Source organism: Ziziphus jujuba, chromosome 3, assembly GCF_031755915.1.
Source record: "Ziziphus jujuba cultivar Dongzao chromosome 3, ASM3175591v1".
Taxonomy (NCBI): domain Eukaryota; kingdom Viridiplantae; phylum Streptophyta; class Magnoliopsida; order Rosales; family Rhamnaceae; genus Ziziphus; species Ziziphus jujuba.
Window position 1 is genome coordinate 17,513,104 of NC_083381.1, and position 144,179 is coordinate 17,657,282.

General features: G+C 34.2%; 4 protein-coding genes, 1 long non-coding RNA gene and 1 pseudogene across 6 annotated transcripts; 4 read left to right on the plus strand and 2 right to left on the minus strand.

Moving 5' to 3' along the window:
• Positions 1-1,496: 1,496 nt before the first annotated feature.
• LOC107422627 (uncharacterized) lies at positions 1,497-4,043 on the plus strand. Of its 2 annotated transcripts, none has more exons than XR_009638462.1 (2): positions 1,497-3,357; positions 3,568-4,043. It is a non-coding gene; the product is annotated as an uncharacterized LOC107422627 (long non-coding RNA). The 2 variants fall into 2 exon arrangements; XR_009638463.1 differs by having other exon boundaries at positions 3,577-4,043.
• Positions 4,044-8,195: 4,152 nt separating this feature from the next.
• On the plus strand, positions 8,196-15,603 carry LOC125423572 (probable disease resistance protein At4g27220). The gene is made up of 4 exons (XM_060815369.1): positions 8,196-11,009; positions 12,723-13,124; positions 13,244-13,912; positions 14,776-15,603. The coding sequence occupies exons 1-4, from the start codon at positions 8,196-8,198 to the stop codon at positions 15,601-15,603; spliced, it is 4,713 nt and encodes a 1,570-aa protein (XP_060671352.1).
• Positions 15,604-21,166: 5,563 nt separating this feature from the next.
• LOC132803116 (E3 ubiquitin-protein ligase UPL5-like) lies at positions 21,167-47,615 on the plus strand (annotated as a pseudogene).
• A 5,235-nt stretch (positions 47,616-52,850) lies between these two features.
• On the plus strand, positions 52,851-57,964 carry LOC125423422 (protein PAM71-homolog, chloroplastic). Its single transcript, XM_016015859.4, has 10 exons — positions 52,851-53,171; positions 53,560-53,710; positions 54,134-54,317; positions 54,807-54,854; positions 55,926-56,022; positions 56,584-56,747; positions 56,988-57,053; positions 57,244-57,294; positions 57,387-57,491; positions 57,580-57,964. The coding sequence occupies exons 1-10, from the start codon at positions 53,042-53,044 to the stop codon at positions 57,643-57,645; spliced, it is 1,062 nt and encodes a 353-aa protein (XP_015871345.3). The 5' UTR covers positions 52,851-53,041; the 3' UTR covers positions 57,646-57,964.
• An 898-nt stretch (positions 57,965-58,862) lies between these two features.
• Positions 58,863-61,947, minus strand: LOC125423421 (beta-glucuronosyltransferase GlcAT14B). Its single transcript, XM_048477493.2, has 4 exons — positions 61,076-61,947; positions 60,876-60,951; positions 60,593-60,708; positions 58,863-59,660 (listed from the first exon to the last, which is right to left on the minus strand). The coding sequence occupies exons 1-4, from the start codon at positions 61,932-61,934 to the stop codon at positions 59,146-59,148; spliced, it is 1,566 nt and encodes a 521-aa protein (XP_048333450.2). The 5' UTR covers positions 61,935-61,947; the 3' UTR covers positions 58,863-59,145.
• Positions 61,948-91,306: 29,359 nt separating this feature from the next.
• LOC125423142 (S-protein homolog 19-like) lies at positions 91,307-91,818 on the minus strand. The gene has a single exon (XM_048476681.2). It carries the CDS (start codon positions 91,801-91,803, stop codon positions 91,393-91,395), a length of 411 nt encoding a protein of 136 aa, XP_048332638.1. The 5' UTR covers positions 91,804-91,818; the 3' UTR covers positions 91,307-91,392.
• Between the last annotated feature and the right edge of the window lie 52,361 nt (positions 91,819-144,179).

A 144,179-nucleotide genomic window follows, 5' to 3' on the forward strand; every position in this document is an offset into this window, starting at 1 on the left:
TATAAAAAAAAAAAATTTACTATTTTACAAATTTTAGATCGTACGGTAGCTATTTTTTAAAAAAACCCTTTGAGCAGGATTGGGCAACTCAGTTTACACCCACGCTGTTTCTCTATATTGTTCTCATTAACAGTTCATATCAGGGACAAGTCCAGATGTAGGCTTTGGTGAGCCATGGCCTCCCTCCCATTTTAAAATCCTTTTTTGGGAAAATTTGGCCCAATATCTATATATTTTGCTCTGCAATGAAATCTACCCTTTCTTCTACAAATTTTTTTCATCTATCCACCTATTCCTCATTTACTCTTGATGAAAGTAAAAAATTACGCACATGTTCTTTCAGAGTCTAGGTTGCGGGGGAGAGATCACCTTATGATCGTAGTCATTAGTTTTCTTTCATTTAAGAATTGGATAAAGGGCATTCCATCCCAACTCCCAAATTTTCCAAGAAATCCAAAAAAAGGAAAAAAAAGAAAACAAAAAAAAGAAGAATCAAAGAATAGAAACAAAGACCAGAAGGAAAAAAAGCAAAAAAATAAGAATAATGGTAAAATTATCTGGCCCTTGCAACCAGAAGAGATGGGAGGAATGACTCTTCGAATTCTAGGCTTTCAAGCATCTTCAAACTTGCATGAGAGCTATCAAATGAGTTAATAGAAATCTTGCACAGTGCACACCGATCGAAGCTATAAGGTGGGATGAAAGCCGATGAAGATTTATCAGCAGATCAGAGGTGTATTTATCAGAATGTGATGTGGGAGAGGAAAAGTTGCATCTGTTCGTTGGGAGAAAAATAAGAGGGCTCCATTCAGGTCTAGAGGAATAAAAGTGTATTTCAGGAGAGATGTGCTCTGTTCAGGTTTAGGGCAAAAAATATTTTTTTGGGGAAATTGGTGAGGAAAAGGGAAATCGGCCCTCAAATAAAATATCAAATTAATTATAACTATAAATACACTTAAAAATGTGTATTTATAGTTATAATTATAGTTACCGAACAACTTCTAATAAAATAAATAGATTGTATTTAATTCCTAATGGTAATATATTCAATTAATAATTTAATCTGTTTTTCTTATAAACTTGTTATTAATCAATATTTTATTTTTGAGTTTTAATCTATTTTTCTATTTGATAATTGATATAATATTTTTAAATAGTTGTTTTCTATTAAATGTATTGTTTACTTGCAATACTCACATTTTGTTAATTTTGTTTGCAATAATCACATTAACATTTCACTAAATATTAAAAATTGTTACAGTATTGCAAAGTTGTCTAAATAATGTATACTATATATTTTTTCAACTACTTTCTTTGTAAAGTATTTTTACTCTGCACTCATATTAATTTTTTCATATTTTTGTTCTTTCTATGTATAATAAATTATTATATATGTGATAATTATTTTATTCATATTAAATACTATACACCATAATGAACTATTCTAGTTCAGTCCGTAAACATATACTCCTCTTTAGAATTTTGCTTCAATCCTTGCTTCCAGCTTTTCCCTTCCTTTGTTTTTTTTTTCCTTTCTTTTTTTGAATAAAAGATTCATAGTCCTTGGCTCTTTTGTTTTATGGTTTTTACTTATTGGAGTTTCTCGCTCAGGTCAAACTCCACATCAACTATTTTCTGTTTTTAAATTTTGTTTCAACTTAGTTAGTTAGTTAACAATGTTTGTTAATTAGTTGGACAGCTGTCTTAATTTGATTGGTCTAGTCTTCTTTGTATCTGTATAAGCAAGCTTCTATATATAGGAGAGCTTAGCTCTGTTTCGTGGTCTTTGTAAGTTTCTGAGAACTTTCTCAAGAGAGAAATAGTAGCAAGAAGATAAAATTCATTATCTTAAAATTTCTTTTTCTTAATTTAATATCAGAGCAGAGAAATCTTCAACAGTGGCAGATAAAGTTCCACATCCTCTGCCATCTAATTTTCTTAGTATCTCAGAGGTCGATCTTGTGCGCACTGATCTGATTTCTATTTCACCGTTTCCCAACATAATACTCAAGCTTGATGCTGGTAATTTTCTGATCTGGAAGCTTCAAGTCCTGCCGATTCTGAGAGGCCATAAGCTGGACAAATTTGTGCTTAAAGATGAACCACCGTTTATGCAAGAAATTGGTGCCCTAGAGTGCAAAATTGACGAAATAAATTCTTAATCGTTACTCTTCGGAACACGTCTCTGGATTCTACATGATCAATTGCTTCAAGGTTGGATTGTAGCAGCAATTTTTTCTTTTATAGCTAGATTGGTGATAGATTTGAAAACTTCTCATCGAATTTGGTGAGTTTTTGAGCTGAATTATGCTTCCAAATCAATGATGAACTTGCTGCAGATGTGTATAGTTGCAGAATAGGAAAAAGGGATCGAACAATATAGCTTCATATTTCTTGAAGATGATGTCTATGGCTGATCAAATGGCAGCTGAAGGAGGTTTTGTTCCAGAAGAAGATCTTGTTTCTTACATCTTAAGAAGTCTTGGACCAAAGTATGAAATGCTAATAGTCAGTCTGCAACACGTTCAACACCCCCAAGTCTTGAGGAGGTAAAACAACATCTTATTTACTATGAAGATCGTCTTGAAGTTCAAAATTGTGCTGGTGTAATGGATTTTGTACCAAATCTTGCAAGCTCTCCTGTAAATTTGGTTGGATTAGATCTGTTACACAGTAAAATTCATGATTTACCCTCAAATCCTGTGTCTAATTCTACCTCTATGTTAATTGCCACACTTTTGGTGAATAAAAATTCTCTGAATGGTAGTACCAATTTGTTACCGGTTAGCCCTTCTTCCTCCGTAATTATAACAAATGCTTTTGATGTTTCAAATGATTTTGTGGTTTCAAAGTCTAAAAGCAAGAATAAATTCAGAAATAGGAGACGTTAATGTCAAATTTGTTAACGAATGGGACATACTGCTAATGTTTGCTATTTTAGACATAGCAAATCACCTCAATCTGTGACGTGTTCAACTGTACCACCATTTGCTATGAGCAGTCTACAATTTTTAGGATATGGGGCATCATCACCTTTGTAATATGGTACATCATTTAACAATCAATTTGGGCATCAAATGAGAAATTCAGCCTTTATGTTACCTAGTTTTGTACCGTCAACTGGTCAGACTTTCATTCCTACTATGCCACAATGGCATCCTCACCCATTACCAGTTTCACAGGTTGTTTCAGCCTCATAGATTGAACCACCAAGAGACAATAAATCTTTTAAGAATCATTCAGCACTATTTACTACTCCTCTTTTGGCTCGAGACACAAACTGGTATCTTGATAGTGGAGCTATAAATCATGTAGCAGCTACAAGTACTGGCTTGCTCCAATACTTTGATTATAATGGTAAGAACAAGTCCTTGATAAGAAACGATCAAGGTATTGATATTGTTGGCATTGGCAATACTATAGTTACTTGTGAATCTGGTTATTCAATACTTCTCAAAAGATATTCTCATTGTTCCTACAATTGCTAAGAATTTACTTAGTATTTCAAAGTTGACCTGTAATAACAATATTGTGGTGGAATTTCATGCTAACTATTACTTGCTTAAGGATAAGCAGCTAGGAGTGATTGTTCTTAAAGGAATTTTTGATGCTGGACTATACAAATTGGAATTGCCATGGTCAAACTCTGCTGTGATTCAAGAAGATGCTGATCAAAAGAAATTTTATCCCTTTCAAAAAGTTTAAGCCACTGAGATTTCCAATAAGAAGCCTCTATATAATCAACAAGTTGCAGATGTTGGACTTCCAGCTTTTTCTAAAATGAAGTCTTGTGATAACCAGTCAGCTTTGTAGATTTTCTTTCCTTTTAAGAAATACTCTCTGTTACTGCTTTTTCCAGTTCAAGAGATAATCTGTCTTATATTACTTGTAATGCTCTTGCTGTCAATAGTAATAAGAATGTTGATGACAACTTTAACGTTTTACATCAGAGAATAGGACATCCTTCAGTTGTATTACTATGGGAAGTGTTAACTCTTTGTAATAAGTTTTTTTCTAATAAAGAGATTCTTCAATTTTGTGAAGCTTGTCATTTTGGTAAACAACACTGGAATCTTTTCCTTCATCTTCTAATATTAGTCATGGGATACCTGATTTGCTGCATACTGATTTGTGGGGTCCATCACCCATTTTGTCTAAAGATGGTTATAAATATTATATCCATTTTGCTGATGATCACACTAGATATACTTGGATTTATCCTTTAAAGCTATAGTCGATGCTCTATCATGTTTTATTCACCTTCATCAGATGGCTGAGAGACAATTTGGTGTAAAGTTGAAATGTTTACAGTCAGATTGGTGTGGCAAATTTCATAGTTTGACTCCATATCTTCAGCGGTGTGGAATTCTTTTTAGGCATCTTTGTTCACATACTCATACTTAAAATGGCCAAGCAGAGAGAAAGCATCGACACATTACTGAGGTAGGTTTAAGTTCATTAGCTAATGCTCATATGATTCTAAAGTACTAGTGAGAAGCATTTAGTTCTGCTGTTTATTCGATTAACAGAACTCCCACAGTAGTGTTAGATTACAAAAGTCCTTTTCAGAAGCTATATAATCAAATGCCAAACTATGGTTTTCTTAAAGTTTTTGGTTGTGCTTGCTATCCATATTTGAGACTATATCACAATTAGAAGCTTCACTTTTGAACTTCAAAATGTGTTTTTGTTGGTTATTTAACTGAACACAAGGGATACAAATGTCCAGATCCCTCTAGAAAACTTTATTTTGCAAAAAGTGTTGAGTTTAATGAGTTTGACTTCCCCTTTGCTAAAGATTCTGTTTCAAAAAATCAACCTATTGAGGTTTCTTTCTCCTGTCCACATGATCAGTATTCAAATTCATCATTGTTCAAAGTCAATACTACACCCACAACTCCAATAGGCTTTTAGATGTTATCTATAGGTGAGCACATTACTAAGGCTTTCTCATCTCAATCTTAGTCCTCTACTCCTACAAATTCTTTTGATTCTACTTCCACAATTCCTCATAGTCAGTCTACAAGATCACAAAAGAACTCACATGAGCTAAGTCAATGATCTTCAGTTTTAGAGTCCTATTTAGATCATGATCTTATTTCTATGTCGACTACTGTTTCTACTGTAGATAGTCACGTTTGCCTTTACAATCTCAAAAGTCAAAATTTTCAACTTCTTTTGGAATTGACATTTATGTTGACTTACTTATTCAGCATAATAAGCACCCCATGCAGACTCGTTCTAAAAGTGGTACTATAAAGCCCAAGGTGTATGTCTCAGCCAAGGAAATTTCAGATACAACAATTGAAGATAAAGCTTCAATTTCTTCAGTTTTTGAGCCTCGTACTATCAGTGTAGCTTAACAAAGTCTAGAATGGAAAAGTGCTATGGATGTTGAGTTTAATGCACCTATTCATAATAATACATGGACTCTAGTTCCTTATTCTTCAAACATGAATGTTATTGGACATAAGTGGGTGCATAGAGTCAAGTATAATGTAGATGGTTCTATTCAACGATATAAAGTAAGGCTTGTAGGTAAAGGTCTTCATCAAAAACTAGGTTTTGATTATTTTTGAAACCTTCAGTCCAGTGGTCAAATCCACTACTATTTGAGTGATTCTCATGCTTGCTTTATCCTATAATTGGCCCACACGTCAATTGGACTTCAATAATGTATTTTTAAATGGTGATCTACAAGAAACTATGTATATGACACAACTTAAAGGATGTATAAGTGCTCAATTTCCTGATTATGTCTGTAGGTTGAATAAAGCTTTGTATGGTCTTAAGTAAGCTCCTTGTGCTTGGTTTGATAAACTTAAGAAACCTTTATTTCGACGTGGGTTTATTAATTCTGTGGTAGATAATTATCTTTTCATTCTCAAGACCTCAATCGTTCATGTGTTCGTTCTAGTATATGTGGTGATCTTGTTAACATAGTTTCAAGTTTAGAATTAGTTACTACTCTTATTACTCAAATTCATAGAGAGTTTCACGCAAAGATATTGGAGATTTATCTTACTTCCTTGGTTTAGAAGTAAAAAGGACAAAAAGTGGCATATTTATGTCTCAGACAAAATACATTTAAGATTTACTTGTTCAGATCAAAATAGATACGGCTAAAGCTTGTTCCATTCCTACGATCTCTTCTAATCATTTGTCTTTATATGATGGTGATATTCTTCTTCAACCTAAGCAATATCGGAGTACTGTTGGTGCTTTACAGTATCTCACTATTACCCACCCTGAGATAATCTTCACTGTCAATAAGTTGTGTCAATTTGTACACTCACCTCGTACTACACATTGGGAAGCCTGCAAACACCTTGTACGGTATCTCAAAGGACTCCACATCATGGTTTGTTCTTAAAGAAATTTTGGTTTTTCATGGTTATGCAGACAGTGATTGGGCAAGCAATTTTGATGATTGGCTATCATGTAGTGGATACTATGTATTTTTTGGTCTTAACGTTTTTAGTTGGAGTTCTAAGAAGCAATCTATTGTTGCTCATTCTAGTATTAAAGCTGAATTTCGTGCCTTGGCTCATATCACTTGTGAACTTAGTTGGTTGGAGTTCTAAGAAGCAATTTGTTGTTGCTCATTCTAGTATTAAAGCTGAATTTCGTGCCTTGGCTCACATCACTTATGAACTTAGTTGGTTAACTCATCTAGCTTATGAGTTACAACTTGAATTACCATCTCCAATTGTCTGATTAGATAATATTAGTGCTGCAGCATTTGCTTCAAATTCAGTTTTTCATGCTTGGACAAAACACATTGAGATTGATATTTACTTTGTTCGTGATAAAATTTCGAATAAAGAGTTGGAAATTCATTATGTTCCCACAGCAGAACAAACTGCTAATATTTTCACAAAGGCTTTAGGAACCACTCCTTTTCTTTTCTTAAGAAACAGATTTCGCGTGGTACCTATTACTTAGTTACTTTCTCTCAAGCTTCTTCCAGTTTCTTGTTTAAAGGGAGGGTCTTGGAGTGTAATTCTATTTCAACTAACGTAGTTAGTTAACAGTGTTTGTTAAGGCCAGCTATCTTAATTTAATTGGTTTAGTCTTCTTTGTGTCTGTATAAGCAAGCTTCTATATGTAGGAGAGCTTAGCTCCATTTCGATGGTCTTTGTAAGTTTCTGTGAACTTTCTCAGGAGACAAACAGTGGCAAGAAAAAAAAATTGATTATCTTCAACTTTCTTTTTCATAATTTATTATTGTCTTATTTTTTTATTCTTATAGGTCAGCTTAGCTCTGTTTTGATGGTCTTTATACGTTTATGAGAACTTTCTCAGGAGATAAACAGTAGCAAGAAAATAAAATTGATTATCTTCAACTTTCTTTTTCATAATTTATTATTGTCTCATTTTTTTATTCTTTTCTTTGGAAAAACGTCTAAAGAGGAGTCCAATAAAAGTGAAGGACTCCAGTAAACTCCCAAGACATTTCTCAAATCTATCAGTCGAAGTAATCCAAGTGCCTTCTTGTTGAAAAAAAAATAAATAAATAATTAAAAGTAATCCCAAAGCTGATAAAGAAAAGAAAATTATAATATAAAGGACTATAGGATGATTGATATCAACAACAGAAGTCAACGCACTCATTTTTCCAATTCTCCATGTTCTTTTCTGCTTCAAGTCATCTTCTTCTTGAAGTTTATACTTTGTAATTTCTATTTCGGTCGTTTCTATCTAGTTTTGATTTGTTCAATCATTTCCTGATCTCCAACAGTTGTTTTTTAGGTTTTTGCCTTTTGCGTGCATATCATTTCTACTTCCTGAAGAAACTGGATAAAAAAAATAAAATAAAAAAAAGGAAAAAAAAAAAAAAGAAAAGAAAAAGGAAAATCCGTTTGTTGTTTGGTGCTTTGTGTCGACGAGATTACCAGAGGGATTACATATTTGTTCTGTACGTGGTGTAAGAGGAGGACTCGGAAGAGCAACTATCTATAGCTTGATTTGTGACCGAAAGCAACAAAAGTAAGGCTTTCGATTAGTTATTTGATTTCACTTACGTTTTATGCTATCCTGCGATATTATATTTATCTTATTGCTCTGTCGCCTGACAGTTCAAAAATTTTGATTGCTTATTTGGTTTATAATTTCTTTGTATCTGACAGTTCCACCAAAAAAAAAAAAAAAAAAAAAAAAGAAAAACATATAGTTGAAAAATTGTGAAAGTGAGCATGGACTTTTTGCCCATAATTGTTAAAAGAACTGTTGAAAAAATTGTTGATTACACTATAGAACCGGTTGTACGGCAAGTGGGTTATGTAATAAACTTGAAAAGCAATGTTGAGAATCTAAAGAGTGAAGTTGACAACTTAGTTGATGCTAAAGGAAGGGTCCAGCACTCTGTTGATGAAGCATTAAGAAAAGGCCACAAAATGGAAGCTGACGTTGAGAGGTGGATGAAAAAGGTGGATGAGATGATTGGAGAGGCAAATGAATTCTTGAAAGATGAAAACCAATGGAAGAAGAACAAGTGTCTATTGGGATTGTGTCCAAGTTTGATTTCATCCCGTTATCGTCCAAGCCGGAAGGCAACAAAAATTGCACAAGTAGTTGCTGAAATCCGACAAGGGGGAGACTTTCCTAGTGGTGTCTCATATGCCACTCCTCCAAAGGATGTATGGACAACTGCTGGGTACCTAGCTTTTGAATCGAGGGTTTCTTTTGCAACTCAAATTATAAAGGAACTCACAGATTCTAATATCCACATGATTGGAGTATTTGGAATGGCTGGTGTTGGAAAGACCACACTTGTCAAAGAAATTGGCAGGAGAGCAGAAGAGGAGAAGTTATTTGATAATGTGGCCAAAGTAGAAGTGAGACATAATCCAGATTTGAAGAGAATTCAAAGAGAAATTGCGGAAAAATTTGGTGTGGAGATTGATGAAAATTTGACCATAGCAGGACGAGCGCGCCTTCTAAGTGACTACATAAGAAACAAGAAGAATATTCTTGTAATTCTGGATGACGTTTGGGAAATGCTTGACTTGGAAACGTTGGGACTTCCATTTGGGATATGTAAAGTTCTGTTGACTTCAAGAAAACGAGACGTATTGTCCTCCGAGATTGGCACGCAGAAGGAGTTTCGACTGGAAGTTTTAGACGAAAAAGAAACTTGGAGTTTGTTTGAGAACATCGTGGGTGATGCTGTTAAAGACCCTGATATTCGAGACACAGCAATTCAAATAGCCAAAAGATGTTCAGGCTTGCCAATTTTGGTTGTGACACTTGCAAAAGCATTGAAAGGTAAAAGTTCACACTCATGGAAAGATGCTCTGAGACTTCAAAAAATGTGTGAAGGAAAAGAAATGCAAGAAAAAGCATACTCGGGCATAGAGTGGAGTTACAATCAGTTGGAAGGTAAGGAGGTGCAATCATTGTTTTTGATCTGTGGTATGCTTGGGGGATACAATTACGTTGAAGACTTGTTCGAATATACAAAGGGTTTGGGTTTGAGTTTGTTTCAAGGCATCAATACAATGGAAGAAGAACGTAGTAGATTGTATTCATTGGTTGATAAACTCAAAGACTCTTGTTTGTTTCTAGATACTTTTCCAAATCGTTCGGCCACAATGCATGATCTTACTCGTGACATTGCTAGAAAAATTGCTTCTAGAGATCAGCATTTCTTATCACTAATAGATGGAGACGAATTCAAGGAATGGCCAAACAAAGAATTCCTTGAAAAGTGCACTTTATTATCTTTCCATTGGATCAACATTCCCAGACTTCCTGAGCAGTTGGAATGCCCAAAGCTACAACTCTTCAAATTGTATGCTGCACAAAAATCACTGCCAATTCCCCACAACTTTTTCAAGGAGATGAGAGAGCTCAAAGTTTTAGATTTAGCCTGTACCTGTATTCCCTCACTGCCTCCATCTATTGTTTCTTTAACAAATCTGCAAACACTATGTCTAGATCAGTGCGAATTGAGAAATATAGCAATGGTTGGTGAGCTAAGAAGCTTGGAAATTCTTAGCTTGGTGCATTCCAAGTTTAAACTGTTACCCAAACAGCTAGGTCAGTTGACTCGACTACGGCTGTTGGATGTAAATGGTTGCTCTGAACTTGAAGTAATTCATCCGAATGTCATATCCCGCTTGACAAGATTAGAAATTTTGAGGATGGATAACAACTTCATCAACTGGGAGATTGAACAAGTAAGCAATGTCAATGAAAGATGTAATGCTAGCCTTTCAGAGCTAAAGCATTTGTCTAACCTGACCACATTAAACGTAAATTTTAAGGATCCTAGCCAGTTACCAATCAATTGTTTTTCTGAGAAGTTGGTATATTTCAAGATATCTATTATTGGTGATGTTTGGATGTGGTATGGTCCAAACTTAACTCCCAAGTCGTTGAAACTTAAGCTCTCTCAAACCAATCAATTGGACCAAGGTCTTCAAACATTGATGAAAAAGTCTGAAGATCTGTTCCTGGATGTGTTGGAGGGAGTTAATGATATAGCTTATCAACTAGACATGGATGGTTTTCCGCGACTGAAAAATCTCCATGTCGAAAATAATCCTGACATTTTGCAGATTGTAAACTGCTGGAGTTCTTCGCATATTGCCTTCCCCGTCTTAGAAACATTATTTCTATGCAACCTTGTTAGTTTGGAAAGTGTATGCTCTGGGGAACTGCCACGTGGGTCTTTTAAACACTTAACAATCATACAAGTGGAAAAGTGTCCCAAATTGAAGAACCTCTTTACCTTTTCTACTGCCCTACACTTTTTGCAGCTTCAAGAGATAAAAGTGGTTGATTGCAATAACCTGAAAGAGATTGTTGTTGATGAAAATGAAGAAAATTTTGAGGCTCAAGTAAATATTGATCACATTGAATTTCTTCACTTACGATCTTTGGCAATAAAATGTCTACCAAGGCTTACTTGTTTCTCCTCAAATAATAATAAGAATATTGCAAGATTCAAAGAAATTATTCAGAATAGTGGAATCGTTAATCCCATGGGACTTTTTAGTCAGAAGGTATGATTTTTTTATTTCAACATGATATGTTTTTATTTTTCTAGCACTTTTCATATATACAATCATTTTAATACGTAATGCAATTAAGGTACATTTGCTAAATACATTGACGTGGGTCTTAATTTTATATGAGCATAAAAAAAAAAAAAAAATGATACAATCACCAACTTTGTTTACGGTCCAATTCCATTTGTCAAATGATGTGACAAATAGTATCTTGTAGCTGTGTTGAGTTTTTCTTATCCATTTTAGGTTTTCAATTATCCGTGTTTATAATATTTTTTAAACACTAATATATTGACATATCATTTGATAATAATGATATACAAAAGAAGAAGAATAAAAACTACAAATAATAATTTATTTTAAATTTTAAGGGATGATTCTTTCTAAAGAAGAAATGATTTCTCAATGATCACCTAATTGGTAAGTAGGTTATTTCTAATAACAAAAAATTCACTAAAAAGTAGCTTTACATTTTTTTAACTAAACAATAGATAGAAAGTGTTTGTCTTCTTAAAAGTGATTTTAACCATTTTAAAATCATTCTTTTGGGCATTTGCTTTGAGTTATGTTCCTAAATTTTTAATTTGGAAGCAAATTTTTCACCGAGTTCCCCACCCCCACCAAAATACAAAATGTCAAGTTGGTAATTTCCATAGTACATATAATTTTATACGAAATTGAAGAACAACAACTAAATAGCTAGACCAAATATATCTATATATATATATATATATAGACAATGAATTGTTTCACTTAATTTATTTATTTATTTTTTTTGTCAATTTGTTTCAGAATTGTTATTATGTTGAAATAAAGTGTATGAAATAGGCTATCCATTTGAATCATAGAATTTGTTTATTACATCAAACTTCTTTATTAAAGAATATAAGGATGGACCAATTGTTGATTTTGCCTCGGGTGAGGGTAAATTGTTCCATTTAAAAAGAAAAAAGGTTTAGGAGACAAATTGAGATACATTGAACACAATATCAACGTTAGATAAAATAGAGAATGGCAAAAGAATAAAAAACGAACACATGTTTTCCTGTACCAAAAACTTCTCATAGATATTAGTATATTACATATGAATTGTTGGGGTAAAATCACTTATATTATATTAATAACTTATATATACAATACAAATACATAGACAACATCATAAAACACTCATACATTCAGCGGGACCCACACCATACGATCCTTTGGGACACTAAGCATTTAACAAGCCTATTACCTAGACACTCTTCCCGCTAGCTCTCATAAACGGACACACTAACTTATCTGAGAGCTCATACACTCTTCCCACTAGCTCTCACAAACAGACCCACTAACTTACTTGAGAGCTTATATTAGACTTGTACAAACATCAATACAACCATACATTCAAACCATACATAGTCGATTATATTTGCCGACTAAGATGATTGTAGGTTGGCCGTGGACCAAAGATTTTTACTGCTGATTTTTTCATCAATTTCCAATTTTTACTTGCTCTCTAAGTCTTCATGAAGATAATAATAGAATATTATAGATTATTCTAGAATCCTAAATCAGTGTTGATATCCTCAACATGAATGATGTATGTTTGCAATATTACATGGAATTTCAGTGTGTGTTTGACTAAAGAAGATAGCCTCATCAATATATATTAAATACATTGAATTACTTAATTTCTTAACATTAATTGTTCTTATACACAAAAAACAGGAACATGTTGCGTTCCCAAAGCTTGTTGAAAACTTAACAAACTTGATCGTGGATGGCTGTGCTGGTTTAACTTTCTTGTCTTCATCTTCCATGGCTAAAAACTTTGTGCAACTCAAAAAGCTTCGGATATGCAGATGTCAAAATATGGTGGAGATAATATCAACAGAAGAATATAATGGCATTGAAGAAAATATTGATAACAATATTTTTGCTAATCTAGAATCTCTGGAGCTAAATACTCTTGCAAACTTGGAAACATTCTGCTCACCAGCAACTTACCTCAAATTTTCAAGTTTGAATTCCTTGGATATAAAGGATTGCACTAAGCTGGGGCCATTCATCCATGGTGGCGTGAGCAAAAATATAAGAGATGATGCTCTACACTATTTGTTTGACGAAAAGGTGAGGATATGCTTGTATTAGTTTCAGAACTATATATATCTATACACACACACACATATAGATTTGGATATATATAACTGGATGTTCTCAATAAATAAAACTTGTTATGGATCATATAGGTTGGTTTTCCTAGCTTGGAGAAATTGGTTATCGAAGGCTTGCATAAGTTGCGGACAATATGGCACACCCAACTTGATCCAAATTCGTTTTGCAAACTCACCGAAATCCAGGTTGATGCTTGCCAAAGTTTAATACGTATTCTTGAGCCCTGTATACTCCAAAGATTGGACAGTAATGTGAAGGTTTTAGATATAAGGAACTGTGGTTCATTGCAAGCGGTATTTAATGATACATTATTAGCGCCTCATCATTCGGAAATGTTCAGCTGTCGAAATCTTTGTGAAGTTTATATTCGCAACTGTAGAAATCTGAAAAATGTATTCCCAGCATACATGGCCAGAAATAGAAATCTTAAGAAGCTACAGACGTTGTGGATTCACCATTGTGAGACACTGGAGGAAATCATTGGTGAAGAAGTGGGAGTAGAAGAAGCAACTATGCCTAAGTTTGTGTTTCCAAGTGCAAAGGATGTATGCCTCTACAATCTGCCGCAGCTCAGTAGTTTCTATCCGGGGATGCATACTTCCAAGTGGCCCTCACTCACTGAATTTTTGGTATATAGATGTGACAAACTAGAGATGCTGGCTGCGGAATCTTCATGTTTGCTGCAGCAACATCATCACTTGGTCATACCAACCTATAAACAAGTATTCCTTTTGTTCGAGAAGGTAAATACACTAAAACCTCTATAAATAAATATATATGGTACTATAAAAAATTATTCATTTAAAACGGTTATTTATTTATAGATAAATGAATAATTTATTAATTTATTGTTAAATAAATATTTATCAATTTAAAAAAGAATTTTATATTATTTTTGAGAAATAATTTTACTAATTATGTAATATATATTAATAAATAAAAAACTAATTACACTTGATCAAATCTAAAATCACGGATCGATCACAATTCAATTAACAAGTAAGAAAAATAATTAATAGGGAATTTCACCATACAAATAAACCTACTAATGGAAGGAATAAAAGTTCTTAAGTAAAATTTTTTTATTATGTATTGTAAACGTTTATATATTTTATTTATTTTCTTATAAGTTTTATCAATTATTAATTTATATATTCAATGGGTTTAAAATTTTTTCTAAAAATTACTATCTTATATATTTAGTGAATTTATTCATTTAATATACCGGTTCAAGTTGAGATCGAACATTTTTATTTATTTAATGAGATTATTCATTTATGTAACATTAATTTATCTAGGTTAATTTTGCTATACCAAATAGAACCCTTTTACTCTAGTCACTCCTAAACCTAACTCCTTTTTTTTTTTTTTTTCTCCTTCCATCTCACATAGTTATAGAATAAATTCTAAAAATTATGCATTAATTTGTTAACGTGATCAAAATTTATGCATTATATTATGATTAAACTCAAGTAATTAAAAAAAAATAAAGATTGTCTAAACTTTAAGAAGAATAATTATAATGTGCTAATTAATTAGCTAGCTTATCTTTTATAACTTTGGTCAAAAAGCTTATCTTTTAACATGATGGTAATATATATGACAGCTTTCTTTCTCCAATTTGAAAACCTTGGCGTTGGACTTGAAGGAGACATCGTATGGTTCATACCCAGTAGAGTTTTTTAAAATTAAGTTTCTCATCGTTTTTTGCCGACACGTTACATCAGCTGTTCCTCCATCTGTTTTATTTCAGAAATGTCACAATCTTGAAACACTTTATGTGTTATATGGAAATATTGAAGAAATATTTATCCACGAAGGATCTTTGGATGGGGAAGTACATCTAGGTTGGACTCAGCTGACACACTTAAAAACTCTCAAGATTGCTATGATGCAGAAGCTGAAGCATGTATGGAAAGGCAACTCTCATTTTGGAGGTCCAGTTTTCCCCAATTTGGAAACTCTACAAGTGGAGGATTGTGCAAGACTAAAGAATATAGTTTCATCTGCTATTTCCTTCAGTAATATTGTGGAATTGGAAGTAGCCAACTGTAATGGAATGAAGCATTTAATCACATATTCAGTGGCTAAAGGCTTCATCAATCTTGTGAAGATGAAAGTTCAAAACTGTCAAAGAATGATAGAAATCGTTGGATGTGATGACGACCATGGGGGTATTATTGATGAAGAAAATGAAATTACTTTCAGTCGGTTGCAGTATTTGCAACTTTCTGACCTACCAAATCTCAAAGGTTTTTGCTCCCGGAATTACAATGTTAGATTCCCATTCCATATTACTTTGTCAGTGTCTAGATGCCTAGAGATGGATATTTCTCATGATGGAGTACTCTTAGATGATTCCAAACGAGAAAGAGTACCAATAATTGAAGAAGAAGATGATGATGATGGCGATGATGATGACACCGGTGCGTAAGGAGCTTTCAAGTATTTTGTTTTTCCGAAAAAGTTTCAAAGATTTTTCAAGTATCTTTTTTTCCAAAAAAGTTTTTACTTGCAGCTCTTATTATTAATATTATTATTATTATTATTATTAAGATTAAGGTTCTTTTGGTATTATTATTATTATTTTAAACTTATTGATGACATGTTCTTTTTTTTTTTTTTTTCTATGCTAAAAGATGACCAGTTCAGTAAATATGATGAACAAGAAAAGATAATGTGGAAGTGCTCAACCGTACAAGGCGATAAACCAAGGCGGTAAGCACACCACACATGCATCAAATTTAGACATATTTTTCAATAGGCCACGATGAAAAATATATATATTTTTGGCCAGGATGAAACATTCTGTCTTATGATATATATATACATACATATATATTATATATTATCTTTTATTTTTCTTGAAGGTGGAGATTCAAATTTATTTAGAGTTGTTGCATGAAAAACAACGGATATTCTTTGCCACACCACTGTCTCCGAACTCCGAAGTTGGAATAGGTGATCGAGTAGTCAAAACAAAGTCACTGCGCGGTTGAGCCCCCCTTTTCATGAGTATTATTACTTCGTTAATGACACACGTCAATGCATTAAATTATTTTCAGTCTTCAACATATTTTGTGTACCCAATTTGTATGTGTACTTACTTTTTTTCTTCTTTTTTCGGGACATTATTTTACTTAACGTTACAAATGTTGCTTTTCACTTATGTTGACTATTTACCTTTGACTCTTATGACAAGTTGTTTGTAACACCCCGTCCCAAATCGCACCGGAATCCGTGCACGTTGACCGAGGTTGACTGTTGACCGTTGACCAAAGGGGTCAAAAGTTGACTTTTTGACTCGGTGGGAATTTCGAGATGACTAGGGCACCGTGGCGAAGTGCACGATGCCACGAGTTCGTAGACTGGTAGCACGTCGAAAACGGAGCTACGGTTTGAAAGTTATGGACGAAACAAGTTGCGGTCCAAACTGTCCAAGGGGTGCCGGAGTTGACTTTTTGTTTATGGGGAATTGAGCTTTGACTCATGCATGGTTGTGAAGTGCTCGTCGATACGAGTTCACAGACTAGCGGCACGCTCAAAACGGACATCCGGTTAAAAAGTTATGGACGTTTGAAGTTTACCGGATACCGTATTATTTTAATGTTTTTGGGTCGTGAACAGTGAAATGCCACGTGTCAGCTTCTGAGTGGTCCACGTGGCATGAACAGTGTCATGCAGGGTTTTAATTTTGAAAAACTCTCGGGGAAGAGAGAGAAAGAGAGAGAAGAGAGAGAAAGAGAGAGAGGAGAGAGAAAGAGAGAGAGAGGACCCGCCGGCCGCCGGCCATTTTCACGTTTTTCCGGCCTAGTTACTGTACATGCGCCAGCCAGCCAGATTGCCCACCTCATTTCCGGCAAAACCTCCAAATTTCACGGCGAACGGCCGCCGGACGCGCCCGGATCGGACGTCCGAAGTTTGGCGGCGATTTTTCCCCTCCACCGCCGGCCACCGCGAATCGGCACTATTCCGGCCGATATACAGTACACGCGCCATACACCCAGCATCCTCTCCTCAAGTCCGGCCTACCCACCAAAAATCACGGCCATCGGACCACCGACGCGCCGGGATCGGAGCGTTTTCCGGCGAGGGGTCGAAAATCTTCAAACGGTGATTTCTCCGCCGTCCGACCTCCGTTTTGCTCACCGTCGGTCCCGTTGGATTGCTCTCCTCACGATCTACAAATCTGCAAAATTTCACAGCAAACGGCCACCGTCGGAAATTACTGTTCCGGCGACGGTTGCCGGTGACGTGGCGGCCCGCCGGAAATTACTGTTCCGGCGAGTACCCCGAAAATTCCGGCCAGCTCCAGTCCGCAGTGTTCGACCTCCTGAACCCAAATCCGACTTCCGTTTCCACCAATTCGCGACGGTTTGGGAGAATTGCGGAGCCGAAACCCGAAAAGCTTCCCGATAAAATTCAAACCCCGTCGGGTACGATCATCGAAAATTAAGACCGGATCTGTGATTAGCATCACTCGAGCTTCGATTCGGTATATGATTCGTAAATTTTAGTTATCGTTTGTGTTTTGACCCCCCGGGTACCGGGTATTATTTACCCGAATAAAATATTAATTTATTTGACTGTCTGTGAATTTTGTTCTAGGAGCACCGGTGAGTCGTAGAATTGATCCCGTAGTGGATCATGGGTTAATTGCGTGCTCCAGGTGAGTGACCCACCTTCAAATTAATTTTGGGGAATTTAATTGATGAATATATTATGTGTGAATTAAATATTTGGAATTTAATTTCTATGTGCCAAATATTTATTGGATTTATTGTAGAAGTATTTATGAACTTATTGGATTTAAGAAAATGCGAATTCTACAAATTTATGCCGTGTGGAATTATTTTATGGTTTTGAGGATTTTGAAATTGGTGTGGTTTTAATGGTAAATTGGGCATGATTTGATTTTCAAATATTTCAAAGAAAATATTTGGTTATATTGGTGATTTCAATTTTTATAAAATATGCCCATGGAATATTATGAGATTTGATTATGATATTTCGAGAAATTATTTATGCTATTGGGAAAATGTGGATATTTGAATTGATGGATTTGGAAGTTGGTGGATTTGAAAATCATGGAATTTATGGTATGGATTATAAGGAAATTGTGGAGAATTTCCCGGTTCAAGCGGATGGATTATGCCCGCTATGCTTATGAAAAATGTGAAATTTGTTTTATGATTTAAATTTATGGATTTTATGATTTTTAGATGCACCGTGCACGTACTGGTGTTCTGATTATGTGATATGGTATATGTGATATGGTTAGTGTGCACACGGTTGTGATTAGCGCGCAGGTGGGTGTGATTAGCGCGCAGGTGATGTGATTAGCGCGCAGGTGGGTGTGAGTAGCGCGCGGTTGATATTATGAGGGTGTCCTGTGGATGCCATCGGAGAGGGCGGCCACCCCCCTTTGGCCGGGACACCAGGTTAGCAGCGGCGCTGTGGGACGCCACGCGACCGTATGCCGGTTTCTCTCTATAACCTCCTGCCTGGCGGTACCTTGGGACGCTGGGTACTGTTGGCGCCACTGGTATATAGTGGGTGCATCAAATGATTTTCAGAACTGTGTTTTAAAAATAAAATGTTTGGAAACTGAATTGGAATTAAAGATATAATTGTTACCGCTTCTGGTATTTAATTAATGTCTTGGTTTCGGGGAATATGGATAAAGGGTTTTGTGAAATTGTTTTAAAAGGGGAACCTTTCCAACTGAGAGAATTGTAAGGGTTTTGAGAGAAAATATTATTTCCAAATAATTATTATTTATACTCATTACTGTGATAATATATGGTATAGTAGTAGGGTCGCTCACTGAGATGATTAGCATCTCACACTCTTAAATTCCGTTCCTCTAGGTACCAGGTTGTCGGTGTTCACTCGGAGCGGACTTGATCTTCCTCGCTGTTTTACTTCGTGAAGTACCCTGTTCTTCTTTATTGCGGTTGTACTATTTCTTTCATTCTTGTTGTATTTATTTTGCACTGGATTACTTTGTTTTGAAGTGCTGGAATTTGTGGAACCAATTTGTAGTTTGTGGGAGGAATAAGGGGATATTTTTTTGAAGTGTGTTTTCAGTGCAGGTAAATTTGTGGTAAGTAAATCCCTTAGGGGAGGTGCTGCCGGATTTTCCGTTGGAAGGTTCGGTGGTATTTTCCTGGGATCAGGGCTGTCTAGGGTTCCGGAGGAGGAATTCTGGACGGGTCCTGACATTGTTACTCCTACCATCGTTTGATAGCAATCAAGCATATATTATATAAATCACTAACATGGTTTACCCAAATATAACGTGATCTAAACATCATTAACAAAAGCTGCATTGATTGACTGAAAGTTATAATTGGAATATGGCGCCCCTTCAAGAAATTAACATCTACAATGTGGTACATGGAGAAGAACCATTTGCCCGGGTTACAATCAGCAAAATAGTTATATTTGCCAATGAGATCATAAAGCCACCATGAAAAAATGCATTATTAGCTTAACCATTATATTTCAACTCTGGTTTTGTTTTACATAAGGTATCACAAGTTTATTTTTCTATTCTTGGTCAATTCTCCTCAGATTTGTTCATACAAAAAGACATTGAAATTTACAGAATTGGATAAGCAACTGAAGATTCATTACTGTCTTCTCTTTTACATTTCAACAATGGAACTTACCTATTCTTGCTTATATATCCTCCTCCAGATCTTCACCAAGACCAATGTGAGAATCTCCTTTAGTTGCCATACCACTCAAATTACTAGCAGCACTTCTGCCTGTTAATGCAAGGTCCTCCTCGTCTAACTCATCCCCTGCCTCCTCTGAGTATGCACATACCTACATGTTCCACACCAATAACGAAAACATTGTGCAAAGTCGATATAAAAAACCCAAAAGTTTGCATTTGTTAGATGAATTATCATAACTTTCCATCATTAAATGAAAATTGTTTTAAGTCATGCAGCAGCTCCTAGCATACATCAAAAACAACATAACTATACTTTTGAAATAAATCATTACTCTACAAGTGCACAAAGAAACAAAGACAACTTTCAAAATAAATACCAAGCAGGCACCAAGAAGTGCAATGTCAAAGCAAATACCTAGTTAGGTAGGTGAAGTAGCCCAAAAGACACATATCACTCCCAATAGAGAGTATATATATATATATATATGCAAGCAAAGTCCAGAAAGCTGGATTAATAATTAATTTACCTTTTAGAAAAGTGAAAAAATCAAAGGGTGGAGATTTTATTGGAATTCAAGCCTTGACTTTTTTCTCTTATCCTGTTGACATTGAATTTTTTCACTATTGGCATGTTCAATATATATATTCTAAATGGAAGCAACTATCTTGATTTCCCCTAACCTAACACGAAGAGCCCTTTGTTTTCCAAATCTCTCTCTCTCTCTCTCTCTCCCTACAGTTCTCTTCCAAATTTCCTAATCACTCTCTCTATGACATCCAAATTTACATGTACCTTTTCTACCCACACCTTTTCTTGTTCAAGCTATTTTTTGCTATTCAATGAATTGGGTTCCAACTTAAATAGAAAAAGACCAAAATAGATTGTGCTTTCAAACTCCATCTATAATGTGGATTCCCAAGCGACTGCTCATCAACCATCAACAGCTACCACTTTTTTGCTATAAAAAGAAGTACAAGTTTAGCCACAGTTGTGGTTCTGATAAATGAGTGTCATCTCAACAATGAAATTTTCTTGAAAAAGCAATTGTTATGGATTTTAATGCAACGGAAATTACTTTGATTAGGCATGACTATAACACCCACTTCCCAGAGGGGTGAAAAGCAGAAAGAAGAAGAAAGTTTGTAAGTTGCTTAGGAGAGTTGGGGACATGGACCCTTTGTATATCTCATGCTGGAATGCTCTACGTTCCTTGTTATTTGCACCCGAAAAAAAAAACAATTTGTCAATGAATTTTTGTTTGTGGTGCAAGAAATTTTCCCATTTGTTAGTGAGTTGGCACACAACTCCAGTATGGAATCAATCACGAGTGTTGGGCCGTTGGAGGTTGATGTTGGTGATTTTGCAACTTTCATGCTCCATTTATATGCTGCCTTTACCGAGCAAGTGGGTCTTGATGATGGTCCAATTTCAATGTCAATGGATGGCAAGAATATAGGCAGTGTCCCTTGTATGGTGAAGAGATTGAGTCTCTTCATTGTATTTTTGTTGATTTACTGAAGAAAATGTATCAATTCCTTCATTGCATGGAAAAGTGTTTGGTGGCGGCAGTGCCGGTGGGTAAATGGAAAAGGGAAGGCGTTGATATATAACTCATTCCCGACAATGGTCTTAGTATCTTGCCATTTTGAAAGAATTGTATAGCATCTCTAAACTTTATCAGGGTGCTGAAAAAGATTTTTGGAATGTTTTGAGGCTTAGAAAGTTTTCACTTTGTTGGTTGATTGTCAAATATGCTAAGCCAATTGATGATCATATCTAGATTCTTGAGCACAATGATGTTCTTGATTTTGAATCCAGGAAGCATTTGGCAATGATGATGTTTCCTGAGGTGAAACAAGACCATGACGAGCTACATAAGATGCTCAATGACAGCGCTTATTATGTTGGAAGAATAGTATGAGTATATAGGGTGTCAGGACCCGTCCAAGATCCCTCACTGGAACACTAGACAAGCCCTGATTCAAGGGAAACACCACTGAACCTTCCAATGGAAAATCCGACAGCATCTCCCCTAAGGGTAGGACTTACCACAAAATTCCATGCACAGAACTCACTTCTAACAATATCTTCTTATTACTTCCACCTTACTACAATGATTTCCACAATTTACAGCCCTTTGATATCATGCTATCCATAGGTACATGTATTAGAAATAATATTAACAACACAAAGTACCTTTAATTATTCACGTCTGCCCACACCAACCATATTGTTTTACAAATATACCGATGCGTATTATAGAAAGAAAAGTAACACAATCACCATGTCAACAACAATAATAATAGCAGTCGTTTTAATGATAAAAATAGTATTAATATAAGTTGCTTGAAGGCTACTATTACACCATACATACCCGAGGGCTATTATATTTATCCAAAGGCAATCACCTATCCAAGGGATATAATTACAGTTGTCCCAAGGGTTATCTCATCTGTCTAAAGGCTACCACTTATCCAAGGACTATTATACTTGTCCAGTGGCTATCTTTCTTGCCCATAGGCTGTGACACTTATCTGAAGATTCCGTATGATGATGATGATGATAATAATAATAATAACAATAATGATTGTAAACGAAATCATGATAAATAATAATAACAATATTAATAACAAGAATAATATTAACAATAATGATGACAATAAAAGTAATTAAGTATAATGTTAAAAAAATCAGGTTATGAATAGGTAAGATAATAGAATATAAAGTAAAATAATATTTTAAAATTAAAAACATATTATAAAATACACACTCGCATTGGAAGTACAAACGATACTTTCTAATATGTTGTGCAATCCATGATTGCAGCTGTCGCCGGTAGCTTGCTACCAATAGAGTCGGGATAGTTGCCTAGATTGGCCGTTCGATCCCCTAGACTCGTAGGCAACATAGTTACGAGGCTAGCTCTTCATAGACCACCTCGGATCGTCACCCTATGCGGTGTAATACATACAAATATAATATACATATATATATATATACATAAAAAGATATTTGATGCACATTCTATATACCAGTGGTACCCGACGGTGTCCAGCATCCCTAAACACCATCTGATGAGGAGCTTAAAGAGAGAAACTGACATACGATCACATGGCATCCCACCACACCACTGCTAATAGTCATCCTCGCCATGGAATGGATGACCGATGCTCAATGTGCATTATACCCTGCTTACCCTCGGTCCGATGTCAACCACAAGACAACCCTATAAATAAACCTGCTCGCTAATTATATCCACCTGTGTGATAATCATATTCACATGCGCACAGATCACATCCACAACTACAGAACACCGGTACGTGTATGGTGCATCTAAAAACTCTAAATTTTTATAATATTGATAAATGAGATTTTTACTCACTTATTTAGTCCTTATTGGGATTAATGGCTTAAAAACTCAAGCTTTATTTTATTTCTAATGCTTTTTGTTGAAAATCTTGAAGAGAAGCTTTAAATTGGAGATAATGACATATTATTGAGGAAAATGACAAGTTTGGAGTAAGTTTGGCAAAAGATGGAAAGGCTCCACGCCAAAATAGCGTGTACCCCTGCTCAACGCCATGGTCCATGCCAAAATAGAGTGAACCTAGCTCCACGCCATACTCCACGCTAAGGTCCATACCAAAACAAGCCCACTTCACGCCAAGTCCACCCTCCACGCCACCCTCCACATCAAGGTCCACACTATCCATCAGCTTGTTTTCACAGAGACAGAAAGCTCCACGCCACATTTTTTACATTTTCAGCATTTTTTCAAAGGATAAAAATTGGATGATGAGGTGTCAAAAGGGGAAGGGTTTTTGATAAAAAAAACAAGGGTGGATATTCATTCTTGTTTAGGGTAAAAGGGTTTAATGAAAGGGGCAGCCACCATTGTAGAGGAGGTGAAAACGGGAGGCACAAATATCCAAAAGGATTTTAGAGAGAGAAAAATAAGAGCTAGAGAGAGAAAGCTTGGATTGAAAAGGATTGGAGCATTTCAAGACATTGGAGCACCAAGAATCTTCAATTAAATTAGTTTTTCTTTCTCTTCCATTTTTTATTCTCTAGATTAACACAACCTAGATCCTTATTAATATTGGAAAATTTAACTAGGTTTTGGGTAGCCATTAAAGGGGGGGTTTAAGGCCTGAGGACTTAAGAATTTTAGAAAGGAATTTCTAATTTTCATTGAGGACTCGTAGATTCTAATTTGACTTTGAAAAAAAGGATTAGATTAAATTGGAATTTTTCTAGGCTAGAAATTGGATGAGGTTTGGTATTTTATCAACCTAATGAGTTAAATATAGGAAGGGTAGAGGGTACATCAAAATCATAGGCTTTTAGTTCATTGTAATTCCATTTTAAGTTGTTGAATTTTGTGTTTGTGACTTAATTCATTGTTTAATTTCTTGCTTTGCTTTTAATTTCAATTTTCTCAAATAAATTGTGTGCCTAGATAAAAACAATTAGTCAAAATTTTGGTAATTAGTTAATATTAAAATCAATCCTCATGGGAATGATACTCTCTCATTACTCTATTACTTGATACGAACTGTAAATTGTATTAATTGTTCTTAATTTAGGCTTTTTAATTGTTTTATTTAATTTTGATTACTTTTGTTTGTGTCGTGTATGCGAAGTGCTCGAGGTGTTGATCTTTTACCTCTTAATCCGGAGATTGAACGTGCTTGCTGTGCTAATCAAAAGCTAAGAAGGGAACAAAGGAGTGCTATGGCAAACAACAATGATCCACCTCGACAAAGAGCCATTCGAGATTATTTTCGGCCGATGCCTCAAAAGCATTATTCAGGGCTAAGGTGTCAACTAATCAATGCAAACAATTTTGAGTTGAAGCCGGCCTTAATCAACATGGTCCAACAAAATCAATATGGTGGTGAGACAAGTGAAGACTCCAATATTCACTTGACGATGTTCTTACAAGTGGCGGACACCATTAAGTTCAATGGAGTTTATGAAGATGCTATTCAGTTACGCTTGTTTCCTTTTTCACTCAAAGGAAAGGCTTTAGCTTGGTTTCATTCTTTGCAACACAGAAGTATCTCTACTTGGGAAGAGCTTATGAATAGATTCTTGATGAAGTTTTCCCTCCATCAAAGTCTTCAAAGTTAAGAAGTGAGATTGGTCAATTCTGTCATTTGGAGTTTGAGCTGATGAATGAAACATGGGAAATGTTTAAAGAGCTTCTAAGGAAGTGCCCTCAACATGGCTATGATGAATGGGTACTCATTGATTTGTTTTACAATGGTCTCAATGGTCAGACCAAGACCATTGTTGATAGCACCACATGTGGATCATTGATGGTAAAGTCGGTGGATAAGGCATATGCACTACTTGAAGAGATGGCTTCTAGTTCTTTTAGCTGGCCTATTGAGAGACAAATGGGAAGGAGGCCTACCAGTGTACATGAAGTCAATGTGCTCACCAATTTGACAGCAAAGGTTGTTGCGATTTCACATCAATTGGCTTCATTTGGTATGAATGTTTCTTCATCTAGTTCAAGTATGAACCAACATCTAGAATGTCTTCCAATGGGTGAGCAATCTCAAGAACAATGCTCCTTTGTGGAACAAAACCAGAGCTACAACTTTAGGCCGACCAACAATCTTCCTAACTATTACCATCTGGGGTTGAGAAATCATCAAAATTTCTCCTATGCAAATCCAAGGAATGCATTAAATCCTCCAAAAGTCTAAGGAAGATAAACCATCCATGGAAGATTTGATTGCTTCAATGAACTTGTTTGTCTTGGAGACAAGAGGATGGCTTAACAAGGATGAGGCTAGGCTTGATTCTATTGAGACTCATTATGCTAATATGGGAGCTACTATGAAGTCACTTGAACATCAAATTAGGCAATTGGCCAATGACATAAAAGGAAAGTCCATTAGTACATTTCCAAGTGATACAGAAGCAAATCCAAAGGAATGCAAGGATATTACAACTAGAAGTGGGAAAGTATACCAAAGACCTACACCTTCTAGTAGTGTCTCTCAAGAAAAAGTGGTTGACAAGGAGTCATCTAAGGTTAAGGAAGTTAAGGATGATCAAGAAAAGGAAGGTGATGAGGAGTTCTCTTTCAATGGTGATTTGAAGAAGAAAGAGTCTACAAAGGTATGTTCAAGTTCCATAACTTTTATGGATAACCCTCCTCTTTTGCCAACACCATTACTTTACCCTTAACATGTTCAAAAGAAGAATCTAGACTCTTAATTTGCCAAATTCCTTGAAAATTTCAAGAAGATACACATTAACATTCCTTTTGCCGATGCACTTGAGCAAATGCGCAATTATGCAAAATTTATGAAGGAAGTGATGTCTAACAAAAGGAAGTGGGATGATAATGAGACCGTCAAGCTAATTGAAGGGTGTACTTCGATTATTCAAAGGAAGATTCCACAAAAGCTAAAGGATCTGGGCTCTTTCACAATTCCTTGTAATATTGGTGGCATCACATTTGAACGAGCATTGTGTGATTTAGGAGCTAGCATCAATCTTATGCCTTTATCAGTTTTCAAAAGGATTGGTCTTGGAGAAGTCAAGCATACAAAAATTACACTCTAAATGGCAGATAAATCACTCACCTATCCTTATGGGATCATTGAAGATGTTCTTGTCAAGGTTAACAAGTTTATATTTCCTGTTGACTTTGTCATTTTGGATATGGAGGAGGATCATGATATTCCCATCATTCTTGGCCACCCATTCTTAGCTACAAGAAGGGCATTGATAGATGTATCTAGTGGGAACCTCACTTTGAGAGTGAGTGGTGAAGAGGTAAGTTTCAACATCCTTTTAACTATGAAACTTTTGGATGATGTAGAGAGCTGTGATCATATTGATATTGTTGATGTTTGTATTGAATCATTTTTTCATGAGGATTATCCAACTGATCCTCTTGAGAATATATTGGTGCATTCTAGTGATAGAAAGGAGGATATTTGTATTGTTAGTAATGAAATGGATGATATAGATGAAATTGATGCTTGGTTTGAGAATGTGTATGTTAAGAAACTGTTAGAGCATGATGAATATGTTGATGCCATGGATTCATTTGATAATGAGGTTGATGATTGGTTTAATATCTCACATGTTGTTGATGCATCTCATAAGAATATTGCCTCTATAGATGTTTCTTTGAAAGTGAAGGAAGAGGAGTTAGTTCTTAAGGAACTGGAGTTGAAGTCTTTTCCCGAGCATTTGAAATATGCTTATCTAGGTCCAAATCTCTCATTCTCGATGGTGATTTCTTCATCTTTGAGTCAAGAAGAGGAAGACAAGCTTTTGGAAGTTTTGAGAAAGCACAAATCGGCTATTGGTTGGTCAATTGAGGACATTAAGGGTATAAGTCCTTCGATTTACATGCATAAGATTCTTATGGAGGAGGATTATAAACCCTCTATTGAGCATCAACGTCGATTGAATCTGGTTATACAAGAGGTGGTGAGGAAAGAGGTGATGAAACTATGGAATGCGGGTATCATTTATGCAATTTTTGATAGTTCTTGAGTGAGCTCGGTTCAAGTTGTTCCTAAGAAGGGAGGAATGACGGTGATAAAAATGATAATAAAGAGATTATCCCTTCTAGAACCATCACCGGGTGGCATTTTTGCATCGACTACTGGAAGCTAAACAAGGCCACCGGGAAGCATCACTTTCCACTACCTTTCACTGATCAAATACTAGATTGTCTTGCCGAGTATCAATACTATTGTTTCTTGGATGGCTATTCCGGGTACAACCAAATTGCAATAACTCCCGAAGACCAAGAGAAGACAACTTTTACTTGCCCATATGGGACTTTTGCTTTTCGTCGGATGTCCTTTGGACTTTGTAATGCTCCAGCCACATTTCAAAGATGTATGATGGCAATTCTCTCCGACATGGTGGAGAACATTATGGAAGTTTTATGAATGACTTCTCTGTATTTGGGACTTCTTTTTATCATTGTTTGCATAATCTTGATTTGGTTTTCGAAAGATGTGAGAGGACCAATCTTGTGCTCAATTGGGAAAAGTGTCATTTCATGGTGAAGGAAGGTACTGTGTTAGGGCATCGCATTTCATTAAAAGTGTTAGAAGTTGACCATGCTAAGATTTCCACAATTGAGAAGCTTCCCCCACCGACCAATGTTAAAGGCATTCGAAGTTTTCTTGGACATGCCGGGTTCTATAGAAGATTCATTAAAGACTTTTCTAAGATTGTGAAGCCACTTTGCTTTTTACTTGAAAAAGATGCAAATTTTGTTTTTGATGCAGAGTGTCGTGAAGCTTTCAATGTGATTAATGAAAAGCTTGTATCAGCTCCAACTATGATTACACTGGATTGGAAGGAACCATTTGAAATCATGTGTGATGCAAGTGACTTTGCGGTAGGAGCGGTATTGGGGCAAAGAAGAGATAAGATTTTCCAGGAAATCTTTTATACAAAGCAAAACTCTTAATGAGGCTCAAGTCAATTACATAACTACCGAAAAGGAAATGTTTGCGGTGGTCTTTGCATGTGACAAGTTTTAGTCATACATTCTTGGGTCCAAAGTCATTAGTTACACCGACCATGCCGCCATTAGGTACCTCTTCAACAAAAAGGATGCTAAGCCTCGCTTAATACAATGGATCTTGCTTCTACAAGAATTTGATCTTGAAATCAAGGATATGAAGGGAAAAGAGAATGTGGTGGTAAATCATTTATCAAGGCTTGAAAATCTTCAAGAGTAAAATGGTACTCACATTGATGAATTCTTTCCGGATGAAAGAATCTTGAAGGTGGATGTCAAGTTGCCTTGGTTTGCCGATTTGGTGAATTATCTTGCTTGCAAAGTCTTGCCACCGGATTTGACAAGACAACAAAAGAAAAGGTTTCTCCATGAAGCAAACAATTACTATTGGGATGACCCTCTTTTGTTCAAGCAATGCTCCGACTTGGTCATTAGGAGATGTGTACCGGAAAAGGAGGTTTTGAGTGTGTTGTTTCATTGCCATACTTCGCCATGTGGTGGACATTTTGGGCCTATACGCACCGCTTCAAAGGTACTTCAATCCGATTTCTATTGGCCTACCCTATTCAAAGATTGTTATGCTTTTGTTAAGATTTGTGATCATTGTCAAAGAATGGGAAACATCTCAAAAAGGCATGAATTACCCCTCATAAATATTTTGGAGTTGGAAATTTTTGATGTGTGGGGGATTGATTTCATGGGTCCATTCCCTTCGTCTTTTAGCAGCCAATATATTTTGTTGGCAGTGGATTATGTATCAAAGTGGGTTGAAGCAATTCCTACCACAACAAATGATGCCAAGGTTGTTTTGAAATTCCTTCAAAAGAATATATTTTCGAGTTTTGGAACATCGAGAGCGATTATTAGTGATGACGGCTCTCATTTTTACAATAAATTGTTCAACTCTCTTTTGCAAAAATATGGTATTAAGCACAAGGTAGCTTTAGCCTACCATCCACAATCTAATGGCCAAGCTGAAGTGTCTAATAAGGAAATTAAGCAAATTCTAGAGAAGGCAATTGGCACAAACCGCAAGGATTGGTCTCAAAGCTTGATGATGCCATGTGGGCGTATCGTACAGCTTTCAAAACTCCTATAGGCATGAGCCCATATCGTCTAGTCTATGGTAAGGCTTGTCATCTCCTGGTGGAGTTGGAACATCATTCGTTTTGGGCTATCAAGAAGTTAATTTTGATTTCCAAGTCGTTGGTGAGAAAAGATTGCTACAACTAGATGAGTTGGAGGAATTTCGAAGAGATGCTTATGAAAGTGGGAGGATTTATAAGGAGAAGACCAAAATTTAAGATTTTGAGGAGAGAGTTCTTACCGGGTCAACAAGTTCTTCTATACAATTCTCGTTTGAAGCTCTTTCCGGGTAAATTGAGATCAAGATGGTTGGGACTTCTTCGTATCAATCAAGTCTTTCCATATGGTGCAATTGAGCTTCAAGGAGATGATGGAAGATTATTCCGAGTTAATGGTCAAAGGGTCAAGCATTATTTTGGAGGAGATGAGGATAGACAAATTCGAGATGTGAAGAAGCTTGTTCTTAATCTTGATGAATCTTATGAGAAGAATTTGAAGCCTTCATGCGACTGTGCACATGTGAATGAAGAATCATCTTTAAAGGATTCAACTCAAAAGAAAAAGAGTTCCAAGAAGAGGAAAAAGAATAAATCAAAGAAAGAACATGTGATCAAGATTAAGCAAGAGTTCTCCAAGCATGAAGACATGGAAAGGAAAAATGGTGATTTAGTCAAGCACCCCATTGGAGAAAAGGAAGTTTAAGACCCAACCTAAGCAACACTTGGCTACGTCTAGCTAGAGACGAAAAACCAAGCGCTTCTCGAGGGCAACCCGAGTTCTTTCTAACATTTCACTTTTTCTTTCAAAATTTTCACTTTGAATTTTATTAGATTTAGTATGCTTATTTTGATTTTTTTAGTGCTAGTTTTAGAATTATTTTTCTTCTATTTTGTAGGATTCTTGATGATTAGAGGTTCAATTTCTAATTTTTGAAGGTGTTTAATATTTTGTAAAAGTTGGAGTGTTGAAGTTCAAAGAGAAAAAGTTGAGTGAAATGCTGAAGAAGAATTATGCAAATGGGTCAACTTTGAAAAATAGTCTAAAATCATAAAACATGAATTGGTAAGTGGAAAATAGATGGAAAGCTGAGGATGTCTAGTTTCAGCAGAATTTTACGAAACATCATTTGGAGGTCTGTAGAGAAAGATATTGCTGTTTAAGTGACCGATACTTAGTGCAGGAAAATTCCAGCGTGGACCTTGGCGTGATTCTACCCCACCTCATGCCTCATAGCAGCCAAAACAGAGGCAGTGGCATGTCCCCATGCCATCTGGGCGTGTTCCACCTCCATTCGATGCCATTTTCCCTTCAACAACAGCATGTCCATGCCACTTTAGCGTGAACCTCAGCGTAACCCTAAGTGTGAAGTCCCATGCTTCACGTTGCACTCCAGCAACTCAAACAGAAAGAGTGGCGTGTCCCCACGCCATCTTAGCGTGCACCTTCCACTTCACACTTCACTCCAGCAGCCTTACAAACACTAAAAATTCATTTCCTCTTCCTCTTCACCAATTCCTACACTTACCCATTCAAATTTTATTTATTTACTTTTTTTCATTCATTTTCTTTTTCTTCTTCTCCCTCTTATTCAAGAACACCACCTCCATAATTTCCATTTATCTCCACCAAATCCATCATCAATTCTCATCAAATTCTCTTCAATCTTGGTGATGAGAAAAGAGGAAAATTTTCAAGCTAATGGCAGAAAAAAGAGAGAGAGAAAGAGAGAGAGAGAGAGAGAGAGAAAGAGAGAGAGAGACTTTGGTAATGCTTAATCAAGAGGCTGGAAGAATCAAGTTTGGGGGTGAATTTCACTCACCCCCCAAGTATGTTTTCTCTAACCCTTCTCTTTAATTTTAAACATTGGGGACAATGTATCTTTTAAGTTTAGGGGAGGGAAATCAAATTTTGGGCCTATTTGAAAAAAAATTGTGCTTACTTGTTGAGATTTGAATTTTTCAATCATTTTGTTAGAATTTTAAAATTAGATTTTTAATAGTTATTTTTGTTTTGAGAAAAATCTGTGAAAACCTAAAAAAATTTGAAAAATTCCAAAAATATTGTACTTTCTTTTATGTTAAATTTTTGTTTTAAAAAAAGAAAATCCAAAAATATTTAGTTGTGTGTTTTTAGTGGTTTTTGGTTTTGGTAGATAAAATAATTGGCCAATGATGAATAAATTAATGATTGAATGCATATTCCTGTGATAATAGATTTGTAATTTATTGTTTGATTACCGAAAGATACACTTGAATATTGTTGTTCTTGAGAAATTTGAGCACTTAATGATTATGGGCATGATATAGCTTGTATTTTGATGAAAATTTACATGGTTAGGGCACATTATTGGATTAGCTCTAGAACTTGCACAATTTCAACTTGAGGCGAAATCCTTGTTTTATATTGAGCTTAGGAGATGATTTAGGCCTTCCTTGTTGAGTTTGAGCCTTTTGAAGCTAACCTTATCATTTTATATCCCTAGTACCCTTTTTGAGCTTTTAGGATGCGTATAGAAATGCACGTAGAGCCTTTTTGTCGATAAACCACATTCACCTACCCTCACGAATCTAATTAATATTCCTTATCCCACTTTTTTTGTACTTAAGGAATCTCAGTATTGAAATGAGATGAATTTTAGCTTGAGTATGGTTTAGGTGTGGTGAGGTGAGTGAGTAATCTAAGTTTGGGGGAGGAGAAATGGAAATTGGATTTCAGTGCATTCATGAGGTGAGTGAGTAATCTAAGTTTGGGGGAGGAGAAATGGAAATTGGATTTTAGTGCATTCTCTATGAGGAGCTTGAATGTAGCTAACTAAGTAAAAGTTCAATTTTGGGGTACAAAGTGGAGAGTGATGATAGGGAGAGTGTTTTTTACTTCAAATATAAAAATAAATAAATAAAAAGTCCAAGATTAAGAGTTTGAAAACTCAAGGAAAGCAATGGAATTGTAATGTAGCTATTTCCCTCTTTAATTTAAAAAAAAAAGGAAAAAAAAAAGAAGAAGAAAGAACAAAAAGATGAAAAAAAAATGCAATGAAAATGAGGGATTAGCTTTCTTTAAGTTTGTAGAAATAGCTTCCTTGAGTTGTAATATTTTTAGTTTCAAAACACTTGGGACTTTTATATAAAATGAACTCAAATATTTAGAGAAGCTTCATTTGAGAAATATATTTTTCAATACGGGAGTATGAGTTGATCATGATTAGTGAAGAGTATGTGAGTGAGAGTTGAAGTAAGAAAATGGAAAATTAAGGGTAAGAAGAGGGTAAAGCTTTAATTCATAATTTTTGGTACTAAGAATCCTTCTTGAATTTATTTATCTTTACCTTTTTCTTTCTATAAACCCCCACCTCATAGCCTTTTCATTACAAGTTTTAAAGTCCTTTTGATCCTAAGCTTGACAATAATGCTACATTAGTGGAGAGTTCGAGATTGTGTCTTGCATATGAAGCTAAGTGCTAATTTTTTTAAGGCCTTAGTTGTGTAAATTGATTCAATTTCTTGTTATTGAATGTCTAAATCTACTCACACACACACCTTGAGAACAATAAGATACATTGAAAAATAAGGTAGTTAGATGACATTTTACTTTGAAGTTCTCATATAGGATTGCATTTAACTTTTTCTGAGGCCATTAAATTATAATATCTACCTTAACTTGGTTTTTAGTATTTAGAAAGTAATCTTTAATTTTGCCTTTTATATATTTAGTTTTAGGAGTGCCTTTTTGCTTGAGGACAAGCAATTGATCAAGTTTGGGGGAGTTTGATAAGTGAGATTTTTACTCACTTATTTAGCTAATGCTTGATTAATGGCTTAAAAACTCATGCTTTACTTTATTTCTAGTGCTTTTTGTTGAAAATCTTGAGGAGAAGCTTCAGATTGGAGATAATAACATATTATTGAGGAAAATGACAAGTTTGGAGTAAGTTTGGCAAAAGATGGAAAGGCTCCATGCCATGCTCCATGCTAAGGTCCATGCCAAAACCAGCCCACTTCAGGCCAAGTCCACCCTCCATGCCAAACGAGTCCCCATGCTACCCTCCACGCCAAGGTCCATGCTATCCATCAGCTTGTTATCACAGAGATAGAAAGCTCCAAGCCACATTTTTTACATTTTCAGCATTTTTTTGGAGGATAAAAATTGGATGATGAGGTGTCAAAAGAGGAACGATTTTTGATAAAAAAACAAAGGTGGATCTTCATTATTGTCTAGGGTAAAAGGGTTTAATGAAAGGGGCAGCCACCATTGTAGAGGAGGTGAAAAAGGGAGGCTCAAATACCCAAAAGGATTTTAGAGAGAGAAGAAGAAGAGCTACAAAGAGAAAGCTTGGATTGAAGAGGATTGAAGCATTTCAAGACATTGGAGCACCAAGAATCTTCAATTAAATTAGTTTTTCTTTCTCTTCCATTTTTTATTCTCTATTTTTATTGGGTTCATTGTTAATTTTTGAATATTATGTCTTCCTTTATGGATTTTCCCTTAAATTTTTTTATGGTATTTGCAAAGAACATGTGTAGCTAAATTTCTATCTAGGATTTTGATGAAACCTCTACTTGGATGATATTTAATTAATGGGTTGAATTTTATTTTGCTTTTTATCCAATTTTCTTGTGTTAATGTTGTATTTATTGTTCAATTTACTCTTGCATTTGGGAATTTGCTTGGGTATTGGGTAGATTCACTATTTTATACTTGGGAAGGTTAAAATTGGTGAATTGGTCACTAGATTAACACAACCTAGGTACTAATTAATATTGGAAAATTTAACTAGGTTTTGGGTAGCCATAAAAAGGGGGAGGGGGGAGGGGGGTTTAAGGCATGAGAACTTAAGAATTTTAGAAAGGAATTTCTAATTTTCATTGAGAACTCATAGATTCTAATTTGACTTCGGAAAAAGGGATTAGATTAAATTGGAATTTCTCTAGGCTAGAAATTGGATGAAGTTTGGTATTTTATCAACCTAATGAGTTAAATATAGGAAGGGTAGAGGGTACATCAAAATCGTAGGCTTTTAGTTCATTGTAATTCCATTTTAAGTTGTTGAATTTTGTGTTTGTGACTTAATTCATTGTTTAATTTCTTGCTTTGCTTTTAATTTCAATTTTCTCATATAAATTGTGTGCGTAGATAAAAACAATTAGCCAAAATTTTGGTAATTAGTTAATATTAAAACAAATTCTCATGAGAACGATTCTGTCAGATCACTCTATTACTTGATACGACCCGTATACTTGCGGAAAAGTCTACATCAAGTATTATTAAAATAATGAGATTTGGTAAAATAATATAAAATCAAGTTTATGAATAAATTAATTAATTAATTAATGCATAAAAATATTTTTTTTGAAAGACTAAATTTTAAATAAATATTTTTCTTCAAATCCGTGAAATCATTATTCACCAAAACAATATAAAAATTCTTACATAATTGCAATCACATAAATGCATTATTTATGTCAGGACCCGTTTAAAATTCCTCATCGGAACCTTAGACAAGTCCTGATCCCAGGGAAATCCCTGCCGAACTGTCCTATGGAAAATCCGACAGCATCTCCCCTAAGGGTAGAACATGCCTAAAAAAATTACCTGCACGAAAATGCACTCCTATATGGTACCATCTTATCTCTTCCACCTTACTACAAATATGTTCCACAACTGGCAGCACTTCGATAACAAATTATATAAAAGGCATATAATGGAATTAATTTAGTAAATAACCAATTAAAATATACCATCATAGATTCTCGTCCGCCCACACCACCCACTTAGTGCTGCACATGTCAAATACACTTCAAATATCATTTTACAAATATGCCAATGCATAACATAGAAAGAAAGGTAAAACAACATAACATTAACAATAAAAAAAAACAATAACAAACGTTTTAATGATAATGGCATTAATGTAACTTGCCTGAGGGCCATCATATTCTCATACATGCTTGAGGGCGATCACCTATCCAAAGACTATCACATAACCACATCTGCCCAAGAGCTATCTCACTTACCCAAAGGCTACCACTTGTCCGAGAAATATTATACTTGCCCGATGGCTATCTTTCTTGCCCATAAGCTGTGATACTTGTCCGAAGGTACCATATGATAGTAATAATAATAAGAACAATAACAAAATTAATATTAAAGATTCTAATAATAGTGTTAATAAAAATAAAATTAATAATCAATATTATTTATTAAAATCTCAATAATTGAGAATAGAAACTGCGATAATACTTAATAATAGTTTTGTTAATAAATACCATTGATAATAACAATAATAACAACTATAATTATAATAATGATAATAACAGAAATTGGAATTACAATAAAAATAATCATTACAAATAATAATAACAATCCCAATAACAGTGATAATAATGATTAACTAAATAGTTAAATACAATTAATAGTAATAAGAATATAATAAATCGATTAAGAATATTAGTAAGAAATTAAATCACAAATAGATAACGTAAGATAAATACATAAAATCATATATTAAAATCCATAGCATAAAATGAAATATGCACGCTCATAATGGAGATACATACGATTCCTTCTAACATGCTACGTGATCCATGATTCCAGCTGTCGCCGGCACTCTGCTACCAATACAAACCAGGGTGGTTGCCTATATTGGCCGTCTGATCCCTCGGACTCGTAGGCAACATGGTTATGAGGCTATCTCTACATGGACCACATTGGTTCGCCGCCTCCGTATGGCGCGGTATATACAGTATAATATCAAATAATATAACATACAAATATATGTACGAACATATAAAAAAAATACTTGATGCACCATACTATATACCAGTGGTGCCCGAAGGTATCCAGCTTCCCGAACATCGACTGACGGGAAGTTAAAGAGAGAAACTTGCATATGGTCGCTTCGACGTCCTAACAACGCCGCTGCTTATAACTGTCATCCCGGCCATGTAGGGTGGCGGCTTATGGCCACTATATCAAACTTGTCTACCCTCAAGTCCATAGTAACTCACGGGAGACATTACAACTTGCGCACTTATCATAATCACATATACAGTACAGAATACCAGTACGTGTATAGGTGCATCTTAAAAAAAAAAACTATAAATTTCGTAATATTATAAAAAATTAAATTTAGATAAAATATAATCCAATTCATATGCTTTTATCAAATACATAAACAATAATAATAAATAATAAATAATTAAATATACGGATATTCTTGATCACAATAATTTAATATAATTATTATTATTATTATTTTTTTTTTTCCTCAAACCTTCAATTCAATTTATACCAAAATTATCATCAAGGCCACATACAATTTCACATACAAGTAAAGATATAGAAATACATTAAAGATATAGCAATACAGTTTATTATAAGTCATCCATAGATATCTACGTATACATTCGCAAATATATATATATATATATATATATATATTTATATTTTACACACTTATATAAACATATATACACGGTAAAACTTTTAACAAATAATTTAACAAGCACAATGTCCAGATACCTATGTATGCATACATTTTGATATGCATAAACAAAGGCTTCAACAATACATATTTATACATATATATATATACCCATTCACACATCTCAATACATATTCACATATCACCATGTATTTATATACATTACCGCACATGTATATATATATATATAATTCATGTATTTACCAATATTCCCATACACATGTATACAGAAAAACACACACATATATATAATGTACAATTTAATTTAAATCTCCATTTTTCATATTTAATTTACTAATTTAATAAAAAAAACACTTCTTAAATACACATCCATAATTTACAAACAAGATATCAATGTGAAGCTAAGGATATGGAGAATACAATTCTGACCTTCGATTGGCTTGAGACTTGCCCCCCCCCCCCCCCCCGGTACACCATGAACGAGCTTGAATTGGAGAAATTGAAGGTCACCATCAGCTTCAGGGGACTCAAATTAGGGGGGAAGACTGGGGATACAGCCTGAAACGGCAGGAATCTGGTGGCCGAATGGGGTGCCTACCGCCGACTTCCATGGCTGTTTCCCGGTGCATCGGCGGCTTCCCCAGTGATCGGAGCACACCTCGATGAAGCTGACATGATGGGCTCCCAGATGGTGTGGTCGGTGCCACTTGGGTGCACCGGAACACGTGGATTTGGCCGGAGAGAGAGACAGCTGTCGTTGACCTCCACAGCCCGATTTGGGCACGTCGTCAACCAGCCAGCCACAAAGTTTGGCAGCTAAGCTCACGCCAAGCTAAGCTCACCGGCGACTGGGTTACATCAGTGGCCGGCACGTTTGAGCAATTGGTGGTGGAAAATTCAAAAAAATCCAGCCAACCGAGAATGGTAGTGTGAGAGAGAGAGAGAGAGAGAGAGAGAGAGAGAGAGGAGAAAGGGGATGATGAATAGTGAAAGATAGAGAGAGGAGAAAGGGGATGATGAATAGTACCCTTTTTTTTTTCTTTTTTTCCCATGTTCCCCCCAAAGAAAAGAAAAAGAAAAAAATTAAAGGAAAAGAAAAGGAAAAGAAATTATGAAAATAATGTAAAATAAAATAATGATGTACTAGAAAACTTTGTAGATCCATAATTTTTCACTGAAATGTCCAAATCAGGCGTGCCATTAGTCTACAAACTCGAATCGATGCGTACTTCACGACGGTGCCTTGGTCAACCTAGAATTCTTACCAAGTCAAAAAGTCAAAATTTGACCCTTCTTGGTCAACGACGGTCAAACCCAATCAACTTTGATTAACTTGAGAAATTTTCGGCATATTTCGGGGTGGGATGTTACAATTTATGCACCAAAATTTCGACATTTAAATCAATAATAAATTTAATAAAAATTCAACCATAATCTTATAAAATTAATCTCTTCCACAATAATTCCATTCCATAAATAAATAAATAAATACATAAACATACTTTTTTTTAATCATGATAATTTAATATAATTTATTCGTCAAACCTTTAAATCAATTCATACCAAATATCATTAAAACCACATACAATTTTATATATAATTAAATATATAAAGATACATTCTATTATATGTCATAACCTCACAGTAAAATTAACAATAATTTAACAGCAATTTAAAATTTACAGCTTCCCAACTTTTGGAAATATTAATTTAAGACCACATTTATTCAATTCAACACAATTTGGGCTCTTCAATATAAATAATAATTATTTGAATATTAAACATATACATCTTTCATATTACCACATTAAAATAATAATATTTTATTCAAAAATGACATCTTTCAAAATACTCCACCATTATTTGCAAATGAGATATCAATAGAAAACTAAAGAGACAAGGAATATGTTACCAACCTCCGTTAGACTCAATTCGATCGGTGGTGGCCGGGAAATGAATGGAAATTTTCAATCAAGGTTCAACTTCTCATATCTCTCAAACAACAAGGAATTCAGCTGAGTGGACTTCAAAATTGAGCTCAGAGGGTCTGAAAATAGTAGAAAGGAGTATCAATTTGGCCATGTGATGGCCGGATAGCCAGAAAACTGAATTGGCCATCGCCGGCTTCATTGGCCCGATTTGAGGGTGTCGCCAGCCAGATGGCTACCAAATTTTATGGCTGAGCTCACCAGCGACTAGGCTTCACCGGCAGCCCGTGCAAGCCTCATAATGGTCACTAGAAAAATTTGAATAGGTAGTGACAGAGAGGTTCAGCGAAGGGGAAGGAAGGAGACGAAGAAGAAAGGAGAAGAAAAAGAAAAGAAAGAAAGGAAAATCCTGTACCACCCACCCCCACCCCCCCAATTTTCCCATGTGGGGAAAAGAAAAAGAAAAATAAATAAATAAAATAAAATAATATTAGAATAATCAAATAATAATATATTTCTATATAATATATAAAAGAATAATCATATGTGCCACGTGTCCGCACACTATTCTTCTAAATTCCTTCCAAAAACATATTTTTTTTTAATTTTATCTATTTATTATTATTATTATTTATCATTTATTAGTTATTATTCATTATTCTACCTTTTAAGATACAACTAAATATATATAAAATTAAATTTTGATATAATTTAATTACATACGATAATAATTTTAAAATATTTTTATTTTATTTATTATTACTTATTATTTATCATTCATTATTTTACCTTTTATGGATATAACAAACATATATATAATTAATTTTTAATAAAATATTTGATTTGATATTATTTACCAAATACATATTTATGAGTTTGTGTAACCATAATTAAAGATATAGACCTGTGTTAGGACCCATCCAAGATCCCTCACAGGAACCCTAGACAAGTCCTGATCCCAGGAAAACCCTACCGGACCTTCCAATGAAAAATCCGACAGAACCTCCCCTAACGGTTGGACTTACCACAATTTTCCTGCACTGAAAATACACTTCTATATACACCACTTATTCCTCCCACTTATTACAATTTAATTCCACAAATTTGTAGCACTTCAAATGAATAACAAGGAATCAGTTAAATAACACATCCAACATAGTATACAGAGCGTTAATAAAATTCTAAGAATGATAATTAATACAAACAAAGTAGAAAGAAAATTACATAATAAGAAATGAAGAAAAGAAGACTTCTCGGATTTCCAGGAACGATCAAACTATCGAGCTCATCCTGATCGAACAATGTCTACCACCTGAGCCTAAGGGAACGAAATTTAAAAATATAAAATGCTAATTATCTCAGTAAGTGATCCAATCTACTACTCAGGGAAATAAATAATAATAATATAATAATATTATAAACTTGATTAATTAATAATAATTGAAAATAATGTTTCTCTCAAAATTCTCACAGTCACTCATTTTGAAATGTTCTATTTTTAAAATATTTTCACAAAACCCAATATTTTATGCCCCAAGATTCAGAAAATAATTAGTTAAATAATTTACAAATAAAACATAACAATTAAGAATCCAATGTTATAATGGAAATAATAATAGAAAATAAAATAAAATAAAATTTTATAGCAATTACTAACAGATTAATAACCTATCATAAATAAATAATACAAAAATATCAATGAAACTCATATTAATACAATTCAGGAAATAATCAAATAATTAGAATAAATCAATTAATTGAATAAATTAAGTAAAGGAATAAGTAAATCAAATTAAAACATCCATTTTAAATAAATGGTAAGAATAAAATAAAATGAAAGAAAATATAATATATTAGAATTGATTTCAAAATACCAAAACAATTTGAATAATAAATTCGTAAAAACATTTTCATAAAAATTGTGTAAACTTTTAAATTTAAATAAACAAATAATAAAACACAACTAAATACATTTTATTAAAAATAAGATTCTAAAATATTTCATATTTGAAAATCATGTCGTGAAAACCATTTGATGCACCTACTATATACCAGTGGCGCCAACGGTACCCATCATCCTAAGCACTGCCAGACAGGAGGTTAAAGAGAGAAACCGGCATACGGTAGCGTGGCGTCCCACCGGGCCGCTGCAAAAAGGCGTCCTGGCCATGGCACGGGGTGGTTACGGCCGATATCAACTTGCCAACCCTCAGTCTGATGGCAACCACAGGATAACCCATAAATCACCTGCACGCTACTCACACCCACATGCACGCTAATCATATCCATGTGTGCATTAGTCATATCCACATATACAGAACACCAGTACGTGTGTGGTGCATCTAAAAACTCGTAAATCATAAAATTAATATTTGTATAAAATACCACCAGGTTTATTTTATCCATTTAAACCCATAATTTTCCATATATCTCTTTTTAAAATCATCATCATAAATCCATCACAGAAATTTCAAATCCGTCTAACTCTCAATTCCATCAATTTAAATATACAAATTTTCTAATGGCATAAATATTTTTGAAACATAATAATTTAAATAATATTTCTTTCTCAAATCTTCAAAAACCAATTTGAATCAAATATGTCATTTAAACCTCATAAAATCCACAATAATCAAAATTCTCATAAATATATATTTTCAAACACAAAATAAATCCATCAATGAAATTAACAATAATCTAAAATAAATATTCCTTCAATTCCTCAAATTCAAAATATAATTAAATTCCACAATTCATCAATAGATAAATACATTTTTATTAAACATAAATAAATTCACAATTAAATTCAACAACAATTCAAATAAAATTAAATTCACAATTTCTTTAAAATTGTATTTCATAAAAATAAAATCTCCATAATTTATCAAAATCAAAATATGCTTTAATGCCCATATACATTTCAATTTATTTAAATTGTGCCATCAAAATTTCAAATATAATTTTGCTAAATATTTAACACATAAAATAATAAATCCAAGCATTTAATTATCACAAAATAAATATAATTTAACAGCCAAAAATTAAGTTTGAAGGTGGGTCACTTACCTTGGGCATGCGTATCAACCAAGATCCTCCACAAGATCCGTCTCACGACCCACATGTGCACCTAAAATATCAACATTACACAAAATCAAATATATTAATATTTTAATCGGGTAGTTCGCAAACAGGTACCCGGGGAGAGAACACAAATGACAACCAAAATTTATGAATGATATACCGAATCGAAGCTTGTGAAGTGAAGATTACGGATCTGGTCTTACTTTCCAGAGATCGGACTCGTGGTGGTCGGAATCTCACCGGAAAACTCTCGGGTTTGGGGCCCTTGATTCTCACAATTCGTTAAGAATTAAGGAAAGTGGTCATTGAATTTGGGTTCTGGGGGTCATTGAATCGAGCCGTCATGGTCACCGGAATCCATCGCTGCCGGTGGCCATTGGCCATGATTTTTGGAGAAAAGGTGGATCGAAAGATGGTTGAATGGAAGGGACCAGCAGTGAGGCAAACGAATGCCAGGATATGGAGAAATCTAGGTTTGAAGCAATCAGCGTGGCCGCGGGAAAAAGCCTCAATCCGGGCTCGTCGGCGGTCCACTGGCCATGGGATTTGGTGGGCTGGCCAGATATAAGGAGGTGGAGGTGGTGGAGTGGTGCATGTATGGAAATGGTGGCCGGAATGGAAGAAACGGCAGTGGCCGGTTGGTGGTGGCTCTCCCTCTTTCTCTCTCTCCCCCCCCCCCCCCCCGGCCCACACGTGGTCTAGCCAATAAGAAACCATCCCGTGGGTGCCACTGTGCACTCATGGGAGTAGCTGTGATTTTGACATGTGGCACATACTATGCACACGTTTTACACAAGCATAAAATAATATAAAATATTACAGTGTTAGAAAAACTTTGCTGGTCCATAACTTTTCAACGAAATATCCAAATTAGACGTGCCGCTAGTCTATGAACTAATATCGACGAGTACTTCGCACCCATGCATGAGTCAAAGCTCAATTTTGCACGAACAAAAAGTCCACTCCGGCACCCCTTGGACAGTTTGGACCTCAACTTATTTTGCTCATAACTTCCAAACCGTAGCTCTGATTTCGACGTGTTACTAATCTATGGACTCGGGATAACACGTACTTCACAATGGTTCCTTGGTTAACACAAAATTACGCCCGAAACAAAAAGTCAAAATTTGACCCCTCTCGGTCAACAACGATCAAGCCTGGTCAACTTTAGTCAACGTAAAAAAAATTCTGGTGTACTTCGGAACAGGATGTTACACCCGTGCATGTACAGCATCTATATAATCTAATATTCCTTTGTATGTACTATTATTTAATATTTGATTTTATTTTATTTATCAAGTAAGTTAAACATATTTGGCTATAAATTAGTAAGTGACACCTCTTGATTTTTTAAAATTTCGATATTCAATATTTTGTTAGTTTTTATTTCTTTTATATTTTTGTTTTAGGGTTTAAGTTTTTTTTTTTTTAATTCTTTAATCTCAATTTTTTTTTTTTTTTTATGGATCCTAAACATAATCACGTTAATCATAAGCATGTACATGAGTCATGCTATAGATTTTTGGAAGAAAGTAATGATTCTGAATCAAGATATGATGTAGAAACTCTTAAAAAAGAAGAAGATGCTTCTAACGAAGAATTCTTGCTTATTAATTCACCTTTTTCTATCAACTTTTTCAAAATGATAGATAAAAAAAAGATAAAAATGAGAAGACACAGGAGATTATTAAGACTGAAGGCATGCAATAAAATGCAATACGATCATCAAATCAAATATATTTATCATTAATAAAACTTTTATTTTATTTTAGAGAATATGTCCAGGCAGATCAATTTTATCAACTACATCAATGTTAACAAAACGCAGTGGATATTCAAAGTTCGTGTCCTAAGATTTTGGAAGGTTCCATGCTTTGATGACAATAAAAAATTAATAGCATTGAAATGGTGTTAAGGATGAGCAGTTTTTTTTTTTTTTTTAATTTTCATTACATTTTATTATTATTATTATTATTATTATTATTATTATGATGATGATTATGTGTTTATATTATACAATATAATATTATATATAATATCGCGCATGTATATTATATAATATATATATATATATATTATTATTATAATTATACTTATTATATATAATATATACAATATCGTGCATGCATATATAATATACTATATAAAAATATAAGTATTATTATTATAATTGTACTTATTATTATTATATAGATTATACAATATAATCTTATATATATAATAATATAATAATATTATGTATCCATTTTTTTGTTTAAGCATTGAAAATTTTAACAAATATTTATAGGGTGGAAGGATTCATGCAATAATAAAGGGTTCATTGATCCGTCGTTTCAATCCACTGATTTATGAAAGTCAATTTATTTAATGCAAAATTTTATAGTTGGATTCAACAATGTCAAATTTAAGACCACAAGGCACAAATACAAACTGAACTTTATATCGAAGACTAATATTGTTGACGCTTTGGATGAAAGTTTTCCAATGCAATCAAGTTCATAAAATAAATAAAATAATTATTTGTGTTAAAAATATTCTATATATGGTATAAATAATTATAAATAGAAACAATGAGTTATAAAATATAATGAAAATAATTATTTTATCAAAAATATTTTAAAATAGATATAAAAAGAAAGATCCCTTAAATTAATATATATATATATATATATATATATATTAGATGATGGAAGAGATATTGAAGATGTTATTATTTCATTTAAATTGAATTCTTTATCTAATAAAATTAAACATAAGGATTTAACATAAGAAAATTAATTATTTACAAAGAACCAAAAAATATATTTTAATTTTAATTTTAATATCATAGATGGACAATATTATATAAATATATTTGAATTTTAATTGAATCATATAAGTACAGTTGGATTTGAATTTGAATTTTATAGGTAAAAAAAATTAAATAGGTAAACATTTTTAATTGAATTCCATAAATAATTAATCTTATAAGGTCAAAATATATTTATAAGAAAAATAATAATAATTATAATAATAATGATAAATAAATAAATTATATTATGGGTATTTAATCTATGAAAATTAATTATTTGCAAGGAACCAAAAAATACATTTGAATTGGAATTTGAATTTTATAGATAAAAAATATTATTTAAATACACTTAAATTTAAATTTAAATTTCATAAATGGAAAAATTAAATAATAAAATTTCATAGATAGAAAAAATTATATAGGTAATTTTTGAATTTGAATTTCATAATTGAATATTATTATATATAGAAGTTAAATTTATAATTCTTAACAAACTTTTATAGTCTAGATTGAAAAAAAAAAAAATCTATCCAAATATACTTATTAGCAATAAAACTTTTAAATAAATTTTTTAAATGTAATTAATCATTATAGATTATATTTAACATCATCTATTATGGTTAGATAATATATAGAAAATTCCATAGATGGCATGCAAAATTTCATAGATGGAAAAAATTATATAGGTAATTTTTGAATTTCATAATTGAATAGTACTATATATAGATGTGACAGTCCAGACCACCCGCATACTGGGGAATCCTCTTACAACCTATCCCTCAAGATTTTAAAAGACCTCATAAGGGAAATGTATCCACACCCTTATAAGCCATGCTTCGTTCTCCTTTCCAACCAATGTGTGACTTTATAATCCTCTCCTCTCTGGGGCCCAGCGTTCTCGCTAGCACACCAATCCGGATCCGGCTTTGATACCATCTGTGACAGCCCAGACCACCCGCATACAATATTATGCTCTTTGGGCTTGGGGAATTCTTTTACAACCCAGCCTTTAAAGTTTTAAAAGACCTCGCAAGGGAAAGGTATCCACACACTTATAAGCTATACTTCGTTTTCCTTTCCAACCGATGTGAGACTTCATAATAGAAGTAGATATATAATTCTTAATAAACTTTTATAGTATAGATTGGAAAAAAAAAAGAAAAAAAAAAGATCCAAATATACTTATTAGCAATAAAACCTTTTTAAATATTATTAATTATTAAAGATTATATTTAACATCATCTATTATGATTACATCATTTATTATAGTTATACGCACGGGGATGAATGCTAGTATAATAATATAATATTTAATTAATATGATACGTGGCAGTTTTCTATCATGACACATGGCTCTCTATAACCATGATACATGGCAACTTTCAAATGATGACACATGGCGCAACTTTAAGGACTCCCTCAAATATTTTGCTACCCAATAAAAATTAGTTTTGAAACATAGTCACAAATTTACAGATCCATAACTTTTTAACCGTAGATCTAAATTAGGTGCGCCACCAGTCTACAGATCTAACTTTTTAACTTTCATATAACATGGGTCAACACTAGAATCTACGTAACTAAAAAGTCAACTTAGAGTTCGTTGACCAAAGCTCTGTTTTCGATGTGTCCTTAGTCTACGCTCAGCAATGGTACCTTGGTCAACGCAAAATTCTATCCAAAGTAAAAAATCAACATTTTGATCCACTTGGTCAACTGTCAAATCCGATAAACCTTGGTTGACGTGAAAATTTCCAATGATTCGGGATGGGGTGTCACATTGGGTGTGCGGATCCTGAGTCACTTCATGGGGGGTCTGATTATGGAATTCAAAAATAAGGAAGCTACAGGTCCAGGCGTTCTAAGGGAGCCTTTTTTTTTTATGGTATGCCAAGCTATAATCAATCCACAAAATTCACTTCTTGTAACATGCTCTAATGACCACGGACGGTTCTATCCCAATCCCTGTAAGTTTCCTTTTGACTTTAATAAATTGCTCGTGTAACGTATGCCCTTTTTTAAAATTCTTTCTGCTTCTTTTGTCTGAAAATATTGTCTTTGTTGAAATTGGTTGGCTGACTCCTTAGGTTGGTTGGATATGGCATGAATTACAGAATCAAGAGTAAATTCAACTTTATAAGCATGATTATGTATGTTATAAAAATATGCCAACCGCCTAATATTTTGATTTATAAATTTGATCATGTAGGTCGGATGTGATTTTGAGTGTGTGTAAGTGTGTGTGTGTGTGTGTGTGTGTGTGTGAGAGAGAGAGAGAGAGAGAGAGAGAGAGAGAGAGAGAGAGATACTTTATATTGAGTAATGTGTTCTATTTCACTTAAGGCCTATATATGATCATCTACATCCTACATTGGATAGCAGTAGCATTCAGCAGTGTGGAAAATTATAAGACAAACAGACTCCTTTTGATTGCATTCGGGTTATTCATATTTCTTCTTGCAGCTTTTAAGGTGGATCCAGTCCACCTGGAGTATTTTACCTTTGCTGGTCGGGTGATTGCATTGGCCTTGATGCACAAAGTGCAAGTAGGCTTAGTCTTTGACCGAGTGTTTTTTATGCAATTTGCTGGGAATTTTTCAATCTCTTTGGAAGATATCCTTGATGCTGATCCATGCTTCTATAGTAGCTGCAAGCAGATCCTCGAGATGGATGCCGAGTTCATTTGATTCAGATGCTCTTGGATCACCATTTGTTACAGAAGTTGAGAAGGGTTAGGATCCAGCAGGAGAGTTGTAGAGCTTTGCCCTGCTGGCAAAAGCATTGTTGTGAACGGCAAGAGCAGGAAAGTTTATGTCAATCTTCTTATTGAACATCAGTCTGTCACATCAATTGCTGAACAGGTATCACATTTCATGCAAGGCTTTGCAGATGTGCTTGGCAATTGTCACCTGTAGAAGTTGTTTAGAGCTTGTAGATCTTGACTGGATGCTATATGGAATATCTTGACACGTGGCTTACCTAATTCCTCTTGAGCAAGTTTGTTTCTCTTTGATCCTCGGGAATAATACGAAGCTTACCAAGAGGAGCAAACTTTCTCCAGGTCTCTTTCTCCTCTTTCCTATTTGCATACTTTACATTGTGCATCCTTTTCAATTTCCTATGTAAAGCTTATGTATCATAGTATGATGTAATTAATGGTTGTGCATGGAAAATATGGGAAAAAGAAATTTATATGAATAGGTATGGAAAAAACGTCTCATATCAGAGAAATGGCAATGTCATTTGCAGTACTACTATTATTACATACCGATATTGCATTGCATCAAACGTCAATGATGTGAAAAAATAAAAAGTACTAATTTGCTTGTTTTCTCTTTTTTTTCTTTTTTTATTTTTTTCTTTGCTAAATATATAAATTTTGCTGCTGTTCATTTATAACGGTCATAAACCAAATTCATGAAAATCCATGGCAATGGTAATACATGCAATCAGAAAGAAAAGATATATAGAAATATAAATGATGTAAGGAAAGAGATGTATATAGATATTTAAATGATGTATATTTATATATAATTGAATCATGATGGATGCGATTGGTTTGGCAGCTAGCTATAGACAAAGAGAGCATAGAAGAAGTTGATATTGCAAGGAATAGTAGCAGGTAAAATAAATATTCAGATTGCAAATCAAGAAAATTTATGAGCGACTCATCACTTTTGTGAGTGTTTTGTAATGGGAGTATAGTGTTTGTTATATGGAACTGAAAATAAAACTAGTGTTCTCGTTCTATCAATGAAACAAAAACCTAGTTGATTGCTGATGATGGATGGCATAGCTAGGGATTAGTATACCCATGACTATGTACCCAAAAAGACAAAAAAAAAAAAAAAAAAAAAAAAAAAAAAAAAAAAAACCAGAAATAGTGACACACCCATGACTCTAAAAAACCACCTCTCTTTTTTTCCCATATATATATATATATATATATATATACTTTTTGCTCAAATATACTAATATTTAAACTTGTTGGTTGTAACATACTAATGTTGGCACTTTTTTATGAATTGCTGATATTTATACTCTTTTTTTTTTTTAAATGATAACTGATATTTATACTATATACATCTTTTTCTGTCCCTTTGATTTCTCTCAAACTTTATATGCGGAGTATATAGCTAAAATATATTACATCACCAACCTTATTTTGGGTGCTATTAAAAGAATTGAAAAAATCTATTAGAGATTTTTCCTTTTAGAAGAGGCGTATTATTTGCCTGCTAAGTACCCTGCTTCATATATTATTGTTTTTGTGAGATAATATAAATAAATATTATTTAATGTTTATCTTAATATTTATATATTTTGTTCATATATTTATTTTTTTGTTTGAGATAATATACACATATATTATTTAATGTTTATTTTAATGTTTATATATTTTGTTTATATATATTTTGATAGATTTATTAGAACTTATTCTAATATATATGGGAGGATATTTGATGGTATTTATCTACAAGAAATGCATTAAGAAAAGGAAATGTTTGACGTAAGATAAATATGGATATATTGGTATTTCTATTGGTTAAAAAGGATGAAAATTTTGGATAAATACAATTTTATTTATATTTTGAAATTTTTATCAATATGTGATTTATTTGGTCAGGTCTATCACCTATCTATAAGCTTCTTTTGGTGTCTATATTAAGGGGGTTCAAGCTTAATTTTGGCGCCACCTAAAAATTTCAATGGAAATTCTTTGCATAAGTTTTCTCATTTTGTTCTTCAATTCTTCAAGTCTTTAGCTTAGTTCTTCAAGATCCAAATTTAAGTTTGTTTATTTCATTGTCATTTTGATCCCTTTATTTTATAGTCAAGGTTCATATTGTGTTTATTTCATTTTTGCCATTAAGATTTTTTTTCAATTTTATATTAAGGTCCTGTTATTTAAGGCATTAGAATCCATTATAATTATAATGTTTTATTGTTTTTCGGTTTCTAATTCAATTGTCTGATTGTTAATTATTTTATTCAATTTTTATTTTTCCTCAATTTGATATTTTGGATTTAAAGTGGCACATTTGTACAATACAGAGGCTTAAATATTATAACATATTTTTTGGCAAGTCCAGCGGGACCATAGAAATCTTTTTGGCAAGATGGTGGACACAATAAAAACATCAAAGAAAAGCAATTCTGATCCTTCTGAAAGGAGCGCTAGCTATAAGTTTGTGAAGTCCCACATCGATTGGAAAGGAAAACGAAACACTCCATATAAATGGATATGGATACATTTTCCTCGAGAGACTTTTTAAAACCTTGAGGGCTGGGTTGTAAGAGGATTCTCTACGTCCAAAGAGGACAACATCTCATGTGGGTGGTCTGGGCTATCACAGATGGTATCAGAGCCGGATCCGGATCAGTGTGCCAGCGAGGACGCTGGGCCCCAAGGGGTAGGATTGTGAAGTCTCACATTGGTTGGAAAGGGGAACGAAACACTCCATATAAATGGGTGTAGATACATTTTCCTTGAGAGACCTTTTAAAACCTTAAGAGATGGATTGTAAGAGGATTTCCCAGGTCCAAAGAGGACAATATCTCATGCGGATGGTCTGGGCTGTCACAAGTTGGTCTCGGGCAAAGAAGTTGTTTAGACTTCTGATACCAAAACATCAATGCAAGTTGCTATCTAGGAGCTTGCTGAATCCCAGAAAAAATCTTTTGCCAGACTTACTAAATTCCAAGCAAATTTCAACAGGGAGATGGCTTTAGTGATCCAAAGGACATTGATTGAATCTATGCAACAAATGATGAACATGTTTCAAGCACAATTCTAGGCAAATCAAATTGCATCAACTGCATGCAGATTGGCTGATCCAGGAGCCCGTGAATTAATACAAATGCTGTTATACTAGCTATTGTACCTACTACTTACCTATAGCTGTTGCATAAATTACTACTGAACAATGCACCTGATCAAATAATATACTTGTTGTTTTGCCTCCTACTTTGCTTGCTCCTTTCGTTATTCCTGTTGATATGATCAATTTGCCTTATATGCCTCCTAGTCAAGAAATCTAATGCAAGTTACAAGATATAATATTGATAAGTGGAGAACGGTAATAATGATCAACAGTACCAACATCACTAGGTAAAACATCAAGGTGAACATTGGAGGAACTACACTGCATTTGATCCTCACCCGTACCAAAGGTTTGAGAAATCAACAAAGCAACAATGGCCCTGACATTGATCATAAAACTATTATTAGAATGATTCATTAAGCTATTGGTCTTGCATATAGACTTATTGGCCGACCTATCTATTGGAAGTCTTATCCGGACAACATTGATAGATTGAAGTATCTGAGGAACTTCAAACCTTCTGGCTTTTTCCTTTTCTTAGGAGAAGAGAATTAGTCAATGATGAGAGCATTGGCCGCTTTATTATGCAATTGGGAGAACCTACAACAAATGACATAATGAAGATGAAGTTGTTTGCTCATTCTCATATTGGTCCAACATTCACCTGGTCATTAATTTGCCACCAAATTGTATCCAAACTTGGTATGAGATAGAACAAAAGTTCCATGAACAACTTCATAGAATTGAGCCTGAAATGTCCATGGCCAACCTATCTCACCTATACCTGAGAAAGGGAAAGTCAGTTGAGAATTTCATAACACATGTTAACATATGTCACCTAGATATTCCAAAACCTGAATTTGTTAAATTGGTCCAAAGTGGTTTAAATTGCAAGTTGAAGAAGAAGTTCGAAGGCATGGAGTTTAGAAGCTTATTTAAGCTTGTTTCCCATGCAACAAGGTTTGAAGAAATTTTGAGAGAAAAGTATTAGAGAAAGAATTCTTCCAAGGGTACTGATTATAGAAACCCTAATGCAACGATCCATTTTGTTGAATCTAAAGAGCAAGTGAATGATAGAGAAGCAATTGAGGTGGACTTGGTCAAGGCGGTGGCTACTAAGCCTCAAGTTTGCAAAGCTTTAGTTAGGCCACAGAAGATTCAAAAGATTCCTCAATTCACTTAGAGATGATATATTCTTTTGACATTATGAAGGCCAATTGGATTTTTGATCACTTGTTAGTTGACAAGGTGATCTAGTTGCCTGAAAGACATGTAATTTCATCGATAAGAGATCAAAAAAGAAGTTGTATTACAAATGGCAGGGTACCTAATCCCATTTTACGACTCGTATCCTTCATAAATGCCTTCTAAACGCTGATTGGAAAAGGGAACTTTGAAGTTTTCGAACAAATTAGGAAAAAACGTCATAGGTGTAGACAACAATCCATTTCTAAAGGTTGGAGTTAATGTAGTTACAGCTGATATTTCTAAGCTAGCACACCTTAGGGCAAAAGTGGATCTCAGCCGAGGTGGGGAAAGTTTTCAGTAGCCTAGGCAGGAAAGGAAGCCGATGGAAAGAAAGATTGAGTCACAACCAAGTTATGTAGAAAGAGAAACTATGCTGGATTTCAAGCAATTATGTACTCGATATAATAAACACGAGATATAGGTTGAGCAGCGGCCTAATTTCAAATCTGTTTGGAAATAATTTTTGAAAGTCTAAAAATGCTGCAGAGAAGGATAAAAAAAATTTCCTATAATGTTTGGAAAAAATTAAAATTATTTTTAATAATTTTGTTATAAAAAATCATCTATTTAATTATTTTTGAAAAAATACCAATTAAGTGGTTCTTTAAACATCACTTTAAGTCCACACGGAACTTTATGTCTTCTGTTTATTGTCCACATTCTTTGGTAAAGATTTTAGAGATCGAACCTTCACTCACACCCAAATCCCAATAGAAATTATAAAATTTGTGCAATTTTATTTTTATTTTATTTTATGTGATTTTTAATCCTTAAAACACTCATTTATGTCTTTTTAAAAATAGTTTATAACTTCTAAGCTATTTTGAGACGTCTATTTTTTTATTCTGCGGGAGTACGTTCCGAATTATAATAATAAATATTTTCTTATGAAATATTGAAGTATATTGAATTTTCCTTTTTTTTTTTTTGTTTTTTTTTGGGGAAAAAAAAAGTTTTACAACTCAATGAGACTAATGGAGGGAGAGTTTCAAAGGGAGTCATAGAAACGACGTCGTGCTAGAAGAGTCAAAGCATCCTATTTTATCTCTCCCCCTTTGCACACGTGGCGGTCCCTGACACACTCAGAAACAACGAAGAAGAGCTTCCTTGCTTGGTCGCCTCAACTGGGGAAATCCGTTTCTCAGTGCAACTCCAATTTTTAATTAAAAAAATTAAAAAAAATTAAAAAAATAAAAAGAGAAAAACTTGCACTTGGGTTTGTAATCTTTAAGTGGAAGGAGATGAAATTGTGAAAAAAAAAAAAAAAAATGCAAGGGTTGGTTCTTCATATGCCATTTGTTTCAAGAAAGAAGCTTCCTTTGTTGGCTCTGGTAGATACTTTACCATGCTATTCTACTATACTCTCCAGAACTAAAAGTAGAAGAATCTCACCCTCATGTAAGTTCCTCTACTTCCACTTTCCTATTAGATTTCAATCAGGGATTTTTTATTTTATTTTATTTTTTAATAACTGATTAGATTTATGATTTCTTATGCTGATTTTATATTTTAAAAATTGCTTAGTTTGTTAAGGTTGAAATTGAGCTACGTGGGTATGGATAATTTGCGATTTTTAGTTCGCAGAAAGCTTAATTTTTATATTGAAGTTGGTTTTTGCGCCATTTTTGGTATCTCGATTAGATGCATATAGAGTTCATAGGCATTTAGGTGTTTTAGGTAATTGTTGAGGTTTAATTGTATTTAAAAAAAAATATGCTTCATTTCTTATTCAGTTGGAGTCTTAGCAAATTTGGGTTTTGTTAATCTTTGTCTAACTTAATTGTAGTAAGATGTAGAGAAATTTCAAGGTATGGAACGGTCCGAGTACAAGCATCATCTAATGTTAGCATTGGATCTGGGGGCTATGAAGGAAGAGACGAGAACGAGAAGCAGAAAATTTTTGAAAATGCTTCCTCGAATGGCGGTTCACCTGAAATGTAAGTTACACTGTAATAATTCAATTATCGCAAATGCAAATGCTAGAGGAACAATGCTTTAAAAATTTGAGATGCTATTGTTATTACTTCTGTAAGTGGAATGGCAGCAAAATTGAACATCTATTCTAGAATGCAGTGCTTGGTGTAATTTAGTTGCCATTGTGATCTTTACTAAAAGTCTTAATCATTCTAGACTTTAATGTTTTTGAATGCTTACAATATAAACAATACCAGTTCGCTTTCCATACCATTTCTTTATTTTCCAATACATAGTAACTTAGTGGCTGGATGGTCAAGCTAGTATGAGTACCGCCTGCAGACAAATACCTTATACGTTATCTCTAATGACACAAATACCTCATCTCTAATGAATGTTTATTTTGAAATTGCTGTCTTATTTATGAATCTTTACTGGTATGCCAGTCAGAAGCGGCCAGAACGGATACCTTATCCTCTCTCTATTGCTCTTGTTCTATTTGGGAGCGCTTTAGTGTTTTTGCTTATTGCCTTTGTGAAAGGAGGACCTTCAGCTGTTTTAGCAGCAATTGCAAAATCAGGCTTCACGGCTGCATTCACATTGATATTTGTTTCTGAGATCGGGGACAAGGTAAGTAAACAAGTCTTTTCTTTCTAAACTCGTGTTATTGGGAAACTAGTTTAAAAAGTTGTCAGTAGTTACCTTTTCTGGTAGGTAACTACTTGTATTCTTAATGTAACCATTTGCAGATTATGTTAAATTATCTTTATATTATTTGGGATAGAATTTGGTCATAATCACTGGACCTATTTGTTAACTATTCCAAATTAGATGTTGAATCATCAAATCTATTAACAAAAAATTGGTTTATCGCTGTGTAAGAATGTGCTATTTGTTTATTGAATGTGACATCTTGTTTGCCCTGTAAAGTGTTTGTGTAATTTCTATCTTTTTTCTGATTGGACGCAATGCTATTATGATGGTTTTTAAACTATGGAACCTGGGAAGTGAGAACCTTCTATTATTCTTGTCTTTCTTAGGATTACACAGTTTCTTTAAATGCTATGTTTTTAGAATTCGAAATGGACGTCATGTATAAAACGTTTTATCTGTTGACAGACATTCTTTATTGCTGCACTCCTGGCTATGCAATATGAAAAAGGACTGGTATGATTTCTCCCAACCTTTCCATTTAGTTCGCTTCCTCTCTTCCTCTGCACGTGCATACTGAATGTGTTCAGCTTTGAATTATTTTTGCACATTCTTCACACATACATTCATGTCTTTTTTGTTTCTCTTTCTGAACAAGTTACCCATATTTCTTCCTGTAACTTTATCTATAGTAAATTTGGATATAGGAATAGAGAAAACTAGATATCTTCCAATAATAGAATGCTAAATTATCTATACCTCTCCTTCCCCCTTTCTTTCTGACATAATATTCTCTTACACAAAGGAATAGCATGAGTGGCTATTGGAAACCATAAATTGAAAGTTAATGCTAGAGGCCAAGTAGACCATTAAGACTCTGGAGATAATTAGAATAGGGTATCTGTTCATTGGGTTGTTGACATACAAGAAGAGTGATGAACATCAAATTACCATCATAATTGAAAATTAGTTGGTTAATTAAGACTGATGGAATGTAGTTGAAGAAGTGACAGAAGTAATCTTTGATGTCCAGGTAAGAAATACTTAAAAAAGTTATAAGAAGTTTTAAACTATATCCTGTGGATGTAATCTATAAAAAATTGGCGGTTAGCATTGAGATACATCAATCTTGATTTCCATTGAAATCTACCTATGCTTGAAAAATATTATAAAGTTCAGTGTGATGACTAGTCTGGGACAGGAAATCATGTGGAGACTTTCAAAATGCACAATCAGGAATTTTACAAAGAGATAAAATTAATATAAAAGGAAAATTACTTAGTCATGACGTACAATGATGTAATATATGAATGGAGTATCTTTTTAGTTGCCTTGAGAAGTTTATGATAATTTGACTAAGTTATATTATTAGGGGTAATACCCTCCAAGTAGAATATTGGAAGCTACATACATAAATCCAGTTACCCTTCCTAATATGAAGTTTCTTAGGGAAAATGTCATTATTTCTATTTATAGGAAGATTTATGCACCCTCAATTGATAACAGTGGAAATTTTAATGTATATAAAAAAAAATGTTTTATTTTAAGAATTTACTTGCTCTCACAAGTTTTTGAATCATTGAGCAGGTTTTATTGGGTTCAATGGGTGCTCTTTCACTTATGACTATCCTCTCAGTTGTCATAGGGCGCATATTTCATTCAGTGCCCGCTCAATTCCAGACAAGTAAGATAAACTTCTTGGAATCTTTCAACTCCATAACTGATTTGCACATCACTTTGATAGGAATTCAGTGGTGGCAAATATGAAACTGCATAGTCTCTATATAGAGTCTCTTCTCTTAATGAACATTCCCAAAAAATAATCCTTTCTTGTGGTCTTTTTAATTAGTTTGGTAGTTCCAATTGATTATGTTTATTAGATCTTGTACAAAAGAGCAAATGTTGCAGATGTCATTTTGATCTTATGAATTGGATGTCTTGTTAACTCGGACAATTAAGAAGCCCCTTCTCTAGAGTTATTGTGTATGTCAAAATATTACATTGACCAAGGTGATAAGTTAGATAATTCTTCTTGTAGAGTATGAATACTACCTTATAATATCAACCTAATTTCCATTATCAACAAAGAATTATGGTCTTTCAAATTTCCAGTGACACCCTCATATGTTGGACTGTCTTGCTCACTCTGGATAATTCGGGGCTGTTTTGCATAGAATCTTTGGGATTCAAATGGTTTTCCTTTTGATGAAAATGACCAAATTGCTTTTTGTGGTCATCTTAACAGCTTTGCCAATTGGAGAGTATGCAGCTATAACTCTTCTACTCGTTTTTGGCATCAAATCAATAAAAGACGCATGGGACCTTCCATCAAATGTGGTTAAGAGCAGTGATAAGGGCAGCCCTGAACTTGATGAATATGCCGAAGCTGAGGAGCTTGTGAAAGAAAAGGTAGATTATAATTCGAAACCATTCCTTTTCACTAAGGATTTATTCATAGACAAATTAATTCTTCTGACCAAGCTGAAGAGGTTTAGTTGTGCACGATGCATCTTTACCATATTAATTGATGCATATGCATGGTTCAAAATATTATTGTAAATGATGTTTTGCAGACAGCTTTTGACTTTCTGGTGATGTTTCCGAACCCATTTTAGAAATACTAATGCCTTTCTCTTTTAAATTCCTCAGGCATCAAAACAAATCTCGAATCCACTGGAAATTATCTGGAAGTCATTCAGCCTTGTTTTCTTTGCTGTAAGCATAATTTTTTTGTCTGCTGCAACATTTTGTCAGTTTTGTCACAAGTTTGGTTTATAGGCAGGAGTTCACATAGGCAGCTCTTCTTATTTAATGATGAACAGTTTGATATATATTTGAAGCTTGAAATCAATGTTTTTTCCTTTCAATATATATTACAGTTTCTTCATATTGTATTTGTTTCTAGGAATGGGGAGACCGCTCAATGCTTGCAACAATTGCTCTTGGTGCTGCCCAGGTAGGATTTTGTATACTTCTCGATTCACATCCTGAAATTTTCCTCCATGTGTTTTTCCTGGTATTTCAATCGTAATTTCCTCTTCTCTATAGTCTCCATGGGGTGTCGCAAGTGGAGCCATAGTGGGACACCTAATCGCTACAACACTTGCAATTCTAGGAGGTGCATTTCTTGCCAACTACATTTCTGAAAAACTGGTAAGAGCAAAGAAATATTCCTCGGCATAGTCAATATTTGTAACTTCCATTTTGATTTTTTATGAGACTCACTCTTGTCTTCAATCAGGTCGGCTACTTGGGTGGTGTTCTATTTCTAGTTTTTGCAGTAGCAACATTCTTTGGAGTTTTTTAGGAAGATGAAAATCTAATATCTTATGGGAGAGAAATCTGGGTGCAATGGAGGTCGAAATACAGCTGCACCTTGAGACCTCACAGGAAAATTATGAAAGAGTTTAGAGGAGAAAAGTAAATCTGCTACTATAGTGGAGCTTTGTTGGAAAGCAGGCATTGTCATTATTTGACATGGCTCAAAGTATCACTAGGAAATTATGTTTTCTGTAATATGTAAGCTAATGTATAAGATAATAGCAGAAAACTCAGACCATTTAGATTCAAGTTTTTCATAATGAGGATTTTTTTTGGGGAAACCCAAATCTATGGGTTTCTTATTAGTTGCGGCCGGTGTTTTTTAACTATGTACCCAAAAATATGTCTGAATAGTGAATATGTAAGCCTAATTAATTTTTTTTTTAAAAAAAAATTGTGGTAAAAGGTAAAATTACAGGGTCTCTATTGAAGTGTTCAATAGTTCATATTTAAACTGAAGATGGTTTTTCTATTTTTACTTTCATTTTTCTATTTATTTTATCAATTAATGACCAGATTTTGTCACCAATAAGCCTTATAATCATGGCTGGAGATCGTCTTTTCGTGAAAGTTTGTACTGGATTTTAATGGAGAGACAAAAGTCTTCATTGGAAAAAAGGAATGCAACATGGCTTTTGTTTACGCATCGCACTCTCAAAGGCAGTAACTTTGACAACCACAAAGGGTTTTTGACGAGTTTATCGATAGTGAAGTGGCCCATACAATGCTTTGGAAGGTAGATTCAAGTCCAAATTGATTACCATCTGGGGTATTTACCATTATTGTTGTTTACTCGAGCATAATTTGAATTTGAGAAACCATTCTATATATTTCTAAGAGCATTGACAAATGCTTAATGCTTCCTAAAGAGGGCCAAGCATTTTTTTTTTTTTTTCCCTTTTACTTTTTTGAGAGCAAAACCAATAGTTGAAAAAGAGAGTAAGATAAATCAACCAGAGATTCTACATATTCATCCATTATCATCCATCAAAGCAGTTTCATGGAGCCATTAAACTTAAGCTAGCTGCTTTACTTGCATTGACTACGAAAAGCAAATCGAAAGATAAATCTGTCAAGTAAATCAGGTCCTGTTAACTACTAAGCATGCCTGTTTGGAACTCAACTTAAATTTCCTTCTTCGGAGAACACCATGACACAAATTCTATGTCTGGAAAAACTTACAAAATGGAGAGTAAACACATGTTCTAACAAAATAACATGCTGTATTTCATGGAAATATCTTTTACAAAAGAAACTTTTGATAAATTCATTTGCACAATGGTTTCTAATACCCTTTTACTAACAACCTCTAGACAACTGGGCTAAAAAGAATCTAGTGTTCCTATAAGAATCGGAAACAACACAGTTGTATTGTCCCAAACCTTTCCAATGGTGAAAGGGCAACATGAAGAAAATCATTCTCTTTACATAATATATATTTTCTGGGGATAAGGGTTCTGTGTGTTCTGTGCATCGTAAACCTTGATCATTCAAATATACATCGATTGGATTGGAAGGTACCATTTGAAAGCAGTCCAACAATAAATTTTTCAAGTCTTCTTGCTCCTGGACCAGGTCTTAAAACATCAGCATCTCCCCATACTGAGCATGTATCATTTCCAGGCTCTCCTAAGCACCATCCACCAGGCACCACATTTCCATGAGTGCGACTTAAAATTTCTTTGTCTATGCGGTCAAGTAAGGGATCATTTGACTGGAATCGAGAGGCAAAGGCTGCCCCACTCTGAATTATAGCATCAAAATCTTTGGAACCGAGTGGACGGGGCTCCTCATTAGAGGGTGAGGCAAATTCGGCATAGCGTAAGTTATGGTTTATGATAGTTCTGTTGAACTGACGGGAATTACATAGAATGGTAGGGAAGTAATTGGAAAGGGATGAAGGTGTATTGGAGAAATACATCATTAGAATCCTTGGAAGGTTATCTGTACCCAGGATGCAGAACTCAACAAAGTTTCGACTTAAAATAGAAAAAGATGAACCTGCAAAGACAATGATCCGAAGCATTAGTTTGACACTTATGAATTAGTTATAATGAAATTATTCACTTGATCAACATCTTACAGGTATGCATGCAGCTAAGACTCTGTTTATGAATTTTCATTTTTGACATGCAAACAAAAAATGCTTCTTATGTGTCATTTTCATTTGACCGACCAAACACTCCAAATACCCAAAGTAACTTTAGGAAACAATTAAATCTAAGGCTTGGACGTGCATGGACTCTGTGCAACATAGCTTGAAAGTGGCAGAGAACACTTTCTGCTGAAGGTAAATGTACGCATGTAGTTCCTTTTGGTGTATATCTATGTATGTAAGAGTATCATTACTGCATCGGAGGAAGATGGTCATTGCCTCATTGGAGGTAGGCATGAGAAAACAAGAATAAAAGGGTTGACCAAAGGAATAGACTAGAGAGGGTGTAGTAAAGACAGCACAAAAAGCAAGTGAGCTGATGAAAGTATATAAACATTTTCATGTAATTTGGGGCTCAGGACATTTCTATGAAGTAAAGACAGTTACCAACTCTCAATATGGACTAAGAGACTAGGGAAAAAAGTGAGAATACAAGGGAAAACTATCTTTGGAAATGTAGTGTTCTAAGAGGCAGAAGCAGGGTGGAAAATATACTGGTAGAGGATGATAAATTCCCCAGGAAAGTAATATGAAAAATGTTCCAGATTAAGTTTCTTTGTCCATCAACTGCCCCAACCAGTCTTATCTCGATATATGCAAACATATAACCCACTTAATTGCCTTAAAATAGCTCAAAGAAGTTTGACATTTACCCAAATATGCAAACATAATAAATATCCATTCCCTTTTGGTCGTATAAGATATATCCATTTTCTATCCAAGAATTATTTGAACTGAGAGCATTCAAAGACCCATTCAGATTAATCATAAAACAAACCTGTGAACAACCGGTAAGCATTAGGCAAATCCCTCTTTTGAGTTGCATAAAACATATCTGTTCTTTCTGAAAGATAAAGTCCAGGGTCGACAATTATGGGTTTCAACTTCCTAGACCTGGCTCATCCAAAAAAAAAAAAAAAAAAAAAAAGAAAGAAAAAAAGAAAAAAGAAAAAAGAAAAAAGAAAAAAAGATCTAAACTTCAGGATATTTTCACAATTTCCTAACAACCCAACAAAAAATTGAATTCAAAATTTAAGAATTCAAAGCTAAAAGCATCATACTCTCTCCAGCCAATGTAGCTTGAATGATTCGCAAAATTGAGATCTTTGGGCAAGTATGACAAAATATGAAGAAGATCTGGAAAACCCATCAAAAACCCATCATCAGAAATCTAATTAAAAAAAAAAAAAAACATAATTTATATCAAAATTTTTATTTTTAATTTTTTTACTTTTCTCGAAGATAAAGAATTTAGGCATACCATCTTGCGTAACGAGTGGGTAATCACCAGCATTCAGGCTGATAAACCAATCCCAATTGTTCGACATTCGGAGAAGCACAGAGGCACCGTGAAGCGTGAAAGAAATGGAAGACGACCCTTTCGAATACACAAAATCGGCTTTCCCAAGAACATTGACATTCTGGGCAGCTTTGAAAATGGGAATAGATTGAACCTTGAGAGCGAGACCTTCACGGTCGGTCTGTGAGGCGGACCGATCGAGATGAAGAAGGTATTGGTTTCTGGGATGGTACACAGCGAAAAGCAGACGGAGGATCCGACCCGAATCGCCACTGGAACCAGAAATGAGGTAGGCAATGGAAGGAGGGGGGGGATCTAATGGGTTGTTGCCTTGGAAGATGATGAGGTGGGTCTGACGTGTCGGGAAGAGAAAAGGGTCCGGTCGAGAACGCTGAGAAGAAGAAGAAGAAGAAGAAGAAGTGAAGGGAGAGGAAGAGAGGGCGAGGAAGAAGATGAGAGAGATGGCTAAGATGATGGAGAGCGTGGCCTTGGGGTCTTTGAAAGTGGATGAGGAGAAGAAAGGAGTGGATGGCTGTGGAGATGGTGAGTGTGGATTTTGCATTTCTTTCACAGAGACTAAAAAAAAAAAAAAAATGTGTTTTGGGGAAAGACGATTGAAGAATGAAGAATAAAGACAAGGTGTTTGATGATTTAACTCTGAGAAATAGAAATTGTTAGTTTTGAGACTTTGCTTTGCATTTGCTCTTATTCTTCTTTCGGTTCTCCTGTCTGTGTCTCTGCTCAGTTGCTTTTTTAAATCTCTCTTTCTTCTCTCTTTTTTTTTTTTAATTTTTTTGGGGACAGCTGTTGAAATTAACATTCATTGTTAGTGTCAGAACTTCTCTCGTCTTTTTTATTATTTTTTATATGCTCTTTCTTTCTTCTTCTTCCTTTGTTTTTTTCTTTACTATTTTCTCTCTCTTTCTTTCTTGTAAATTATATTTGCACCTTTGTTTTTTTTTTTTTTTTGGGGAAAACCTATGGTTTTATGTTACATACTATTTTTTTCCCCCAAAAGTGAGTGTAGTAACATGTTTATATGATGTTCGCAAAAAATATATATATATATTTATTTATATGATCATTAGAATATAATTATATTAAAGATCATACTTTAATTTATTAAATACTTAAATATAAAGTGACGTATAAATATATATAATATTTTTTTTTTGCTTTTGTATGTTCTCATATATAAAATAAAAAAATAAAAAATAAAAAAAAAACTAAAAAAGAGAAAAAGTGTCATGCTTAGCAATAAAAAACTAATAATGAACTTTTTTTTTTCGTTTTTAAAAAGTGAACATTAATGATAACTCAGAAACAATAAAAAAATGTAAAAAAACTTTGTATCTTTTTTCATGAAAATAAGTGTAGAACAGAACAAAACGTACTTGTTCCAATAGGATTCCTTATTTCCATCAAAGCAAACAGCTTAAAAGCGATTGAATTTCTTTTTTCTTTTTCTTTTTTTTTATTTTTTTTATTTTTTTTGGGGTAATCAAGCAATTGAAATGAATTTGCTCTTTCAGGTATAGCAAATCTCATGCTTGTTGATATTAATTGACAGTCAAATTCTATGCATAACATAGTCGATCTCTGGCATATGCATTTGGAACTAGTTGTATGTGTCAAAAGAAGAATAGCACTATTAATCATAATTGATAATGAATATTAATGTAATCTATAAGTAATGTAAACTATAAGTTTTATAGATATTAATTTAATTAGTTGTTATTAAAGAATTTATTATTTTTATACACTATATTTTATATATTATATTATTCATATAAAATAATAATAAAAACATTAAATGCAACTAATTAATGTTTGCTATAAAATGGATCTCACCGCATGCGTGATGCAACTTCCAATTCCGTTGTGGCTGACCAACTCTTCGATCTCCAAGAAATTTGGTCCCAAAAAATGAAATTTTCACAGCTGCCATTAGGAGGCACTAGTTGGTTTCTAAGATCATTGTCCCTGGATTGACAGTTAAAAGATTAATGTTGGCCATGAGATCAGGATATTTTTCCTTCAGAAATCTAAGTCTTGCATGGCAGGTTATGATCATGATAAACACAAGAAGTAATTAAGAAAAATATGGCTTGTTGTCGTATGCAGGCATGTCGACGATAATGTGATTGGCCAGTCAAAATACATGTAATCCATCATATACGTTATCAAATGGAAAATACTAATATTTAACCAAGAACAACCAAACACTCGTTTTCAAACCCATAACAGAAAGAAAATTCAGTACCGTTTCTTTATTCTAGACAGTAAGACAATATTTGTTGCCATTTAAACAAAAAATAGCTAAGCAAGTTTGAAAATCACAGAAATTAATCACTTATTCCATGGAGATCGCAAATGTCATACTTCTTGACTAGTTTTCTTATTAATCAATTAATTATTTTTTTTCTTATATTGTTTATAAATTTAAAAAAAAAAAGAGTCAATTTTTAAACCTTTTGCTATATATCAATTTGAAAATTAAGGATATAATATAAACCTAATCAAATTATAAATTGAGGATCTAATGTAAATCAATTAGAACTTGTGAGTTCAATGTGCAATTTTACCAAAATAAATAATACTAAAATTCAATTAACCATAATGCCTGTAGTCTTTCTCTTTTTCAAAATTTTATCAAAGATCCACATCCACCTTCATGTGTTTATATGCTACCAATATCAAGCTTTCATGCACTTAAAGGCGCTTATTAGCACAGTATGTGGATCCAATAAAATTTATGTATGTATGTATATATATATATATACGGAAATTTTATGGTGAGGACGGTCCGTATGAGGATCATAGTATTAGTGACAGTTTTCATAGTATTAACAACGGTTTTTTAGAAAATCGTCACCAATAATATGAAAAACCGTCACTAATACTGTGGTTCGCATGAGAACCGTCCGCACCATAAACAGACTGTATATATATATATATATATATGGTGATTCTATGATCAGAACCGTTCGAATAAATTTGCGTACGGACCAGAAGCAAAGCCGATGCAAAATCGATATTTTTCAGAAAAGCCAACATTTTTTTTTTATGTAGCGTCTCCTTTTATCCCGAAAGAAAAATCAATATTTTTTTTTTTTTCGTGTAGCATCTGCTTTTCACGGATTCATATGTAACTCTATTCGGACGGTCTTGACTGTAGAAGAACTCTATATATATATATATTTAATAATTATTGTCTCTTTCTATGCCCTTTTTTTTTTTTTGGGTTGTTAATTGAAAATGTTTGTTAAATGCAAAATATTACAGAGAATATAAAAAACTTTTACCAGCTTAGGGTTGTTTCTAAAATGTTAATGCTTCTATGATTGTAAAAAGGATATTAGAAATAATTCAGAAGAATAAAACGAAAGACTATAACATTAATAACAAAATTGGAAGCCAGGGAATTAATTTTGGATACCTCATGTACATCTTGTACCAAGTAACAGTTGCCCTGCATAGAGTAACTACCAGCCTTTGCCACAAAAAATGCGTACAGTTTGAAATGTCCCTTTCTTGATTTTTGGTTTGCCACAGTTGGCAAATTTTTTTTTTTTTGTTTTTTTACTATTTTTTTTAAGGCAACATTTTAAGGCAACAATCCTGAGTTTGAATATTTCCGTTCTTGGATGAAAAACTAAAGGAAAAAAAAAAAGGCATCTATCATGGTTGAAAATACAAAAAAAATTCCACTGAACTTGGTTACACATACGAAGTTTTATTAATTGTAATTTTCCTTGTCCCTGAAAACAATGGAAAGGGATATTACACCAATAATCAAACACTTAATTTCAAACCCACATCAGAAGGAATCAATTCAGCAACATTAATTAATTCAGTGAAAATCACAGAAATATTTTAATTAATCAATTTTTCCATGGATAGCAAATGTCATATTGGTTGTCCCAATAGTTGAACATACATGCACCATTCATATTTATACTCCAATCACAGAATTTGATGCATCTTATTTCATCTCTGCTTTGTATATATATATCAATATGCTTTGTTTTTCCATCAAATTTAAAGCTGCAGAAGAATCGTGTAGTCCCCCATAAATTTGGTACGAATTTGAATTCATATGTTCCATTAGGAGGAAGTACATGGATTCCAAGATCATCATCCTTGGATTTACAGTGGAGATTAAGACTCATGTTGAAACGCAGATTGTTGCTGATATGAACACGTGTTTTTATCAGCGTCAAAAATCTGGCATCACACGTTGTTAATATAAACAACACAAGCAGAAGAGGAGATGCATTTCTAATGTAGAAACTCATATCGCTTTCATGTAATAAGTTTTAGTAATTTCTTTTTGAATAGGGAAAACAAATATGAATATATACATATACGTATAGATTTGTGTAGTACTTAGAGGTTATGTTTGTTGTATTAAAGTGGTATATTAATTAGTAACGTTTAACAATAAGTTGAGCATTAATATTATTTAAGGATTATAAAAAACAAACTAAAAAGCAAAACTTTAATCTTTCTAGGACTAATAATAATTTCCGAATTTTAAGTTCAAGGCATGTACTAAGCACTATAAGGTGTTTATAGTTACATTACAAACTATGTCATCTTTAGTTAAGATATGTTTTACGACAAAATATAAAATTGTGTGGCTAGAAAGTATTTTGGAAGGGCAAAAAAAAAGCGCTTAAAGGAGCCTATTAGCACATGTATACATATTATATTTTATTGGTTCATGCTAAGGCTTTTTTTTTTTTTGGGTTGTGAACAGAAAATGTTTATTAAATGCAGAAATTTTAGATTATATAAAAAACTTTTAGCAGCTCAGGCTTGTTCCTAAAATTAACTCTGATTAATAACTAATATAATTATTTCAAACTTAAAAACAATGACATGGGAAAAATCTAGCCGATTGGGTCCAATTTTGTTGACATGTCACAATTTTGGCTAACCCAAATTGTGATAAGGATCTTTGTCCTCAGGCTTTAATTCTTTGCAAAATTTTAATAATCCTACTATTGTAGAAAGAATATTACGTTTAAATTCTGAAGAATAAAACTTAAAGAATGTTACATACTTACATCAAGAACAAATTGAAACCGAGGGAATTCATTATGGATATTTAATCTACATGTTGTAGCTAGTAACAGTTGCCACCTGCAACCACTAACTGCCAGCCTTTGCTAGACAATGAAAGTTTGAGATAGTGTATCTTTGAATTTTTGATTTGACGTAGCTGAAAAAATTACCTATTTTCTTTGGTAATGATTTTGAGTTTGAATTTTTCTATTTTTTGATTAAAAAAGAGAGAAAAAAATCAATCATTATTGAAGATACAAAAATAATTCAATAAAAGTGATGAAACACATGAATTTTTTATTAATTATAATTTTTCCCCCCTAAAAACTTTAGAAAGGGATAATCAATGTCATATTACACTAATAACAATAGTCAAACATTATTTTCATACCCATATATAGGAAGGAATTTCAGTACCATTCCTTACTCTACACAATGAGAGAATATATGTTGCCAAACAAAAATCAATAGCAAAGAAACATTGAAAATCACAGAAATCACTCATTCCATGAGTAGCACATGTCATACATGCTGATCCAATAGTTGTACCTACATGCACCATCCATGTCTATACGCCAATCACAGAATCTGCATCTTTTCTCATCTCTTTTTGAGATATATATATCAAAATACTTTGTTTTTCCATCAAATTTAAAGCTGCAGAAGAACTGTGTAGTCCCCCACCAATTCGGTACAAATTTGAATTCATATTTTCCATTAGAAGGAAGTACATGGATTCCAAGATCATCATCTTTGGATTTACAGTGAAGAGTAACATTCAAACCATAACCCAGCTTATTGTGGATGTAAACATGTGTTTCTTCCTGAGAAAAAAGTCCGGCATCGCACGTTGTTATGATAAAAAACACAAGCAGAAGAGAGGCTGCAATCCTAATGTAGAAACCCATACTGCTTTCTACGTAACAAGTTTTAATTTCTTTGTGACTAAAGATAAAACTATGGTTGTCAATATATATGTATAGATTTGTGTAGTTAAAGGTTATGTTTGTTGTATTTATTAAGTGGTATAATAATTAGTAACGTTTCCTAGATAAGTTGAGCATTAATATATCTTTGAAAGAAAAAGGAAACAAAAAAAGAAGAATGAATGTATGTGTGCGTGTCTCCCTCTCTCTCTATATATATATGTTGGTGAATAAAAAGCAAGAACGCATATTCATCTACTATAAAAGGTGTTAATGGTATATTACAAAGACCATGCTATCTTTGGTCACGGTATGTTTTGTGACTGACATGTAAATTCAATTGTGTAACTAGAAAGTATTTTGTATATAGACTTATAATTTTTTTTGTTAATTTAATATATATAGATTAAAAGTAGCAAAAGTATTTGTTGATTCACCCAGGAAATATGTTGCTCTAACAGAAACAATTAGAGGATTTTAAATTGATTCTTCTTGGTGAATTAGATTGTCTTCTCTGGCTTCTAAACTATTATGACCAACATTGTTTCTTTCTGAAACTATATATAAACACCATTATTTTAAGCATAATCAATTTTGCGACCAAAGAACTTATAACAATGATATTTATTTTCGAATTTCTATTTACTAACAAGTTGTGATCAAAATGATATTTATATATATATATATATATATATTTTGGTATTAATGGGTTTGTGTGCATATAAAAGTTATAAAACTTTCAGAGGGCTCCCCCCAGGAATTGAACGCTAATAATAATTGACAAGGAAATGGAGCACCTCCCTTGCCATAAAAACATTTTAATTTTAAAGGATGTGAACTAAAGTTTTGTAGTTTAAGAGATAAAGTGAAACATACATCTATATATAGAGAAAATATAATTAAACATAAAATTATTTAATATAACCCTGCAATTTAATGTGTGCAAAAGCTTGGTGTATCTATTATTGGATTTTGACTTATATATATATATATATATATACATTCTTATTGTATCGGACTTTAGCAGGGTCTGTAATTTGTACAAATCTAATCAAGGTGTCTGAACTTTATTAAATGTAGAAAATCTAGAGAGGCCAGGCCTGTTTCTAAGATTTTAAGACTCGTATGATCGTGAAAATGATATGTCCAACAAATTAAGAAAAATAAAACCGAAAGTATATATATTACATACCCAGGGAATTAATTATGGATATTTAATCTACATCTTGTATATAGCTAGTAACAGTTGCCACCTGCATATTTTGCCACAGTGACTGTTTGAGTTATTGTATATTGATTTCTGATTTGCGTTTCTAAAATTACTATATATGTATATATATATATTATTTTCTCATACAATAATCGCGTATTCAAAATTTTTTCCATTTTTTAATTAAATTTTTAAAAAAGAAAAGAAAAGAATTTTATATATTTTTCTTTTTATCCATCCGTCTTCATGCGTTTGATGCACTTGTAAGGCACATATTAGTATTAGAGAAGAGTCAAATAATCCATGTCAGCAACACAGTTTGTTCAAGTCAGCAACTTATACCAATTCAGTTAGTTAGCTGGTTTAGTCAGTAAGTGAGTCAGCAACACAGTTTTTTATTTTTTATTTTTATTACCAAATAAAGTAGGCTTACTTGGTTGTACAAGTATGTTAGCCACATCAGCTAAATAGTACTTTTGAATTTGTTATCTGTTAAGCTGTGTGAATAAAGTCTATACAAGCTAAAGCAAGCTTTCGATTGTATACATGGATTACATTCTGAAAAGAATCTAATACAGAAGCATTATTTTTCTTCTTCTTCTTCCTCTATTTCTGCATTTTCTTTTTTTTCTTCATTTTTCTCGTATGTATACATGCGGATCTTGGACTTTCAGGATATTGATTCTAAGAGAATTTCAGTATATATATATATATATATATATATAATATTTTCCTTTGATAAAAAGGATATTTTCTTTTGAAAAAAGAAAAGGATATTAAGAAGAATAAAACTGAAAGAAATAACATTAATAACAAATTGAAACCCAGGGAATTTTTAATCTAGATCTTGTAGCTACTAGTAACAGTTGCAACCTACATAGAGTAACTGCCAGCTTTTGCCACACATAATGACAGTTTGAAATATTGCATTATTGATTTTTTTATTTTCCACCGTTGATAAAATTACTACTTTTTTTTTTAAGACAATGATTCTAATTTGAATTTTTCATATGAAAAATTATTAAAAAAAATAATAATAACATAGTTGAAAATACAAACAATTCAAAAAAAATTGATGAAACATACAAATTTTATTAATTATAATTTTTTTCCCCCTAAAAAACAACATAGAGGGGTAATCCATATCATATTACACACCAAGAACAATAATCAAACACATTTTGTCAAACCCGTATACAAGAAGGAATTTCAGTATCATTCCTCATTATTCTAGATATTGAGAGAATATATATTGGTTGGCCAAACAAAAAAATAGCAAAGCAACATTGAAAAAGAAAATCACAGAAATCACTTATTCCATGGATAGCAAATGTCATACTTTTTGGACCAACGGTTATACCTACATGGACCAAACATATCTATACTCCAGTCACAGAATCTGCAATCATCTCTAGTGTATATATATATATCAAAATTCTTTTTTTGTCCACCAAATTTAAAGCTGCAGAAGAACTGTGTAGTCCCCCACCAATTTGGTACGAATTTGAATTCGTATTTTCCATTTGGAGGAAGTTCATGGAATCCAAGATCATCGTCTTTGGATTTACAATGAACACTAAGATTCATATCGAAACCTAGGTTGTTGTTGATGGTAACATGTGATTCTTCCTGTTTCCATAAACTGGCATCGCAGGTTGTAATGATAAAAAACACAAGCAGAAGAGAAGCTGCATTTCTAATGTAGAAACCCATATTGTTTGGCTTGTAATAAGTTTTAATTTCTTTATGACTAGAGAAAACCAGGGTTATACATATATATATATATATATATATGTACAGATTTGTGTAGTTAAGGGTTATGCTTGTTGTATTTAAGTTGTATAGTAATTAGTAACGTTTGCTAATAAGTTGCATTAATATTAGTTTAGGAAGAAGAAGGAAACAAAAAATTAAAATTAAAGCAAGAATATGCACATATATATATATATATATGGGGGTGAATAAAAGCAACAATATGTATGCACGTACTATAAGGTGTTTATAAGTTATAGTACATTGTAGATTAACACTATGTTGTCTTTACTCTCGATAAGTTTTATGACTACAAATATAAAATTTTGCAATTAGAAAGTAGTGAAATATACAATTCTCTCTCTCTCTCTCTCTCTCTCTCTCTCTCTCTCTCTCTCTCTTTTTCAATTTTTATTTATTTATTTTTTTAAAGGTTGTGAAACATACATTTATAGAGAAAATATAATTAACCATAAAAAGTATTTCATATAAGCCTGCAATTAATTAATGTGTGCAAAAGCTTGCTGTTTATTATTGGATTTCGTATTATACATATAACTATATATATATATATATATATATACTTGTCGCATCAGACTCAAGTAGGCTTTGTAATTAATTTGTCCATATCTAATTAAGGTGTGTGAACTTTAGAAATTCTAGAGAATCTATAAGATTTTCGATAATTACACAAATCCTCCTTGAATTACTTGACACTTATAAATAACTTCTAATATTGTAGAAAACCCCCTGAGACTATTAAAAATTTATTATAAAAAAATATTAAAAACTTACAAACCAAAGAAAAATAATACATCAAGACAAAGCTACCCTTATAAAAAAATCTATAAAAATTTTTAAGTTTAATGTTACTTAAATGCCTCTAATGAATGAATTCATTTAAATATTATTAATAATATTTTTAATAAATTTTTTGAATAAGATATTATTTTTGAAGCTAGTAACAGCTGCATAGAGCAACAGCCAGCTGCTTTTGCCACACAATGACAGTTTGAAATATTGCATTCTTGAATTTTTTTTAAAATTACTATTTTCTTAAACAATGATTTTCAATTTGAATTTTTTTAAAAAAAAATTAAGAAAAAGAAAAAAAAATCATAGTTGACAATACAAAAATAATTGGAAGAAATATTGGTGAAACATATGAAAGTTTTTATTAATTATAATTTTTTCCCCATAAACACAATAGAAAGGGATAATTAACATCATATATTACACCAAGACAATGATCAAAGACATTTACTTTCAAACCCATTAAAAGAAGGAATTTTCAGTACACAATACAATTCCTTATTCTACGCGGTGATAAAATCAGCGAATAGTTACAGAAATTAGTATCAGGTGTTCCATGGAAAGCAAATGTCATATTTTAAGGTCCTGCCTCTGAACAAACATACACCATCCCTATTTACACTCCAATCACAGAATGAGAAGCATGTTCTTTGATCTCTGTCTTGGATATATATATCAAAATGCTCTGTTTTTCCATCGAATTTCATGCTGCAGAAGAACTGTGTAGTCCCTAATAAATTGGGTCGGAATTTGAATTCGTAGTTTCCATTAGGAGGAAGTACATGTTCTCCAAGATCATCGTCTTTTGATTTGCAATGAAGCCCAAGACTCGTACCGAAACCCAGATTGTTGTTGATACGAACACGTGTTACTCTTGGCGTCAAAAATTTGGGCCATGCATCAAAGCTATCGCACATTGTTGTGATAAGAAACACAACGAGAAGAGGAGCTCCATTTCTAATGTAGAAACCCATCATACATATATTGCTTTGCATGTAATTGGTTTTTTGTAATTTCTTTTGTGACTAGAGAAAACTAGGGTTATATATAATTTTGTAGTTAATGTTTGTTGTATTTAAGTGTTACATTAATTAGTAACGTGTACCAATAAATAGAGCATTAATATCATTAATTTTAGGAAGTAAGAAGGAAATCATAACAAAAAAATAAGCAAGAATGTTGAAACCTTGATCTCGCTGAAAACCCTCATCTCCCAAAGTTGTGATCAAAAAAATTATCTAGAAGAATGTATATGCATGTGGTTTAAGGTGTTTGCGAAAAAATTTAAAAAAAAAAAAATCACAAATTATAAGTCTGCAATTTGATATGTCCCAAAGCTTGTTCTTTTGTTGGATTATATTGGACTTAGTGTCTGTTTCACAGAATTTTTTTTTTTTTAATAAAAAATTTTAGTTGAAGGCCAAAAGCTTTTTTATTAAAAAATAAAGATATTTGGTAAAAATCAACAAGTACTTGTTGACTAAAAAAACAGCTTTAAATTAGAAAAACCCAAATTTATGTTTTTTTTAAAAAGCTATTTTTTTTTAAAGTTTATATTGAAACTTAAACAAACATTTAATACAGTTATTTTAACTCATATAGAAATTTATTAAATATTTAATACAGCTTTTTTTATTTATAGCCAAATACTTATTAACTTTTTAATAATAACTTTATTTTAAAAATATCTATTATATAAAACTTTATATATTATATCTTTATTTTCATTAACTATATCGAATGGATCTTAATATCATACAAAATAAATTCATGTCAAGTGTCCAAATTTGGCGTAGAGCTGACGGGCTTAAACCTGCAAAACCACCTGGCCCATCAACAGGAACCCCACTCCCTTAGTTTTCTTTGAGTGGGAAAATCATTTTTTTTTTTGGGTAAAAAAAAATTAAATAAAATTGAAAGACGATACCTGAAAACCATTGACCACCACCAATGAACCTGTCCATCAAAATGGATCCACATCAAGTGTACAAATAGGGGCGAGTGGCGTTCAATTTCTCTTGATGGAACTTGTCCCACCACCATTGACACTGTCCATCAATTGTGCCGTTATTACCTAATGGATCACCATTAATTAAAGGTATATAAGGAATTAATTAAGCCAAAAACAAGCTTAAGTTATTGGTGTAAAAAATTAATAAAATATTGATCATTAAATTTAGTAAGTACTAGTGGTAACAACATCGGTGCTGTTCGTTCCAAAAATGAGAACTTTAATAACCTTCCGCCGGGGGAATCCTTTCCCCTCCCATTACTTGTGGCCATTCTGACTCATGCTGTCCGTCCATTCATCATCGTGATCACCAACATTCAAATTATTTGTGGTTATGAATATCATATACATGATGATATATAAGCTATCAACTAATTTTTGAGAGCATTCATATACAGTACTTTTAAATGTCTTTATGGAACAGTTTAATGGTAAATCCATTATTTTTCAAACAATAATCATATATATATATATACAGTTTCAAATTTAGACATGTGTGAATTAAAGTTATATATTTATATATTTGTGATTAAGTTATATATATGTGATGTGTATGTACAATTAGTTTTTAATCAGGTTATTTTAACTATCAATTTTTTTATATTAGCTCTTCGATTATTTTAAATTTATATTTCAATTAGTTTCTATTTTTTCTTTTTTATTAGCTTTTGGATTGTTTTAAGCTTATATTTAAAAAAAGTACTAAAACTGTACTCTATCAACATAATACAAAACTGACTGAATATGTGCACCTGGGAAGCAAGAATGATTGCATCCTTATGGCAGAAGAGGGTGAAATGGCTGGTGAGATTGAAGCTTCCAGCTCCACCATTTCCCTGGTGGAACAAGAAGAACGGCTACGCCGTTGGATGAAAACTGGCTGAGATGATCGACTGCGGCGTTGAAGACCTTAGTGTTTGAAGTTTTGCCATCACCAACGCCTCCGAAATCTGTCAAAGCCGCCCTGTGCTCTCGGCATGAGCTAATGGTGGTATAATGCACCTCCACGAATTCTTGTTGCTTGGAGACCCATGAACCCTGTTATTCCAAATATCACCATTAATATACCTTCTCTCTCCATGATATGGCATTTTTTGGGCTCCATGTTAATTTTATCTGCAAATGACAAAATGGGTTGGCTTAATTGTGTGCATGCTGCTTGCTAGTTGCTTATAACTCCATATATACACACACATCTATTTACTAAAATGATTTATTGGAATTATGTTCCTAGGTAAGAAAAAACTAAAAAAATAAAAATATAAAATAGAAATATATTAATATATCAAATATTGAAAGTGTCATTTTAATTAATGATTTAATATTAAAACTAAAACTTTAATCGAGCATAATACCTTTAATACTTCTATATCTATGCTCAACATTAGATCAAAACTATATATTTATATATAAACTACTTAAATAAGGCAATTTGTTATATAAGAAATTTTGTTATGAGATTCTTATAAGAAATTTGTTACACCTTATTAATTAGTGAGTCAAACATTGCAGCCAAAACCAAAGTATATAAAAGTATTCGATAAGCATCAAAATGGTGTTTTTTTTTTCTTTTTTTTTTTTTGGGGGGGGGGGGGGTTAATATCAGAAAAATAATATAATAAAAAAATAATAATAAATTCAAAATTAAACCCAAACTAGATAGAGCCATCAGTACCAGATATACAAAATTAATGTTATATATATATATATATAAGATTATCTGCAGTGTACACATTTAAATTTAAATCATTGCCTAGAGAAACAATGATTTTGCTATTGAGGTATTCTTGCTGCGAGACTAAAATTACTGTATTTCTGAACTTTATATATATATATACACTCTCTTAAAAAGCAATAAATTATCTGTTTGCTTTTGAGGTGTCTCAGTTTTTGAAATTTGATCCCTCTTCCTTAGCAAATTTACTAAATAAATAAAAATAAAGAAAGAAAAAACAGATTCACCAATAATTAAGTATTTGTTTTCGTTGATAATTAATTTTTTATTTTCAAACTTTTAGTAGACGATCACATATATATATATATATATATAATCGGAATTCCATGATGATTTAGTAAGAACAGTAATTTTTTTTTAATCCAATAGAAATAATTTATATACCAAATCATAGCAATTGAGCGACCCAAAGTCTTAATATATTATTCGATTAAACTAAAACGAGAAAATATGTATATATATATATATATAAACATATTATCATCTGTTCCATTGAACGCAAACATTTTTTTCCATTGAATAACAGGCATGAACGTACGCTCTGGCTTGATACTCCAATCAATTCACAAACGTCGCATGCATTAAAGTTGAATTGCCAGTTATTTTGTTTTTTTTTTTTTTTTAACACTCATTTTTACATGTATGTCCAATTCTTTTGGCCTCTTTTATGACTTTCTTTTTGGGTTTATATATATATATTTTAATTTTTGAAGTAAAATTGTTGAATTTTGAACCCACAATTTTTTGAATTTTTTGATTTTTAAATTTAGTATTAAATTAAATTACTATTTCTTTTAAAGTTGATATAAGACGGATTTTCAATTTTTTGTTTTTTTTTTTTTGTTTTTTTGTTTTGTTTTTTTTTTTTTTTTTAACAATCAATATCTCTGTTCTCTCTCTATATATGCATCAAATAATGGGAATTTCCAGGCCAATCAACCATGCAATAAAATAGTGCATTTCCCCGAGTCCCCAAATTCCACCAGAAGAGCGCAATTGAAGGCCAAGATCATCGTTTTTGGACTTGCAATGAAGCTCAATACCGAATCCTCCGCCAACATCATTTCTCAATTTAATTATTACTTTCTCCGGCGGAACAGTTAAAGATGCATCACATGACCTTATCACGTGAAACAAACTAACAGGGGTTTAGCTGCCATTTATACTTGCTTTTTGCAAATTAATTATTATTATTTTTTTCTACTCGGGGAATGAACATATATATATATATATATATATAATATAACTATGTGGATTATTAATTAAATATATATGGTGTTGCATTTATTATGATATACAATATAACCTTAACAATGTGTGTTTCACTAGCAAGTATTCTTTCATAGATTAGAACTAGGTCCATATTAGCTCTGTTATATGGTAATTTTGGACCTACCAAAAGCCCACTATGGTGATTACAAATCCAAGGACACAATCCAAAATCCATATTTATTTGGAGAATTTAACCCAATGTCCTTTTTGAAAAAGCTTTGAGGATATATACCCATTGAATTGTGAACTTTTTTTGTTTTACACTTTAATATCCATTATACTTTTAAAAAACTTTTAAAAGACCTGTATGTCTCTTCTTTCCCTCTTTTGCTGCTTCTTCTTCTTCTTCTTCTTTTTCTTTCAACTCCAAACACCTTCACTTCCATGGCCTTCATGTTCGTGCTTCTGCAAATGCCACTGCTTTTGCTGACTCTGGCAATGGCAATGGAGCCGTACTAGCTCCAGAGAAGAACACATATGTTACTCCTTATGGAAGACAGTATTTCCCTCTAGCTGCCATTGTTGGTCAAGTATTTACTTTTTACTCTTTCTTTTTTTTTTTTTTTTCCTTCTTCTGGAGAAAACGATGTTTTTTTTTTTTTTGGTTGATTCTGCATTTTCTTATGAAAATGTTTTCAGTGAAATGGGTCTTAATTATTTGAATTTCTTGAACTCTTTCTAGAGTTTGGATTATCAGAGAATTTGTAGATTAATTTTGTGTTTGGGTGTGATGGCTTGGTGTTACTTCTCTAATAGATTGACGTGGTTAAATTATTCTAACGAGATGGATTGGTTGAATAATTAGGATAAGAGGCATTTTAAATTTCAGGGAATGTCCTATTTGATTTTGTAGAGCCACTAATGCATATGGAAGAAATAAATTAAATAGGACAAGTATTAAAATATTCTTTAAGTTGCTATAAATAATGTGATTTCACTCTATAAACCAATTAACATTTACTGATGATTAATTAGTTAATTCTCCACCAATGTGAATTTGTGTATACACAACATCTTGTATGATGCGATTAAAACTGCTCTATTGCTCGGGGCTATTAACCATGAAATTGGAGAGATTGCTATCTCTGGAAGTCAAGGAACAGCCAAGATATTGATGGCTCATGGTCTACATGCAATTTCGCCACCCATTGATGTGGTTGTTGGTTCAATTTCAAATGTAGATCCATCATGTGCTGAGGAGTAAGGATGCTGAGTTCTTACTGGTTATTTTGTAATATCAGCAATTGATGTAATGCTGTTTATGAATGACCATAAAATGATTGTGTCATGAGTCATCTGTTTTCTACTCTCATGCCAAAGTGATTAAAAGGGTAGAACAGGTTTTGCATCATCTTTCTTACATGACAAGCTTAAGAAACTCTTTCTTGGGAAGTCACATGTTTGATTCTCATTTTGAAACTTTTTCATCACCTTTTAGTTTGCTTTTAGTTCAGTGGTTATTTTGTAATATTTGCAATTGATGTAATGCTTTGATAATGTGTGTTTCGACCAAGAACATGGAAAATCTAACTTTATTAATGATCCTCAACAAAAGAATTCACAAAAAGTTTAGAAAATGTTAGAAAATTTCATCCAAAGTTGATTATCTATCGGGAGAACCTTTTATTTGATCCGGAAGACATTAGTTGGTTTAGGAAAAAAATATGCTGTTGAGTTGTAAGTTAATAAATTTTCAATGTAGATCGTATGTTTAATGTTATGACACCCTATATTAATGTTATCTTAATATGCTGAATGTAACACCCCGTCCCGAACCATGTCGGAATTTTTGCATGTTGACCGAGGTTGACCGTTGACCGTTGACTTTGACTTTGACCGAAGGGGTCAAAAGTTAACTTTTTATCCCAGTTGGAATTCTAGGTTGACTGAAGTACTATTACGAAGTATACGTTAGGACGAGTTCGTAGACTAGTAGCACGTTGAAAACGGAGCTACGGTTTGAAAGTTATGAGCAAAACAAGTTGAGGTCCAAACTATCCAAGGGGTGCCAGAGTTGACTTTTTATTTATGGGGAAATGAGCTTTGACTCATGCATGGTTGTGAAGTGCTCGTCGATATGAGTTCATAGACTAGCGGACATCCGGTTAAAAAGTTATGGACGTTTGAAATTCGCCGGATACCGTAATATTTTATTATATCTGGCTTAAGTGCACAGTGATGCCATGTGTCAGCTTCTGATTGGTCCACGTGGAATGAACAGTGTCACACAGTGGCTTTTATTTGACAAAAATCTCAGAGAAGAGAGACAAAGAGAGAGAGGAGAGAGAAAGAGAGAGAGAGTTCGACCGGCCGCCGGAATTTTTCAAATTTTCGGGACGATTCACTGTACACGCGCCGGCCAGCAAGAAGCCCCTCTCCATTTCCGGTAAAATCCCAAAATTTCACTGCCATTGGCCGCCGGACGTGCCCGGATCGAGGAGGTGAAGATCGGCGGTGATTTTTCCCTCCACCGTCAGCCACCGGACCACCAAATTTCGCCACCGGACCACCGACACGCCGTGATCGGAGCGTTTTCCGGCAAGGGGCCGGAAATCTTCAAACCGCAATTTCTCTGCCTTCCAGCCTCCGTTTGCCTCACCGCCGTTCTCGTTGGATTCCTCTCCTCTCGATCTACAAATCTACAAAAAATCCCAGCCAACAGCCACCGCACGCGCCGCCGCCAGCGATGGTTGCCGGTGACCGCGGCAGCTTGCCGGAAGTTACTGTTCCGGCTAGTACCCAGTCTCACGGCCGGCCCCTGTTCACTGTGTTCGATCTCCTGAACCCGAATTCGGTATCCGTTTCCGCCAATTTGTGATGGTTTGGGAGAATTGTGGATTCAAAACCCGAAACCTTTTCGGCGAGATTCCGACCACCTCGAGTCCGATCACCGGAAAGTAAGACCGAATCCGTGATCCTCATCACTCGAGCTTCGATTCGGTATATAACTCGCAACCTTTAGATATCGTTTGGTGTTCGTTCCCCGGGTACCCATTTGGGAATTAGCCGAATAAAATATTAATATATTTGGTTGGTACACTGTGGTTATTTTAGGTGCGCGTACGAGTAGTGGAGTCGATCCTGCGGTGGATCTTAGCTGATTTACGCGCTTAAGGTGAGTGACCCACCTTCGAAAAATATTTTGGGCAATTAATTATGTTTAATTGGTATTTAAATTATGCTCATGTGGTACAATTTGGTTATGGTTTTATTGTGGTTTAATTTATTTATTATTCATGAGCAAATTATATTTCGGTAATATTCGTATGTGGTTGTAAGTGTTATTTTCGGGCATAATTGGGTTAAATATTTTATGAAAATATTTGTTTAAATTCTATAAATTATGCCCGCGGTATTTTTTTTATTGTTGAATCTCGTACTTCGAGAAAAATTGTGGTTTATTTGTTATCGATGTTTCGTACCGATTTGTTGAGTAAAAATATGTGGGATGGTAGGTGTGAAAATTTAATATAGTTCCCACGGTAATTTTGGAAAATAGTACAGTTGGTTTAATAATTATTTTAGATGCATTCATACAGTATTGGTGTTCTGGTATATGTATATGTGGTTCAGCGCGCAAGTATTATTATTTCACCCGTGAGTTGCCATTGGACCGTGGGCAGGCAAGTTTGTTATTGGCCTCAGCTGCCCCCCTCCTTGGCCGGAATGATGGTTCAGCAGCGGTACTGTCGGGACGCCGAAGTGCCGTTTGCAAGTTTCTCTCTTTAATCCCCCGCCAGTCGGTGCTCAGGACGCTGGGTATCGGAGGGCATCACCGGTATATGGTGTGATGCGTCAAGTGTATTTGTCAAGGGTAGTTTCAAATAAAGTTTAAAACCCCAAAGGTGTAAAAAAAAAAAATTATTTATTATAATTTATTACATTTTAATTATATTGGGGTATGTATTTATTTATTTATTGTTTATCAAATGGTTTAATCCCTTGGTTTTCGGGAAGTATGCACATCGGGTTTTGTGAAATTGTTTTAAAAAGGGAACATTTCAAACAGAGTGATCAGTGAGAGTTTTGAGGGAAATTATTATTTCCAACAGTTATTATTATTTATTTATTAATTGTTGGTATTTATTCAATTCCCTTAATTGTTATTATTATTATTTTATTATCATTAAAAGTGTTCAGTAGTTAGGGTCACTCATTGAGATGATTAGCATCTCACGTTTTTAAGTTCTGTTCCCTTAGGTGCAAGTGGTGGTAGACGTTCTTCCGGAGCGAACCAATTTTCCGCTGCTATCGTGTTTCGAGAAGTACCTTTGTACTCTTTCATTTCAGTGTATTATTTCTTTCATCTTGTTGTATTTCTGTTGATTAGCACTTCTTAAAGCTTTGTATACTATTGGGACACGTATGTTTTATTTATGCACTGGACTGTTGCTATTGCTACGAAGTGCTGTAAATTGTGGATTAAATTTTGTAGTTGCGGGAGGAATAAGGGGATGAGTATAGAAGTGTGTTTTCAGTGCAGGTGATTGTGGTAAGTCCATCCCTTAGGGGAGGTTCTACCGGATTTTCCATAGGAGGGTCCGGTAGGGTTTCCCTGGGATCAGGGCTTGTCTAGGGTTCCGGGGAGGAATTCTGGACGGGTCCTGACACTGAATCTAGCTTTACTAATGAAAATCGTCGACAAAATAAGACCCTTGGTAGTGATAAAAATTCAAATAAAGATGATTACCGATGGTGCATCGGTAATTTCCGATGCCGACGGATCCATCGGTAATTATCGATACGCTTTTGGTAACATCAATTCACATATTTTTTGACTCCAAAGAGTCCACTAATGTGTGTTTCTGACAATAACATGCAAAATATACATTCATCAATGACCCTAAACAGAAAAAACCCCAAAACTTCGAAAAAAATTCTCAAAGTGGCAAAAAAAATTGATTACTGTAGTGCCTTCGGTAATTACCGATGAAACCTATGGTAATCAATTTGTAGTTACTGGAAAAATTACTGTAGGTTTCATCCGTAATTACTGAAACCCCTATGGTTATCACATTTTACCAATTTTTTAGCCCCCACAAATCCCCTAATGTGTGTTAAATGCAACAACATGCAAAATATACATTCTTTAATGATCCTAAAGAGAAAAACCCCAAAAGGTTTGAAAAAGTTCTCAAATTGGCACAAAAATTTGATTACCATAAGGCCTTCTGTAATTACTGATGAAACCTATGGTAATCAATTTGTAATTGCTGGAAAAATTATCGTAAGTTTCATCGGTAATTACCGAAACCCATATAGTTATCACATTTTACTAATTTTTTGGCCCCCATAAGTCCCTTAATGTGTGTTAAATGCAACAATATGCAAAATATATTTTCTTCAATGATCCTAAGGAGAAAACACCCCAAAAGTTCGAAAAAAGTTCTTAAATTGGCAAAAAAAATTTATTACCATCGGGCTTTCGGTAATTAACGATGCAACCTACGGTAATCAATTTGTCCTTACTGAAAAAATTACCGTAGGTTTCATCGGTAATTATCAAAACCCCTGTGGTAATCACATAACATTACCGTGGATTCTTTTTGTGAGATCCCATATCGATTGGAAAGGGGAACGAAGCATGCCATATAAGTGGGTGTGGATACATTTCCAGTACGACGCATTCCCATGAGGGAAAGTAAAATCATGAAAGGTAGGATTGGGCTCATCACCTAGCTTCCAAAGCGGACAATATCGTGATTGGGCCTGGGAGGCCCGTGCCAGTGGGACTGGTAGGTAAGGATTGTAAGAGGATTCCCCAGGCCCAAAGAGGACAATATTGGACGCGAGTTGGTCTGGGCTGTTACAGTTGGTATCAGAGCCAGTACCCAGATCGGTATGCCAGCGAGGACGCTGGGCCCCAAGGGGGGAGGATTGTGAGATCCCACATCGGTTGGAAAGGGGAACGAAGCATGCCAAATAAGTGGGTGTGGATACCTTTCCCATACGACACGTTCCCATGAGGGAAAGTAAAACCGTGAGGGGTAGGATTGGGCTCACCACCCAGCTTCCAAAGCGGACAATATCGTGATTGGGCCTGGGAGGCCCGTGCCAGTGGGATTGGTAGGTAGGGGCTGTAAGAGGATTCCCCAGGCCTAAAGAGGACAATATCGAACGCGGGTTGGTCTGGGCTGTTACACTTTTATTGAGGATCATCAATAAAGTTATACTTAGAATGTTCTTGGTGGAAACATATATTATCAAAGTTTTCGGATAGAATTGTGGTGATTTGCTTTGAAAAAATGATTAAATTAAAATTACCGATGGGGTTTCGGTAACTACCGATAGAGCCGTTGGTAATTTTTCCAACAAGCATATGGACTTCTATTATGGATTACCGACGGTTTCCTCGGTAATTACCGATGACCCGTCGATAATAAACTTTGGTTGAAATTTTCTAACTTTTTCCAAACTTTTTGTGGATTGTATTGTTGAGGCTCATTAAGAAAGTTAGATTTTGCATGTTCTTGGTGGAAACACACGTTATCGAAGTTGTCAAATTTAAAAAAAAAATGATAAATTGTAATTATCAACCGAGTTTCGATAATTACCGATGAAACTATTGCCATCGGTAATTATCGATGCATCATCGATAATCCATTTTATTTGAAATTTTTCCACTTTTTTCCATTTTTTTGTGGATTCTTTTGTTGAAAATCATTAATAAAGTTATATTTAACATCTCTGTAATAGTAAAAACAAACAAAATACACCTAGTTGATGTAAAATTTATATATAATTATTAAGATTAGATAACACAAAAATTGTGCAAATAAAGCAAAAAATCCTAATTTACTTGATTACCGATAGACTATCGGTATCATTGATTTTGTGCTGTCGGTAATTGTCAATGCTTTTGTTTTTCATTTCGAATTATTACAATTCAATACACCTATTTTGATAATGTGTATTTGCAACAAGAATAAATTTCCCACCATAATTCCATAAATACATTAATATCGTATTATTATGATTATCGAATACCATCTCTATAACTGTAAATAACATATAAAATACTTAACACACAGTACTATTTTACCAAAATAATACCACAAATGACTTTTTTAACAAAACAATATCACAATGCTTTTGACTTTTTTACCAAATCACACATCCAACAATTGGGCTACTAATTACATTCCTACAATTCCATTGAAAAAAAAAAAGAAAAAGAAAATCCCTGCTCCACCACTGCTTTCCTTTCCTCTATGAAAGCGCATCTCTCACCTCTCCTCTTGTAAGCATATGAAAGACATAGGAAAAATTGCATTCACATTATAGCCTACATGTAATAGTCCAGACCACCCGCATGCGATATTATCTTCTTTGGACCTAGCCCGCACGGTTTTACGTTCCCTCATAGGAAGGCCTCGCAAGGGAAAGATATCCACACCCACTTATATGGAGTGTTTCGTTCCCCCCTTTCCAACCGATGTGGGATCTCACAATCCTCCCTCCTTGGGGCCCAGCGTCCTCGCTGGCATACCGATCCAGGTCCGGCTCTGATACCATCTGTGACAGCCCAGACCACCCGCATGCAATATTGTCCTCTTTGGGCCTAGCCCGCACGGTTTTACATTCCCTCATGGGAAGGCCTTGCAAGGAAAAGGTATACACACCCACTTATATGGAATGTTTCGTTCTCCTTTCCAACCGATGTGGGATCTCACACTGCAACTGATTTAACTTCTGCTTCTGGGAGATCAAAAAGAGCTCGACTAGTTTTTGCTAGACGAGAAATAAAGAACATAAACAATACAGGAAGCAAGGGAATATCAGACCATAACTGCTTTTAAGGTAAGGATCTTTTTAATTATCATCAAAATTGCATTTAAATTTTTCTTTCACGAATCATCAAAATTTACAATTATTTTTTAATTATGTATTGCACCATAGAACATGTTGAGTGTAACATTCTATAATTAAGATACTCAGTTTGAACATGATGTTTACACTAATTTCTCTATATATAAGAAAAAAGAAAATTTATGTCAAATCATTTTTTTCCAAATTCAATACAGAAGTATTTCACCTGATGCAAACTGAGAGATTAATATACACCACTAATAACTCTCATTTGAAATTAAGAGAACCAGTCATACAACAATGGATATATGCAAACAAATATAACATTAGAATTTATCATTTTTTGTCAAAAAGAAAAACAAAACAAGACCAGTATTTCTTTTATACACGATTTTTTTTTTTGGGTCTTTGAAACATTGATTTGCACAAGCTTCCAAAGCGTAATGCACTTATATTATATGTGCATTAGCCATGAAAACTGAGACAGTTAAATTAATATGCATTTATAATTAATTCAACATTATAAGTTTTACATGATGTGAAGATGGAATATGCATCTCAATGTCATCAAATACCTCATATAAATCTTACCTCTAATATATACACATTTTATAATATAGAAAGCAAGCAAAAGAGTAGCATAGTTACCAGGTCAAGGACATGGCAAAGAGCTTTGATTCCATTTTCATCCATAGAATGGATATGCTCCTCCACCCATTTTCTTAGAACTAAATCCAATTCCAGAAACCCACGTTGTCTGCTCCTGTATAGTAGTCTAACCCCATCCCCATCCAAAAAGAAATCAAAACATGATCATCATCACCAAAACCCAAAAACTCAAAACCCAATTTCCAAAAATTAAATAAAAAATAGAGCAAATAAAAAAGAAAATACTTGATAAATAGGCACCTCTTGCTCTCTTCGTCTGAGAGATTGATAGCAAGCGAGTTGAAATTGTTCGAATAGAAATGATAAAACCCAGCATTTACACAACCAAATAATGGCCTGGAACCAAAAACAATAAAAATAAAAAGAAAAAGAAAAAAACCCACAAATTGCAAACCCACCTAAGAAATTTAGAACTTCACTTTTATTTTCGATTTCTATATTATACTTCTTTTTCTTTCTTTTTTATTTTTTCTTTTTTTATCTATGCACAAGAAAAAAAATAAGAAAAGAAGGGAAGAAAACGGCATGAATACCCACCAAAGTAGAGTCTCCATGGGACCAAAAGAGGAAGCTCAATTGTTGTTGCTGCAATGGAGCTGCGATGGATCGCGGCCATCAATTTTAGAAGTCGATCGACAATCATCAACTTCCTTCTCAAACTTACCATTTTTTTTTCTGAATGTGAGAGAGAGAGAGAGAGGGAGGGAGAGAGAAAATGTGAAAGCCCGTTCAGTCTTTAAACCGTTGTCCATGTTCATAAACCAAGACGTATGACATACATCAAAATATATGAGTATTGGTTAACTTTTTATTAGGTAATGCAGGCCCACTTGTATTGGTGACTTGGGGAGAGATTTAGGTTATTTCTCTTAGTACTGTAAGTTTAGTATTAAGATTTAGCTACATAGTGGAACTGGCTTTGAGGTGACTTAAGCAAGCATGAGAAAAACTTGTAGTTCAAAAAATACACACATTAAGGTAAGCAAGAAATATTAAATTGATAGTTGTGGTATTTGCAGCTACCAATGATGCAACCAGTTAAGTTGGAAAAATAGCTAAATCAGATACTACCAAGGGCAAGAAATCTAGTGGCAAGGGTCCCAAGAGTTCCAGATATTTCTCCATCACTGAAAAATGCTATAAAATGTGGAAGTAATGACAAAGTCACTAGACTTGTATAAAGAAATGTGTAGAACTGCATTGAGATTTAGTAGACGAAGAAAATTAGCCTTTAAGGTTTTTATGCTTATGACATAAGGAGATAACAAAGGCCAACACCCAAAAATAAAGGGAAAAAAAAATACAAACTCCCAATACAAACAAAAATGTGGATGAGCATAGCAAGGTACTTTCCCATCCTGGTAGACATATAATTATTAATTTGAGGAAATAAACAAAGATTCCAGTCTTGAGAACACAAGAGCCCCCTTAAACCATAAAACCTATATTCTTCTCTATCAACCATACACATGGGCAATCTCTTTCAAGATAATTGTGTGACATGGATATATGGAAAGAGTTAGTGAGAAGCAGAGGAATGGGAAGAGTGGTGAGAAGAAGAAGAAGAAGAAAAAGAGAAGGAGAAAGGAGCAAGGAGTTAGATAAGTCTCCAAACCTACCAAGTTTTGGTCTTAGCCTAAACCAAACTAATTATTAGAAGACATAATTCAGGAAACTCATATTTAAAGTTCATAAATCAACCTACCCACATAGGATGCTAATTTTGGCTAACCGGCTTAACAAGTTTTATTGCTACAAAACGAATGGGATGAAAATAGAGGCAGCATAGCAATGTAAAATAAAAGATTAAATAATACATTTACTATACTATTTTTGTTGCACCATGTAACACCCCATCCCAAATCACATCAGAATTCGTGCACGTTGACCGAGGTTGACCGTTGACCGAGCAGGTCAAAAGTTGAATTTTTGTTCCAGTTGAAATTTCTAGTTGACCATGGTACCGTGGTGAAGTGCATGATGCCGCGAGTTCGTAGACTAGTAGCACGTAAAAAACGGAGCTACGGTTTGAAAGTTATAGGCAAAACAAGTCGAGGTGCAAACTGTCCAAAAGGTGCCGGGAGTTGACTTTTTATTATTGTGTAATTTTGTTTTGACTTTTGTATGGTTGTAAAGCACTCGTCGATATGAGTTCATAGACTAGTGGCACGCTTAAATTGGACATCTGGTTAAAAAGTTATGGACGTGTGAAGTTCGCCGGATACCGTAATATTTTATTATATCTGGCTTAAGTGCATAGTAATGCCACGTTTCGTCACCTGATTGGTCCATGTGGGTGAACAGTGTCACCCACGGTGGCTTTTATTTGGTAAAAATGCTGGGGAGGAGAGAGAAAGAGAAAGGAGAGAGAGAGGGAGAGAGAAATGACCGACCGCCGGAAATCGTCCAATTTTTCGGTCGACCTTTGCTACACGCGCCGGCCAGATGGGAGCGCCTTCCCATTTCCGACCAAACCCTAAAATTTCACGACCCCTTGTCGCCGGACGCGCCCAGATCGAGCCGGCAAAGCTAGACGGCGATTTTGCCCTCCACCGCCGTTTAACCCCTTTTCGGCCATTTTCAGGCCACACGCACCAACCATCCCTCACCACCTCCTCATTTCCGGCCAGCCCACCAAATTTCACGGCCACCGGACCTCCGACGCGCCGGGATCGGAGCATTTTCCGGTGAGGCGTCGAAAATCTTCAAACCCCGATTTCTCCGCCGTCCGGCCTCCGTTTGCCTCACCGCCTGTCCCGTTGGAATCCTCTCCCCTCGATCTACAAAACCCCCAAAAATCTCAGCCAACGGCCACCGCACGCGCCACCAGCGACAATGGTTGCCGGTGACCGCTGCGGCTCGCTGGAAGTTTCTGTTTCGGCGAGTACCCAGTTGCACCGCCGGTCCCTGTCCACTAATTCCGACCTCCTGAATCCAAATCCGGCATCCGTTTCCTCCAATTCATGATGGTTTGGGAGAATTGAGGAGTCAAATCCCGAAAGCTTTCTGGCAAGATTCCGGCCACCTCTGGTCCGATTTCCGGAAAGTAAGACCGAATCCGTGATCCCCATCACTCAAGTTTCGATTCGGTATATTACTCGTAATTTTTACTTGTCGTTTATGTTCGCTCCCCGGGTACCCATTTGGGAGTTATCCGATTAAAATATTAATATATTTGGTTGGTGTACTGTGGCTGTTTTAGGTGCGCGTGTGAGTAGTGGAGTTGATCCTGCAGAGGATCTTCGCTGATATACACGCTTAAGGTGAGTGACCCACCTTTAAAAATATTTTGGGGCAATTAATTATATTTAATTGGTGTTTAATTGATATTTGAATTATGCTCATGTGGTGCAATTTAATTATGATTTTATTGTGATTTAATTTATTTATTATTCATAAGCAAAATATTTTCAGTAATAATTGTATGTGGTTTTAATATTATTTTTGGGCATAATTGGTTTAAATATTTCGTGAAAATATTTGTTTAAATTGAAAGTTTAAATTTTATAATTATGCCTGTGGTATTTTATTTGTTGAACCTCGTATTACGAGAAAAATTATTGTTTTACTGTTATCGATGTTTTCGTACCGGGTTGTTAAATGAAAATATGTGGGATGGTAAATGTGAAAATTGGTATATTTTCCACGGTAATTTTGGAAAAACGGTACGGTTATAATTAATTTAATAATTATTTTAGACGCATTCATACAGTATTGGTGTTCTGGTGTATATATATATATGGTTAGCGCGCAAGTATTATGTCTCCCGTGAGTTTCCATTGGACCGTGGGCAGGCAAGTTTGATATTGGCCACAGCCGCCCCCCTCCTTGGTCGGGATGACGGTTTCAGCAGCGGTACTGTCGGGACGGCGAAGTGCCGTTTGCAAGTTTCTCTCTTTAATCTCCGTGCCAGTCGGTGCTCGGGACGCTGGGTATCGGAGGGCATCACCTGTATATGGTGTGGTGTGTCAAGTGTAAATTTTTCAGATAAAATTTCAAACCCCAAAGTGTTCAAAAATTATTTATTATATGTATTTACATTTTAATTACATTTGGGGTATTTATTTATTTATTGTTTATTAAGTTGTTTGATCCCTTGGTTTTCGGGAAATATGAATATCGGGTTTTGTGAAAATGTTTTAAAAAAGAAACATTTCCAACGGAGTGATTAGTGAGAGTTTTGAGAGAAATTATTATTTTCAACTGCTACTATTTATTTACCTATTTAATCGCCGGTATTAATTAAATTCACTTATTTGTTATATTATTAATATTAAAAGTGTTCAGTAGCTAGGGTCGCTCACTGAGATGATTAGCATCTCACGTTTTTAAATTTCGTTCCCTTTGGTGCAAGGGGTGGTAGACGTTCTTCCGGGACAAACCAATTCTCCGCCGCTATCGTAGTTCGAGAAGTACCTTTGTACACGTTATTTCAGTTGTATTATTTCTTTCATCTTTGTTGTATTTTCTATTAAATAGCACTTCATGAAGCTCTGTATACTATTCTGGACACTTATGTTTTATTTATGCACTGGATTACTGTTATTTTTGTGAAGTGCTGTAAAATTGTGGAAATCAATTTGTAGTATTGTGGGAGGAATAAGGGGATGGATATAGAAGTGTGTTTTCAGTGCAGGTAATTTTTGGTAAGTCCTACCCTTAGGGGAGGTGCTGCCGGATTTTCCGTTGGAAGGTTCGGTGGTATTTTCCTAGGATCAGGCTTTGTCTAGGGTTCCGGGGAGGAATTCTAGACGGATCCTGACACACCATCTATTTCCATGCATTACTTTTGTCTTTATTTTGGTCAGCACCATCATGCACTATAAGCAAAACATGGAATAGTGTTCTATTTCAGCTAGAAGTAGAAGATATGATTCTTAGATATCAAGAAAACACCATATTTAAATCTCTTTACAGGCTAATACATTCATTTGGAGCTTATCCATAAGGAACTAAGTTAATGCCCCACCTAGCAGTTTTAAAACTAGCATACTTAAAGTTTTATTTTTCCTTGAGATCTAAATTTAGTTCTCAAAGAACCACGAAGCCCTTATCTTCCTTGATCATTATGAAAAACAAAAGCAAAATTTCCAACCTAAACAAGGATTCAACAAGAAATTTATGTCAAAATTGTTCAACTTTCTTTATTATCGTTAGGTTATAAATGAGGGGGAAAAAAAAACAGAAATGGGGAAGCTCATAAATATCCATCTTGTTTATTTTGTTTTTTTCCTTTTTATTAATGACATGACATCATACCCACACAAATAATATGCTCAAATGATTCAAAGTCAACCCCATAATTTATATTTGTATTCACCAATTTATCATAATATTATAGGAATCCACCGCATCCACAAGCTATCTTCGCAGGGAAAAAAATGGTTTTAAAATCCCAAAATACCCAGAAATCAAATCATCTAAATAAGATCACGAATAAGTGCAACCACGATCCCCAAAAATAAAGAAATAAATAAAAATCCATTCCAATGAAAATTACAATAACCAAACCCATACACAAAAAATAATCATCTAACACAAATACCATATTCATGATGAATTATTTATTAAAAATAAATAACTAAAGGGTTTGAAACATACCTAGAGAGGTGGATTAGGGTAGATCGAAATGGCATATTGAGACTGAAGAGAAAGAACAAAACCATTTGGTTGATGTGAGCACGTATCCAAAGGTGGCAACTCCAAGGCCAAGACCATTCTGGTCGTCCCAAGCTACTTTGCCATTCTCTCTCACTTTCTCTTCCTCTTCTTGTTTGTGCTCCATATTAGGGGAAAAATAGAATAGTTTTTCATCTTCATTTTTTTTTATATTTAAAAAGGGTAATTTGGAAATATTAAAAAATAAAAGGGTAAAATAAAAAAGATTGAAATGGAATGGACATATTTCATTATCGCTCTTGAGATGGGGGTATTGGACCAAATTTCCCCTATTTATTTCCGAATGATTCTCATGACAGCCGCGGAGCAGCTCTATCTTCCATGGGAAGCACATGGAAATGAAAAAAGCAAAGGGCAACAAATTACCCCAACAAAAAAAAATAAAAAATAAAAAGGAAACAAAGGCCAACAGGTGATGATAGCCAAAAAAATTACCGGTCGGACAAAAGAGCTTAATGGAGATTCCAAGCAGAGAAACAACTCGGAGTTGGTCCAATGTTTGGAGAAAAACTTCGGGCACATTGTGCACCTTACTCAAATATATTATGGGATCTATATGTAGGATGGATCTCACATGTGATTAATGTGCACACTGAAGTATTTTACCTTATTTTGGATACCAATAGACTTGTTTGTAACTTTTCTTGAGTTTTGGCATCTTAATTAAATTTTCAATGAACAAATATGGACTGGCAAACAAAACAAGGAAAAAAAAAAATTGGTGAATTATAGAATTGAACGAATTCACTTATAAGTACGGTGAATTTTACCATTAAGATTATATCATGTAAATGTAATATCAATAGGTAAAGACATATCAATTGTAAATTTGCCGGGAATCTTTTTTATTGTCAAATTTTCAAATTAAGTTTTGTTTTTTCCTAAACAACTTTCAAATCAAGTTAAATTGCCCCCTAGCACAATCCAATAGCAAAAACTCATTTTTTTTTTTTTCATATAATGATTCAAAATTCAAGTCTTCTCATATCCCAATATTTAAAAATAAAAAAATAAAAAGATTCAAAAAATAAAAGTACCTTCAAATTAAGTGCAATCCTTTTTTTTTTTTTTTCCCTAACTTGTCACTTACATGAAAACATTAAAAAAATAATAATAAATAAAAATAATAATAAAAAAAAAATAAAAAAAAAAACCACCTTTCCCTGATCACAATACACAGATTCCATCACCATGCACGAATGAAAGATAATATTGTTGTTCAAATGATCAAATATGGAAAGAGCAATAAAAAAAAAATTTATTTTATTTAAAATGAAAACATATACATATAAAAATATATGTATAAGTATGTGTGTGTACATAATAAATAAATCACTTGTTCCATGGATGACAAACACTTCTATTACTGAATACAATGCATGGTTGGTCGGGCTTTATACTCCAAACGCAAGTGTCACAAACATCCATATCCCTAGATTGGACAAATGCATCAAAGTAATGGGATGTGCCTGGCCATTCCACTGAGCAGAAGAACAGTGTGGTTCCCCAAGCACTGGTCTTAAAATGGAACCCCCATTCTCCACCAGGTGATATATTTTGGACCCCAAGATCATCATCCTTTGATTTACAATGGAGGGTCAGATTCACTCCTCCACCAACATCATTTCTGATTATCACATACTTGTGCTTTATACTCTCTGCAAAAACACAGTTTGATTTGTAAAACACAAAAAGCACCATAATAATCAGGGGGACTGTGCTTTTAGTGAATATGGAAGCCATTATGTTTGTATATTTTTATATACCATTATACATGCATGCATGTATATATATATATACATATACATATACTACTTGTATTTATTATTTTTGTTGCTTAAAGTCTTTGAAATTTGTTATGAATTAGGCTATATATATGGCAATATCATGAATGTTTGTTTATATAATTTATATGTCTACATGTGAATGGAAGTTAACTATCAAATGGTCCTTTTGGTGTTGATGCTAGCGATATGAAAATAAATTCTATAATAATAATTTTGACATATAAGTGTTAATTAAACCTGATTTTGAATGAATTATTTTAATAATCACAGTGGGCTTGTATTTTGGATTCTACTTTCCTTATAATCAGACATCTTTTTTTATTTTTTTTATAAAATAAACCTTTGAAATACCTACCATATCTTTTTATTTATTCATTTATTTTTGGATAAAATTAAAACTTACCATATCCTTATTAAGCTATTCTACTACAAAATGAAATTGGCCCCAGCGGTTGTTAATTATAAGGGCCGGTGGCTATATACTATAGTATAGGAAAGTGCCAAAAAGAACAGAAGTACAACAACCACACCAGTTTGATTGGAGAAGGTGCAACAAAACACTACGGTTAAGAGACAGAAATGTCAAAAAATAAAAAAATAAAAAAATAAAATAAAATAAAATAAAAAATAAAAAGAAAGAAAATCAAGGATAGAAGTGCCAGATACTAAAGTGCAAATAATCTTTTTTTTTCTAAAATATCTCGATTTCGATTAGTTCTTCAGTTTTCCAAATGAAAGAGACAAAGAGGTGGATTAGGATGGGTACTTTGGCAGAAGATCAACTGATAAAATTTCTTAATAATCAGTTGAAGCTATACCTAGATCACACATCAATTTAAGAAATTAGGATTTCATGCGCATTCAAATTAATTGTTTGGGCTTCTGTGCCTGCCAGCTAGTAAAACTAAGTTGGACTTTCAGGGCCTGTTTGTAACGCAATATTGGACTGTACCAGCCCATTTATCAGATATAGTCCAGTGAAATGCTACATTTTTAAATGGCCCCCAAATTTCTAAAAATACTATCTATGTCCATTAAAAATCCACAGATATTTTTGGGTGTTAAAAGAAAGAAAGATATAAATTATTAAGATGCTCATCAATCCCAATTTAATTTTTGGTTAAAACTTTTCACTGTTATTGTAAAGCCACAATTGAATTTCTTGTCATTACTCACCTAGCCATGAATTTCACCATGTGAACTTTTTCTTCTTGGGACATCCCATATGGCAATAATCTCTAGGTCTTCAATTTGATCCCTTCCCCTTTAATTTATCATATCCAGAAAATAAATAAATAAATAAGTGGTAATCCATGTACCATATCATAGATAAGGCAATATTCAAAAGTTCTTATTTAGTTCTAAGGAGGAAATAGGAACCAAATGGTGTCAATGCTATTTCCACATGTAACAAATAGTTCTATCACCATATAACTGGCATGGATTCTGATTTCTTATGCTCCATAAACATTGGGTGCAGCTATCTCTATCATCAATATATGCATCAAAATAATGGATATTCGCTGGCCATTCAACCTTGCAGAAGAACAGTGTGTTACCCCAGAAACTAGTTCTAAATTTGAATTCCCAAACTCCATCCCAAGGAATCACTTTGACACCAAGATCATCGTTTTTTGATTTACAATGCAGGTTTAGAGTCACATATCCCTTAAGATCATTGATGAACTTGACATGGACTGTCTGTGAAAGAAATACAATGTCAGGACCCGTCCAAAATTCTTTACCGGAACCCTGGACAAGCCCTGATCCCAGGGAAACCCTACCGGATCCTCCAATGGAAAATCATGCAAAACCTCTCTTAAGGGTTGGACTTACCACAATTTTCCTGTACTGAAAACACACTTCTATATACATCCCCTTATTCCTCCCACATTACTACAATTTAATTCCACAAATTTACAGCACTTCAAATGAATAATAGGAAATCAGTGCATAATTAATAACTAAATGTCCAATACAGTATACAGAGCATTATACAAATAAATGTGGAATTAATATAATGACAGATGAAGCAATACAAGATGAAGAGGAAAAAGGGAAGAAATGCTTCTTGGACTTTCGGCAATGAACTGAGACGTCGGGCTCGCCCCGGACGATCAACGTCTCCCAATACTTGTACCTAGGGAACGGAATTTAGAAATATAAGATGCTAATCATCTCAGTTAGTGACCCTATCTACTGTACAATTCCAAAACAACGATAATTATAGTAAATTTGATTAATTAAGAATAAATAAGTAAATAAATAATAATTAATTGAAAATAATATTTTTTCTCAAAACCCTCACCATTCACTCCGTTGGAAAAGTTCCCATATTAAAACATTTTCGCAAAACCCGTTATTTGTATTCCCCGAAAACCAAGGAAACAATTAGTTAACTAAATATCAAATAAAATATAATAAATCATGCATCCAAAATTTATAATGAAATAAAATAGGAATAAAAATAAAAATAATTTCATAACAATTACTAACTGATTAATAAATGTCATAAACAAATAATATACAAGAATTTAAAGATCCAAAATTTATAATGGAAATATAGAATAAGACATCATTGGATACAATAAATAAAATCATGAATAAACTTATATTAAAGAAATTTGGCATAAGAACAAAAATAAACCCAGTATATAAATTATAAAATTTATTAATTAAATTAATGAAATAATCAAAGAAACATTTTAAATCAATTTAAACATCGATATAAAACAAATGATAAAAATATAATAGAATTTATTTTAAAATACCAATTGATTTAAATGATAAAATCAAGGCAAATAACTTTTAAACATTAATGAGAATAGGTAATAAAATCACGATAACAATTTCATAAAATTTATGTAAAGCTTTAAATTTAAATAAATAATAAAAATACCATTAAATACATTCTAATTTAAATACTATTTTAAAACTTTAGGAATTGAAATTTATATCAGAAAAATAATTACTTGACGCACCATACTATATATCAGTGATGTCCCATGATACCCAGCATCCTGAGCACCGTGTAACGGGAGGTTAAAGAGAGAAACTTGCATACGGTCGCTTCGGCGTCCCGACAGAACACTATAAAACTTGCATGAAGGGGGCGGCTTATGGCCAATATCAAACTTGTCTGTCCTCGGTCCAATGGCAACTCACGGGAGACATTATAATTTGCGCGCTCATCCACATACACAGTACAGAACACTAGTACTGTATGAGTGCGTCTAAAACAAATAACCATATTATTTTAAAAAAATAATAATTGTTCCAAAATTCACCGTGGGAATTATACCATTTTTTCAAATTCCCCATCCCACATTTTTCTTTAATAACACTAGCATAAATCCATTAATAATAATATACAAATAATTCTCCCCAAATCATAAAATCAATTAAATAATATTCCAAGGGCATAATTATATGATTTGAAACCACCAAACTTAAACCAATACTTTTCTTGAAATATTTAAAATCAAATCATGCCCAAAAATAATATTAAAACCCAAATACAATTAATTAAATTAAAACATCTTGCTCATGCATAATAAATACAATTAAATCACAATTTCTTTTAATTCCCAAATATATTTTTGACACCCAAACATATATTAAAACAACATACATTGGCAATATAATTTAGATGGAAATTCTCTAAATATCAAATACATAAAACATATTTACCAAATATTTAATTATGAAATATTTCGACAATGAAATTTGATAATAATTACCAAAATCTCAAATTCCTTAAAACCAAAATATTTTATAATGCACAAATATTTGATTCCATTCAATTTTGGCATCAAAATTCCAAATATAAATTTACTAAATATTCAACACATCAAACATAATTTTCAAATAACCAATTAACACAAAATATATATATTTTAACATCCCAAAATAATTTTGAAGGTGGGTCACTCATTTCGAGCACGCAATTAATCCAAGATCCTCCATGGGATCAATTCCACGACGCACACATGCTCCTAGAACAACAATATTACACATGTCAAATAAATTAATATTTTATTCGGGTAAATAATATCCGGTACCCGGGGGGTTTAACACAAACGTTAACCAAAATTGACGAGTAATATACCAAATCGAAGCTTGAGTGACGAGGATTACGAATCTGGTCTTACTTCCCGGAGATCGGACCCGAGGTGGTCAGAATCTTGCCGGAAAGCTCACGAATTTTAGATCCTCGATCCTCACAATCCGTTGAGATTTGAGGAAAGGGGACACCGTATTTGGGTTCAGAGGGTCGGAATTAGTGGGAAAGGAGGGATGGTGCAGCCGAAAACTCACCGGAAAGTCGATTTCCCGATGAGCCACCATGGTCACCGGAATCCGCCACCGCTGACGGCGCATCCGGTGGCCACTGGCCGTGATTTTTGGTGGGAAGGTAGATCTGGTGATGGGTAACTCAATGGGACTGGCGGTGAGGCAAATGGTGGCCGAAATAGGGAGAAATCTGGGTTTGAAGTGATCGGTGCCGCCGTTGGAAAAAGCCTCGATCTGGGCACGTCGGCGGTTGGTTGGCCATGGTTTTTGGCTGGCCTACCAGTTTTCAGGTGGGGTGGCGCGTGTACTATTCCGGTGGTCGAAAATGGGTGAACAGCGGTGGCCGGTTGGTTTCTCTCTCTAGCTCTCTCTTTCTCTCTCTCTCCTCCTTTCTTTCTCTCTCCTCTCCTCGGCTCCCGTGTTTTGCCAAAATAAAAGCCACCCATGGGTGACACTATTTTCTCATAGGATTGGCTGAAATTGCGACACGTGGCACACACTGTTCACTCAAACAAAGTATATTAAAATATTACGGTATTCGGAAAACTTCGCATGTCCAAAACTTTTTAACCAGATGTCCAATTTAAGCGTGCCGCTAGTCTATGAACTCGTATTGACGAGTATTTCACAACCATGCATGATTCAAAGCTTAACTTTGCATGAAAAAAAAGTCAACTCTGGCACCCCTTGGACAATTTGGACCTCAACTTGTTTTGCTCATAACTTTCAAACCGTAGCTCCGTTTTTGACGTGCTACTAGTCTACGAACTCATGACAACGTGTACTTTTTAACGGTACCTCGGTCAATGTAAAATTCCATCAGGAGCAAAAAGTCAATATTTGATCCCTTCTCGGTCAACGACGATCAAACCCGATCAACCTTGATCAAATTTGAGAAATTTTATAGTGTACTTTGGGACGAGATGTTACATACAATTGCATTGCAGCTTATCATGATCATATGGATCATAATTAACACAGAGACCGGCATTTTCAAAGTTGGTTTTCTAGCCATATTTCTTGCTATTTTTTGTAATTTCTTAAGGGAAGAATTAGAAAGTTTTATATTGAAATTTTATTTTTCCTTTTTGTATTATTTATTAATTAGGGTTGTATTTGGTAATTAATGTTTGTTTTGTATGTATGTGGGTTATTTATTTATTGGGAGAAAATTACATTTTGCTCAATTTTTCCATTAATTTTTTATATGAAAAACGTAACTGAATAAAGCAGTTATTGCGGCAGACGCTCATTAGTGCCGAGCAATACTATATTTAATGAGCCTGTTGACTTTTGCCATCATTAATTTGAAAAATTTTGTCATATACAATAATATCGATATCAAAAAATTTATATATAATATATGTAATATACAATTTCGATGTGCTAAGGTATGGTGCACATAATTCAATGGGCACCTAATGTGTATCCTTTTAAGGATATATAAATTTATCATTTATTTGCATATTTTAAAAAAGATACACATTAAATGTCATTCAGCAGTGGGCGTCCTTTTTTAATGATTTGTAAGCAAAATATATATATATATATATAAAATTAGATTTAAATAAAACTTTTAATATGAGAATTAATAATATAAAATTTTTATTTTTTTTTAAAATTACATTAAAAATTGAGATTGAAAATTATATTTATTAATTATCGAATTCTAATAAATTTTATTTTTTAAAATAATATTTTAATATATTATTAAATTTATTTTTAATTATTTTTAAAATTTTAAATTTTAATTTTTAGTGTGATTTAATAATAATCAAAAATAAATTTTAGTTTAATAAAATTAAATAAAATATATCGATTTTGCCAATATGGATGAGCCCGCAATTTGGTGGGAAATTACCGTCCAATCACATTCGATTTTTTTTTTTGGGCTGAAACAATCACATTCGATTATATGTAATGTGATCTAATAATTGCATGTCACAACATCAAATGGACGGTGACAAATGGTTATCATGGTTATCGTCCACCTTTGAGTGGATGATGCCACCTATAGTGGTACTTTTTATAGATGCTTTTGTGTTTAATGAAAACTTTGTCATAAAGTTAAGAGCAAAGGCAAGCTAGGAGTAATGTCCTAAAATAAAAGGGCTGTTATGCTTTTACTGTAATAGCCCAGTCTAGACCTCCTGCATGCAGATATTTTCCTTTTTTGATCTGGAGAATCCTCTTTCAACCCAGCCCTCAAGGGTTTAAAACGCGTCTCAGTGGTTAGGGGGAATCATCTTCCAACCTCTACCTGCCAGTCTCACTGGGACGGGCCTCCCAGGCCCAACCGAGATATTGTCCTTTGGAAGCTAGGTGGTGAGCCCAATCCTACCCCTCACGGTTTTACTTTCCCTCATGGGAATGCATCTGCAAGGGAAAGGTATCCACACGCTTCTAAGCCATACTTCGCTTCGTTCCCCTTTTCAACCGATGTAGGACTCCACAATCCTCCCCCCTTAAGGCCCAATGTAACACCCCGTCCCAAACCACATCGGAATTCGTGCACATTGACCGAGGTTGACCATTAACCGTTGACCGAGTGGGCCAAAAATTGACTTTTTGTTCCAGTTGAAATTTCTAGTTGACCAGGGTACCGTGGCAAAGTGCATGATGCCCCGAGTTCGTAGACTAGTAGCACGTCGAAAACGGAACTACGGTTTGAAAGTTATGGGCAAAACAAGTCGAGGTGCAAACTGTCCAAAAGGTGCCGGAGTTGACTTTTTATTGTTGTGTAATTTTGCTTTGACTTTTTATGGTTGTAAAGTACTCGTCGATACGAGTTCATAGACTAGTGGCACGCTTAAATTGGACATCTGGTTAAAAAGTTATGGCTTAAGTGCACAGTAATGCCATGTGTCGTCACCTGATTGGTCCACGTGGGTGAATAGTGTCACCCACGGTGGCTTTTATTTGGCAAAAACGCCAGGGAGGAGAGAGAAAGAGAGAGAGGACAGAGAGAGAGACAGAGAAACGACCGGCCGTCGAAAATCGTCCAATTTTCTGGCCGATCCTTGCTACACGCGTCGGCCAGACGGGAGCGCCTCCCCATTTTCGGCCGAACCCTGAAATTTCAAGACCGTCGGTCGCCGAACGCCCCCAGACCGAGCCGGGGAAGCTCGGCGGCGATTTTCCCCTCCACCGCCGGCCACCGTCGTTGACCCATTTTTGACCACTTTTAAGCCACACGCGCCTGACCGGTCCCTCACCCATGGCAATTCCGGCTTACCAACCAAATTTCACGGCCACCGGACATCCAAAGCGTCGAGATTGGAGCATTTTCCGGCGAGACGCCGAAAATCCTCAAACCCCGATCTCTTCGTCGTCCGGCCTCCGTTTGCCTCGCTGCCGGTCCCGTTGGAATCCTCTCCCCTTGATCTACCGCCCTCGCCGCCGCCGGCGATGGTTGCTGGTGACTGCGACGGCTCGCCGGAAGTCACTGTTCCGGCGAGTACCCAGTTGCACCACCGGTCCTTATCCACTAATTTCGACCTCCTGAGTCCAAATCCGGCGTCCTTTTCCTCCAATTTGCAATGGTTTGGGAGAATTAAGGAGTCGAATCCCGAAAGCTTTCCGGTGAGATTCCGGCCACCTTGGGTCCGATCTCCAAGAAGTAAGACCGAATCCGTGATCCTCATCACTCAAGCTTCGATTCGGTATATCACTCGTAATTTTTAGTTGTCGTTTGTGTTCGCTCCCCGGGTATCCATTTGGGAGTTACCCGATTAAAATATTAATATATTTGGTTGGTGTACTGTGGCTGTTTTAGGTGCGCATGCGAGTAGTGGAGTTGATCCTGCGGAGGATCTTAGCTGATATACGTGCTTAAGGTGAGTGACCCACCTTGAAAAATATTTTGGGGCAATTAATTATATTTAATTGGTGTTTAATTGATATTTGAATTATGCTCATGTGGTGCAATTTAATTATGATTTTATTGTGATTTAATTTTAATTATTATGCATGAGCAAGGTATTTCAGTAATAATCGTATGTGGTTTTAATATTATATTTTCGAGCATAATTGATTTAAATATTTTAAGGAAAATATTTGTTTAAATTGGTGGTTTAATTTTTTATAATTATGCCAGTGGTATTTTATTTGTTGGAAAATTATTGTTTTACTGTTATCGATGTTTTCATACCGGGTTGTTAAATGAAAATATGTGGGATGGTAAATGTGCAAATTGGTATATTTTCCACGATAATTTTTGGAAAAATGGTACGGTTATAATTAAATTAATAATCATTTTAGACGCATTCATACAGTATTGGTGTTCTGGTGTATGTATATGGTTAGCGTGCAAGTATTATGTCTCCCGTGAGTTGCCATTGGACCGTGGGCAGGCAAGTTTGATATTGGCCACAGCCGCCCCCTTCCTTGGCCGGGATGACGGTTTCAGCAGCGGTACTGTCGGGACGTCGAAATGCCGTTTGCAAGTTTCTCTCTTTAATCTCCCCGCCAGTCAGTGCTCAGGACACTGGGTATCGGAGGGTATCACCGGTATATGGTGTGGTGCGTCAAGTGTAATTTTCAGATAAAGTTTCAAACCCCAAAGTGTTCAAAAGTTATTTATTATATTTATTTACATTTTAATTACATTGGGGTATTTATTTATTTATTGTGTATCAAATTGTTTGATCCCTTGGTTTTCGGGAAATACGAATATCGGGTTTTGTGAAAATGTTTTAAAAAAGGAACATTTCCAACGGAGTGATTAGTGAGAGTTTTGAAAGAAATTATTATTTTCAACTATTATTATTTATTTACCTATTTAATTGCCGGTATTAATTAAATTCCTTTATTTGTTATATTATTATTATTATTAAAAGTGTTCAGTAGCCAGGGTCGCTCACTGAGATGATTAGCATCTCACGTTTTTAAATTCCGTTCCCTTAGGTGCAAAGGGTGGTAGACGTTCTTCCGGAACGAACCAATTCTCCGCCGCTATCGTAGTTCGAGAAGTACCTTTGTACTCGTTCAATTCAGTTGTAATATTTCTTTCATCTTTGTTGTATTTTCTATTAAATAGCACTTCATGAAGCTCTGTATACTATTCTGGACACTTATGTTTTATTTATGCACTGGATTGTTGTTATCCTTGTGAAGTGCTGTAAAATTATGGAATCAATTTGTAGTATCGTGGGAGGAATAAGGGGATGTTTATAGAAGTGTATTTTCAGTGCAGGAAATTTTTGGTAAGTCCTACCCTTAGGGGAGGTGCTGCCGGATTTTCCGTTAGAAGGTTCAGTGGTATTTTCCTGGGATCAGGGCTTGTCTAGGGTTCCGGGGAGGAATCTTGGACGGGTTCCGACAGTTGGTATCAGAGCATAGGTTCTTGTAATCCTAAGGGACTGTGCATTACTGTACAGCCCATCCGTAAATTTCTCTCTTTTTGTAATTGTGCTTAAGTGTCTTTGTTTCTAAACTCTTGTTTGTTTCTTCAGAATCTGCTACGATGCGTAGGCGGGACGCATGTAGTACTCGGGAACACTCAGCTGAGAGTTCCGGGAGTCGATCGAGCCTTAGGCAACTTGTCTCTCAACTAACTCGAGCCTTAGGAGGTTCAAGCCCCAGTAATCGATCTGTGGATCAGGCTCGACATTTGGGAGCCGTGAACTTCGATGGAAGCCAAGGCCCAGCTGCAGCCATAAATTGGCTATCCAACATGGAGACAATCCTGGAAGAGGGGATGCAGTGCCCCGACGAGGATATGGTGAGAATCTTTAGTTTCTTGTTAGAAGGAGACCCCCGGAAGTGGTGGCAAGTAGAAAAGACTCGCAGAAGGCATACGTGGGATCAGTTTAAGGTTGCCTTCTCTACTGAGTATTGTCCTCCTGCCTACCATGAGGCAAGAAGGAGAGAGTTTGAGGAACTGCGACAGGGGAGCATGACAGTGTCCGAGTACGAGAGAAGATTTCGAGAACTATCTGAATTCTGCATGCACATGATTCCCGACGATCATGCGAAGAAGGTGAGGTTCATAGATGGTCTGAATGAAAATATAGCCCTCAACCTTGCTGGATCAGTACATCCCACCTATCAGTCCGCCAGGGATGCAGCGTTGGAGCTAAAGAGACAGGTGGAGATGCGCAAACCCTCGAGGCGCAGATCATTTGAAGGTTCATACAGTGGAGCACCTAGCCAGGGAGCGTCCAAGAAGAGCCATAGCTCAGGCTCATCGGGTAGTGGTGGACCGAGCCCACGAGGCAGATTTCATAGGAGAGGCAGTTATCGTATGCCCCAGTCAGCTCGCCATTCGATCAGTGGGGATACAAGCTCGTATCAGCAGTCACACTTTGGTTCTCCGCGGATTTGTCCAATCTGTAGGAGGAAGCATTCTGGGCCGTGTCAGATGGATGGTTTATGTTTTCAGTGTGGGCAGCTAGGCCACATAAGGAAGGAGTGCCCTTATGGTAGTGGCAGTGTGCTAGGGGCAGGTCGACGAGCACAGCATACTGGTGTATTTCAGGGTCAGAGTTCCTAGGGGAGTCAGGCAGTAGGAGCTTCTTGGGGATCAGCTCAACCGTCTGCAGGATCGAGTCGAGGTAGAGGAAGGAAACCCCAACAGACAGGTCAAGGTCGGGTGTTTGCTATGACGCAGCAGGAAGTCAGGACCACACCTGACGTTGTTACAGGTACCTTGAATATTTTTGGTAATGACGCACGTGTGCTTATAGACCCGGGAGCAACACATTCGTTCATCTCAAGAGAATTTGTCATTCGGGTTGGTATGACCCCTACTCCTTTAGAATGCCTGTTAGAAATAGCCACTCCTGCAGGAGAATCCTTGTGGCCCAGCCAGTTGATCAAGGAGTGTTTCTTCTTCATCGAAGATCAAGTGATGGAAGTGAACTTGATCCTGTTGGATCTATCTGGACTTGATGTAATCTTGGGCATGGATTGGTTGGCAAGGAACCATGCATCCGTAGATTGTTTTAGCAAAGAAGTTACATTCAGGAGGTCAGGTTTGCCTGAAGTGGTATTCTGTGGGGAAGTTGGAAGGCCTTTGTCGAGATTGATATCTACCCTCACCGCCAAGAAGCTACTGAATAAGGGTTGCCAAGGGTATTTGGCTCATGTGATAGATACCCGAGTAAGTGGGGTCAGGTTGGAAGACATGCCCGTTGTGCGGGATTTTCCGGATGTGTTTCCTGAGGAGTTACCAGGATTGCCTCCGGAAAGGGAAGTTGACTTTCCCATTGAATTAATTCCGGGTACTGTGCCTATTTCTCTACCGCCGTATCGGATGGCTCCAGCGGAGTTAAGGGAGCTAAAGGTCCAATTGCAAGATTTGGTAGATAAGGGGTTTATTAGACCAAGCATATCGCCATGGGGAGCTCCAGTTTTTTTTTGTGAAGAAGAAGGATGGTAGTCTAAGACTGTGCATCGACTACCGACAACTTAATAAGGTAACCATCCCTAGTCGCTATCCGTTGCCAAGGATCGATGATCTATTTGTCCAACTCCAAGGTGCCAAAGTGTTTTCCAAGATCGATTTGAGGTCTGGATACCATCAGTTAAGGATCCAAGAGTCAGGCATTCCTAAAACTGCCTATAGGACGAGGTACGGACATTATGAATTCCTAGCGATGTCGTTCGGACTCACCAATACCCCAGCAACTTTTATGGATTTGATGAACTGGGTGTTTCGTCCGTACTTGGATCGTTTTGTCATTGTATTCATAAATGACATCCTGATCTATTCTAGGAGCCAAGAAGTGCATGTAAGGCATTTGAAGAGAGTGCTCCAAACTCTAAGGCAACATCAGCTATATGCTAAGTTCGACAAGTGTGAATTCTGGTTGAATCAAGTGGATTTTCTCGGACATATCGTGTCAGCCGAAGGCATCTATGTGGACCCTGATAAGGTAAAGGCAGTGTTGAGTTGGGAGCGCCTTACCACTATGAGGGAAGTATGAAGTTTTCTTGGATTAGCGGGATATTACCGTCGTTTTATAAAAGGGTTTTCGAGAATTGCTGGACCGCTTCATAACTTAACCTGAAAGAAGGTTGAATTTAGCTGGACAGACAGGTGTGAACAGAGTTTTCAGGAATTGAAGCAAAGGTTAACATCTGCACCTGTCTTAACTTTACCTAATGGGAATGAAGGTTTTGAAGTCTATTGTGATGCATCCCATCAACGGTTGGGTTGCGTGCTAATGCAGAATCAAAGGGTGGTAGCGTACGCATCACGACAATTGAAGCAGCACAAATAGAATTACCCTACGCATGACTTAGAATTGGTGGCGGTAGTCTTTGCTTTAAAGAAGTGGAGACACTACTTGTATGGGGCTACATGCCAAATTTATACCAACCACAAAAGCCTCAAGTACATTTTCACTCAGAAGCAGTTAAATATGAGGCAAAGGAGATGGATGGAGTTATTGAAGGATTATGACTGTGTGATTGATTATCACCCAGGCAAGGCGAATGTAGTGGCAGATGCTTTGAGTAGGAAGGCTATTGGATCACTTACTCACATCCAAGCCATCCAACTACCTCTCATGGTGGACTTGAAGAAGATGGGGGTGTTAATGCATATGCATCCTTCAGGAGTTCTTATGGCTAATTTTCAGGTGCGACCGGTGTTGGTGGATCGTATATTGGAGACTCAAATGGAAGATCCTAAATTGAGAACAATTAAGGGCAAGGTACAAGAAGGTCTTAACCTGGAGTTTTCCATAAGGAGGGATGGAGCCCTCGTGTATAAAGGACGACTTTGTGTTCCTAATATCCCAGAACTCAAGAAGGAGATCTTAGAAGAGGCGCATAGCTCGATGCATGCGATGCATCCTGGAAGTACCAGAATGTACCGAACGCTTGTTAAGTATTATTGGTGGATTGGCATGAAGAGAGAAGTGGCAGATTTTGTATCAAAGTGCTTAATTTGTCAACAAGTAAAGGCAGAAAGACAGAAGCCTTCAGGACTACTCCAATCCTTACCTATACCCGTGTGAAAGTGGGAGGAACTCAATATGGATTTTGTGTTCAAGCTACCCTCTACGCCCAGGAGATATGATGGTGTTTGGGTAATCATCAATCGTCTTACCAAGTCAGCACACTTTCTACCTGTAAGAGAGCGCTTCTCACCCGAGAAGTTGGCCCAATTGTTCGTGCAACATATTGTAAGTCTTCATGGAGTACCGCTAGCCATTGTATTCGATCGAGATCCACATTTTACTTCACGACCATGGCGGAAGTTGGCTGATGCACTAAAAGCAAGACTTAACTACAGCACCACTTTTCACCCGCAATCTGATGGACAAGCTGAGTGCACCATACAGACATTAGAAGACATGCTAAGGTCTTGTGTTATGCAATTTCGCGGTAGCTGGGATGAACAATTGCCATTGATAGAATTTGTCTACAACAATAGTTATCAGGCGAGTATTGGGATGTCCCCGTATGAAGCTTTATATGGGAGGCAGTGTCGGACACTTTGTGTTGGAGTGAGGTAGGAGAAGAGAGACTCCTTGCAACGAATAATGCGGTTGGATTTGAGTATTTAAGGATGACCTTGGACAAGGTGAAGATCATTAAAGACCGATTGAAGGTTGCCCAAGATCGACAGAAGAGTTACACCGATGTGCGTAGGAAGGATTTCGAATTCGAAGTAGGAGATTGGGTATTCCTAAAGTTATCTCCATGGAAAGGAGTAGTACGCTTTGGTCGATGAGGTAAGTTGGGTCTTCGTTATATTGGACCTTACGAGATTACGGAGAGGATTGGCCTTGTGGCTTATAGATTGGCATTACCGGAAGAGCTAGCCCGAGTGCACAATGTGTTTCATGTTTCGATGCTACGGAAATATATTGCAGACCCATCACACGTACTCGAGAGTCCTGACATAGAATTAAGGGAAGATCTTTCGTATGTGGAGCAACCAAAGCAGATTTTGGATCGCGAGAAGCAGGTGCTACGTAACAAGACTATTCCTCTAGTTAAGGTCTTATGGCGGAACCATTTAGTCGAAGAAGCAACGTGGGAGCCCGAAGCGCAGATGCGTGATCAGTTCCCTTATCTGTTCTAGTGACGTACGAATTTCGAGGAAGAAATTCTTATAAGGGAGGAAGGTTGTAACACCCCGTCCCAAACCACATCGGAATTCGTGCACGTTGACCGAGGTTAACTGTTGACCGAGTGGGTCAAAAGTTAACTTTTTGTTCCAATTGAAATTTCTAGTTGACCAGGGTACCGTGGCGAAGTGCATGATGCCCCGAGTTCGTAGACTAGTAGCACGTCGAAAACAGAGCTACGGTTTGAAAGTTATGGGCAAAACAAGTCGAGGTGCAAACTGTCCAAAAGGTGTCGGAGTTGACTTTTTATTGTTGTGTAATTTTACTTTGACTTTTTATGGTTGTAAAGTACTCGTCGATACGAGTTTATAGACTAGCGACACACTTAAATTGGACATCTGGTTAAAAAGTTATGGATGTTTGAAGTTCGCCGGATACCGTAATATTTTATTATATCTGGCTTAAGTGCACAGTAATGCATGTGTCGTCACCTGATTGGTCCACGTGAGTGAACAGTGTCACCCACGGTGGCTTTTATTTGGCAAAAACGCCGGGGAGGAGAGAGAGAGAGACACCAGGGTACCGTGGCGAAGTGCGTGATGCCCCGAGTTCGCAGACTAGTAGCACGTCGAAAACAGAGCTACAGTTTGAAAGTTATGGGCAAAACAAGTCGAGGTGCAAACTGTCCAAAAGGTGTCGGAGTTGACTTTTTATTGTTGTGTAATTTTGCTTTGACTTTTTATGGTTGTAAAGTACTCGTCGATACGAGTTCATAGACTTGCGACACGCTTAAATTGGACATCTGGTTAAAAAGTTATGGATGTTTGAAGTTCGCCGAATATCGTAATATTTTATTATATCTGGCTTAAGTGCACAGTAATGCATGTGTCGTCACCTGATTGGTCCACGTGAGTGAACAGTGTCACCCACGGTGGCTTTTATTTGGCAAAAACGCCGGGGAGGAGAGAGAGAGAGAGAGAAACGACCGGCCGTGGGAAATCGTCTAATTTTCTGGCTGATCCTTGCTACACGCGCCGGCCAGATGGGAGAGCCTCCCCATTTCTGGCCGAACCCTGAAATTTCACGACTGTCGGTCGCAGGACGCGCCCAGACCGAGCCGGCGAAGCTCGACAGCGATTTTCCCCTCCACCGCCGGCCATCGCCGTTGACCCTTTTCCGGCCACTTTTACGCCACACGCGCCTGACCGGTCCCTCACCCGTGGCAATTCCGGCCTACCCACCAAATTTCACGGCCACCGGGCCTCCGACGGGTCAGGATCGGAGCATTTTCGGCGAGGCACCGAAAATCTTCAAACCCTGATCTCTTTGTCGTCCGGCCTCCATTTGCCTCACTCCCGGTCCCGTTGGAATCCTCTCCCCTCGATCTACAAAACCCCCAAAAATCTCAGCCAACGGCCACCGCACACACTGCCCCCGGCAACAGTTGCCGGTGACCGCGACGGCTCACCGGAAGTCACTGTTCCGGTGAGTATCCAGTTGCACCGTCGGTCCCTGTCTACTAATTTCGACCTCCTGAATACAAATCCGGCGTCCTTTTCCTCCAATTTGCAATGGTTTGGGAGAATTGAGAAGTCGAATCCCGAAAGCTTTCCGGCGAGATTCCGGCCACTTCGGGTCCGATCTACGGGAAGTAAGACCAAATCCGTGATCCTCATCATTCAAGCTTCGATTCGGTATATCACTCGTAATTTTTAGTTGTCGTTTGTGTTCGCTCCCCGGGTACCCATTTGGGAGTTACCCGATTAAAATATTAATATATTTGGTTGGTGTACTGTGGCTGTTTTAGGTGCGCGTGCGAGTAGTGGAATTGATCCTGCGGAGGATCTTAGCTGATATACGCGCTTAAGGTGAGTGACCCACCTTTAAAAATATTTTGGAGCAATTAATTATATTTAATTGGTGTTTAATTGATATTTGAATTATGTTCATGTGGTGCAATTTAATTATGATTTTATTGTGATTTAATTTTAATTATTATGCATGAGCAAGGTATTTCAGTAATAATCGTATGTGGTTTTAATATTATATTTTCGGGCATAATTGGTTTAAATATTTTAAGGAAAATATTTGTTTAAATTGGTGGTTTAATTTTTTATAATTATGCCCGTGGTATTTTATTTGTTGAAAAATTATTGTTTTACTATTATCGATGTTTTCGTACCGGGTTGTTAAATGAAAATATGTGAGATGGTAAATGTGCAAATTGGTATATTTCCCACGGTAATTTTTGGAAAAACGGTACGGTTATAATTAAATTAATAATCATTTTAGACGCATTCATACAGTATTGGTGTTCTGGTGTATGTATATGGTTAGCGCGCAAGTATTATGTCTCCCGTGAGTTGCCATTGGACCGTGGGCAAGCAAGTTTGATATTGGCCACAGCTGCCCCCCTCATTGGCCAGGATGACAGTTTCAACAGCGGTACTGTCGGGACGCCGAAGTGCCGTTTGCAAGTTTCTCTCTTTAATCTCCCCGCCAGTCGGTGCTCAGGACGCTGGGTATCAGAGGGCATCACCGGTATATGGTGTGGTGCGTCAAGTGTAATTTTCAGATAAAGTTTCAATCCCCAAAGTGTTCAAAAGTTATTTATTATATTTATTTACATTTTAATTACATTGGGGTATTTATTTATTTATTGTGTATTAAATTGTTTGATCCCTTGGTTTTCGGGAAATACGAATATCGGATTTTGTGAAAATATTTTAAAAAGGGAACATTTCCAACGGAGTGATTAGTGAGAGTTTTGAGAGAAATTATTATTTTCAACTGTTATTATTTATTTACCTATTTAATTGCCGGTATTAATTAAATTCTTTTATTTGTTATATTATTATTATTATTAAAAGTGTTCAGTAGCCAAGGTCGCTCACTGAGATGATTAGTATCTCACATTTTTAAATTCCGTTCCCTTAGGTGCAAGGGGTGGTAGACGTTCTTCCGGAGCGAACCAATTCTCCGCCGCTATCGTAGTTCTAGAAGTACCTTTGTACTCGTTCAATTCAGTTGTAATATTTCTTTCATCTTTGTTGTATTTTCTATTAAATAGCACTTCATGAAGCTCTGTATACTATTCTGGACACTTATGTTTTATTTATGCACTGGATTGTTGTTATCCCTGTGAAGTGCTGTAAAATTGTGGAATCAATTTGTAGTATCGTGGGAGGAATAAGGGGATGTTTATAGAAGTGTATTTTCAGTGCAGGAAATTTTTGGTAAGTCCTACCCTTAGGGAAGGTGCTGCCGGATTTTCCATTGGAAGGTTCGGTGGTATGTCCCTGGGATCAGGGTTTGTCTAGGGTTCCGGGGAGGAATCTTGGACGGGTCCTGACACCCAACATTCTCGCTGACACACCGATCTGGATACTGGCTCTGATACCATCTGTAACAACCCAGCCCAGACCACCCACATGCAGATATTATCCTCTTTGGGCCTGGAGCCCTCAAGGGTTTAAAACGCGTCTCAGTGGTTAGGGGGAATCCTCTTCCAACCCTTACCTGCCAGTCCCACAGGCCCAGGCCTCCCAGGCCCAACCGAGATATTGTCCGTTTTGGAATCTAGGTGGTGAGCACAATCCTACCCCTTATGGTTTTGCTTTACCTCATGGGAACGAGTCTGCAAGGGAAAGATATCCACACGCTTATAAGCCATGCTTCGTTCCCCTTTCCAACCGATGTGGAACTTCACATTTACTACCCTTACAATTACATTTTTTGCACTTTATTCCCTACATTATAGAAGAAAAGGAAAATTATTAGATTTCCCTCGCAATTATTGTTTTCTTATTACGTTAGTTTAGTTACTCATACAACATATTTAAGCATAATCCATAGCAAGATATAGGAACTTTTGCTATAATGGGTATAGTAGTTATTATTGCATAATGCATAATTTAGAGGTGTTTATTGGTTCGGAAACGATTTATTTTGGTAGTAATTAATCCTATCTAATAATATTAATTAGTATGTTTACTTTCAATTCTATACAAATCAATTTCAATATTGAATGCAATTTGATCCAATACAATAATTATAGTGAACCGGTTTGATAATTTTCAATACAATCCAAACTGATTTTAGCATTGAATCTAATTCAATCCAATTTTATAATGGTTAGTTTGTATTGGATTGGATGATTGGCTTTGGATTTGTAAATTTTGGAGTTTTAAAATTTTAGATATTATGAAATTGAAACTTTGGATTTTGACCTTTTTTTTACTATATAAAAGAGAGTCAAAATTTCATCCAAATTTCTTAACATTTGAAAATTAAAAGTATTTATATTTAAAATAAAATAAATAAAAATTTTGGCTAAAATAATGTATCAATTAAAACTAATTTTTAAACTAAATAATGCAAACCAATATGGTATTAAATAAAACAAAAAACACAATAATTTGCTAATTATTTTTTAACATATATTTTTAATTGTTTATATTTTAATTGGTTTAGTTTAGATCGGTTTCATCCATATTTTTTTTTAAAACTGATCGAAATCGATTTGACAATCAGTTTTGAATTTTTTAAACTGATATAATACCATTACCATAAAATAACCTGTTCAAACAAGTTAAATTGGAATGAGATTGGTTGGCCTGTCCGGTTGATCATTCTTTTTTTAATACCCGTAATACATATATGTCTACCGGTTATAAACATATATTAATTACTGTGCACTCACTTCACTGCCTTTCCATCGCCCATCTTAGTAGCACTGCCAACCAATGCCATATATATTTTGAACCCATATTTGATGAGATCTTCTTGACTTTTCCAACACCAGTTTCAAAACTTTTATCCATTTTTTGTTTTTGTTTTTTGTTTTTTTTTTTTTTTTATTATATTTAGGGTGGGTGGACTCATACTCAAACTTTGTAATAATCAAGATTTTTTTTTAAGTTAAGAGTCATGTACTATAATCTAGGCTTTGGATTTCATAAGGTATGATGCTAAAATCTTCTTCCCTAATTTATTTTTTAAGAAAAGTACTATAAAACACCTAATTTAAAATTTACCGTATAGTTAACATTATTATGTATTTGTAACTTTTTGATGCAAATAGATGTGTCTAGATGACAAACATTAATTTAAGAATATTTTGCCCAATCCTATAAGAATTAGTATCTTTTGATTATTTTTTCCCATCCTAGACTTGTCTATGGTTGGGAAGAAGGAAGTGTTTGAAAAGCAAGCATATATAAGGAGAGAAAAAAACAAGTAGAGGATTCATATCAACGAGATTAAATATAATCAAATATATTCTTATTCAATTAAACCATTGAGTCTTCCACAGCTGGGGGTATATATATATATATATATATATAAATATATATATATAGAGGAAACCAAATGTATAATTTATGAGTCTTTCCAATTGAAACAAAAAGATGCATCCTTGTATAACTGGCATGGTTGCTTTATTGTTATGCTCCAAAAACAATTTTTGCATAAATCTCTTTTTTGAATATATGCATCAAAGAAATGGGTTGTTCCTGGCCACATGACCTCGCAGAAGAACTGTGTGTTTCCCCATAAACTGCTCTTAAATTCGAAACCCCATATTTCTCCAGGAGAGATGATTTTATTACCGAGATCGTCGTTCTTCGATTTACAATGGAGTTTGAGTTTCATACCTTCGACCCTGAGATCATTTCTGAAACTAACATGAACTTTACGCGGAAAAATTCCAACACTCTTCGCATCACAGATTATGATCATATGGAAAATCAACACAGAAATTAGCATTACCATGGTTACTTTTCTACCCATATTTGCTTTCTGTACTTAAGTCAACATGCTAGGGGATTATATATATATATATATATGCAATATATTTTAGACTATATAACATAATGGTTAGGATTTGTAATAAAAAGGGATTTGCATTTAATTGTATATTATATTAATTAGAGTTATATGCTAAGAGGTTATACCCCCTTATTAATTACTGTACACTCTATTAATTTTCGTACCACCCATAATAATACTGTTAAGCAATACCATATATATTTAATTTTGATTCGTATGAAAATATTTTATTGACTTTTTCCAAAACCAATTCAAAACTTTTATTCAATTTTGTTTATTATTATATTTAGGGTGGGTGGATTCATTTTTATGTTTTTTTGGTAAATTAGAACAGATGGATTCGAACTCAAAATTCTTTTAACAATCTTAGATTTTTATCGAAGTTAAAAGTAACGTACTATAACCTCCTATTCTGGATTTGATCAGTTATGATACTAAACTTTGCTAAAAAACATTTAAAAAAAAAAAAAAAAGGTACTATAAACACCTGATTTAACTTTTCAAACCCAAAAAAAAAAAAAAAAAAAAAAAAAAACACCTAATTTAAAATTGAAAATACTATAATAGTTAATTATCATTATTTTTTTGTAAATTTTTGGATGCAAATAGATGTATCTAGATGGCAAAATTTTTTATAGTAGTTTACCTTGTTATATCGTAATTAAAATCTTTTGCTTATTTTTTCTCCATCATTAATTGTTATACTTTTTCTACAATTGCAGAGGAAAGAATGTTTAAGAAAACAAGCATACACAAGCCGAGAAAAAGAACAAGCGGAGAATCCAGATATTAAATATAATCAAGTTGTACACACTCTTATTTAATTAAGCCAATGAGTTTTGCATAGATCAAATATAGATATAAATATATATCCACAGCAGGATATATGAATTATGAGTTCCATTTGAAACATACAGTTGCGTCCTTGTATAACAGGCATGGTTTCTCAATTGTTAGACTCCATAAACAATGTTTGCATGGATCTCTTCTTTGAATATAAGCATCAAAGTAGTGGGTAGTTCCTGGCCACATCACCTCGCAGAAGAACTGTGTTTTTACCCATAGACTGCTCTTGAATTTGAACCCCCATATTTGTCCCGGCCCAATGGTTTTAAGACCGAGATCGTCGTCTTTTGATTTGCAGTGGAGGTTGATCTTCGTACCTGGGACCTCGATATCATTTCTGATATCAACATGAATTGTTTCCGGAAAAAATCCAGAAGTACTATTCGCATAACAGACTATGATCATGTGGATAATTAACACTGAAATTAGCATTACCACGCTAATTGCTTTTCGACCCATGCTTGCTTTCCGTAAGTCAGCCTGGTAGAGGAAGATAAGTATATATATATATATACATATACTAATGTATGGATTTATAATAAATAGGGACTTTCATTTAATTGTATGTATATATATATATATATATATGTATGTGTATATATATATATGTATATGTATATATATATATATATGGATAAATTTCTAAACTAATGAGCCACCGAAAACTGTAATTAATCAAAATCTTTTTACCATGTCTTTTTTTTTCTTAAAAAAAAATTATGAAATTTTTTTGAATTATTAAAGGTTGATAAATCATAAATATTTGATTATGGTAATTTATATTCTTTTAATTTGTTTAATTATATACTCTCTTAATTTAGATAGGACAACAAATTTGGTTCTTTTTAAAAAATAAATAAATTTTTAAGATAACGTAGAAGGAAATTAATGTCATTTAAGGAAATTAGAAATTTAGATAATTGTTTCATTTTAAATAAAATGAATGGATTTAATTCTAATCGTTGGATAAATATCATTTGATGTGGCATAAAATGCTTGAATCAACTTAAGGTAAACCATTCACACTTCTATCCTTGCATAGAAAATAATTTCTCGTTATTGGGAGAAAAAGGAAATTGATAATCTCCAGCGATACAGCCTACCATATACACATTTTGCTTATTCGACATTTCCATAAATTTAGAAAAGAAGAGAAAATAAACTTTTCTCGATATATTATCGCATAAAAATGTAACTGAATAATTGAAGCAATGATTATCACATATTTGAATTAATTATAACCATATAAAAGCGGAAATTAATCTCCAGCGGCACAGCCTCACATACACACATTTTCGCTTATTCAACATTTCCATAAATTCAGAAAAGAAGGGAAAATAAAATTTTCTCCACAAATTCTTACATAAAAATGTAACTGAATAATTAAAGCAGTGATTATTACATATTTTAATTAATTATAACCATATATATATTTATTATATTAATTAGTGCGCATTGCCATTAATTATTAATTTTCACACAACCGTATTCGCTAAGCAAAAACGTATAATTAAGGTCATGACAAAATTGGAAATAGATGTGGAATGGTCTTTAACATCATGTCCCGAAATACACCGGAAATTTCTAAAATTTGACCAAGGTTGACCGGATTTGACCGTCATTGACCAAGAAAAGGTCAAATGTTGACTTTTTACTTCTGATGGAATTTCACATTGACCGAGGTGTAGTTAAAAAGTACATATTAGCACAAGTTCATAGACTAGTAGCATGTCGAAAACGAAGCTACGGTTTGAAAGTTATGAGCAAAACAAGTTAAGGTCCAAACTGTCCAAGGGGTGCTGAATTGACTTTTTGTTCATGCAAAGTTGAGCTTTGACTCATACATGGTTGTAAAGTACTCGTCGATACGAGTTCATAGACTAGCGGTACGTCCGATTTGGACATGTTGTTTGAAAGTTATGGACATGCAAAGTTTTTCGAATACAGTAATATTTTAATATATTTTGACTTGAGTAAACAGTGTGTGCCACGTGTCGTGTTTTCAGCCAATCTCGTGAGTGAACAGTGTCACCCACGGGTGGCTTTTATTTTGGCAAAAACACATGAGCCGGGGGGGAAGAGAGAGAAAGAAAGGAGGAGAGAGAAAGAGAGAGAAACCCAACCGGCCACCGCCGATTTGCCATTTTCCGGCCACCCTTTCCTACACGCACCACCCTACCTTGAAGTCCACTTGAAAATCGGCCAGCCACCCTTTCCGACTACCGACGCGCCCGGATCGAGACTTTTTCTGGCGGCGGTGCCGATTTCTTCAAGCCCAGATTTCTCCCTAATCCGGCCTCCGTTTGCCTCACCGCTGGTCCCGTCGAGTCACCCAGTCCCTGATCTACCTTCTCACCAAAAATCACAACCAGTGGCCATCGGACGTGCTGCCAGCGGTGGCGGATTCTGGTGACCACGACAGCTCATCGGAAAACCCAATTCCGGTGAGTTTCCGATCACCCCACCCATCCTTTCCCACTAATTCCGACCCCCTGAACCCAAATCCGGTGTCCACTTTCGTTAATTCTTAACGGATTGTGAGAATCGAAGGTTTAAAATTTGAGAGCTTTCTAGCGAGATTCTAGCCACCTCGGGTCCGATCTCCGGGAAGTAAGACCAGATTCGTAATCCTTGTTTCACAAGCTTCGATTCGGTATATTACTCGTAAATTTTGGTTGTCGTTTGTGCCCCCCCCCCCCCCCCCCCGGGTACCAGGTATTATTTACCTGAATAAAATATTAATTTATTTGATCCTGTGTAATATTGTTGTTTTAGGAGCACGTGTGAGCCTTAGAATTGATCCTATGAAGGATCTTGGTTGGATTGCGTGCTCGAGGTGTCAGGACCCGTCCAGAATTCCTTCCCCGGAACTCTAGACAAGCCCTGATCCTAGGGAAACCCTATCGAACCCTCCAACGGAAAATCCGGCAGAGCCTCCCCTAAGGGATTTACTTACCACAAATTACCTGCACTAAAAACACACTTCTATACTCATCCCCTTATTCCTCCCGCAAACTACAAATTGGTTCCACAAATTTCAGCACTTCAAAAATAAATACAGTAATCCAGTGCAAAAATAAATACAACAAGAGTGAAGAAATAGTACAACTGCAATAAAAGAAGAACAGGGTACTTCACGAACTAAAACAGCGAGGAAGATCGAGTCCGCTCCGAATGAACACCGACAACCTGGTACCTAGAGGAACGAAATTTAAGAGTGTGAGATGCTAATCATCTCAGTGAGCGACCCTACTACTATACAATATAATACTACGGTAATAGGTATATAAATAATAATTATTTGGAAATAATATTTTCTCTCAAAACCCTTACAATTCTCTTAGTTGGAAAGGTTCCCCTTTTAAAACATTTTCACAAAACCCTTTATTCATATTCCCCGAAAACCAAGACATCAAATAAATATCCGAACAGTAATAATTAATTTTAATTCCAATACAGTTTTAAAACATTTTATTTTGAAAACACAGTTCTGAAAATCATTTGATGCACCCACTATATACCAGTGGCGCCAACAGTACCCAGCATCCCGAGGTACCGCCAGACAGGAGGTTATAGAAAGAAACCGGCATACGGTCGCGTGGCGTCCTACTGCGCCGCTGCTAACCTGGTGTCCCGGCCAAAGGGGGGTGGCCACCCTCTCCGATGGCATCCACAAGACACCCTCATAATATCACCTGCGCGCTACTCACACACACCTGCGTGCTAATCATATCCGTGTGCACAATATCCATATCACATATACCATATCACATAATCAGAACACCAGTACGTGCACGGTGCATCTAAAAATCATAAAATCTGCAAATTTAAATCAATTAAAACAAATTTCACATTTTTCATAAGCATAGCGGGCATAATCCATCCGCTTGAACCGGAAAATTCTCCACAATTTCTTTATAATCAATACCATAAATTCCATGATTTTCAAATCCACCAACTCCCAAATCCATCAATTCAAATATCCACATTTTCCCAATAGCATAAATAATTTCTCGAAATATCATAATCAAATCTCATAATATTCCATGGGCATATTTTACAAAAATTGAAATCACCAACATAACCAAATATTTTCTTTGAAATATTTGAAAATCAAATCATGCCCAATTTAATATTAAAACCACAAGAATTTCAAAATTCGCAAAACCATAAAATAATTTCACATGGCAAAAATTGGTGAAATGCACATTTCTTAAATCCGATAAATTCACAAATAATTTCACAATAAATCAAATAAATATTTGGCACATAGAAATTAAATTCGAAATATTTAAATCACACATAATATATTCACCAATTAAATCCCCAAAATTAATTTGAAGGTGGGTCACTCACTTGGAGCACGCAATTAAACCACGATCCACTACGGGATCAATTCTACGACTCACCGGTGCTCCTAGAACAAAATTCACAGATAGTCAAATAAATTAATATTTTATTCGAGTAAATAATACCCGGTACCCGGGGGGGTCAAAACACAAATGATATCTAGAATTTACGAGTTATATACCGAATCAAAGCTCGAGTGATGCTGATCACAGATTCGGTCTCAATTTCCAAGGATCGTACCCGACGGGGTTTGAATTTTGCCGGGAAGCTTTTCGGATTTCGGCCCCACAATTCTCCCAAACCGTCACGAATTGGCGGAAACGGATGCCGGATTCGGGTTCGGGAGGTCGAACACAGCGGACTGGAGCCGGCCGAAAAACTGGGTACTCGCCGGAACAGTACTTTCCGGCGAGCCGCCGCGGTCACCGGCAACCGTCGCCGGCGGCGGCGCGTGCGGTGGCCGTTGGCTGTGAAATTTTGCAGACTTGTAGATCGTGAGGAGAACAACCCAACGGGACTGGCGGTGAGCAAAACGGAGGTCGGACGGCGGAGAAATCACCGTTTGAAGATTTTCGGCCCCTCGCCGGAAAATGCTCCGATCCCGGCGCGTCGGTGGTCCGATGGCCGTGATTTTTGGTGGGTCGGCCAGACTTGAGGAGAGGATCAAGGGTGTACAGCGCGTGTGGCTGGAAAATGGCCGGAAGTGGGTCGATTTGCGGTGGCCGGCGGTGGAGGGGAAAAACTCGCCGCTGAACTTCGGACGTCCGATCCGGGCGCGTCCGGCAGCCGTTCACCGTGAAATTTGAAGGTTTTGCCGGAAATGAGGAGGGCAACCTGGCTGGCCGGCGCATGTGCAGTAACTCGGCCGGAAAATTTGAAAACCTCTGGTGGCCGGCGACTCTCTCTCTCTCTTTCTCTCTCCTCTCTCTCTTTCTCTCTTCCCCGAGAGTTTTAACAAATAAAAACCCCTGTGTGATACTGTTCATGCCACGTGGACCAATCAGAAGCTGACATGTGGCATTTCACTGTTCATCGACCCAAAAACATTAAAATATTACGGTATCCGGTAAACTTCAAACGTCCATAACTTTTTAACCGGATGTCCGTTTTGAGCGTGCCGCTAGTCTGTGAACTCGTATCGACGAGCACTTCACAACCATGTACGAGTCAAAGCTCATTTCCCCAAAAATAAAAAGTCAACTCCGGCACCCCCTGGACAGTTTGGACCGCAACTTGTTTTGTCCAGAACTTTCAAACCGTAGCTCCGTTTTCAACGTGCTACCAGTCTACGAACTCATGCCAACGTGTACTTCGTAACGGTGCCTCAGTCAACCTAGAATTTAGACGGGGTCAAAAAGTCAACTTTTGACCCTTTGGTCAACGGTCAAAGTCAAAGTCAATGGTCACCTCGGTCAACGTGCAAAAATTCCGACATGGTTCGGGACGGGGTGTTACACGAGGTGAGTGACCCACCTTCAAAACAATTTTGGGGACTATTAAAAATATATATATTTTGTGTTATTTGAAATTATGAAAAATAAATGTGTTTGATATTGAGAGGAATTGATATTTAAAATTTATAATGCCAAATTATGATTGATTAATATATGTATTGTCACCAAACTATATTTTGGGATTATGGAAAATATATATATATATATATATGGTGCTAATTGAATTTATGAAAAATGTGCTATATATGTTTAATATTTAAGAAATTGTTATTTGAGCTTATGATGATGATTTATGTTGACTTAGTGCATGTATTGCATCAAAAATTATATTTTGGGTTTTTAAATAAATTATGTTTTAAATTGTTATTAAATTTATTTTTGAATTTATGATGCCAAAAGTTTATTGATTTAAGCATATATTGCATAGAAATCATATATTTGGTTTTAAAGAAGTTATGGATTTAAATTATGATCGATTATTGTTAAATTTATATTATGGAATTTATTGCGTATAATAAATGTACTTATATGGGTTTAAGCGAATATGAAATTTATGTGATTTTGACATAAATTGATTCTAAGATTTTGTGAAAAATAATTGTATTAAAGTATTGAGTTCAAAATCCGTATTTATACATTTGATTATTTATGGATCAGGTTTTCATGGTGTTGAAAATTGTTATATTTAAATGGATGGATTTGAAATTGATGAATTTTAAAGTGATGGATTTATGTTGAGGATTAAAGAAAAAATGTGGGACTGTGAATTTGAAAAATGGTATAATTCCCACGGTGAGTTTTGCAAAAATTATTATTTTTTAAAATAAAATGGTTATTTGTTTTAGACGCACCCATATAGTACTGGTGTTATGTACTGTGTATATGAATGAGCACGCAAGTTATAATGTCTCTCGTGAGTTGCCATCGGACCGAGGATAGGCAAGTTTGATATTTGGCCATAAGTCGGCCCCCTCCATGACCAGGATAACGGTTTAAGCAGCAGCGCTGTCAGAACATCGAAGTGACCGTATGCAAGTTTCTCTCTTTAACCTCCTGCCAGATGATGCTCGGGACGCTGAGTATCATATGGCATCACTGGTATATAGTGTGATGCGTCAAGTATTATTTTTCAGATATAAATTTTAAATCTTAAAGTTTTAAAACAGCATTTAAATTAAATGTATTTAATTTTCTTTATCACCTATTTCCAATTAGTATTTTCTAAAATGTATTTATTCATATTTTATATCATTTATTTTAAATTAATGTTTTTGAAATGCATCTTGCCATAAAAATATTATATAGATTGGTTGAATATTTCAAAATGAATATTATAGTATTTTTCTACCACTTATTTTACATGATTGTTTATAATTATTTAAATTATATTTTTGACACTGTTTATTTTGATTTATTAAATCAATGAATTATATATTGAATTTCACTTTTATGTTATATTTCTTTAATGCAAGTATTCTAAATTTATTTTGTTATATTTTATTCGTATTTGGATTATTTAAATTTTATTAAATTAATTATTACTTGATTTTTGGGGCATAAAAGATTGGGTTTTGCGAAAATGTTTTAAAAAGGAAACTTTTCCAACTAAGTAAATCGTGAGGGTTTTGAGGGAAAAAATTATTTTTAACTACCTATTATTTATTTACTTATTTCTTATTAATCAATTAACTAAGTGATTTACCCTTTTATTATTATTATTATTGTATAGTAGATTGGGTTACTTACTGAGATGATTACCATCTCATATTTTTAAATTTTGTTCTCCTAGACCCAGGTTGGGAGACGTTGATCGTCCGGGGCAAGCCCGACATCTCAGTTCATTGCCGAAAGTCCAAGAAGCATTTCCTCCATTTTTCCTCTCCCTCTTGTATTGCTTCATCTGTCATTGTATTAATTTCATAATTATTTGTATAATGCTCTGTATACTGATTGAACACATATTTTTTGAATCATATATTGATTCCCTGTCATTTACTTGGAGTGCTGCAATATGTGGAAATATATTGTAGTAAAGTGGGAGGAATAAGGGGTGTATATAGAAGTGTATTTTCAGTGCAGGAAAATTGTGGTAAGTCCAACCCTTAGGGGAGATTCTATTGGATTTTCCATTGGAGGGTCCGGTTTCCCTGAGATCAGGGCTTGTCTAGGATTCCAGTGAGGAATTTTGAACAGGTCCTGACATGGTCACTCCAGATGAACATGCATTGAGAAGGTCCTAGTTCGATCCCATGGAAAAATCCTTTTTAAAGTCTATAACATCTCTAGTTGTTGAATGCCAGATTGTATCATATCGGACTTGATTATTTAAAATCAAGTAGCATTAAATTTTGTTTTGTGAAAGAATGGTTTTAGAATACTAAGGATTACTTTTTAAATTAAAATAACATTTGGAAGTATATTTTTAATGATTTTAGCATTTATATGGCTGTGGGATTGACATAAAATATAATACTAAATTTTAAATGATTTTAGCTTTTATATGGCTGTGGGATTGACATAAAATACAATGCTAAATTGGGTTAAAAAAGAATTAAAATTACAAATTACAACAAGATGTAACTGCATGATGTAAAATATTAAAGACAATTAGAAGCATTTTAACTTGTGTGTATAGATAAATAACAACTAGTGGAGCATTTTGTTGAAAGTCTAAGCTAATAAAAACCGGCATGATATCTCATGATATAAGTCAAATTAACAAGCCCATTCTAGGACTATAGACAATACTCACAAATTGTTTATTAGAAAAAGCTAGGTATATATCAACAACGTGCAATGCTAATTGTTACAATTTAAATTGTGATTATGTTTTATCCCCGTTTACAACATATCTCACATCATTAGTCTCACCAAAGAGAATCCTAAAGAGAAGCTAAGAGAAAGAGAATCACATAGATTTTACAATAGAGAAAACTATCTAGATCTTAAACTAATATATTGTGGATCCTCTAAACCGTGTTTTTGATTGAATGAGACTAGTTTATTATGGTATTGGCTAGCTGCTTTAACTGATTTCAACATGATTTTCCCACCTCATATGTCTTCAAGTGACTTATCAAAATGGATATTGACTTTTGGATTTTTTGAATCACATAACCAACAAAATCAATTAAAAATGATAAGAAATTGTACAGATTTAAAGGCTTAGTCCAGTGGTTAACCACTAAAAACACATGTCCAGGTCTACGATTCAAACTTAATTTGGAACACATATTTAGATCAATGATTTAAACTTGATTGGGATGAATTTTCCCCTTCTTTGAGTTGTAATATGTAATATCGCTTCTCTATTGGCGGATTTGTCATTCTCTACCGATACTGTTAAGTTTCTCGGGAAGTCACCTATCCTCCCAACCTCTTATTCTATACTCGGACGATGCAGAATTGGACATTAGACAGCCTATTAATGTCTTTTGTTCTCGTCCACACTGATCGTCACAATTTACCCCTTTGAGGTGATCCAACATCCTTATTGGTACATTTTCAACCAGGGATAATCTCGTCACAATCCACCCCCTTTAGGGTTGGTCCAACATCCTCGGTGGTATACTTTCGACCAATATAAGCTCGTCACAATCCAACCCCTCTAGGAATCCGACCCTTCTAGGGTTGGTCCGACGTTCTCGCTGGTACATTTTCAATTAGATGTATATAAGTTCTGATATCATTTGTAAGTTCATAATTTAGTCACTGTATTCAGTATAGTATTTTTTGTTTAGACTTTTCAGGAATTCACCCATCCTCCCATTGAAACATGCTTAACTGTAGAATTATTTCAAATCCTAAATTCAATATCTCTAAAAAGGTCTCAACATTATGAAATTACCATCATTATATTTGAACCATCCTATTCCACACCTGAATGACATTGGATTAAACACCACATATGATGTGAGATTGAACACCAGATATTCTGCTAGTGCTTCTTGCATCCATCCACATTGGTTATCACATAATTAATTTGTTATTGTAAAAATAAAATGATAGGAAATTGTATATTTATAATAGAATTAAATAAAAAAAAAATTTTATCTTTCACCAAGACGTTGGATGTATAGGGCAATTTTTTGTTATTATTTTTTTTAATATAAAGTCACCGGGCATATGGAACATCCAAGTAATAGATGTACCTAAAGGTCCAAAAATATAGTAAACTGAGGGGCAATGTAATTTGATGATGTTGCATAGATAAGCGAGTGGCAAAAATTACGAGCAGATACTTCGACAAAAGAGGATTATATTGTCGTTCGAACAATGATACTTTTCTTCTAAGTTTCTTTGAACATTATTACCCCAAAAAAAGAAAGAAAAAAAATTTTTCTTTGAACATTTTATTATTATATTATTCAATTATATTTATTTTCAAATGATCAAATACTTCAAACATTTTATATATACATATATATCTAAAATTAAAATTACTATGTTATTAAAAATGCATTTTTGTTTGTTTGTTTTTTCGTAAGGCCACGTTTATGTCATTACTTGTGTCGGCCATGCCTTTCCCAAGGCTAAAGGCTTAAACGCAATGTGGCAAGACTGTATTACGTAGGAATAGCTACATCCACAAGCATTATACGTACAGTACGCAATTAATGTTTGTGGGTTTAGCATTTTTTTTTCTTTTTTTCTTTTCTTAGAAATTAATATTTTACTTATAATGGTTCATATAAAACTTAGCTATCTCATCTATCATAGATCACATAATTATAGACGTATTAATATAAAAAACAAAATTGACTTATGACGACATTGCATTTTTCTCTGTTTTATCTTATGAAATAGTCCCACATGGGATAGACTTAAAACAAAAAAAAAAAACAAAAAAAAAAGGGCTTCATCATAAGTTTCAAGTGGAGCAAAAGCTTGGAATGATGGATGACTCTATTAAACTCAATTGTTGGAGGTGTAGCTCAACTAGTGGCGTTTGCATATGTATATATGTGTAAGGCCTGTAAGACCATATCTATACTGTAACATTCTATCCCAAAGTACATTGGAATTTTTGCACGTTGACCGAGAGGGTTAAAATTTTGATTTTTTGTTCTGGATGGAATTTGGCGTTGGCTGAGGCACTGTTGCGGAGTACGTATCGTCCCGAGTTTGTAGACTAGTAGCAAGTTGAAATTGGAGCTACCGTTTGAAAGTTATGTGCAAGGCAAGTTGCGGTCCAAGTTGTCCAAAGGTACCAAGTTTGACTTTTTATTTATATAGAATTTCTATTTAACTCTTGTATGGTTGTAAAGTTTTCATCGATACGAGTCTATAGACTAGCGGCATGCTTAATTTGGACACCAGTTTAAAAAGTTATGGACTTGCAAAGTTTTTCAGATACAGTATTATTTTATATTATTTTTAATTAAATAGTGTTATTGTGAAAAACGTGCATCATGTGTCAAGCCCTCAGCCTGTCCCATGAGTGCATAGTTGCACCCACGGGATGGCTTCTTATTGGCTTAAACCCGCGTGTGAGCCATATGACAAGAGAGAGAGAAAGCGGAGAGGGGAGAAAGAGAGAAGCCACTGCCCACGGCCACCCTCCATTCACCGTCCTCATCCCCTTTCACCCATACACATGCCCACCCATCCTCCGATCTACATTTCCTTCAAAAATCATGACCAGTGGCCACCGGACGCGCCGCTGATCACGGCAGCTCACCGGAAAACCCAATTCCGGTGAGTTTCTGATCACCCCACCTATCCTTCCCCACTAATTCGACCTCCCTAAACCCAAATCTGAGGTCGATTTCCTCTAATTTGCGACGGGTTGAGAGAATCGAGGACTTGAATTCTGAGAGCTTTCCGACGAGTTTCCGACCACCACGGGTCTGATCTCCGGGAGGTAAGCCTCAATCCGTGATCCTCGTTCTAGAAGCTTCATTTCGGTATATTACTCATAAATTTTGGTTAATGTTTGTGTGAAGTCCTCGGGTAACCGTGTATAATTTATCCAATTAAAATATTAATTTAATCGGTTTGTGTATTGTCAATGTTCTAGAAACACGTGTGAATTGTAGAATTGATCCTATGGAGGATCTTGGTTTAATTTCATGCTCTAGGTGAGTGACCCACCTTCAAAATTATTTTGGGATGTTAAAATATATATATTTTGTGTTAATTGGTTATTTGAAAAATATGTTTTATGTGTTGAATATTTAGTAAATTTATATTTGGAATTTTGATGCCAAAATTGAATGAATTATAATTATTTGTGCATCAAGAAATATTTTAATTTCAAGAATTTTATGGATATGGGATTTTGTTAATAATTGTTAAATTTTATTGTTAGAATATTGTGTAATTAGAAAGTTTTCTTGTGAATTTTAATATATGTTTAATATTTGAAGGAATTTCCATTTAATTTTACAACGCCAATTTATGATGGTTTTAATATATGTGTTGTTGCCAAAAATGTATTTGGGATTTTAAAAGAATTATAGTTTAAGGTTTTTAATTAATTATTGTTGAGTTTGATGTTGATTTTATAATGCATAACAAATGTGTTTACATTACTTTAAGAATATATGAATTTCATCTGCTTTTAATATTATTTTTAGCATGATTTGATTTTAAAGATTTCAAGAATAATATTGGTTTAAGTTTGGTGCTTTCAAATTATACAATTATGCCCTTGAAATATTATTTGATTGATTTTATGATTTGGGAAAAGTTATATGTATATTATTGATGGATTTATGCTGGAGATATTAAAAAAAAAATGTGGGATTGTGAATTTGAAAAGTGATATAATTCCCATGGTGAGTTTTGGAAAAATTGTTATTTTTAAAATAATATGGTTATTTGTTTTAAACGCACTCATACAGTATATGTGGATGAGCGTGCAAGTTGTAATGTCTCCCGTGAGTTGCCATCGAACCGAGGACAAGCAAGTTTTATATAGTGCACATAAGTCGCCCCCCTCCATGGCCGGGATGACGGTTTAATCAGCGGTGCTATCGGGACTCCAAAGCGACCATATGCAAGTTTCTCTCTTTAACCTCTCGTCGGACGGTGCTTGTGACGTTGGGTATCGTAGAGCATCACTGGTATATAGTGTGGTGAGTCAAGTATTATTTTCAAATATAAATTTCAAATCCTAAAGTTTTAAAGTCGTAGTTAATTAAATGTATTTAATTTGTTTTACCACCTATTTCCAATTAGTATTTTCTAAAATGTATTTATTCATATTTTATGTCATTTATTTTGAAACAATGTTTTTTTAAATGCATCTTGCCATATTTTTATTATATAGATTGGTTGAATATTTTAAAATGAATTTTATAATATTTTTACCATTTATTTTACATGATTGTCTGTAATTATTTAAATTATATTTTTGACACTGTTTATTTTAATTTATTAAATCAAATTTTACGAATTATAATTGAATTTCACTTTTATGTTATATTTCGTTAATGCAAGTATTTTAAATTTATTTTATTATATTTTATTCGTATTTGGATTATTTAATTATTTATTAAATTAATTATTCCTTGATTTTTTGGGTATAAAAGATTGGATTTTGAGAAAATGTTTTAAAAAGAAAACTTTTCCAACAGAGTGAATGGTGAGGGTTTTGAGAGAAAATGTTATTTTCAATTAATGATTATTTATTTACTTATTTATTCTTAATTATTCAAGTGTACTATGACTATCATTGCTATTATAATTGTATAGTAGATAGGGTCACTCACTGAGATGAGTCGCATTTCATATTTTTAAATTCATTCCCCTAGGTACAAGGATTGGTAGACATTCATCCGGAACGAGCTTGACCTTCGTTGCTATCGTATTTCAAGGAATTCTCTTTCTTTTCATTTATTTCTATTGTAATATTTCTTTCCATCCTTTGTTGTATAACTTTCATACTTAATTGTACCCTATGATGCTCTGTATACTGTATTGGATATATTTTATTAAATACTGCATTAGTTCCCTATTTAATTTATGGAAGTGCTGATTATTGTGGAAATAAATTGTAGTAAGGTGGATGAATAAGACGGTATATATGGAAGTGTGTCTTCAGTGCAAGGAATTTGTGGTAAGTCCAATCCTTAGGAGAGGTTCTACTCACTACTAGAATCGAGCAGATACACGACGCAAGTACTGCGTCGCACTAAATAAACAGCGACGCATTCGACGGAGTCGCCAAATATCCTGTCGCGAAATATATAAGATAACAGGCGACGTATCATAATAGTCACCTAATAAAAATTTTTTGCGATGCACATTTAATTTTTAGCGACTCATACAGTAATGTACTTATAGCGACTCATAAAATAGCAACTCTTTATAATAAAGTCGCTAATAAATTTTTAGCGACACTTACATAATACGTCGCCACATAATTATGTCGCTAAAAATACTTCCTGAATAACGACTCATTCATGTTTAGTGACACATTTGTTTGTCGCCTATTTAGCGACGCATTATTTTTTGTGACGAATTATGTGAGTCTCTCTTTTAGCGACCATATATTTTTAGCGACTATTTTTTAGTGTCTCCAAATTAGCGTCTCATGAATTTTTAGCGACGCTTTGTTGTCGCCTATTTAGCGACGCATTAGTTTTTAGCGACAAATTGTATATATTCCTTTTTTAACGACCCGTATAAATTAGCGAGGTGTTTTTAATGTCTCAAAATTAGCGACCGTTCATGTTTTAGCGACAAATTATAAGAGTCGCATATTTATGAATTTTTAGCGACTCATTTACCCATTTAGTGACATATGCAGCAATATATTTATGTCGTTAAAAATTGAAGAATTCTTTAAGCGACATTTTGTGTAGAGTCGCGAAATTTATGAGTCGCCAAATTGATCTTATTATATGTCGTTATATATTTTAGGCGACTTTTAGTTATCTTCATAAACCGCCATTTCTTTTATATTTTTTTAGATTTATTTTTTTTAGTTTTTAAAAATTTATTCAAATATAAAATTAATTACAATACCAAAAAACCCAAACTAACTTCGTCCAAAATAATTAGAATATAAAAATTTAAAATAAATACTTGTTCATAACAAAACAATAATCAATATAATTAAATATCATATCATTGACATATTTTTACATATGCATACTTATTGAGATGGAAGTTGATGTACTCGTGTTGACGATATTACGCCCGCATACTGCATATGGAAAAATGAAAAAATTTGTTAGTCCTGACGCAAAATAAATTAATAAAAACTTAATCATAATTAATAAATTAATTTGTAATTTGGCAAATGAAAATTTAATGAATATTTACCTTTTTAAGGTTTGGCGTGGCACATTTCTCCTAATTAAAGTGGAAAACACATAAGAAAAAAACATATAATGAATAAATAAATATTACTTAAAATATAAGTTAATAAATATACGTACCAATTTATTTAGAAGATATTGTTTATCCATATCCCCTCACAGTCATTACGAACATAGCCACTCTCACATTCATCCTCATGATCATTTTCATCAACACTTGGCAATTGTATGGCAAATGGATTGTGAGCCATTGTAGTATCGCCAAGAACATCTTCTTCAACCAATTCTTCTTCAACAAAAGTACAATGTCGTGGTGGAGTTAAAACAACAGATCATCTCGAGTCAAGTTGATCTTCAACATAAAATATTTGTTGAACTTGTGAAGCCATGATGAATGGGTCAGATGTATATCCAATTTTACTAAAGTTAACACATGTAAACCCCATCTCATCAACTTTCACACCACTGCTGTCAACCCAATCACACTTGAACACTGGAATTCGAAACATAGTGTAATCGATGTCCCAAATCTCTCTTATGATCCCATAGTATGTCATCTCGGCTAAAATTGGGTTATTATCCTTAGCACTAGCAAAATGCTCACTTTTGGCAATAACTTTGACACCACTATTCTGGGTGACCCTCTTATTATCCATATTTATAGTGTTGAATCTAACCCCTCTAATGACATATCCTTCATGTTTCGTTACCACCCATTGCGGACCATGGGCTAACCATCGTACTGTTTCAGACACTATGTGATTAGGTTGACTTCACTCTTGTGCAATCTAGTCAATAGAAAAATATGAAAAATTAAAGCTAAAACAATGATATTATATATTGAATATTTAACTTTCCCATACCTTATCACGTAACCAGTATGTAAATGTACGTTGGTGTTCGTCTTGAAACCATTTTGCTTTTTTTCCTCGATTTTTTTTGCTTGACTTCAAGACTTCAAAATGAATACTAAAACAAATAAAAGTTGTTGTAATTAATAAAAATATCCAACATATCAACTTATCGATGCCTATTAATATATTCAAAATATCAACTAAATTATACATGTTGATATATATATATATATATTAAAAATATCAACTAATTTATACATTAACATGTATATACGCACCTGACATACGGTTCCACTTCTGGTGTATTCGAAAGTATATATCTATGAACTTGCTCCCAAAGTTGTTGATCAATTGATTGATTTTTTCCACCTTTAAATGGGCACCAACATCATCCTTATCATTTAACTTTTGATATCTACCAATTGGGTTTCCAACTGCATCTAATCCTCTCTGAAATTCACTACAAAACTCAATCACTTCTTCACATATGTAACCCTCGGCAATACAACCTTCTGGTCGATTTTTGTTTCGAACATAACTTTTCAATACTTTCATGTACCTCTCAAACGGGTACATCCACCTGAAATGTATTGGTCCACACAATCTTACCTCTCGAACCAAATGTACAGTTAGATGAACCATTACATCAAAAAATGATAATGGAAAGAATTTCTCTAAAAGGCACAAAGTTGTGACAAGATCATTTTGAATATTTTCCAATTCAGCAACAATGATAGACTTCTTGCAAATTGCATTGAAGAAAAAACAAAGTCTTGCAATTGCATGTCTCACATGTTTAGGAAGGATTGCACGAATTGCAAGAGGCAAGAGTTGTTGCATCAATGTATGACAATCATGAGATTTCAATCCTACCATCTTTAAGTCCTCCATTGAAACAAGATTCCTAAAGTTTGAAGAATAACCATCTGGAACCTTTAAGTCCGCTAAACACTTACAAAACAATTTCTTCTCATGCTTTGATAATGTATAGCAAGCCGGTGGTAGGAAAGTTCGATTTCCTTAAAGCTTAGGGGCCAAGTCTTTCCGCAAACCCATTTCTTGTAAATCTAACCGAACATTAACTTCGTCCTTCGTCTTACCAGGAATATTGAGCAATGTACCATATATGCTCTCACAAACATTTTTCTCAATATGCATGACATCTAAATTATGTCTCACATGGAGAAATTTCCAATATTCCAATTCAAAAAATATGGACTTCCTCTTCCAACATTCTTCAGAATCAACAGTCCTTTTCCTCTTGTGTGAGTTATCAAATCTCATTGCATTAAGCTTATCTAAGATTTCTTCTCCACTCAACGGTTTTGGAGGCACTCCAAATTCTTGAAATCCATTGAAAGCCTTCTTTTGCCTTCTATATTGATGATTTGGAGGAAAAAATCTTCTATGCCCGGTAAAACTCATTTTTTTTCCATGCTTTAGCCTTGTAGCAAAAGTATTTTCACTGCAAATTGGACAAGCATAATATCCCTTCACCACATGACCGGACAAGTTACTATAAGCTGGGAAATCATTTATTGTCCATAGCAACACTGCCTTCAACATGAATTTCTCTTGACGGTAAGCATCGAAGACCGTAACACCCTCATTCCACAACCGCTGCAGGTCTTCAACTAACGCTTCATGTATACATCAATTTGATTTCCTGGTTGCTTCGGTCCAGAAATTAGAAGACTTAACATCATAAATTTCCACTTCATACACAACCAAGGAGGAAGATTATACACAACCGTCATCACAGGCCAACAACTATACCTACTACTCAACATATTATGTGGATTAACTCCATCGGCCACGATCCCAAGTCTCAAATTCCTATTTTCGGATGCAAAGTTTGGCCATAAACGATCAACCAACTTCCAAGATGTAGAATCTGCAGGGTGTTGCATTTCCCCTGTCTTAACCTTTCTCCCATTGGCATGCCATGTCAAATTCTTAGCTGTTTCAACACTACGAAACATTCGTTTAAAACGCGGAATAATAGGAAAGTACCATAAAACTTTATTTGGAATATTGCTAGCAACTCCATTCTTATCAATTTTCCATCTAGTAGATCCACATTTAGGACATTCATTAAGGTCCACATATTCCTTCCTAAACAGAATACAACTTTTAGGACATGCATGAATCTTGATGTACTCCATTCCTAAAGCACTCAAAGTCTTCTTAACATTGTACATGGAGGTTGGCAACACATTGTCATTTGGCAACAACTGGGATAACAATTGAAACAGTACATCAAAGCTCTTATCAGAATATCCATATCTTACCTTTAAGTTGTACAATTTAACCAAAGCCGACAACTTGGTAAATTTGGTACAACCTAGGTACAAAGGTTTCTCCGCATCCTCCAATAAGGTAGCAAATTCATTAGGATCATTATCAAAAGTTTCTAATGCAGCACGGGTCATGTCTAAGCTATTGAAAGCCACGTTTTCCTTACTACTACTATCATTTTCATTATATTCTACATTAATATTCCCAAAATGAGAAGATGGTCTAATACCATCAGCACATGACTCACCATGGCAAATCCATCGCCAATAGTTGACATCAAACCCATTCCAATATATATGGCCTTTAATATCCATAATAGTATGGATTTTCATATTCCCGCATTGCATGCAAGGACACCGTATGGCATTACAATCATTGGCATTCTCCATGCTAAATTTCAAAAATTCACTCACCCCCTTAGCAAAATCGCTTGAGGTTCTATCCTTCATTATCCACGATTTATCCATTTCCCTACCAATCTAAACAGAACAATATCAAACAATATCATAAAAAAAAACTTGAGACAAAAGCAAGATTAAGAAAACCCATCGCAAACAAATTATTGACAAAAGCAAGATTAAGAAACCCATCAAAGCAAGATTAAGAAAACCCATTGCAAACAAATTATCGACAAAAGCAAGATTAAGAAAACCCATCTCAAACAAATTATCGACAAAAGCAAGATTAAGAAACCCATCGAAGCAAGATTAAGAAAACCCATCGCAAACAAATTATCGACAAAAGCAAGATTAAGAAAACCCATCGCAAACAAATTATCGACAAAAGCAAGATTAAGAAAACCCATCAAAAACAAATTATCCACAAAAACAAGATTAAGAAAACCTAGCGAACCTAACCTTCGGGTATAATGAATAAATAAATAAAAAATAACCCAATCCACCACATGTCACCTCCAATCATAAAGCGAAAAGAAACTCACCGAAACCATGGAGACGAAGAAAGAAGAATCCAAGCTAACCACGAGGGAGACGAAGAAAGCAGAATCCAAGCTAACCACGAGGGCGACAAAGAAAGAAGAATCCACGAAGAAAGAAATCCAACTTCCAGATAGCAATGCAAGCAAATGGAAAATTAAACACGAAATATCCCACTCTTCAAGTCTCTTTTAGATTGCTTCCAATTCTAACACCTATTATAAAGTGTACTAACACATATTTTGTGAAAAGAAATGATATTCAAAATCCCGCGTAAATTTTGAAAATGCGCCAAAAATTTTAAGAAATTGGATAAACAGGCGACGTATTCAGATAAACTGTGTCGCTAAAGGATAAATAGTTTCATAGACGCTCTTTTTTTAATTCTTTTAAAACAAATAAGTTTCTCCAAGTACTGTTTATTTCCTTCTTAAACTTTTGGCAATAACTCTAAAATTGTAATTTTACATTTAAAAAGGTAGATGATCTAGCGACTCATTGATATAAACAGGCGACGCATTTACATATAAAAGGGTCGCCTTATCTAATAGTAATTAAAATTTATTTTTTAATTTGTGTTACTTTTTTTAAAATTACATTCAAAAAAAATTTTCACATAGCATTCCAATGAACACCAAGTCAATTAATCTAACAATATAAAACAGTTCTATCAATGCTCTTTTCAATTATTCTCATATATGAGTATACACAAACACAAAAACACATCTCACGACATAATTTGAGATAGGATATAACAATTGTAAATTGGTCTAAAGCAAGGACCCATAGTCCAATTGCTTGAAGTAAGTATGTTCAACGAGTTGCACTTTCATGTTTTCGGCTATCAGTGATAGTTTATATGAACCCAAATAAACTAATAGATTACATTTGGGAATGACATTTCAAATAAAAAGCGACGCATTAAAATATTTATGAGTCGCTTATGAGCAAATAATTTGTTTTTTTGGGTTTGTGATCTTTCTGTTTAATCAATCTGATATTATTTCAGCATCAAATAACCAGTGAAAATATTTAAATAAGATAAAGAAAGTTATTTTTTTTTTAATTATAGTAATCGACGACGCATAAACAGTCTTATGCGTCGCCTAATACCCAAAGTTTTTTTTTTTTTTTTAAAACCTTCCTTTTTAACTATTTGATTTTCTTTGAGCATCAAATAACCAGTGAAAATATTTAAACAAGATAAAGAAAGTTTTTTTTTTTAAATTATAGTAATAGGCGACGCATAATGACCCTTATGCGTCGCCTATAATCCAAAGTTTTTTTTTTTTGTCTTCCTGTTTAATCAATTTGATTTTCTTTCAGCATAAAATAACCAATGAAAATATTTAAACAAGATAAAGAGAGGTTTTTTTTTAAAAAAATTATAGTAATAGGCGACGCATAAAAAGTCATATGCGTCGCCTATAACCCAAAGTTTTTTTTTTTTTTAAAACCTTCATTTTTAACAATTTGATTTTATTTGAGCATCAAATAACCAGTGAAAATATTTAAATAAGATAAAGAAATTTTTTTTTTTTAAATTATAGTAATAGGCAACCCATAATGACCCTTATGAGTCGCCTATAATCCAAAGTTATTTTTTTTTTTAATCTTCCTATTTAATCAATTTGATTTTCTTTCAACATAAAATAACCAGTGAGAATATTTAAACAAGATAAAGAAAGTTTTTTTTTTTTAAATTATAGTAATAGGCAACGCATAAACAATCTTATGAGTCGCCTAATAACCAAAGTTTTTTTTTTTTTAAACAAATCTTCCTTTTTAACAATTTGATTTTCTTGGAGCATCAAATAACCAGTGAAAATATTGAAACAAGATAAAGAAGGTTTTTTTTTTTTAAATTATAATAATAGGCGACTCATAATCAGTCTTATGCGTCGCCTATAATCCAAAGTTTTTTTTTTTTTTAAATCTTCCTATTTAACAATTTGATTTTCTTCTAGCATTAAATAACCAGTGAAAATATTTAAACAAGATAAAGAGAGTTTTTTTTTTTAAATTATAGTAATAGGCGACGCATAAACAGTCTTATGTGTCGCCTAATACCCAAAGTTTTTTTTTTTAAAAAACAAACCTTCCTTTTTAACAATTTGATTTTCTTGGAGCATCAAATAACCAGTGAAAATATTTAAACAAGTTAAAGAATGTTTTTTTTTTTTTAAATCTTCCTCTTTAACAATTTGATTTTCTTCCAGCATCAAATAACCAGTGAAAATATTTAAACAAGTTAAAGAAGATTTTTTTTTTTTTTTGGTTAAATTATAGTAATAGGTGACGCATAAACAGTCTTATGCGTCTCCTAATACCCAAAGTTTTTTTTTTTTAAAAAAAAATCTTCCTTTTTAACAATTTGATTTTCTTGGAGCATCAAATAACCAGTGAAAATATTTAAACAAGTTAAAGAAGGTTTTTTTTTTTTTAAATCTTCCTGTTTAACAATTTGATTTTCTTCCAGCATCAAATAACCAGTGAAAATATTTAAACAAGATAAAAAGAGTTTTTTTTTTTTTTAAATTATAGTAATAGGCGACGCATAAACAGTCTTATGCGTCACCTAATACCCAAAGTTTTTTTTTTTTTTTTAAAACTTTCCTTTTTAACAATTTGATTTTCTTGGAGCATCAAATAACCAGTGAAAATATTTAAACAAGTTAAAGAAGGTTTTTTTCTTTTTTTTAAATCTTCCTGTTTAACAATTTGATTTTCTTCCAGCATCAAATAACCAGTGAAAATATTTAAACAAGTTAAAGAAGGTTTTTTTTTTTTTGGTTAAATTATAGTAATAGGCGACGCATAAACAGTCTTATGCATCGCCTAATACCCAAAGTTTATTTTTTTTAAAAAAAAACCTTCCTTTTTAACAATTTGATTTTCTTGGAACATCAAATAACCAGTGAAAATATTTAAACAAGTTATAGAAGGTTTTTTTTTTTTAAATCTTCCTGTTTAACAATTTGATTTTCTTCCAGCATCAAATAACCAGTGAAAATATTTAAACAAGTTAAAGAAAGTTTTTTTTTTTTTGGTTAAATTATAGTAATAGGCGACGCATAAACAGTCTTATGCGTCGCCTAATACCCAAAGTTTTTTTTTTTAAAAAAAAACCTTCCTTTTTAACAATTTGATTTTCTTGGAGCATCAAATAACCTGTGAAAATATTTAAACAAGTTAAAGGAGGTTTTTTTTTTTTAAAATTATAGTAATAGGCGACGCATAAACAGTCTTATGCGTTGCCTATAACCCAAAGTTTTTTTTTTTTTTAAACCTTCATTTTTAACAATTTGATTTTCTTTGAGCATCAAATAACCAGTGAAAATATTTAAACAAGATAAAGAAATTTTTTTTTTTAAATTATAGTAATAGGCGACGCATAATGACCTTTATGCGTCGCCTATAATCCAAAGTTTTTTTTTTTATCTTCCTTTTTAATCAATTTGATTTTCTTTCAGCATAAAATAACCAATGAAAATATTTAAACAAGATAAAGAAAGTTTTTTTTTTAAATTATTGTAATAGGCGACGCATAATCACCTTTATGCGTCGCCTATAATCCAAAGTTATATTTTTTTTTTGTCTTCCTGTTTAATTAATTTTATTTTCTTTCAGCATGAAATAACCAGTGAAAATATTTAAACAACATAAATGAGTTTTGTTTTTTTATTTTTTTAATCAATCTGATTTTCTCTCAGCATCAAATAACTAGTGAAAATATTTAAACAACATGAATGAGTTTTTTTTTATATTTTTTAATCAGTCTGATTTTCTTTCAAGTATATTTATTTTTTATTTAACATTTCAAAACACTTAAAATTTATATGCTTTTTAATTTTTATAGGCGACGTAGTTTCTTCTTTATACGTCGCTCGTTCTGATTTCTTTTTTTTTTTTTGTATTTCCATTTTTTTGTTTGTAAATGTCTTTAAATATTTTTATTTGCCCCTAAAATGTTTTTAATAACCATTTTTTATTCCCCAATATTCATGAAATATTAGAAATAAAGTGGCACGTTAATCTATGGGCTTTCTTTTCAACAATTAACCATAAGTACGGAAACTTGAGAGTTGGAAGCAATCTAGGGGGTATGAGAAGATTTTGAAGGATCACACTCTCATTATGCATTCTTGTTTCTTTCAAGGGTTTGAAGGATTTTGTGGGTTTCTTTCCTAAATTTAAAAGTTCCTTCTTCCTCTGCTTCTTCCTTCTTACCAGTGGTTGGGTTGGAAGAATTTCACCTTCTTGCCGTCGCCGTCGCCGTCGCCGTCGCACTGGGTGGCTGGGGTTTTTGCCGTCTCGTCGCCGGGATTGGGTTGCTGGGTTTCTGCCGTGCCGTCGCCGTCACTACTGTGGTGGCTTGAAGTTCCTCTTGATTGCTGGATTTGTAAAGGTGTGCTGTTTTTGTGTGCTGTTTTTCATCCCTTTTGGGGTTCGGTGGTGTATGTGTGCTGTTTTTGTGTGCTGTTTTTCATCCCTTTTGGGGTTCGGTGGTGTATGTGTTTTCTGGAAAAAAAATTCTGTTTGCTGGTCTTCTTGTTTTTTTTTTAAATATTTGTTCGTTACTGTAATTTTGGTGGGGTTTTATGTTGTCAAAATCATGGCTTGTTGTCGACAATGGGTTAGCTAAATTTTGTTTGGAAAAATAGCTATATTTATTGAGTGGGGTTCGATTGTATGTAAAGCAAAATGATATGCTATTATTTGTATTATGTGTTTATATGGTTAAATTCAAGATCTAGCATTTATAAATTACGTGGGAAATGTCAGAGGTGGTGCTCTATTGTGGGTTTTAAAACGACGTCGTTTGTACGACTCAAAATCCATTAGTGATTTAGTCGCCGGATGCAAAGTTTGAAAATGTTAATGACTGTTAAAGAGGATAGATGTTAAGAGAAGATACTATTACTGCATCACTTGGTAAATAAATTACATGAATTTATCGTTTATTATTGTTATTAATGGTTTATTCATTATACTACACCCTATGTTCATATTGTTAGTAATATTAATTTGTGTTTATGTTTTTTGTATGTAGAATTATGGATCCTTTTAATGAACATGTCCTCTCGGATGGGGATGGCGCTGGATCACCATCCAGTGATATGGAAAGGCCGAATACATCATCCCCAAGGCGTAGAAAATGAGGGGCCACAACAATGAAAGGCCTTAGGAAGCATTTGGCGGGAAACAAAAGCTTGGAACCTCAATATAATGAGGTTGGAGTTGCTATTAACTCTGAGGCCGTTCGACTAAACAATTTGGAGGGCTCGTTGGCTAGGAGCACAATACCAATTAATATACCTAATTGGAGAGATGTGTCCGATAGGTTAAAAGATAACCTATGGGCATCAATAAAGGTACGGAGTGCATTATTGTTAGATATTGTTTATTATGAATAATATTTAATTGATGGAGATTTTATAATTCTTTTTTTGCATTTGCAGCTTGTATATATGCATTTTACTTGCATTTCTAACTTACCGCATTTACTTGTCAATCAATGTCACTAAATATATATATATATATATATTTTAATTTTGCAGCAATATACGGGTAAGGATGATAGTTTTAGGAAGGCAACTTTAAAAGATTGTTATGACAAATGGAGAAAATTCAAGAATTACTTATATAGATATTTTGTTCGACCATATATTGACACACCCGAAAAGTTGAAGCATCGACCCTCAATTTATGAATTCATAAGCCAAGAGGTGTGGGATGATTTTGTACAACAAAGGTTGTCGGATAAATTCCAAGTATAGTTTTATTTAACGCACGGTACTGTTGTATTAAATTGCGCTGCCATTATTTATATAAAAATTAAAATTTGTTATGGTGACTTATGTTATTTGGGTTTTCTAATATGTTTGTTTATAACTTTTGTAGGCATTAAGTCAAAAATATTCGAAAAAACGGCAATTAAACAAGTATCTGCATAGGATGGGTGCAATGGGCTACACGAGATTAGAAAGAGCCATTGTATGCAATTTATTTTTATTTACATTTAACCATATTAATTTTGTCATTGTTACTTGATCACTTGCATTATTAAAATTAATTTATTTTTAATTTTGAAGCAACTTGAAAGAGGCACTGAAGATTATGTAGACCGAGATGACCTATGGATATGGGCACGTATGGGGAAGGATGGAAAATATGCAAATGAAGAAACTGAACATGTAGCGGAAAAAATTGTGAGTATTGTATTTTTTATGACTATTTGTTGCATATATTATTATTTGGTTCATTATTATATAAACTGATATATTCAATCATTTAAACAATATATTGTAGAATGACTTAAAGAAGAAGGCAACAGAAGGAGAAATTCGGCCTTCACCTCCTGTGGATATCCTAACACAAGCTCTGGGAAAAGAGGAGTATGGAGGTAGGCTTAGGGGTCGAGGCAAAGGATACACGGTGAATAACTTTTTCCATACTCCTAAGCCGAGTTCACAAAAAAAGACCAAGTCGGAGGGAAGTGGAAACAATTCAATCTATGAGATGCTGCTCAAAGGTCTGGTGGCGATCATCAGAAATTCAAGCAGCAGCAGCACTGCCCAAGTTGATGCGCTCATATCGGCATGTGGTATTCAGATTCCGTCACTCGCTCATCCAGCCGATACTGTTGCTGCTCCTGGGACCCAAGTCGATGATGTTGCTGGTCAAGGGACCCCTCCAGCCGATGATGTTAATGCTCCTGAGACCCAAGTCGATGATGTTGGTGCTCATGGGACCCCCCCAGCCGATGATGTTGATGCTCCGGGCACCCAATTCGATGATGTTGCTGCTCATGGGACTCAATCTACATCTTGGATTGATGCTCCTCAGATCTATCCTGAGGTAATTATTTCATATATATATATATATATGTATGTATGTTTAAGTGGGTTATTACTATCTATATAGCTCCCATGGTTGAAGAGTCTTACCTACCGCCATGAGGTCATGGGATCGAGTCCTTAAGTTGAAGGAATATTGTCATGTGAACATATATTAATCTTTTTATTTTTTTTTAAACTTTGCAGGGTGTAAAATGCAATCTTGCACAAGGCAATGTTGGCCATATAGTAGCACGTGGCACTTTGGTACCTTCGCTGCCAACGGATATGTGCCATGGTGTGAAGCTAGGTGCAGCAAATTATAAGGTCACTGTTGATGACGTTATTGATGGATTTGCACCTTTGCCTATTCCATCATTCGACATCATACGTGTCGGTGATGCTGAAGGTGCATTTGTTGCATGGCCAAGAGATCTTGTTATCTTGCCATCTGAGGAGGTATTGTTCGATGCAGCTATATATATTAATGAAGTTTAAAATAATTTCATTTTTGTTCTATTTTAAATGTTGTTTGTTGATATTTTGTAGAGAAGCTCGAACAGGTCAAATGTTGAGAATGATCAAGATGATAATGTTGATCCCTTAATCGTTACCCCAACAATCCGAGAGTTGCTACGTCGGATCAAGGATGTCGATAGCGATCATTTATGGTTTTTTAATATGAAAAAAGAGATCTTTGGGGAAGAACAACAGTTGGGCATAGCGAGTAGCGATATAAACGATTTTTGTTATATGCAAGAATTATCTTCCGAATGCATCTTGTTCTACATAACGTAAACTAAATTTGGATGTCTTTATAACTAATTCTTTAATTTAATTAATTAAACACTATAATTACTTGTAATCGGATTATGTAGGCATTTATGTGAGGGATTGACGGGCTCCTTCGAAGGGAATTATTGCTTTGTTCATCCGGATATTATTGCTTCGGTTGGTCATCAAAACCCTCATGAACGGATATTAAATATATTGAGTAGATGGCAAGATGCAAGAAATAATCAACTATGGTTATTTCCCTACTGTGCAAGGTAATATTGTGTTAGTTTTATTGAATTATGTTATGAAAATATTCATTTCGAGAAACATCATATTAACTAAAATATTTATTGGTGTTTTTAGGAATCATTGGATGCTATGTGTTGTTGATTTATACAAAGCAGTAGCATGGTTTTTTGATTCTTTGAAGACTCATAAGAATATAATTGATAAGGATCTAAAATCTTTGATCGACGAGTAAGTTAATTAATAACTCTAATATTTTTAATTAATTGTTCTTATATTGGATTTGTACTTTTGAAGCTACTGTATAATCTTATACAATATTTATATTTCTATATAGTTCCTTCGTTGCATGGAACCAAGGAAAGACATTTGAAAAGAAACTTCGGTGGCAAAATACTAAGGTAATTATTATATATAAACTTAGCATTATTAGTTGTTAGTTAATTTAAATACTTGTATATATTCGTATCTAATATTACACATAATTTACTGTTTGCAAATTTAGACACCGATGCAGCCCGGGAATACGGAATGCGGTTACTATATGATAATGATAATGCGAGATATCATTAGGCGCAAAGTTCCTCCCCGGGACTTAAGAGGAATGGTAAATTATTATTAATTTAATGATTTCATCATATTTCTATTATGTAATAATTAATATTTATGATTATTTGTATATGTATTAACATAAGTTTCTAATGTTCAGTACGAAGGTGTCACTTGGTTACAAGCTGAAAATGTCAACGAATTTAGAGATGAATGGGCAACAGCGATGATCACAAGTATCTCAAACCAATGAATATATATGCATGGTAGTGAAATAGCTAGCTTTTGTTAATAGCTTTTGTTTGTACATATAAAATATCGTAGACAAATTTGTGAAAATCGCTCATAAGGTAGTATTTGTTTTACATGAACTTTGGTTTTAAACATACCAATTTTACAAAATTTCAAACAATATTAAAAATAATTAAAATAAACGATGAACAGGCGACGCACAATATGCTTGAGAGTCGCCTGATACAAATAATGCAAAAAAAACAAAAACCATCACAGTTATGTGCTTCAATATTTTAACAGATTATTTGATGCCAAAAGTAAACCAAATTGATAAATATTTTCACAAAACCAAAGAAAAAAAAATATTTAAATAAAAGGTCAACAGGCAACGCACAAAATGCTTGAGGGTCGCCTGATACAAATAAGAAAAAAAAACAAAAAAAAAAGCTCTGTGATGCTGCTTAAACATTTTCACTTGTTATTTAAAGTTGAAAGAAAATCAATTGTTTAATACTTACTAAAAACCCAAAAAAAAATAATAATAATACATTAATAGGTGACGCATAATGATTCAGCGTCGCCTGATATCAATAATATGTCTTCCAAAAATTTTTTGGAAAAAACAAAAAAAAAATGCACTGTGATGCTGCTTATACATTTTCACTTGTTATTTAAAGTTGAAAGAAAATCAACTGTTTAATACTTAGAAAAAAACCAAAAAAAAAATTGTTACACTAATAGGCGATGCATAATAGTGTTTATGCGTCGCCTTATATCAATAAAATGTTTTCCAAAAAATTTATTTGAAAAAACATAAAAAAAAAAAAGCACTGTGAAGCAGTTTAAACATTTTCACTTGTTATTTAAAGTTGAAAGAAAATCAATTGTTTAATACTTAGAAAAAAACCAAAAAAAAATAATTGTTACACTAATAGGCGACGCATAATAGAGTTTCTGCGTCGCCTTATATCAATAAAATGTTTTCCAAAAACTTTTTTGAAAAAACAAAAAAAAAAAAGCATTGTGAAGCAGTTTAAAACATTTTCACTTGTTATTTAAAGTTGAAAGAAAATTAACTGTTTAATACTTAGAAAAAAAACAAAAAAAAATTCACACTAATAGGCGACGCATAATAGTGTTCATGCGTCGCCGTATATCAATAAATATTTTCTGAAAAATTTATTTGAAAAAACAAAAAAAAAAGCACTGTGAAGCAGCTTAAACATTTTCACTTGTTATTTAAAGTTGAAAGAATTCAACTGTTTAATACTTACTAAAAATTCCAAAAAAAAAATTAATAATACACTAATAGGCGACGAATAATGCTTCTGTGTCACTTGATATCGTTAATATGTCTTCTAAAAAATTTTTTTCAAAAAAACAAAAAAAAAAAGCACTGTGATGCTGCTTTAACATTTTCACTTGTTATTTAAAGTTGAAAGAAAATCAACTGTTACATACTTACAAAAAACGCCCCAAAAAACAAATGTTACCCTAATAGGCGACGCATAATAGTGTGTGAGTCGCCTTATATCAAAAAGCACTTTGAAGCAGCTTAAACATTTTCACTTGTTATTTAAATTTGAAAGAAATCAACCGTTTAATACTTACTAAAAATCATAAAAAAAAAAATATAATAATACACTAATAGGCGACGCATAATTCTTCTGTGTCGCCTGATATCATTAATATGTCTTCCAAAAATTTTGTTGGAAAAAACAATAAAAAAAGCACTGTGATGCTGCTTAAACATTTTCACTTGTTATTTAAAGTTGAAAGAAAATCAACTGTTTAATACTTACAAAAAAACCAAAAAAAAAAAAAATTTATTACCCTAATAGGCGACGCATAAGAGTGTGTATACGTCGCTTTATATCAATAAAATATTTTCTAAAATATTTAAACATTTTCACTTGTTATTTAAAGTTGAAAGAAAATCAACTGTTACATACTTACAAAAAATGCAAAAAAAAAAAAATGTTACACTAATAGGCGACGCATAACAGTGTTTATGCGTCGCCTTATATCAATAAAATATTTCCAACAAATTTTTTGAAAAAACAAAAAAAAAAAGCACTTTGAAGCAACTTAAACATTTTCATTTGTTATTTAAATTTGAAAGAAATCAACCGTTTAATACTTACTAAAAATCAAAAAAATATATATAATAATACACTAATAGGCGACGCATAATTCTTCTGTGTCGCCTGATATCATTAATATGTCTTCCAAAAATTTTGTTGGAAAAAACAATAAAAAAAGCACTGTGATGCGGCTTAAACATTTTCACTTGTTATTTAAAGTTGAAAGAAAATCAACTGTTTAATACTTACAAAAAAAACCAAAAAAAAAAAATTTATTACCCTAATAGGCGACGCATAAGAGTGTGTATACGTCGCTTTATATCAATAAAATATTTTCCGAAATATTTAAACATTTTCACTTATTATTTAAAGTTGAAAGAAAATCAACTATTATATACTTGCAAAAAAAAAAATGTTACACTAATAGGCGACGCATAACAGTGTTTATGCGTCGCCTTATATCAATAAAATATTTTCCAACAAATTTTTTGAAAAAACAAAAAAAAAAAGCACTATGATGCTGCTTAAACATTTTCACTTGTTATTTAAAGTGGAAATAAAATCAACTGTTTAATACTTACAAAGAACCCCAAAAAAAAAAAATTTAACTAATAGGCAACGCATAATGCTTCTATGTCACCTGATATCAATAATATGTCTTCCTAAAAATTTTTTGGAAAAAAAAAAAAAAGCACTGTGATGCTGCTTAAACATTTTCACTTGCTATTTAAAGTTGAAAGAAAATCAACTGATTAATATTTTCAAAAATCCAAAAAAAATAATAATAATTTAATAGGCGACTCATAGAGTTTGTTATGCGTCGCCGGATATTTGTTAAGTGGAACAAAAAAAAAATTAAGATACTGTAAGTTTTCTTAAATATTTTCACCTATTTGGAAAGTTGAAAGAAAATCAGATTGATTAACAATTATCTTTAGTGTAGCATTTAAACAATACAATTGATAAAAAATATACGCACTCTATTAAAGGCGACTCTATTGGGCTGAATATTCAGCGACTATCAGTCTTATGCGTCGTGTGTTTTTGTTTCTCGCGATTTCTCGACGTCAACTTTTTTTTTATGCGTCGTCGATTGGTCGAATTTTTACTGACGTATTAACCTCAGAGTCGCGGTTTTATTTTTTTAGACGCATTTATCTCGTAGCGTCGCTAATAATGTGTCGCTAGAGCTTAATTTTCACTTAGTGACTAGATTTTCTATTAGAAGGTCCGATAGGATTTTCCTGAGATTAGGGGTTGTCTAAGATTCCGGTGAGGGATCTTGGACGGGTCTTAACATATACACTTCGAGCTCATCTTGGTGTTTGCTTATATGTGTATATATATATATATATATATGTAAGGCTAAAAAAAACACTTGCTTGATAATTATTTTTTGTTTTGCAAACAAAAATATGAGAAGAAATATAGGATTAAAAAAAATATGAAC

What these genes read in the sequence shown, in the direction of transcription:
- LOC125423422 (XM_016015859.4), top strand. Translation starts at nt 53,042, where the DNA reads ATGCAAGGGTTGGTTCTTCATATGCCATTTGTTTCAAGAAAGAAGCTT. An exon ending in GCCCGCTCAATTCCAGACAA is followed by an intron (nt 56,023 to 56,583) that starts GTAAGATAAACT and finishes TCATCTTAACAG; the next exon opens with CTTTGCCAATTGGAGAGTAT. An exon ending in ACTACATTTCTGAAAAACTG is followed by an intron (nt 57,492 to 57,579) that starts GTAAGAGCAAAG and finishes GTCTTCAATCAG; the next exon opens with GTCGGCTACTTGGGTGGTGT.
- LOC125423572 (XM_060815369.1), top strand. Translation starts at nt 8,196, where the DNA reads ATGGACTTTTTGCCCATAATTGTTAAAAGAACTGTTGAAAAAATTGTT. An exon ending in ACTATTTGTTTGACGAAAAG is followed by an intron (nt 13,125 to 13,243) that starts GTGAGGATATGC and finishes TGGATCATATAG; the next exon opens with GTTGGTTTTCCTAGCTTGGA. An exon ending in TATTCCTTTTGTTCGAGAAG is followed by an intron (nt 13,913 to 14,775) that starts GTAAATACACTA and finishes TATATATGACAG; the next exon opens with CTTTCTTTCTCCAATTTGAA.
- LOC125423421 (XM_048477493.2), bottom strand. Translation starts at nt 61,934, where the DNA reads ATGTTAATTTCAACAGCTGTCCCCAAAAAAATTAAAAAAAAAAAAGAG. An exon ending in AGCTACATTGGCTGGAGAGA is followed by an intron (nt 60,709 to 60,875) that starts GTATGATGCTTT and finishes TGGATGAGCCAG; the next exon opens with GTCTAGGAAGTTGAAACCCA. An exon ending in TGCTTACCGGTTGTTCACAG is followed by an intron (nt 59,661 to 60,592) that starts GTTTGTTTTATG and finishes TTGTCTTTGCAG; the next exon opens with GTTCATCTTTTTCTATTTTA.
- LOC125423142 (XM_048476681.2), bottom strand. Translation starts at nt 91,803, where the DNA reads ATGGCTTCCATATTCACTAAAAGCACAGTCCCCCTGATTATTATGGTG.